This window comes from Cupressus sempervirens, chromosome 10 (genome assembly GCF_028749045.1).
Source record: "Cupressus sempervirens isolate cs-2001-9-10 chromosome 10, ASM2874904v1, whole genome shotgun sequence".
Taxonomy (NCBI): Eukaryota; Viridiplantae; Streptophyta; class Pinopsida; order Cupressales; family Cupressaceae; genus Cupressus; species Cupressus sempervirens.
In genome coordinates this window covers 552,510,653-552,654,831 of record NC_143127.1, presented here as the reverse complement: position 1 = coordinate 552,654,831, position 144,179 = coordinate 552,510,653, and the positions used below count along the sequence as shown (strand labels likewise).

Below are 144,179 nucleotides of genomic sequence, written 5' to 3'. Positions count from 1 at the left end.
CATGTATATCATGTGATTATCTTTACTTTGATGTATCATGGATTAGAATAGGATGATGTACCTTATTCTACATATGTAAAATCCTTTTGAGTTTTTCATACCCTGTGACATGTACAGTGGATGATTGAGCATTTGAAATGTAATGTATAAACATTGGACTTATCATTATTATTTCATGTGGATGTTGTACTAGATGGATTAATTAATGTTAGTTGTTTAGATGTAATTCAACGTTAAGGGATCTTAAAGAATGTAATCAGTTGTGTATATTATGTTTATTTTTAGATGGACATTGCTATTGCTTCCGTTATGGTGCATGAGTTATATGTGGTATTTACTTTCATGTTAAAAAAAAAAATGCTACCAAACTTAGTGAAATTCTAGGTTAATTCTTTGGATCCCTTGGCAGGGCATTACAGTGCTCAAGGAGAATATACAACAAGCCCAAAATTAGTAGAAATTGCATGTAGACCAGCACTAGATAGAGTGTAGTTTTGAGGTTGGGGATATGGTTTACTTGAGGCTACAACCATACAGATAGTCATCACTCAAGAAAAGTGGAGCATAGAAGTTGAAGTCTAGGTATTATGGTCCCTATACAGTGATTCGCAAGGTGGGTGAGGTTGCTTATGAGATTGAGCTTCCAAAGGGTAGTCAGATACATAATGTGTTTCATGTGTCTAGGCTTAAGAGAGCCATCGGTTAGAGAGTTGTGCCTTCATCAGAATTACCACCATTAGATGAGGAGGGAAATCTCGTATTAATTCTCGAGGCTATTCTGGATACTAGAGAAAGGACTCTGTGAAGTAGGTTGATTAAAGAATATTTAGTGAAATGGATATATCTGCTAGAGGAAGATGCTACCTAGGAGAGTGAGCATGATCTACAACAAACATGATTGAGATTTCTTGAGGACAAGCAATTTCAAGGAGGGTGGACTATAATGACCCCATATTTTAGCCTTCATGTTCTCCAAAGTCTAAGTGGAGTATAAGAGGAAATTAAATTAATTTCTTATAAAGTCATTAAATAAATTAAAAATTAAAAGGTGACTTTATATTTAATTAATTAAATTAATTATTTTATTACAAAGGGAGAAGCTTCTAGAGTGTCTATTAATTATTGAAAAGGCGAAAGCCTCTAGTAATTTAATTTTCTAGAAGCACATTTAATTATTGTATTGCAAGGGAGGAGTTTCTAGAGAGTGCATTAATTATTGGAAGGGGGAAGCTTCTAGCACTTGCAATTAATTCATGTTCTAGTTCCTTCTAGAAGGGTGAAGGAAAAGGATAAATAGGGGTGAAATCTCATTGTTGAGCATTGGATTTTTGTGAAGGACATTTGATAAGAGTTTGGATGTGTGAATCACATATCTTTGTTGGCAATAGGGGACGTTCATCCTCTCTTGTAACATTCTAGATGTCATTCCCTTGGGGTTTGGCCTTTGAAATACATTGCTTTGTACTTGATTTCACTATTTTGAGAATTAATATAATTTCAACATCAGTTCCATCTTCAGTTTGCATTAAAAATCTATTTCAGCAATTGGTTCAATTTTTGGGCATTCCAGGGTGCCCATTACAAAGAAAGCACACATATGATAATGAACCATCTAATCTAATAATCCTCAATTAATTGAAAGCACTGAATAATCATCATGCATACATGAAATATAGAGTACTTGATTCATAACTTTAAGTTCTGGATCCTAAAATCCTATAAATTACCATTTTATGAGAAGTTGCCAACTTTTTTTGCACTTTATTTTTTGCAAGAAATGTTATTTGTAATACCTGATGAATACTTTATTTAACAAGGAAAATGAGCAATTTTTGAACATTGAAACTATAATACCCCAAAATTGGCTCATTGCCATTATACCAATTCTGGTCTATTCTGATCAATCCTAAGACCTATTCTAATAGGAAACTCTCATTCTACTAATCACTACTTGACTTAATTGTCAAATGCTTAAAACCCTAATCTGCATTAATCAGACTCTTTATTTAATTCCTATAGCATTGACTCATATTAGTCACATTAAACCTATTGATTAAGATTTAATTTAATTATTAAGTATTTATACTTTAATTAAATTAAATTGTCACCTAACGCTAATGTACTAAGGAATTAAAAATATTTAATTTAATAATTATGATTGTAGAACAAGATTTAGTGTGCAAAGAACATTAACAATAAGGAAAACAGTCACAAAAAAAAACTATATTCACATATAAGATTAGACAAAAGAAGGTGTAAGAGAGTGCAAACTAAGAGCAAGATCACTCCAAAAGCCTCCTTGATTTTGTAGATGCATCCTTTGATGTAGATGTATGCTCAATAATATTGCTCAAGCTTCAATGAAAAATATGGATCAAAGTGGATTTGTGGATGGATTTTTCCATTATGATGGTATTTTGATAGTCCTTAAGCTCTCAAAAAAGCATCATAACATTAGCATGGAAGTGGATGATGTTTGTTAAGGGAGAGGCTTCTATTTATAGGCCAAGGGGTAGAGGGATGGACAGTCAAGATGCAAGGATGGCAAGATGGTGAGGGAGGGCTAGGATGCACTCAAAGGGGAGCACATGGATTGTGCTTGTTTGAAGCCAATTAGGAGGTGACACATGTCACAGGGTGATTGGATGTGAGAGGGTAGGATATGGGTTGGTCAAAGGAATAATGAGGGAGGTTGAACCATAAAGAGGGATGGTTGAGCCATAAATAGAGGTGGTTGGGTCAAATAGAGATGGTTGGTCATAAATAGAGATGGTTGGGAGGAGGATGAGATTGTTGACTTTGGCTTCGGTCATAAATGTTGGAGGGTGAGGGGGGAATGAGATTGTTGAATTTGGCTTGGGTCATAAATGTTGGAGGGTGAGGGGAGAATGATATTGTTGACTTTGGCTTGGGTTAGCAAGTCTTAACCCATGTTTATGATTGTGCACATGATTAGAAGAGGATTAGGCTTGGATTAGAGAGGGATTAGGGGGTAAGTGGCTTAGATTTGATGGGATGGATTAGTTAGGTGGCTAAGTGATGTTAGTATGTGTGAATGGGTTGGATTAGGGGTTAGGATAGGGTTTAGGGAGGCTCTTAGGATTTTAGATATTTTATTAAATGATTTATTTAATAAAATGGGGATATAGAATTAAATTGAATAGATTTGAGGATTTATTCAATTTAATAGAGGAATAGGGATTTAATTGATAAATTGATTTTGGGTGATCTTTTAATTTTATCAATTGGACTATAGTTAATTAAATTAACTAATTAACTAGGGGATGACAATAGATTAATTAAATATTAAATACTTAATTAATGATGCCTTAGGAGATGACTAAATAGGATTACTTAAGTGATGTAATTAGATTTAGGTGTCTACATTTTGCCCCTCTTTGAGATAGTGTGGGAATAATACTATTTCAAAGAAGTTTGAAGATAAATGACATAAAGAAAACTTTGAAAGCAACATGATTGCCCCAGTCTTGAATAGAAGAGGAGAGAGTGGACCGTGTGATGAAGAGAGTGGACTGTGTGATGCCCCCTCAAGAAGATGGCAGGGAGAGAAGGTGAGGCTCGATAACTTCTTGAAACGTACAAGAATCTAGGGCGAGCAAGAGGACTGAGAGTGGTGAAGAGAGGTGGTTCAAGGAAGCACATACTCTCACTATGGGAGAATGATATAGAGGAAAAACTTGGGTGCAAGGATAACCAATGGGGAAGAACACTAGCTACAGGGAGAGGGGGGAGGGTGAGTGGTTTTCTAAATCGAACCTAGGGAAGTGAGTTGGAAGATGTGAGATTTGGGGAGAATTATGATTCAAGGATTTATGATTGGTGATGACTAAGATTTTGATTGATGCAAGAGCTATGAGTATGATTGATGCAAGAGCTATGATTATGAGTGATAAAGGAGCTATGATTATGATTGATGAAGGAGCTATGATTATGATTGATAAAGGAGCTATGATTATGATTGATGAAGGAACTAAGATTATGATTGATGAAGGAGCTAAGATTATGATTGATGAAGGAGCTATGATTATGATTGATGAAGGAGCTAAGATTATGATTGATGAAGGAGATATGATTATGATTGATGAAGGAGCGATGATTATGATTGATGAACAAGCTATGATTATGATTGATGATGGATCTATGATTATGATTGATGAAGGGGATAAGATTATGATTGTAAGACTGATTGGATGGGATGCTTGGATAGGATGGGATTGTTTGATAAGATGGGAGTATTCAGTAATCCATTGAAGCTTGAGCATGTGGGTGTTCCAAATGGGAGCACCACCATGTAGTTGAGCACTTATTTTGATATAGGAATATTGGGGATATGCCAAGGTTACTAAGAACATCAAGGACTTTTTACTAATATTACATAGGACTGACACGAAAAAAACATGCAAGGATTGCCCCAGCATCACACATGAATCCTGAAAGAATTAGAGTGGAAATGATACTAGGTAACCCACAAGCAAACAATATTTCCCAAGTGCACCATGTAAGCACAAGTGATCACATGTTTGGACTATGCAAGGGTCACATCCAACTAACTCACAAGAAGAAAAGAAAATGAAAAAGACCTGATCAAAACCTTGCTCTTGAATTGCCCCATTCATAACACACCATGATATAAAAGATCATGGTGACCGTGAGGAGGGAACAACCCAAATCACTTGGAAGAGATACTTTAAGAACAAAACTTGAAATCTCAAAAAGAAAATAAATCGAAAGAAAATGTAAATCCATGAAAAAAATAACCGTTTGCCAAAGTGATTGGTAGGACTGGATATTGACGGACCAAGATCAGAGAAAGGAAGGATGCATCCTACAAGGATCTATCGGTAATATCGAGGACTAGGATGAGCTAGGCAATTAGAACTATTTAGGACAACATTTTGATGACAAGGGATCTTGTATGAGGATTCGCTAAAGCACCTAACCAAGAGAACTACAAGTTATGATCAAGCAAGAAGTGACACAAAGAGATGAGAGATATACAATGATACCAAGCGAAGGACTGACATGCAAGGAATATACAATGGACAAACCAAAGTATTTACTAGGGATTACCATACAAAAGTTCAACATGATAGGAGAGTGGTGGGAAAGATGAAGATGAGAAGATTAGTAGAAGAAAATCTAGGGATGAGGAGATAGTGCGAGGAAAAGTGTGAGATGAGAAGCTAGTGGAAAGAAATAGGATATAACATACTATTACTATAGGGGAGGTGAGGTGTGGAAAGGATGAAAGTAGTTGCCGACTTGACTATTATGATGGCAGGTATTGAGGCTTATTGCTGAAGATATGGATAGCATGTAATGGAAGCGATGGAGAATGTTGTTGGTTGTATAAAAGGTGAGTGAATTTGATGAAAGCCCAACAAAAAGAAGTGTTACCTGAAGCATAAGAAAAGTGTGAGCGAAGAATTAAGCTATGAGTGAAATACAAATGGCTGATTTGCAAGAGTAGAGGTAGAAAATGCCAGAGGCGATAGAAGGAGGAACGAGGGGATGGAGTGAAGAGGAAAATGAAAGCCAAGGAGAAAGGAAATGGTTGCAGGGGTAGAAGCAGGGCGTAAAGCAGAGCCAACAAGAAGGAAGAGAAACCTTGCCACATCGAAGTGTGCGACATTGTGATCGAGGAGTGGTGGAGGCTAGAAAAATTAATCAAGCTCAAAATCAACCAAGAGGAAGAAGAAGAGCTTACCTTTCTGTAGCTATTAACAGAAGGTGCGATGCAACAAATAGAGTTGAGCGAAAAAGAGGAGACAAACTTACCAAGTGTGGGAGTGTTTTTAGAAGGACCAAGTGTAGAAGATCAGCCATCTGTAGAAGAGACTCTTCTAGAAGAGGAAAAAAGATCCATGATGCAACCAACATCAGTCGTATGGAAGAAGGGAAAAAGTAGTTTAGGGGATATGATGCAGAGCTCTAGGGAACAAAAGGGTGACCCACTGTTGTCTGCATTTTGACCATTTCAAGCATTGCAATCCGATGCTGTAGTACAAGTAGCTCATGATGCAGCTGTGGTGATGGAGAAAGCATTGACAGTGGAAAAAGAACGAGCTAACTAGGTAGAGAAAGATGCAAATTTCTTTCAAGGCCTGATTGAAAGAGCACGAGAGGATGGTGCACGGACGAAAGCTAAGTGCCTAGGGATGATGTTAATGATGGAGCAAACAAGAGTGGATACTGTAGAGGCAACTTTGGCAGTTGAGAGAGCAGCGATGGAGAGATGTGAAAATGAATTAGTGCTCCTGTCGTCGCAAGTAGAAGTGTTCAGGGAGTCAGTAGTGCAGACCAATAGTTTAGCGCGAAGTTCACAAGAGCAGCTGAATGCAAGTAATGCATGCATTACATGGTACCAGAATTAGTTGAATATAGTGAAATATGAGAGGGAATTAATGAAAATGCTAGCGAATAGATATGAAAGAGAACATGATATTGCATAGAGGACAACAACTATTCTAGGAGTAGAAAGACTACGGGCAAAAATGAAAGATGTCATGGAGCAATTAGTGAGGGTTGCATGAGAGGTGACATACTACATGGGATTATATCACCAAGTGGTCCCTTTGGAGCAAAGGAGAGGAGTTGTATACTCTGAAAAACATTTTATGGAGCAGATAAACACACTCTTGAGGCGTGGTAACATCCCAATCCCAATGGATACACTTTAGGCAGGTGTGAGGATGACTCCAGGGGCATCATCATTTGGGACTGGGTTTGAAGGAATGCCATTGATTGGACACCCTATCTTGCCACCTCCCCCAGGGAGGCCAGAATAAAAAATTGGCCAAACAGTATTAGTTAAATGGAATGTTGTTGTTGTTGTCGTAGGAGAATAGAAAGTTTGTGCTTGTTGTTGTGGCAATCAAAGGGACAACATATGTTGTTCATAATGTAATGTCATGTTTTATTTTTGGGATTTTTATGGAAGATATATGGATGTTTTTGTGTTTTTCTTTGTCTAATATTTAAATGTTTTTTGGGATGTTTGATATAAATTTGAAATTTTTTTTGTTTTTGTGATAAATAATGAAATAGTTTGACTCTTGTAAAAGTGGGAACAATACAATCTGTAGAGTAAGGGTAACCATGACTCGTAGGCGGGAATGTCTATGTAGATTTAATAAGTATGATAGACAATAATAAGACAAAATGTGGGGATATTTCTCTAGGTGTGTGATGAGACAGATGATTATGAGGCGTGGAAAAGGCATTGGGACCCACACAAGGCTTGTGATGGCCAAAAGAGTTCAAACAGGGTCTTGAAAAGGCCAAAAGAGGGCCTTGAAAAAGGCGTGTGGGTCAAAAAAGATGTCTTAGGGGCCTGAAAAAGGCATTTGAGCCTAAAAAGATGTCTCGGGGGCCAAAAAGGGTCAAAATAGGGCCTTGAAAAAGGCGTTTGGGCCTAAAAACGCAGTTTGGATGCTTGAAAAAAAGTGCTTGGGCTTATAAAGGCATTTTTGGGGCTTGAAAAGGTCAAAATAGGACCTTGAAAAAGGCGCTTTGAGCCTAGAAAGGCATTTTTAAGGCTGAAAAAGGTGCTTGAGGGGTCCAAAAAGGACACTTGGGCCTTGAAAAAGCATTTTTAAGGCCTAAAAAGGTGCTAGAGTGGTCCAAAAAGGACACTTGGGCCTTGAAAAAGCATTTAAGGCCTAAAAAGGCACTATAGGGGTCCAAAAAGGACACGTGGGCCTTGAAAAAAAGCTTTTAGGCCTATAAAGGTGCTAGAGGGGGCCAAAAAGGACACTTGGGCCTTGAAAAAAAGCTTTTAGGCCTAAAAAGGTGCTAGAGGGGTCCAAAAAGCACAGATGGGCTTACGAGACAGTATTGATATATTTGTTGAAGTTGGGTAGATTAATCATGGCCACTGCAATTTAAATAAGACTAAAAATCCTTCTTGATTCACATTAATAATGGTTGCATGGAAGGAAGGCGACAATCGACTTTGCGGCATCTCTTTTGATATCCGAGTTGTGCTGGATTTTTCTAAGCCTAGAATTAGGTTTCAAGACATTACCACACTTCTTCTTAATATCAATTTCTTAATACCAGAATTGGAGAGGAATTTTGGGGTGGTTTTTGAATATTTTTTTTTGGGTAATTTTGGATGATTTATGATTTTTTTTGGTAAGTTTGGAAGATTTATGAATTTTTTGGGTATTTTTGGATGATTTATGAAATTTTTTGGTATTTTTGGATGATTTATGAATTTTTTTGGTAAGTTTGGAAGATTTATGAATTTTTTTGGTATTTTTGGATGATTTATGAATTTTTTCTGTATTTTTGGATGATTTATGAATTTTTTTTTTGGTATGTTTGGGTAGTTTCTCTATGTGCTAGAAACAAACAAGCTATTGTCATGCTGATTCCCATCATTGTGTTAGCTATCAACGCTGCCTTTTCCTCCATCCTTGTGGGTTTGATTTTGGGGTGATTTGTGCATAATCCTTTGACAATTTGATGGAGGACATTGAAGAGCAAGTTTGGCTTCATTTTCTAGATGTATCGATGGTCGGTAGAGGAGTGATGGGGTTGGTTCTCCTTTTATGGTGTGAGGCAACTGGCATGGGCCTTGCAAAGGGTTACAACTCCAAAAGATTCTCTTCAAGAGGTCTATGTGAAAGTGTTGTAAGTCTATTGGTTTCTCATTGTGTAGGGTTTGTGAAAGGTTTTTGTCTCATGTCAAGGCCTTTATTGTGGAAAGTAAGGTGTGTGTGAAAGGGTTGTGAGAGGGGGAAGCCTTTTTTGTTTTTGTTTTTATTTTTATTTTTATTTTTATTTTTGGGTATTTTTGGATGATTTTTTGATTTTTTTTTTGGTATTTTTGAGATGTTTTTGGTAATGTTGAGTGATTTTTGAATGTTTTTGGTAATTTTGGATGATTTTTGGGTCTGTGGGGGTGAAACGGAGGATGTGAATGAGATTTGGTGGAATACGGGGGTAAGCAAGACCATGTGAGGTACCTAAAGAGGTAATGAAGGAAGTTTATGGATGACATTGGAGTATATGGGGATAGATAAGAGCTAGATACCAATGAAAAGGGATGTACCAAGCAAGGGAAAGATGAAGATATGGTGAGAAGTGCAAGGATAGAAGAAAAGGGAACGAGTGGTTTTGGGAATGACAAGAGAAAAAAATAGGGCTAGGATGGGGGGAATAGAAGGATGAACATGACATGATCTCCGAGGAATATAGTGCCCCCAGTCTATGTGATTCAATGGGAGGGTTTATGAGGGAAGTGATAGGATGGAAGATTGGTCAATAAGAGGATAAGGGAGATATATGGAAGCTAGGAGGAGTTTTTTTATGAGGGCTGTGATAGGATAGAGGGGTGGATGGTGTAGAGGGAAGCTAGGATAGAAAAGGTGAAGGAGCAAGGAAGTTAGGGGATAAAAATATTCAGTGGATGAGGATGAGGGAGGATTTATATGGACGAAGGGGGGGGGGGGGGGAGAAAGGATAGGTGGAGAAAAACTTCAATGTGGAATGGATGTCAAAAGGATGACCAAAAGCATGTATCTATTGGTGGACTTTATTTTTATCAAGATCCAAAGGAGGATGGAGGGTGAAATGGATAAGATGTGGTGGGTATGGTGGGATGAGATGGGTATGGTGGGTGATGGAACATGCCCCCATGTCTATAGAGCATTTGGATAAAGGGATTACACATGACACTTGTTTGCCAAGTTTTCATCATGGTACTTATCCATGGCGCTTGAATTGCCAAGTTTTCACCAGTGGATGATTTTTTTGTTTTTTATTTTTTTATTTTTTTGACTTTTTTTTAATGCATTTTGACTAATAGATGTTGGTAGGAAGGGAGGGAGTTAAAAAGGATTGGATTATACAAGTAGAGTGATAGTTGAGGGTTGGCCAGTAAGGGATGGAAAGACATGAGGCTTGTGGGTAAATGAATGAGGAAAATGGAAAGATCATCATCGGCACACACCTTGAAAGGTGATGAAGTAGTGGGAAAGATGGTATTGAATGAGGTGAAGGATAAAATGGAGAAAGATAAATATAAGGACTACAAGTAAAGTTGGAAGATGGAAGATGGAAAATTTAGGATAAGAAGCATATGGTCTAATAGTGGATTAGGGGGATGAAGGATGTATATATGGAGATTTGGTAAAGGATGAATGGATGAGGCTTTTTGAGTAGCATGAATGGATGCCAATTGAAATTTTTATTTGAGATGCAATTCTTTTATGAGCATCTTAGGTATCCACATGAATTTTGACTTTTCCAGCTTGGGCCTTTGTGGCCTCTTGACTTTTTCTTTGATTGGTATTACATGTTTCACTTTTGAAACATGTATTTTAGAAGGGACATGTCAAAACTTGGATTTTTGTGGATTTTTGGATTTATGCTTTTTAATTTTGGCATCCAATTTTCTTCTATTAGCCATGTTATGGGAACAAGAGCATGGGGGATATGGAGGGATTATGGATGGAATGATAGAATTTGAGGGTTGGAAGGAATTCAAGGATGAGTGCCTTTGATGATCTAGCTTATGGATATGAGGGGATGGAATGATGGATTGGATACAAGATATGGATGGATATAATTTCCCAAGATGGATGGAGGGAATGAAGGATGCGGGCCTAAAACAGATGGATATGAGGAAGGAGTAGGTCCTAAAATAGAGGGAGGAGATAAAGGATTCATATTAGGTATATAAGGACCCAAAATGGATGGAAAGGGTGGAGGATTTGGATAAGGGATATAGAGACCTAAAATGGAGGGATGGAAATAAGTAGTAGGATAAGGGCCCAAAATAGATGTCAGATAAGATGGATGGGAACTTTGGAGTGGAGATAGAAGGACTTGTGACCATGCAGGAATAGCGAGGGTACCAACATCTAGAGATACATTTTTATTTCTTTCTTTAATATGATGTTCATTATTTGGAACACAAGATATGAGTCCATTATTAGCTAAAGGAGTTGAAGCTTCAAATATGATAGTTAGCTCTTCTTCTGTGGATCTATCATCAGGAAGTATAGGAGACGTATAATCAGGAAGCAAAGGGGATGGAAGGATAGGATCTTGATTTGGATGGGTGGATGGAAATGGATCTTGAGATGGATTAGGTATAATGGTATGATTTGGATATGGAGAGGATGGTGATTGCTCTTTGGATGGAGTGAATGGTAAAAGTGGATCATGTAGGGGAATAAGTGGGATGGTGGGATCTTCTGTTGATATTTCAACATGCCTTTGGACAAGATCTTGATAGGAAAGGATGGGAGTGGATGGTATGATAGGAGAAGTGTGGATTCTCTCTTTAAGTGAGGTAGTTAGATGGGTAAGAGGTTATTCAATGGGGATGGGTTGATGGGGAATGGACTCAGTAGATTTGGGTAATGCTAGGAGGAGGTGATGTGGATAAGATTTGGAGGGATTTTATGGATGGGAGGTAGGAGATGGAAGGAGTTTGATAAGTAGAGTGGATGCAATAGGGATGGTAGCGATAGGATGATGTAAAAGGAGTGATGGGTGTGGGAAATGGATTTGCTTTGGGGTTCCTTGTAAAATTCCTTGGAGACAAGTGTGTTGGACTAGGAGGAGTAAAGGGATTGAGGTGATGTGTTGTATGACTAGCATTGATTGGAGTATTTGGAAAGGGGTTTGAAGGATATTGGGATGGTGAATTTGGACTAGGGATGTAGCTACTAGAATTGTTCTAGAATGGTGGAGGTTGGGAGATGAAGGTAGAGGAAGATGGAGATATGACTGATGTATAAGAGGAATATACAAGCACAATATAAGGAGGAGGTAAGGATGAGGACAATAATGGATTTCCCTTATCAAAGGTATGGTAGGGTGTACCAGTGGGTATGCATGGAGGAAGGACGGAGTAGTTGGGAGGAATGTTTGGATTTTGGAGGATGTTGGGAGTAATATCTCTAAGGCTTTCAATATACCCATCATAGTTGACAAGATCATCATCATCATTGGAATAGGATGGGGTGGGAGAAAAGGTGAGATGACCAAACTCATCGTAATAGGATTGTGACATTATGTTTTGATGATGAGTTAGATGGGGATGAAGGATGTATATGGATGGATAGGATAAGTTGGAAAGCTTAGATTTGGATTTGGATTAAGCTCATGATGAAAGGAAAGACTGACTCCAAAGGATATGGAAATAGGGTGGGGAGATGACTAAGAAGACTTTAGCTATCTCAGGATAAGGAAGACTTGATGGAAAACTTAGAATGATGTAGGAAAGGGTGTGATTTTGATGACAATGCTTTGGAAGCTGTGGATGAACCTTTGATGAGGCAGTAACTATGCCAAGTATGCCTTTCATTGGGGTTGAATGACTTAACAAGGGATAAAGTGGAACAAACTAGACTTAGGGTTGTTGTGAATGGACTTGCTAACAACTGTTGTGAATGGTGTATAAGTGATCACGTTAGCAAAAGGTCTTCGATTGTTTTTGAAACATGGGGAGGATTTTTGAACACTCAAGCACATCAAACACACCAAAAACCCTATAAGATGTTTGCTAGGATATACAAGATTAGCTAGAGGTGTCCTCAATATACACAAGGTATGTGAGGCCCAAATTTGTAGATGAAAGAAAATAATGCCACTCAGCCAGGAGAAGACGGTAACCCAAATCTTCACCTTCACTTCCCAAAGGTATAAAGTTTTTTGGGGCTTAGCCAAGAGTGACAAGATTATGCTTCCAAGAGAGGTGTCTTTCGATTCACCTCCCGATATTTATACTCTGCTAGAATGCTAGAGTTGAGGTCGTCCCAAGGGGTGATGAAATCCCCAAGCAGGCCTCCTAAAAAGTGTAAAAGAAGACCACATAAGTGATCTTGGGTTTAAAAGACACTCGTTCGTTTCCAATTGATGATTTAGATTTTTTAATCTATGATTGAAAGCACTTGTGATTATGGCATACAATATTCATTCCAACTTGACAATGTCGCCAACAAAAGTAAAATTGAGTCAACAAAAGTAAATCACCTGCGTGAAAATTTTTTAAAAAGGAGGGAATAAGAACATTTTCACTTTAGAGCATTTGAGATTTGATGAATTTATTTTAAGCCCCAAAATTGAAGTGTTTTCACATAATGTTCATTTGCACCTTAAATAAAATGTTCATCGCAATCGTTCTTTTTAACCTTTAGCATTCAAGAATGTGTTGATCATGCATTCCAATGAAAATGTTATATTTTAATCCATGGCATTCAAGATTTGATTTTAGCAACATGAATTCAAAGACAAGTGTTTAAACATTCAAGTTCATTTTCCAAGAGCATTAAACCATGTAAGGAAAACCTGCAAGAAACATGGTTAGTGGTTGCATAGAAGTCTTCAACCAACAATGCATGAGTTAGCAAATATCCCTGCAAAAATCACCAAAGTTTAGTCATTGATAGTGAATATAAGTATCTAAAAGGCTGAAAAATATGATAAAAACCAATACCGTCATGACGGGCTCAGAACCAACTTTCTAACGATATTTCATTTTTTGAAAATGGAGTCCGTATGCTCAAGTTATGAGCAAAACAACAAATGTTGCTTCTCAAGGCTTAAAAAGGCATGTCAAAATGATGTCGTGCTGACATCATCAAAGTGAAAGTTTAAATTTCATGGCCATATGGTTGTCATAGGCATAAAAAAAATTGACCTGCTAACATGACAAATCCAATGGGCGTGGACTATGCATGATTAGATAGTGACTTAATATGATGATGTTTTACTACAATGGCTAGAACCCAATGAATGAGTGCAGAGGTGTTGGTGGTCTTCAAAGGCCGTGGGCTGTGACTAGGAATGGTTTCCAAAAAGACAGACACATATTTTACACTTTTTTGAAATTAAAAAATAAATAAAAATACATATATATGAATATGCATATTTTTACCAAACTTTCACAAAAAAAAGGTGTACCCAATTTTTTTTTTAAATTTTAATTTTTTTTAAAGAAAATTTGAAGAAGAGAGAAGCTGAGATTTCTTTTTTAATTTTTTAATTTTTTAATAAAATAAATAAATAAATAAATTTCACCTTGTGATTTGTGGGGGTCCCACCAGGCGTGCCAAAATGTAGAACAAGATTTAGTGTGGAAAGAACATTAACAATAAGGAAAACATTCACAAACAAAAACTATATTCACATATAAGATTAGACAAAAGAAGGTGTAAGAGAGTGCAAACTAAGAGCAATATCACTCCAAAAGCCTCCTTGATTTTGTAGATGTGTCCTTTGATGTAGATGTATGCTCAATAATATTGCTCAAGCTTCAATGAAAAATATGGATCATAGTGGATTTGTGGATGGATTTTGCCATTATGATGGTATTTTGATAGTCCTTAAGCTCTCAAAAAAGCATCATAACATTAGCATGGAAGTGGATGATGTTTGTGAAGGGAGAGGCTTCTATTTATAGGCCAATGGGTAGAGGGATGGACAGTCAAGATGCAAGGATGGCAAGATGGTGAGGGAGCGCTAGGATGCACTCAAAGGGGAGCACATGGATTGTGCTTGTTTGAAGCCAATTAGGAGGTGACACATGTCACAGGGTGATTGGATGTGAGAGGGTAGGATATGGGTTGGTCAAAGGAATAATGAGGGAGGTTGAGCCATAAAGAGGGATGGTTGAGCCATAAATAGAGGTGGTTGGGTCAAATAGAGATGGTTGGTCATAAATAGAGATGGTTGGGAGGAGGATGAGATTGTTGACTTTGGCTTCGGTCATAAATGTTGGAGGGTGAGGGGGGAATGAGATTGTTGACTTTGGCTTGGGTCATAAATGTTGGAGGGTGAGGGGAGAATGAGATTTTTGACTTTGGCTTGGGTTAGCAAGTCTTAACCCATGTTTATGATTGTGCACATGATTAGAAGAGGATTAGGCTTGGATTAGAGAGGGATTAGGGGGTAAGTGGCTTAGATTTGATGAGATGGGTTAGTTAGGTGGCTAATTGATGTTAGTATGTGTGAATGGGTTGGATTAGGGGTTAGGATAGGGTTTAGGGAGGCTCTTAAGATTTTAGATATTTTATTAAATGATTTATTTAATAAAATGGGGATATAGAATTAAATTGAATAGATTTGAGGATTTATTCAATTTAATAAAGGAATAGGGATTTAATTGATAAATTGATTTTGGGTGATCTTTTAATTTTATCAATTGGACTATAGTTAATTAAAATAAATAATTAACTAGGGGATGACAATAGATTAATTAAATATTAAATACTTAATTAATGATGCCTTAGGATATGACTAAATAGGATTACTTAAGTGATGTAATTAGATTTAGGTGTCTACAATGCTCACTTTAATTAATTGAATGTGATTATTCAATTAAATGAATAAGGCATTTATGAGGTCATATCCCACTTTATTAAATTAAATAATATCTTCAAAATCTTCTCTTCAGTTTAAAAATGGAAAATCTCAATAAACTATCTCTCGAATTGGAATTAATCTAGTTAACTTATTCTCACAATCATGAAAAGCTCAGTTAACTCTGCTTTCTTAAGGAAGTTTCCATTTTAACTGAATCTTGCTTCAATCCTAACCGTTGATCCGAGTTGATCTCAGTCGTTGATGGATTCTAAGAATTCTATTTAAGAGACTCCTAATTCCTTATTAAAAAGGTTGAATTATCATGAATTGAATTGCTATCAAAGTGCTATTGAAATTCATACTCACATTTGCTCACATTTGCTCACATTTTGCATACACTTGCATCCTTAGTTTAATTTCGTTTAGCTTAACTATGCATATGATTAATCTAGTTTCCTTTACTTGTTCTTAGATTGAATGCATATCTCATCATAGACTACATTGGATTCTCACAAGTTGCATATCAAATCCTTCATTCTTAGAGGGTCTGGTTTCCTGCACCTCGATTATGAGGATATTAACAGGCAAAATACCTTTAGATAGAAGGAAAGAGCATAGGATGAGGATAGGAATAGGATGAGGATAAGAATCCTCATCATCAGATTCTTCCTCTTAAGTATCTGACTCAGCTTGTGACTTGTTTTCAGATGAACTCTTAGGTGTTGGTATGAATTTATTTGGTCCCAAATGAAAAGGAACCTTCTTAGATCCTAGGCTAGTTGTATCACGGTTGCTTCAAGCTCTTTCTTTGATAGGATCAATTATCCATTGTTATTGCACCCAATAGGGCCAGCTCCCTTGTAACCAAAACTCTTCATGAGCCTAAGACCAAGCCCATATTTCTCAAGAGTGATTTCTTAAGCTTGCTCTGTTAGGTACACCAGAGCCTCTTCTCTATAAAGCCATCCTGCAATGGCTCTATTTTCACTTTCATCTTCTAAGGGCACTGTAGCCGGAATGAACATGAGATTGTTCACCCAAGATTAGCCTTGCAAGACGACCAGTTGCCTTTTATCTAAAGGGATTTTTCCTATTAATATCCTCAAAATCGAGGTGTAGGCAACCAAACCCTCTAAGAACGAAGGATTTGATATGCAACTTGTGAGAATGCAATGTAGTCTATGATGAGATATGCATTTAATCTAAGAACAAGTAAAGGAAACTAGATTAATCATATGCATAGTGGCCTATACTAACACACACACTTCAACATGGTCCTTATTTGTGGATTCATCTTGGAATGAACATGAGATTGTTCACCCAAGAGGAGTCCTACAAGATGACCTATTGCCTTCTATCTAAGTGGATTTTACCTGCTTATGCTCTCAGATTTGAGGTACAGGTAATAAGACCATCTAGAACAAAGGGTTTTGAATGCAACTATATGATTATGCAAATTAATCTATATGAATTTCAAGCATTAATCTAAAAAGAAATAGAAGAAATTAAGCTACATGTATGCATTGTTTAATCTAAATGATACCAAGACATTAAGAAAAAGCACATATAAAGCTATGAAAGTGAGTATGCAATCTGACATCAATTCAATAGCGTGAGAATTCAACCTCTTTGATAAGGAATTAGGAGTCTCTTAAATAGAATTCCTAGAATCCATCAACAGCTGAGATCAACTTGGATCAACGGTCAGGATTGAAGCAAGATTCAGTTAAAATGGAAACTTCCTTAAGAAAGGAGAGTTAACTGAGCTTTTCATGAGTGTGAGAACAAGTTAAATAGATTAATTCCAATTCGAGAGATAGTTCATTCAGAGTTTCCATTTTGGAACTGAAGAGAAGATTTTGAAGATATTATTTAATTTAATAAAGTGAGATATGACCTCATAAATGCATTTTTCATTTAATTGAATAATCACATTCAATTAATCAAAGTGAGCATAATTATTAAATTAAATATTTTTAATTCCTTAGTACATTAGCCTTAGGTGACGATTAAATTAAATTAAAGTATAAATACTTAATAATTAAATTAAATCTTAATCAATAGGTTTAATGTGACTAATATGAGTCAATACTATAGGAATTAAATAAAGAGTCTGATTAATGCAGATTAGGGTTTTAAGCGTTTGACAATTAAGTCAAGTAGCGAGTAGTAGAATAAGAATTTTCTATTAGAATAGGTCTTAGGATTGATGAGAATAGACCAGAATTGGTATAATGGCAATGAGCCAATTTTGGGGTATTACATTTTGCCCCTCTTTGAATGAATGTGTGAGCAACACGTTCAATTCAAAGAAAAATCATAAAGCATGATGCGAAGATGAGATTGGTTCCAAAGTTGATGATATAGAGACCAATTGATAAGCTTTTAAGGACCATCTCTAGAACAGGGCTTAATCCCAAGGAATCCAAGAAGAATACCTAAATACCCAAAATTGATAAGCATTTAAAAGGTTTCTTCAAAATGAAGTTTGACCTTTAAGGATCCAGATAGAACACCTAGATACTTGAGATTGAAAGAATTTAAAAGATTATCTCCAGAATAGAGCTTAACCTTTAAGGATCTAGATAGAACACCTAGATACCTGAGATTGAAAGCATTTAAAAGATTATCTCCAGAATGGAGCTTATCCTTTAAGGATCCAGATAGAACACCTAGATACCTAAGATTGAAAACATTTAAAAGATTATCTCCAGAATGAAGCTTAACCTTTAAGGATCCAGATAGAATACTTAGATACCTGACATTGAAAGCATTTAAAAGATTATCTCCTGAACAGAGCTTAACCTTTAAGGATCCAGATAGAACACCTAGATAATTGAGATTGATAGCATTAAAATGATTATCTCCTGAACGGAGCTTAACCTTTAAGGATCCAGATAGAACACCTAGATACTTGAGATTGAAAGCATTTAAAAGATTATCTCTAGAACAGAGCTTAACCTTTAAGGATCGAGATAGAACACCTAGATACTTGAGATTGAAAACATTTAAAAGATCATCTCCAAAATAGAGCTTAACCTTTAAGGATCCAGATAGAACACCTAGATACCTGAGATTGAAACCATTTAAAAGATCATCTCCAGAATGAAGCTTAACCTTTAAGGATCCAGATAGAAGACCTAGATACCTGAGATTGATAAAGGATGGGCTATAGAATCATCCCTAGAACGAGGCTTGATCCTTAGGAGTCAGGGTTCAGACTGTCCCGATACCTATAATTGACTGATGACCAGATGAAATAGATGACAAAGATGCCACAAAGAAGGAAACAAGATGCCCCGAGTGATGAGATGGCCCAAGTGATGAGGACATAAGATGGGAACAAGATGCCCCAAGTGATGAAGATTCAAATTGATTTGAAATTCAAATTCAATGATGTAATAATCCTGCCCCCTCGGGAGCGAAATCAAAAGATGACACACCATAAATATGATGTAAAGCAGTATATAAAGAGATACAGAAGAAATCTGAGATGTAGTAGAGTGTAGAAAGGATCAGAATGATGAAAAGAAAATATGAAGAGATCAGAACGATATGAAGAAATATGAAGAGATCAAAATGATCTCAAGAATATTGGAAGTCAATCCAAAGTGATTTCGAGGTCCAAAAGACCAAGTTTGACAATTAGTTGACCAAAATTGACTTTTTCGAGAATTAATTTGAAAATTTGAAGAATTTTGAGTTGAAAAGATTCCAAGAATATCAAAGTATGAGAAAAATTTAGACTACACAAGCATTCGATCGTGTTGGTCCCAAAATTTTAAAATGCATTTTTGAGTGACTTAGGTGTGTCAGATTTCAAATTTGGTCCCAAAAATGAATTTAGAGTAGCCAAAATAGCCAATAGAGTGATTAATCGATCATTTCTGCAGTTGTGAAGAACATGATGCTTTGAACAGATCCGTACTCCTCCATCACAAAGGATGAAACAGAGTTGCAATTGAATAGCCTGCTTATGCAAGTGAATTATGTAATGCAAGACTATATTAAATGCAACCCTAGGTCTGGTTACTAAACCTCGACATTTTATCATCACTGGACATATAACAAAGCTCGTATGTTATATAATTCTCGTTGACATTGGAATCATGGGAATATGAATAGACCATATGTTATAGGTTTGTCGAGATTAAATGTAAGCATTCGAAGCACAAGAAGCCAGAATGACCAGAACATTTGTCCCTTTTAATAGAGCAAGTTAACATAAGCATCAAAACATAAACGCTAGGATGACCAGAATTTTGCTTGCATGAAAGACACACTAGACACACGAGAGATCCATCTTATGCTAAGTATTCAATATTTATTCTGTCCACAACAACCCTTGCATTTGTAACCTGAGACCAAAGTGTGCTAGATATACTCGTAGTGACCCATACATTCACTTAGCAGGATGAGTATCAATATTTACTATAGCATGAAGAGTTCACTCCAAAAAACAAGGAGAAGAACCAACGTTATTGGCATATTCATATAAAAGGAATTGAGGTACACACAGCCATCCAATACAAGATGGAGGCTCTTATAGTGGACACTCCTTTTATAGGAATATATCAACTTATTGGAACTAAACTGCAAACATAAAACAAAACAAAAGATCATGCCCCCAGTCATTACCTCTCTAACCAAAAATGACATCATCGAGTTGCTCGACAGGACATGATAAAGAGAAAACAAAGGAAACGAGGAAAGAGCTCATTATATCCAAACAAGTATGTCATTTTGAAATAACTATTTGTCATGGGATTGGATGTCAAGTGTCAGTGTCCAGAACATGTTTGAAAGAAATCTCTTTAGTAGGGTGACAATAGTAGGTAGATGCAGTCATAATGATTGGTGATTGAGGTCAAAGGGGAATCTTCATGATGAAGAACTAAAGAGGACTAAGCAATAGTAGATGGACACAGCCAGAATGATTGGTGACTGACGCAAGAGAGATCTTCAATAAAGGAATCTGGAGATGTGACCCGAGCAACAATAGGCACACACAGTTGAAACAACTAGTAACTGTTGCGAAAGAGATTCTATGAGGAGAATCTTGAAGATGAGGTATAGTGGTGACAGTAGACAGATGCAGTGAGGACCACTAGTGAGTGTTGCAAAGGAGATTCTATGAAAAGAATCTCAAAAATAATGACACTAGCAATAGTAGGCAGACACATTGAGGACCACTGGTGATTGTCGCAAAGGAGATTCTATGAGAAGAATCTCGAAAGTAATGACACTAGTGACAGTAGGCAGATGCAGTGAGGAACACTGGTGACTATCACGAAGGAGATTCTATGAGGAGAATCTCAAAAGTAATGACACTAGCGATAGTAGGTAGATGCAGTGAAGAACACTGGTGACTGTCGGGAAGGAGATTCTATGAGAAGAATCTCAAAAATAGTGACATTGAAGGGGAATGCCCTTGAGCTATGAAAGGACTTAATCCATGGACACATGAGCGAAAAGCAAGAAAAGTAGTGAAGCAACTGTACAAAGAGCCAGAAGATGTGCTGCCAGATGGAGCATTGGGAACAAGAGGCGCCTGTTTACCAAGTTTTCACCTTATTGGAAAGATTTCTCTTTTTTACTACCATGATGCCTGTTTCCAAGTCTTCACTAATGGCACTTTTCTTGTTTTTCAATTTTTTTGGTATTTTTCTTTTTTTGAATTTTTTTGAATTTTTTATTTTTTCAAAATTTTTGGTGTTACCAAGGCGCCTATTGCTAGGTTTTCACTAGGGCAACAATTTTTTTTAGGACTTTTTCAATTTTTATGATTTTTTCAGGACGTATAGATATGTACAAAGATCCTACTAATATTAGATCAACTGTAAAACCACTTTAGGTGGAGAGTGTTGACAGGTTCTTTAAGCACTTCTCCTTCGGTTGTGGAAAGTTGATAGGTGCCAGATCCATATACTACAGTAATGATGTAAGGATCGAGCTAGTTTGGTTCAAACTTTCCTTTTTGTACTCGCTATTGCTGATTCATAGGGTTCTCTCGCAAGACAAGATTACCCAGCTAGAAATCACATGGCTTGACCCTTTGATTGTAACTTCTTGCCATTCGTTGTTGATATGCTTGCAGATGATCACATGCCACTTGTCGACATTCATCTAGTAACATGAGCTCTTGAAGCTGAGCTATCCTGTAGTCATCATTAGTGATAAGGCCCTTCATAGAGATTCTCAAGGTAGGAATCTCGACCTCTATTGGAAGTACAACATCCGAGCCATATACCAAAACAAATGGAGTCATGCCCGTTGGGGTCCTGATGCTTTTCCTATAAGCCCACAAGGCTGGATTGATATGGAGATGCCAGTCTCTCCCTGATTTGCTGATTGTGCGATGGAGGATTTTGAGGATTGTCTTATTGGATGCTTCAATGTGGCCATTACCCTTGGGGTAATAAATGGAAGACCAATGTTGTGTGATTTTGAATTTCTTGCATAGTTCCTTGAAGTCTTTGTTCTTGAATTGTCCTCCATTATCAATAATCATTGAGGATGGTACACCATATCTGCAGATGATGTAGTTTGTGATAAAAAGTGCTACAGTTTTTCCATTAGCAATTGCGAGAGGTACTACCTCTACCCACTTTGTGAAGTACTCTGTAGCCATGATGATGAACTTATGCCCATTAGAAGAGGTTGGGTGGACTGCCCCACCAAGTCGAAGGACCATTGTTGGAATGGCCATGTTGTAGTAGAGGGAATCAGGTCTCTAGCTGGAGTGTGAATCAGATTCTCATTTAGTTGACACTACTTGCAGGACCTAGCATACTCGATAGCTCCTTGCTCCATTTTGGGCCAATAGTAACCAGCTCTAAGGAGTTTGCGAGCTAGTGTCAGGCCATTGGAATGAGCTTCACAAATGCCCTCATGAACATCAATTAGTGCACGTTTGGACTCTTCGAGTTCTAAACACCTAAGGAGTGTTTCGTCGAGACCTCTCCTATATAGATCATCAACACTAATGACATAATGCGAAGCATTATAGATTAGGTAACATTTCTCATTCTAGGTCAGACCTTTTAGAATGGTTTGATTGTGAAGGTAGGAATAAATGTGATGGTAGCAGGATGATTCTTGTCCTATAATAGAACAGATTATCTTAGAATTAGGGGTGTCATAGGCTGGGTATTGTAATGCTTCCACCAAGAACTCATGTCGGAGATCATTTTTAGGCATTTGTAGTAGGGAGGCTAGAGTGGCCGTGGCATCAGCCACTTTATTATCTGGTCGTGGAACTTGCTAGAAGGTGATGTGTGTAAAATACTTCTTTAAGTCATCAACCATGTGCTTGTAAGGAAATAGTTTCTCATCCTTTGTTTAGTACACATCATTAACCTAGTTGATGACAAGCTAATCCACTCTCCATTCAGCCACAATCTTCATGCAATTGATCAAAACCTCGTATTCAGAAATATTGTTTATATAAGGAAACATAATCTTGTATGCTTTGGGCAACGAGTATCTATCTAGTGTAATGAAGAGTAATCCAGGACTTGATCCTTGTTGTGTGAAGGACCCATCAAAGAACATAACCCATGTGTGGTGAGTGAGTGTTAGAATTGACTCATCTAGGAAATCAATGTTCATTGACAGAAGACTCTGTATGGGTGCATCGACCAACTGATCTGCAATTACTTGTCACTTGATAGCCTTGCATTCAACGTATTGGATGTCAAACTTACTAAGTATCATAACCCATTTAGCCAATCTTCCTATGAGAGTGGCCTTATTGAGCAAGTACTTTAGTGGGTCTATCTTAGCCACGAGCCTCGTAGTGTGGACAAGCATGTAGTGTCTCAACTTCTGGGAAGCAAAGACAATTGCTAAGCAAGCTTTCTCAATAATGTTGTAGTTCTTCTCATAAGAGACCATTGTTCGGCTCAAGTAGTAAATAACTCTTTCTTTGTTGTCATTATCTTCCTGAGCCAAAAGGATTCCTAGAGACATTTTAGTTACCGAGATGTATAAAAGAAAAGGCTTCCCATGGATGGGAGGCATAAGGATTGGTAGATTGACAAGATATTGTTTGATCTATGTTAAGCTTTGCTCACAATCCTAGCTCCAATTGAATTTCACACCCTTATGTAAGGTCTTTGTGAAGGGTTGTGATCTATCTGCCAATTGTGAAATAAACTTGTAAATAGATTGAAGCCTTCCCTATAGTCCTCTCATTTGACTGATGTTCCAAGGTGGTGGCATGTCCATTATTGCTTGTACTTTCTTCGAATCTACCTCAATTCCTTTTGCAGAAATAATGTATCCCAACAACTTTCCTTATGTGACACCAAATTTTCATTTCTTAAGATTGAGTTGAAGACTAAACTTTTCCATATGATCTAGGATGGGCCCCAAATCTTGCAGATGAATATTACATTTAGCACTTTTGACCAAGGTATCATCAACGTAGTCCTCCATGGTTCTATGCATCATGTCATGGAAAATTGTAGTAACAACCCGCTGATACGTAGCACCAGTGTTCTTCAAACCAAATGGCATCACATTCCAACAAAAGGTTCCCCATGCACATGTGAAAGCCATTTTCTCTTGGTCTTTTGGTGTAACTTTTATTTAATTGTATCCAGAAAAACCATCCATAAGTGAGTACATCTCATAGCCAGCTGTCATGCCCATGATCATATCAATATTAGGGAGCGAAAAGTCATCTTTAGGACATGCCAATTTAAGATCATAGAAGTCTATACAAACCCTGATAGATTTATCATGCTTGGAAACTAGAACAATATTGGATATCCATTCAATGTAATCAATTGTACGGATGAAACCAACTTTTAGAAGTTTCTCCAACTTTTCTATGATGAGAAATGCAATGTGAGGATGCATTTTTTGAAGCTTCTGTTTAACTGGTTTGATGCCTAGTGCTATGGACAAGAGATGCATGATAAGATCAGGATCCAATCCTGGCATGTCAGAGTATGTCCAAGAAAAATTTATTTTCTTTTTTTTGAAAAAGGCAATGAATTCTTCGTTCTCTTTAGGTGATAGCGACTGTGCCAAATGTATCATATGAGGATTTTCTTTTGTGCCTAGATTAATTGGCTATATTGGCTCTATTAATACTGATGAGCTCTTGTGAAAGTGACAAGGAAGTGCATCAAATATCTCATCTGTGGGCACCTCAAAGAGGTTTTCACCCTTGGATACATCTTCTTTTTTTACTTTTTTGGGTTCTGACACTACCACAATGTGGTTTTCACCATCGGACCTTTTGCATTTTTTCTTTTTAATTGTATGACTGAGATATTTGATGTTAGCCTCAGTCATTTTGACACTCTGCTAATTGGTGGAAGATGTTACAAGTTTGATAGATGCATTAGGGGTCCAATCTATAAGCTCAGGACGTGTGAGTGAGAGAGTAGTGGCTGGTTCAATTGCGTTCACAGTATAGTCATTAAGTACTTGGACCAACAATTCGAGACCTATGGCAACCTCATCCATAGGTGTGTTCAAATGCCTCAGGGTACAAACATCAATAATCGATGACTCCAGTACACTAGTTGGAACATACCCATGTGACCTAACCCTAGACATTTCACCCACTTCGATTTGGTTTTCATAGACATGCACTTGGTCAATGTCTTTATCAGTAGTCGCATCTGAAAGAGAGTCAAACTCATATTCCTTATAATCAATGCTACATGGGGAGAGATTATAGAACTCCCCAACAATGATAGGGACATACTCATCTTCATCCTCTGGGTTCTTACACAAATACTCAATACAAAATGACTGACTAGATTCTCTCTTTTCTGAATGATATTTGAATTGCTCGATATTGTCTTCAGAAGAGTCACTAGTATCATCCACAGTGCTAACACATGGCACAAATTCTTTTGGCTCAGCAAAGAATTTAGCGAGATCATGAGGAATAGGGTGAGGATAAGAATCCTCATCATCATATTCTTCCTTTTGAGTATCTAACTCAGCTTGTGACTCTTTTTTAGATGAACTGTCAGGTGTTGGTATGAATTTATTTGGTCCCAAATAAAAAGGAACCTTCTTAAATCCTAGGCCAGTTGTATCACGGTTGTTTCAAGCTATTACTTTGATAGGATCAATTAGGCCATTTTTATTGCATCCAATAGGGCCAGCTCCCTTGTAACCAAAATGCTTCATTAGCCTAAGATTAGGCCCATATTTCTCAGGAGTGATTTCTCGAGCTCACTCTATTAGGTCCACTAGAACCTCTTCTTTATAAAGCCATGTAGCAATGGCTCTGTTTTCAATTTCATCTTCTAAGGGAACTACAACCTTGACAAAGGTTCCATTGTACTTGGTTTGGGGTGTCAGCACAAATGGATTCTTTGCCTCTAAGGGTCTCCCGTAATGACAAGGAGATTCTGAAAGAGATGTCAATGAAAACACTAGTTCAATGTGGTACTCTCCCATGCTAGTTTCTTTTAGTTTGAATGAATGTTCAATTTGTTTCAACTTATTTTCATGATAATTAGTGGATTCACGGTTAGCAGGGACAAAAGTTTCAACAGCCTTGAGCATATTGTAGGTATAGCTAGCAGTGTCAGGAATAATAACTTCAGAGCCACGAAATGGGAACTTGATGCATTGGTGGTATGTGGATGGCACATCATGCATCTCATGTATCCATGGCCATCTAAATAGAATGTTGTAAGCCAAGGGAATGTCAAGCACCTGACAAGTGACATCCCTTTCTACAGGACCGACGTGAGTGGGTAAAACCACAAGACCTAGAGACTTTCGTTCCACTTCGTGATACGCTTTGATAGAGATCTTTCATCAAGGATCAATAGAGTCCTTAGAATAATTCAATTTTCTAAGTAGAGTAGCAGAGACAATATTTAGGCCAGCGTCATTATCAATGAGTACTCAACGAACACGTGTTTGATGGATCATAACCTCGATGTGTAGAGGTTGATTGTGTGGGTGGCTCAATGAGTTATCATCCTCCTCAGAGAAGGTCATAAGATAAGGCAAGGTTAGGTGACCTACCCTGGATTAAAATTGCTTAAGATCAAGATCTTGAGGAACATTTTCCTCAATGAGGGCTTTGTCCAGAATCTGCCAGTGAGCAGGCGAGATTTTAAGTAGCTCAAAGATGGAAATCTGAGCAGTAGTTTGTTTCAATTGATCTAGAACACTATAACTAGTTTCTATCAAGTTCGTTGTGGGTTTTGCACCTTTGCCAGATGGTCTAGCAAGGGCTTTATCTTTGTGTTGTTCAAGATTGAAAGTAAGAGGCATAGGGCCTTTGAGCACCAACTTGGCGTGAGAATGGGTGATAGCATTAGCACAGTGTTGCGAGGGTGTATTATCCATTGCATTGAGAGTAGGGCCCCTTAAGACTAATGGTATCTTGGGTTTGTCATTATCTTGTTTGCCCTTAATAGTAATAACGTCGTAGTATTCAGAATCCATAGGTTCAACCATGTGAATGACATTGTCATCATTGGAATATGTATAGTTGACTTTGTTGTAGGGTTGTGGTTTCGAAGTCTCTCCTTTTTCATAAGCTGGGAAAGGTTCTTTAAACACCTTGTGATCCAAATTTTTGTTATGTCCATCTACCACAAGATCACCAACATCAATCATGTCTTGGACTTTATGGCGCAAGTTTATGTAGTTGCTAGTTTTGTGCCCCTTATTTTGGTGATACTCACAGAATGAGGTTTCATTCCACCATGGTGGACATGGTTGTGGATCATAGGGACGAGGATTATCCATTGGTGAAATAAGCTTGTGTTGTAGCAATGTTTTGTAAACCACATCCAAAGGTTCTCCCAAGGGTGTATACTCTTGCTTAGGGCATGTTGCCCATGTGTTTCTTGGTTTATTTCTGGATGGCTTGTTGTTAGGAGGAGGTTTGTCAACATTTTTGGCCGCTTTGAGGCTATCTGTGAGATTAAATGCCACTTTAGTAGGTTTGGGTGTGAGATTGTTAGCGATTCCATCATGTATAATTTCTCAGTTCTTGTTGACATGTTTGGTTTTATCCCTATTGGAAGTGGAACTTTGTTTTATGTCCCTCTGAAGAGTAAGTTCACCTTTCTTGACCATAAATTCCTCGATGTGGATAGCCTATGTGATCATGTCTTCAAAGGTACATGGACCTTGAAGTTGGACTCTGTATCCAAAACCAGGTAGGAGGTTATTAGTGAAAATGTCAAGCTTCTGCATTCTAGAATTTTTTAGGAATACTTAGTGTATAGTTGTCTTCACCATTGGAGGAATGTGAGAAAAGGTTCTCCAACTTTCTATTTAAGGTTGCATAGATCTCAAATATTGACAGGGTGTTGTATGTTATGAGAATACTGCTAAACAAATAGATTGGTAATTTCATCAAAAGTCTTGATACCAGGAGGTAAATGTGAGAACCACTCCAAAGCCTGACCACCTAGGGTTCTAGGGAATAAACGCATGAGGTATGTTTGATCATGTATAAACTCCATAGACAAAGTGCCAAATTCTCACAAGTGATCTTGGGGATCATTAGTACCAAAGTACTTGTCATACTTGGGTAGCTCTACGCCTCGTGGGAAAGGTGGCATGTTTATGCTTTTTTCAAATGGAAATGGACAAAGAGCGTCCAACGTGTATGTCTTCATGGGTTTCTCTTTCTCATGCATCATCTGAGCCATTTGGTCTTGCATAATTTTCAATTTTTTTTGGAGTTTAGAAGTCTCAATTTCTTCTTCAGGCGTGATAATGGTTTCCACATTAAAATGAGAGGGAAACTTTGCTCCCTCTTGGGCAAGTTTGAGGAAGTACTTTTCTTTTTCTTCGTTGAGTATAATTCCCATGACCTTTTGAAAGTTTTTGTCTCTTCGACATTTTGCTATGTGTTCAGGGAGTATTTCCACCTCTTCCTGTTCCTCATCGGTGTCATGGTCTTTCTCTTTCTCTTTGTCATTCCTAGGTGGTTCTTGATGTCTACTATGACTACCATGTTCAAGTTCACGATTGGTCATTGTAGGAATGTGTTCAGTTTCAATGTGTTGTGTTTCAAAAGGTCTTCTAAAAAAGGAATCAAACATTGTGTTTGGTGATGCAAGACGTCTACCTGTCTTAGTGTCCTCTTGGTACAAAGGATTTTTAATTTGTTGCAGGTTTATGGAAAAAGTTCACTGAATTCGAGGTGACCTGACAGGTGAGGGAGATTTTGAAGATGCCTCACTAGTCCAACTAGATATAGATTGTGTAATGAAAGGTAAGCAACCTCTGCCATGATTACGGCCCCTAACAAAACCATGTCTAAGCTTATGGGGATAAAACAAGTTTCTACTCCTAGTTGCGACAGTCATAGACAAGGACAAGAAGTAAGAACCTAGACAAGGACTACACTAAGACTGATTCTAAAAAAAAAAGGTAATATAATAGTAAGAATACTGTCCACCAAGGCACAAATGGTTTGATTTAAAGGCTAGAACAACCATAGATTATGACCAATGTGACACAGAGTATGACAAGCATTAAGAGACAAAGAAAAAAGATAACTTAAGAGATGAGACCGGTCAAAGTACAAGAACCAAGTCTTCAGCTAAACAAAGTGCCACTGTTCAGGACTGTCCGCATATAGAGAGCAATAAATGAATGCAGAAAAAGACAGTGTGTAGGATGCAAATAGCTAAATTAGTCCAAAAGTAGCAATGCTGACACAAGATGTCGCACGAGAAACCTTCATAGGTTGCGTGAGGAAATATTTGGAGTCGCATGAGAAAATACTCTGGACCATGCAAAAACCAATGATAGTAATTTAAATTTTCACAAGAAACTTTTACAGATCACATGAGGATTTGGGACAAACCGCACGAGAAAGTTGCCAGACAAAATGATCTCGCGCGAGACTTGAAAAGTTTTTGTGTGACAAAGCAGACCAGTTTAACAACAACCTTTGATTTCAATGAGATTTTCAAACTGTTCGGACATATTAGATAGATTTATCAGACAAATTTGATTGGATAGATAGTGTGGTTAACTCAGTAAGACATTTGGACAATGTTTTAGGATTCAATCAAGGCAATGTGTTTGAGCAAGATAGTGGGAAGCAAGCAGTAGTCGAAAACAGTCTTGCCAAGGGCAAAGCAACTCAACAGGATAGGGGAGTCTTGACCTTTGTTTGTTGTAGATAGTTTTGGACTTCTTTATGACTCAAGAACAAACACTCTTTATCCCTAGAAACAAAAAATGGTAGAGTAGGCAAAACCTTTGTCCCACATCTTATGCGCATGCGTGTACCTCACACAGCCATGTCACCCCCTAGAGTGTGCCCATATTTTTGGTATAATCAAAGGACTCAATAGTATATGCTGAATGAGTGCCCTTGTGGCAGGGGACAAGTGTGTATACCACCTTCAAACGTCTAGTAGCATGCCTATGGTGAGTTCTACAGGAGAGATTCTTCCCCCTCCTTGCACAAAGATTATGCCTCCTTTCGGAGGTGAACCGAGTAGCTTCTAACTAAAGGTTTTTACTTAGCTTCGGTTCATATTAGTTCCTGGTGGCTCCATAAGTGGAGTTGAGACCAGCAACCCACACCAGAATCTGAAAGTGCACACTACTTGCTTAGCAAGCCAAGGGCCGACATTGACTAATGGACAGACAAAGCTTCCCCTTGATATGCAATATCAAGAATCAAGGGGAAGAAATTAATCCAGCTTTGGAGTCTTTCGCTCTACAAAACATCTTGATTATAGTGATTTGGAATCTCTGGTGAATGAAGTTTTCTCACTTGGGTCATTCCCATAGGTTTGATCACTCTAGCAAGCCCTCTAAAGGATTGACTCGGACTAGTGGTTTGATCGCAAGGGTCAAAGTTTTTGATTTCCCCTAAGGGGAAAGAGCATACTCCTCTACCTTACTTTCTCACCCAAACACGCAAGACAAGTTGATTTATCGACTTAGCTTAATCAATCCAGACTTGTGCTTTCTCAAGATTTTGACTCCCTAAAAGGAAATCATCATCTCTTCATAGAAAAGGACCTGTACTAGAGAACCACTAAGTTGCTTGCCTTCTTTGGAATGTCGTCTTTCAGAAGTGTCTAGGTGTCTGATTTACCCTTGGTCATGACCTCCAAGTGGTGAAGAGCATAATCCCCTATTCTTCTTTCTTGCACCCTAGGAAGTTCACAAGCCCCTAATTAATCTATGTTTGGAAAGAAATAAATAAGACACGCTGTTTTGTGGGTTTTAAAAATGGTCTTCGTCAAACGTATCTTTGGCAATTGTCTTGCACGCAAACTGTTAGTCCATGTTTGAGTGGGTTGTATAAGGAATCTTGGAAAAGCTATCCTACAGACAATAGTTAAGCTATAGAAAAATCAGAGAAATAGAGCGACACAGATTCCAAGAAAAGTACGTTAAGAAGATTGAGTAAATTGGAAAGTAAAAATGCTTGAAATAGAGGCTGCTATTACAAGACCTTGTGCGAGATCTCTAGCAGAGTCGTGCAAAATCCTTTTACAGCCCATGTGAATAAATAAGGTGCTACACAAAGGTTCGCACGCTCAGGCACTTTCTCATGTGAATTGAAAAGAATCTTCATGCGAAGATTCAGAATCCTCGCGTGAAAATGGATTATCTCGTGCGAAGATTTCTAAATTTGTACGGAACTGTATGGACAGAGAGCTTGAAAACTAATAAAAAAAAGTGCAGAGAAGGCTTGAGAAATTGATTTTCTTGGCCCCATGGTGGGCGCCAGAAATATATGCATGAATTGTGGCCTATACTAACACACACACTTCAACATGGTCCTTATTTGCGAATTCATCTCAGAATGAACATGAGATTGTTCACACAAGATTAGCCCTACAAGATGACATGTTGCCTTCTATCTAAAGAGATTTTGCCTGTTAATATCCTCAGAATCGAGGTGCAGGCAATGAGACCCTTTAAGAATGAAATATTTGATATGCAACTTGTGAGAATGCAATGTAGTCTATGATGAGATATGCATTTAATCTAAGAACAAGTAAAGGAAACTAGATTAATCATATGCACAGTTAAGTTAAACGAAATTAAACTAATTTGATACTAGTCAAGGTTACAGTGCCCTTAGAAGATGAAAGTGAAAATAGAGCCATTGCAACATGGCTTTATAGAGAAGAGGCTCTAGTGGACCTAATAGAGCAAGCTCGAGAAATCACTCCTGAGAAATATGGGCCTAGTCTTTGGCTTATGAAGCATTTTGGTTACAAGGGAGATGGCCCTATTGGGTGCAATAATAATGGCCTAATTGATCCTATCAAAGCAAGAGCTTGAAGCAACCATGATACAACTGGCCTAGGATTTAAGAAGGTTCCTTTTCATTTGGGACCAAATAAATTCATACCAACACCTGAGAATTCATCTGAAAACAAGTCATAAGCTGAGTCAGATACTCAAGAGGAAGAATCTGATGATGAGGATTCCTATCCTCATCCTATTTCTTATGATCTCCCTAAATTCTTCACTGAGCCATATGACTTTGTGCCACATCTTAGCACTCTAGATGATACTAGTGATTCTTCTGAGGACAATACTAAGAAACTCAAATATCATTTAGAAAAGGGAGAATCTAGTCAGTCATTCTGTATTGAGTATTTGTGTAAGAACCCAAAGGATGAAGGCGAGTATGTCCCTATCACTATTGGGGAGTTCTATAATCTCTCCCCATGTAGCACTGATTCTAAGGAATATGAGTTTGACTCTCTTTTAGAAGCGACTATTGATAAAGACATTGACCAAGTGCATGTCTATGAAAACCAAATCGAAGTGGGTGAAACATCTAGGGTTAGGTCACATGGGTCTGATCCAACTAGTGTCCTAGAGTCGTCAATTAATGACGTTTGTACTCCGAGGAGTTTGAACACACTTGTGGATGAGGTCATTGTAGGTCTTGAATTTCTGGTCCAAGTACTTAATGACTATACTATGAACACGATTGAACCAGCCACTACTTGTACACTTGATTTGTGTCACACTTTAAACCCTTCTATCCAAACAATTCCATGAGTTGGAATGCTTAGATGCCGGCTTAGAGCTCCCTATCCATAGAGTGCAAGAGAGTATATTTCAAGAATAAGAAGGCTCTCAGATGAGCCTTAGAGATACTCTTCTTGCTAGTAAACCATGCAATGGGAGGTTCCAAAGACAAGATGCAAGAATGCAAATGTCTCAAGGAGTTCCTCAAGAATGCAATGCAACTAAAGATTAAATTAGAATGAATATGAAAATTGCAGCTATTCTAAGCATGGATGAGAGTGTTACAAAACCATTATTAAGCTATGTGAGATTAAGCTACATGTAAAAATGAAAGCTAAGCTAAGCTAGAATGCCATGATGCCATGGATGAGAGAATGTAGACAAGAAATAGAAGTTCTCCACAAAGCTCCAAAGAAACCTGTTAGAAAACCTACAGCATAACAATATTCAAAATATGGATTGGTTCTTTGAGGGGGAAAGCTCTCTCCCTTTTAAAGATGTACGAACGGTGGAGATCAAGATGAAGATGGTGGATGATCAACGGTTGAATTCAAAAATAGGAGTGGTCCATGTGCACACAAAAGTCAACCAATAGAATATAAGTTGACTTGTCATATAAGACAAAAGTCTCACAAGCCTTTTCGTTTAATTGTAAAATAGAAAAAGGACTTTATGTGTGCACTTTAAGTGGGTTAGAAGAATGGGGTCTTTTATTTAATTAAAAGGGGACATGTTCTTTTAATCAAATAATGAACTTAGGATAGCATAGTCAAACTATAGGTTATAATCAAATAAATTGATTATTAGAAATTTAGTCTAGATAAATGATTAAATTAATTTAGCCAAAATGCTGAGAAGGGGGCTAATAGTCTAGATGACCATTTTTAGGTGATTACATTTGCCCCTCTTTGACTAATGTGTGATCGATCTGGGAACACATTATGTCAAAGAAATAGAAAGCCAAGTAGGCGGTGATAGATATAGACGTCTGATTCCAAAGAATGAAATGCAGAAAAAGATAGCAAGTCCTAAATGTACAGCCTCATAGTGGTAGTACTAAACATTAGGAAGAGAACAATGTTAGAATTCAAGAAGAATGTTAACACCTAGAAAAGTAGATAGAGTGAGAGCAAGTGAGAAGATCAAACAAATGCTCCTAAGAAGTGATAGAGTATTTCTGCCACCTCGGGATCGAAATTGAAATGAGGTAAGGGGATGCAAAAATTGGCTAGAAATGAGAAAATTAGAATATAGCAATGTCCAAGATGACAGATAGATGATTAGAACCCAAGAATGACTATGTAAAAAAATTGATAAAATGCCCTAGTTTGACTAGAGTTGATCTTGAAGGATATAGCATAAAAATAAGGTTGAATCTAGTAGAAAGATGATTTAGATGTGAAAAGGTGACTAGAAGTAGATATGAAGCATAGAAATGATGAAGACATGAATAAATGAAGATGCCCCAGTGATGATTTAGAGATTAGACCTCAAAAGGTCAGCTAACTACTCAGAAGAAAGTAGAATTTTAAAAGACAATTTTGACCATCAAAATGAACTCGAATTTGGATTTCGATCCCGAAAATGAATCTAGGACGTCAAAATTATTTAAGAGGTCAAAAATTTATATAATGTGATGACAAGATAGAAAAGAGATGAAGCGAAAGATGAAGAAGGTGAAAAGACATGAACAAGAAGAAAGTAAAGAAATATATGAAAGGAGTTAGCCGATATGTCCACAAAAAGATGAAGAGAGAGCTCTCCCCATATGCAAGAATGCAAGACTAAGCTAGAAAATGAACCTAAAATGCAAGCTAATATGTAAAGTGGTTTACCAGCAAGAAGCGCATAACATTTAGACTCTTAATTTCATCATTGAGCATTTATTAGGGACATCATGAGATCATACAACCATCACTAGTATAACTATGAGGATATGAATATGATCGATATTAGATAGGTATGTGGAAATCCAATCTAAGCATCAGAGACATGTAAGTCAAGATAACTACACCATTAGATTCCCTAAGTTTAATTTAGCAAGATTACACTTGTATCAAGGCATAAGCGCCAGGATAAACCCTGAGTGCGGTCTTGCAAAATAGTCAAGGATGATACAATTGTAAGTCAACGTGTTGAATAGGACCAGCATAAATGCTTACAACACTATAGACAAAAAAAGTATACCCAAAAGTAGAAATCAAGAAGACATGCCCCATGCCCCTAGTCTTCTAGTCAATGACATCCTTGAAAGACTATTAGGGAGGGAACACATGGCAAAGAAATCATCATAGACAACATACAAAGTAGATAAATGTTAGCATAGCTTAGTTGTTTAAGTGTTAAAGTGCGTGTGTGTAAGTCACTTGGCCATTTCTTCCAGACTTGATTCTGATAGTGAGAAATATCGCGACATCGGAGACCGTAGGTAAACTATCTGTAAAGTGTTGAAAAACACTTGATGTCAAAGTGGGGGAAGTGTTGAGAAACACTATTTTGTGAGTTGTCAAAGAAACCCTAATGCACAAGAATACCTCAATAGGCTAAGAAGTTGTGCCCCCAAGATGAGGACAGGAAACAATTCCAAGCTAGGAAATGTGTAGCGAAGTGGATGATTGAGATTTGATAGACATAGGTGCAAGGGTTTCAAGTAGCACCTGTTTCTAGGTTTTCACCACTTGACAGATTTTCTTAAGACTTTTTTCAATTTTTTTGTATTTTTAAATTTTTGAATTTTTTTTGGTGATACATCAAAGCACCTATTGCTAGGTTTTCACTAAGATGATCATTTTTTCAGGACATTTTCTGATTTTTAGGATTTTTTTCAGCATCATATATGATTTTTTTGGATTTTTTAGAATAATTTAGAGATCACTAGTTCTCAAGCAAGATCACATCATTTTCTACCAATGTCTAGCAAGGTATAGGACACAATGGAGAAACAAGTCGGTGGATAAGCAAAGATGGATGAAAAAGGAGCATGAAGCAAGTAAAAGTGATCCTCAAGGACTGACTCCTTAAGAGTACCCAAGCTAGGGAAAGAGATGAAATAGTCATATGAAGCATATTTTGGATAAGCAATGGAAGTAATGAGAAAGATAGCGTGTAGGATAAGTAGTGAAGCCAACAAGTGTGATAGCATATAAGATAAGCGGTGGAAGCTAATGAGTAAGATAGCATGAAAGCGTGTAGTCCAAAAGAGTAGCCATGTCAAGAGACCTATGAGAACCATGTTTCATTTATTATGATCAAGACCAAGGAATCAACTAGATAGGATAGCGATGGGATAGAGCAATAAGAATAAAGCTCAAGATGGAGGCTATGAGGGAATGGGAAAGCACAAATAGAGAATCTCATGGATAAGATAGCCAATATGCAAAGATAGCTCAACATTTTCAAGATCAAAGAGAGAAGAGGGGATAGATGGATGGTGGAAGAATTACGCATGATGCCTGTTTGCCAGATTTTCATCACGGTACTTATCCAAGGTGCCACAAGAAGTAGTTTTCACCATAGGATGCATTTATTTCTCTTTACTTTTGCTACCAAGGTGCCACAAGAAGTAGTTTTCACCAAGGTACATTTTCTTTTTCTTTTCTTCAATTTTTTTTTTTTTGTTTTTTTCTCTTTTTTTTTTGAATTTTTAGAAAGAGCTCAAGCTGTTTGTAGATAGTGCTCCTATAGAAAAGATAAGTCATGATAAGACAAGACCATAGAAAGCTATGCTCAAAGATGTTGATAGGGTGATGAAAGAGAAATGGTAGTAGGAAGAATATATGGAGGATAATAGTTCATGTATAGAAAGTAAGTGTAAGCTTTAGAGGATTTCATGAGGGTAGCTGAAATATTGGACAAGATCAACATTGACACACACCTTGAAGGGTATTGGAACAATGGAGGAATCATGGATGAAGTAGCTTGAGATTTAGATGTATGAGGTGGTAGAAAAGATTTGGAAAAAAGTGGAGTGGAAGGCTTTGGAATATTTTTAGGAAGATTTTTGGAAGAAGATGGAATGGAAGCCTTTGGAAGCTTGAATGTCAACTTTGAAATATTTTCAATATTCAAGTCTTTTAAAAGAGACTTGGGAATCCACATAGCTTTAGATTTTCCTTTGGATACTTCAAAACACATTTCTTCAATAATGGGTTTAGGAACCCATATTTTCTTTGATTTAGCTTTTTTAATAGTGGACCTTTGCGGTCTCTTTTGTGCATTCTCCTTCTTAGCATTCACATGTCGATTAGATGGGACATAGTGATCTTCATTTTTCAATGGATTCTTATGTTTATTCTCACTTCCAAATGACTTGGGATTTGTGGATGAATAAGGATGATATGACTGGTTTAGATGTATAGATGGGTGAAAAGTCATCAAGGATGAGTGTCTTTGTTGATTTTGAGGTATTATAGGAGAGATAGGGAATGAGCTATGAGTGAATGTAGGAGATGGAGGAACATAAGGCCCCAATATGGATGGAATGTTAGAATGCTTTAGCTTAGATGGATAAGGACCAAGGATAGACTTAGGAGATGCAAATGGATAGTGAAAATGGATATCAACATCTTTAGAGTGAGCAACGTGGTCAAAGCCATCAATAGACTCATGAGTACCTTTGATAGGAACACTGTTTTTAATAGGAGCACTTGAAGCTTGAGCACAATTTTGAAGTGGATATGGAGAAGTAGAACATGAGGGGACACTTTGATCTTGACAAGTAGATTTGGATAGCATATGAAGAGAACTTTTCTCATAATTTTCAGTAAGCTCAAGGGAGATAATGGAAGTGGTATCTTCATCATACTTAGGAGGTGGATAAGACATAGGATATGTAGGAGTGACATTTTGAAGGAGATGAAAGGGTGCTTGATCTTGATCTTTCTTGACATTTATAGCTTTGTATTTTTGAGAGTCCTCTTGACATGGACCCACTTCTAAGGACAAGGGAGAATGAAGAGTGAATTGAGTAGTGCTTGGATTAGGCATAGTAGTGAATGAAGGTTGAGGATGTTTAGGATTAGTAGCATGGAAAAGGTTTGCAGCCAAGTGAAGGTTAGCTTGAGTTTATTTTAGAGATAGCCCTTGAGGATACACATAGTCAATGTGGAAAGCATTAGATTCTTTATTTGATGGAGGCATGTTGGAAAGATTTGAAGTGTTGGGAGATGCACGAGTGTTGGAAGAAGTGGAAGATGTAATAGAGCTGCTACTAGACATAGGTTCATTAATGTAATCTTGCTCAAGAAAAGTATCCTCATCGCATGAATCATTAAAGGTATCAATAATTCCATTATCAATAAGATCTTGGATTTTATGTTTTAGCTCAATGCAATCTGAAGTACTATGCTCATTATGTTGATGATAAGCACAATAGATATCCAAGAATGGATTTCCATAGGAGCTAGACTTAGGCAACATGATGAGCTTGGTGCCAAGAAGTGTTCTCAAAATGTCATCATAAGAATTACCCAAGGGAGTAAAATTTCTCTCAAAAGTATGTCTAGAGTCCTTTGGTTGTTTCTCAAGTGAATAGAATGCATTCATGTCTTCATCATTATCTTTGTCAAAGATAGTTCCATCATGAAATTTTGGCATAGGCTCAAAGAAGGTATCAGTTGCTTGTTCTCTAAAGAGGTCTTTAGATCTAGAAGATGAAGACATTTGATGTCTTGAAGTAGAGCATGTAGACCTAGAAGGAGAGGATGACCTCAAAGAAGGTGATTTACATGCATGTAAAGACCTTAAGGAAGAGTCATGTAATGATGCAATCTTCTCCTCTAACCTTTTCTCAAGTTTAGACTTCATTTCCTTCATGTGCTTAGAGAGATGAAGGTAAGAAAGATCATTTGTCTCTTCTAGTTCTTTGTATTGTGCATATAGATCTTGAAACTCTTTAGTGACATGGAGGATATCATGATCATCTAGATTTGGTTGAAGTTTGGTAGCACAAAGTTTAGATCCCATAGTTTTAGATGCAAAGCCAAGCATAAAATAGCCTAGAAGATAACCTGATGTTGAATCTATAGGAGGTAGAGTGTTCACTTGCCAAGATAGTAGAGAGAGATTAAAGTGACTTGTCAAACAATATGTCCAAGAAACTTATGACATGAATGACTCAAGTCAATAGCTAGGCAAGATGCCCAAATAGCCAAATAGATAGAGCAAGCAGGGTGACAAGTGAACAACTTTCCCAACCCAAGAGTGTAGTCAAGAAATCAAGGTAACCATTTTAGTAAAAGAATAACTAGCAAGCATGCATAGACCATGAAGATAGAAAGACCAAGAGAACCAAGACCAAAGGGTCACTTTAAGCATGTTCAAGAACTAGAGACATGTTGCCCGGTTATAAAATTCTTTCAATTTTATAAGCCGTTGTTAATTTTTAAAACTTGCTTGGTTTTAAGCCTTAAATGGATCATTCTATCTATGAAATTTGTGAGTCTTTAAGCCTCCACGTCTCCGGCTCGTTCCCAGCTCTGCGCAGCATTTGAAATTTTTAAAATCCAACTTCTAAACCTCCAGATATAAAAGGTTAATGATTGCCGCCAAAAACACGTATTTCTTAACCTTTTACTTCTTAAAAGGTTAAAGTTAACCACCAAAAACGTGTTTTTCTTAACCTCCAAATAAAAAGTCAATGTTAACCACCAAAAATACGTTTTTCCTAACCATTAACCTCTCAAAAGGTTAATGATAGCATCCAAAAACATGTTTTTCTTAACCTTTTCAACATGGGTGCCCAGATAGAAGGCATATTGAAGGTTACAAAAGAAAAGTAACATACTGATGGATTTTGGAAATCTATTTACCAACAAGGCCTCAGCCAACGACAATACACAAATAAACAAAAGAATCTTTTATTGGATCTAAACGTATAATCTGATTTGACAAATAAGGCTAAAATGTCATAGCAAAAGTAGAGAATTTTCCAGAGTAATCAATGGGAGATTAATGGGAAGCTTCGTGGATGCTTGAAAAGTATTTGATGAAATGCTTGAATGAAACGTGATTTCATGGATTGTGATGGTTGCCAGATATGCACAGAGTGGCTATGTGGACAAGGTCTTCAAACTCTTTGAAAGAATGCCAGAATGACACCTCATGTCATGGAATGTAATGATCTCAGCATATGCACATCATGATTGTTTTGTAAAGGCCCTCACACTTTTCCATCAAATGCGACTTCAAAATGTTATACCCGACTCTGTTACAATGCGGTTTCGTGATGGGAAACCCGTTTCGGCCGTAGCAACGGGAAACAGAGGTCTCCCGTCACATTTCTGGTAACCATGGTACTGGGTGATCTGAGTCTTTCTATCACATAAATTGCTCAGCGAAATGTCTTTTTTTCTCAGCCGTGGCTTTTCTTCTTCTCTCAACCAATGACACTCGATGAATTGGCCATTCAATAATAAAGTAGTCTCGGGTGCCAATGAATCAAAATATTTAAAATTTAGAGGTATTGTGAGCTAAGAACTCGACATGAATGAAGTTCACACTCATCAAATATGAGCTTCATATAAATGTATTTTCTTCCACTGTCAAAAGTGTAGAGATGACAGGGTGGAGATCAGTCAGTGAAGAAGTGCGCAATGTGTTTGATGTTATATCCAAGCCGATTCAATGGTGTTAGTGTAAAGAAGGTGGACAAGGATCGATAGCCACTTTGAAGAATTGGTCATCGGGGTTCATGGCTGGGATGGCCTTTATCTCTATGTGATATACAATATCAAATGCCCAGTATCATGGATTAACTGTTGATGGCAAAGCCTGCCAACTGTTTGACAGAATTCCTAGCCTTCAAGACATGAATGGTAAGGAATGAAAGCCATGTGATCAAGTTTTTCATCCCTCATTGAGCCATGACAAAGCACGTGAACTATTTGGACGAAGATCTCTATTCTTAGCCGCAGCTTTCCTTCACCTCTCAACCCATTCAAAAAGCATAGACAAGACACGAAAGCTGATCAAGAAATACGTTTGATATGATAAAGCTTGGAATGTTTCGAATGCATAGCATGCCATGGTGAAGCAATGGTCTTATGTGGAATCACAATCATTTGTTGTGCCCCCTTCTGCAGTGTTGTTTTAGATCTTGATCGTCTCCATGATTAGAAGAAAGACAGATCAAGGAATAGTGGACAATAACCTTACAAAGTCATGCTAAAGTCTATTTTTGTTGCTGGTGTTATTGGTATTGCACTTTTCACAGATGTAGTATGTTAGAGGGTAATGACAGAGAGACAGGCAGCTAGAATGCGACATACATATTTAAGTTCCTTGTCATACCAAGACATATCCTTCTTTGATACACAAATGTTGAGGTGGAGAAGACTAATGTTGGGATTGCTCACAGACTTAGCACCATAAGAAATCCACAATCTATTTGTGTTCTTAAGTAAAGAGAGTTGATAGAACAAGGCACTCATTCATATTTGATAAAGAGGAGAGATGGTGCATATACTTAGATGGCCAAGAAACAAGAATTGCAAGAAGAAGACGAAACAAAGGATTCTGATAGTAACCGTGAGAATATTGTTGAGGATGTTCTAGCTAATATGTTTGATAGATATAGTCACAAATCTGAGACTTGGTAAGCATATGGTCACTATTTGATGGACATATTTAAGGTCCAATTTTTAGGTCATATAGGTTAATTTTGTAGAGGTTAATTAACCTCACCTAAATCACATATTTGGGGGGTGGTTATTAACCACAAAGAGGTAGTTATTAACCTCTATGTCTATATAAGGAAATCTTTTGGGCTTTGTAAAAGGGGGGGAAACTTTTTGGCTTTAGAAGAAGGGAACACTATGCAGAAATTTTGATTAGGAGATGATATTTGGAAAGTATGTATAGATTTGTCTTTATAATTAGAAATTCCTCTTAAGTTCTTGGTGCAAGAAAGTAAAGGAACATGCAATTTGAGTTCTCTGATTCTAAATCTAAATTGTTTAGAATGTTGATTCTCTTTGTAGTGAGCATTCTCACGGTATAGTGTAGATGTTTATGAATCTGTGGATCAACATTGTGCTACTAATAGTTTTCAAGCGTAGATCTTGATTGTTGTTATTAGCGGTTTTAATTTAATAGTTTGGGAAAGCCTTGAAGTCGTGTGGTGCATTCGTCATCATGAGCTTTCTCCCCTTTCAATTTTAATTTTATATCTATTTGAAAAGCTTCAAAATTATATCATACGAGGGAGCTGCCCCTCTAAACGCAGAGGAAGGCCGCATATCAAGGGCCTATCCAACTGTTGTGAACGGTTTGCCACACACTCCGTTGGGCCAATTCTTCTGTGACAAATCTGTTTACCAACAAGACATAGCAAATCAAAGTCAAATGATGAGACTCCCCTTAGCAAGAAACACAAGAAAAATGTTTGCATTTGATGTTTTGACTTGGTTGATAAAGTTTGACAATAGTTGATAGCATAGCAAGTTTGATGTTCAAAAATAATTTCTTTCCAAGCAAGATAGTGACACATGGAGTATTCTTCAAACAATCAAGCAAGGGACAAAGCAACCTTGCATGATACAAGCATATGTGACATCTCAAAAGAATTCCCTAGAATTATTGTCATGTGTATGTTCAAAAGATTTTCACAAGTATACCACATTCGAGAACACATCAAGCAATATCTACCTAGAAGTCATGGTTCATTAATCAACAACTTGGCCCATGCTTGATGCTCCTTCACCTCACACCAAGTGGTTGCCCACAAGAGATATTGGCTTTGTCATGGAAATGCCATAAGCATAACCAAGGGAACACATATGGTGAGTGTAAATCTTGGGGTGATCCGGGTAGTCCACTAGGATCAATCCTTGCACCAAGAAGTTGAGCGGCTAAAAAAAGGTAGTTACTAACTTAGGATGTTTAGATAGGGCTTTCGTTCATAGTGTTTCTCTTGCTCCCAATTACGGGACACCTCACCTTGCGATGAGTAACCGATCTCGCAATCACAAGAGTACCTTAAGCATTCTTGCCTAGTGATCTCCCTATGGTTGAAATCCCATAAGTGATCACACTAGGAGAAGACAAACACTATGTCTACCAAAGTTTTGTGTCTTTGGTAGCCTTGAGTTTATAGTGGGTTGGAAGAGCCGGGTAATCTGCTTGTCCCCACTTGGGTCGTCCCTCTCAGGTTGTCCGAGAGCAGGCCCTCTAAAGGATTCTAAACTACACAAAGAGTGGATCAACTTTTGGAAGTCAAGATTTCTGATTCACCACAAGGGTGAAGAGCATACTCTCCTATTCCAATTGTTTTCTCCAAAACACGCCAACAAGATTTAGTTGCCTCTTACTCTTGAAACCAAATGGTAAGTCAAGATTTCTGATTCACCACAAGGGTGAAGAGCATACTCTCCTATCACCAAAAGATCCCAATTGTAAGTTTTAATGTGCCTAAAAATAAAAAACTAGTATGTGTCGCACATGTAAAAGTAAAGAACAAGCAAAATTGGGTTTTTATGCATTGGGCAGCCCTGCAAACAATCGTTAGTAGCCCTTGTGCATTTGAAGCTTTGACATGCGTTCTTTTTAAGCAATGTTTTAATTTTTTTCATAAGGATGGCAACCTGTAATCACAACTTGTTAGCACCACAAGTTAGTGTGAAATAACATAAAAATCTGCAATAAAAAGTGATTATTTGCCTCAAAAATCCAATTTATCTTCCAACTAAGTCCATGCAAAGAAAGTGCAAGTTAATCACAAATGCTCTCATTTTTACTCTTTGATTTTGACCTAGTCAAAAAGATTGGACTTGTTTGCTATGATTTCGGATTCAAAAATAGAAATGAAAAGAAGAGACCCCTACTAAAAATCAAAGAGCTTTCCAAAAATGCAAGAAATTCAAAAAAATCTCTTTATTTTCTCTCTAGAGATCGATTTTGTCAAAACAGGCCAGATTTATCAAATCAAGTTTTTGATCTTTAATACGACCTCAAAATTCAAAACACAAAGAAAGAACCCCCATTAGAATTGAAATTTTTTTTTGAAAATATAAGTTTTTAAAAAAAAATTTGCTGATTTGCCATCAGAAATGGGTTTTTATGAAAAATAAAGAAAAACTCATAACTCCCGAAAATCATCTCAAAATGCTCTGCAAATCGGACTGAGACATTTTGAACATATACCCAACCTGCAAAAACAATTTCAGAACCAAACTCCAAGCGGTTTAAAAGATATGATCAAATCTTTAAACCAACTAAGTTTTTGGCCTTCAAACCAATTTACTTATGGGTTGGCCTTAAAACCAAAGTGATAATTCTACAAAAGCATTTGATTAGATCCAATATGCTGCTGTAAAAAATCTAAGATGAAAAATAAAAGCAAATGGAGCTAGAAACTTGATTCAAGCCCCACGGTGGGCGCCAAAAATGTACACTTGATTTGTGTCACACTCTAAACCCTTCTATCCAAACAATTCCATGAGTTGGAATGCTTAGATGCCGGCTTAGAGCTCCCTATCCATAGAGTGCAAGAGAGTATATTTCAAGAATAAGAAGGCTCTCAGATGAGCCTTAGAGATACTCTTCTTGCTAGTAAACCATGCAATGGGAGGTTCCAAAGATAAGATGCAAGAATGCAAATGTCTCAAGGAGTTCCTCAAGAATGCAATGCAACTAAAGATTAAATTAGAATGAATATGAAAAGTGCAGCTATTCTAAGCATGGATGAGAGTGTTACAAAACCATTATTAAGTTATGTGAGATTAAGCTACATGTAAAAATGAAAGCTAAGCTAAGCTAGAATGCCATGATGCCATGGATGAGAGAATGTAGACAAGAAATAGAAGTTCTCCACAAAGCTCCAAAGAAACCTGTTAGAAAACCTACAGCATAACAATATTCAAAATATGGATTGGTTCTTTGAGGGGGAAAGCTCTCTCCCTTTTAAAGATGTATGGACGGTGGAGATCAAGATGAAGATGGTGGATGATCAATGGTTGAATTCAAAAATAGGAGTGATCCATGTGCACACACAAGTCAACCAATAGAATATAAGTTGACTTGTCATATAAGACAAAAGTATCACAAGCCTTTTCTTTTAATTGTAAAATAGAAAAAGGACTTTATGTGTGCACTTTAAGTGGGTTAGAAGAATGGGGTCTTTTATTTAATTAAAAGGGGACATGTTCTTTTAATCAAATAATGAACTTAGGATAGCATAGTCAAACTATAGGTTATAATCAAATAAATTGATTATTAGAAATTTAGTCTAGATAAATGATTAAATTAATTTAGCCAAAATGCTGAGAAGGGGGCTAATAGTCTAGATGACCATTTTTAGGTGATTACACTACTCTCTCACTCACACATACCGAGCTTATAGACTAGTACCCTAATGCATCTAGTGAAGTCCTGACATTCCAGAATGATTATGCTCTCGCTTGTTACCTAAACACTATCAAACTTGTAATGTCTTCCACCAATGAGTAGAGTGTCAACATGACTAAGGCTAACATCAAATATCTCAGTCATACAATTAAAAAGAAAAAATGCAAAAGGTTCGATGGTGAAAACCACATTGTGGCAGTATTGGAACCCAAAAAAGTAAAAATAAAACACGTATCCAAGGGTGAAAACCTCTCTGAGGTGCCTGCAGATGAGATATTTAATGCACTTCCCAGTCACTTTTAGGAGAGATCATCAGTGTTGATAGAGCCGACACAACCAATTAACTTGGGCACAGAAGAACATCCTCATATGATACATCTAGCACAGTCACTGTCACTTGAAGAGAAGCAAGAATTCATTATCTTTTTCAAAGAAAAGAAAATCAATTTTTCTTGAACATACTCTGACATGCCAGAATTGGATCCTGATCTTATCATGCATCACTTGTGCATAGCACCAGGCATCAAACCAGTTAAACAGAAGCTTCAGAAAATGCATCCTCATGTTGCATTGCTCGTCAAAGCAGAATTGGAGAAACTTCTAAAAGCTAGTTTTATCCATCCAATTGATTATACTGAAAGGATATCCAATATTGTTCCAGTTTCCAAGAAAGATAAATCTATCAGGGTTTGTACAGACTTCCATGATCTTAACTTGGCATGTCCTAAAGATGACTTTCCACTCCTTAATATTGATACAATCATGGACATGATGGCTGGCTATGAGATGTACTCACCTATGCATGGTTTTTTTGGATACAATTAAATAAAAATTCCACTAGAAGAAAAAGAGAAAATGGATTTCACATGTGCATGGGGAACCTTTTGTTGGAATGTGATTCCATTTGGTTTGGAGAACACTGGTGCTACATATCAGCGGGCTGTTACTACAATTTCTCATGATATGATGCATAAGACCATGGAAGACTACGTTGATGATACCTTGGTCAAAAGTGTTGAATGTAATACTCATCTGCAAGATTTGTGGCCTATCTTAGATCATATGGAAAAGTTCAGTCTTCGACTCAATCCTAAGAAATGTGCATTTGGAGTCACATCAAGGAAGTTGATGGGATACATTGTTTCTGCAAAAGAAATTGAGGTAGATCTAGAGAAAGTAGAAGCAATAATGGATATGCCACCATCTCGAAACATCAGCCAGATGAGAGGACTATAGGGAAGGCTCCAATCTATTCATAGGTTTATCTCACAATTAGAAAATAGATCACAACCCTTCACAAAGACCTTACATAAGGGTGTAAAATTTAATTGGAGCCAGGATTGTGAGCAAAGCTTAACATAGATCAAACAATATCTTGTCAATCCGCCAATCTTGATGCCTCCTATCAATGGGAAGCCTTTTCTTTTATACATTTCAGCCACTGAAACATCTTTGGGAATCCTATTGGCTCAGGAAGATAATGACAACAAAGAAAGAGTTATTTGCTACTTGAGCCGAACATTGGTCTCTTATGAGAAGAACTACAACATTATTGAGAAAGCTTGCTTGGCAGTTGTCTTTGCTTCCCAGAAGTTGAGACACTACATGCTTGCCCACACTACGTGGCTCGTGGCTAAAATAGACCCACTAAAGTACTTTCTTAGTAAGGCAACTCTCACTGGAAGATTGGCTAAATGGGTTATGATACTCAATGAGTTTAACATTTAATATGTTGAACTCAAGGCTATAAAGGAAAATGCAATCATAGACTAGCTGGGTGATGCACCCATACAGAGTCTTCTGCCACTGAACATTGATTTCCCAGATGAATCGATTCTAACACTAATGCACCACACAGGGGTTATGTTCTTTGATGGGTCCTTCACACAATAAGGATTAGGTGCTGGATTACTCTTAATTACACCACAAAGATACTCACTGCCCAAAGCGTACAAGATTTTGTTTCCTTGTACAAACAACATTGCTAAATATGAGGCTTTGATCAATGGCATGATGATTGTGGCCGAATGGAGAGTGGATCAACTATACATCTTTGGTGACTCTCAGCTTGTCATCAACCAAGTTAATGATGTGTACCAAACAAAGGATGAGAAACTAATTCCTTACAAGTGCATGGTTGATGACTTAAAGAAGTATTTTGCACACATCACCTTCCAACAAGTTCCACGAGTAGATAATAAAGGGGCTGATGCCATGGCCACTCTAGCCTCCCTGCTACAAATGCCTGAAAATGATCTCTGACATGAGTTCTTGATGGAAGCATTACACTACCTAGCCTATGACACCCTTGATTCTAAGATGATCTATTTTGTTATAGGACAAGAATCATCCCACTACCATCACATTTATTCCTACTTTTGCAATCAAACCATTCCGGAAGGTCTTACCCAGAATGAGAAATGTTACCTAATTCATATAACTTCACATTATGTCATTATTGCTGATGATCTATATAGGAGAGGTCTCGACGGAACACTCCTTAGGTGTTTAGAACCTAAAGATTCCAAACATGCACTAATTGATGTTCATGAGGGCATTTGAGGAGCTCATTCCAATGGCCTGACACTAGCTCGCAAACTCCTTAGAGCTGGTTACTACTTGCCCAAAATGGAGCAAGAAGCTATCAAGTATGCTAGATCCTGCAAGTAGTATGAGCTACATGGGAATTTGATTCACGCTCTGACCAAAGAGCTGATTCCCTCTACGACAACATGGCCATTCCAAAAATGGGCCTTCAACTTGGTGGGACAGATCCACCCAACCTCTTCTAATGGGCATATGTTCATCATCACGGCTACAGATTACTTCACGAAGTGAGTAGAGGTAGTACCTCTTGCAGTTGCTGATGGAAAAATTGTAGCACTTTTTATCACAAATTGCATCATCTATAGATATGGTGTATCGTCCTCAATCATTACTAATAATGGAGGACAATTCAAGAACAAAGACCTCAGGGAACTATGCAAGAAATTCAAAATCACACAACATTGGTCTTCCATTTATTACCCCCAGGGTAATGGCCATGCTAAAGCATCCAATAAGATGATCCTCAAAATCCTCCATCGCACAATCATCAAATCAGGGAGAGATTGGCATCTCTAGATCAATCTAGCCTTGTGGGCATATAGGACAAGCATCAGGACCCCAATGGGCACGGATCCCTTTGCTTTGGTATATGGTGCGGATGTTGTGCTTCCAATAGAGGTCGAGATTCCTACCTTGAGAATCTCTTTGAAGGGCCTTATCACTGATGATGACTACAGGATAGCTCGGCTTCAAGAGCTTGTGTTATTGGATGAATGTTGACAAGTGGCATGTGATCATCTGCAAGCATATCAATAACAAATGGCAAGAAGTTACAATCGGAGGGTAAATCCACATGATTTCTAGCTGGGTGATCTCATCCTGCGAGAGAACTCTAAGAATAAACAATAGTGAGTACAAAAAGGAAAGTTTGAACTAAACTGGCTCGACCCTTACATCATTATTGCAGTATATGAATCTAGCGCCTATCAACTTTCCACAACCAAAGGAGAAGTGTTTAAAGAACTTGTCAACACTCTCCACCTGAAGTGGTTTTACAGTTGATCTAATGTTAGTAAGCTCTTTATACATATCTATATGTTCTGAAAAAATCATAAAAATTGAAAAAGTCCTAAAAAAATTGTTACCTTGGTGAAAACCTAGCAATAGGTACCTTAGTAACACCAAAAAAATTGAAAAAATAAAAAATAAAAAAAAATTCAAAAAAAGAAAAATAGAAAAAATTGGAAAAATAAAAAAAAGTGCCATTGGTAAAAACCTGGAAATAGGCATCATGGTAGCAAAAAAAGGAAAATCCTACCAAGAAGGTGAAAACCTGGTAAACAGGCGCCTCTTGTTCCCAATGCTCCATCTGGCAGTGCATCTTTTGGCTCTCTGTACAGTGTCTTCACTACTTTTCTTGCTTTTCGCTCATGTATCCATGGATTGAGTCTTGTCACTGCTCGGGGCCATTCCCCTTTAGTGTCACTCTTTTCGAGATTCTCCTCATAGAATCTCTTTCATGAAAATCACTAGTCATTCTGGTTGTGTTTGCCTACTGTTGCTAGTGTCACTCTTTTCAAGATTCTCCTCATAGAATCTCTTTCATGATAGTCACCAATCGTTTTGGCTGTGTCTTCCTATTGTCGCTTTTGTCACTCTTTTCAAGATTCTCTTCATAGAATCTCTTTTGCAATAGTCACCATTTGTTTCAACTATGTCTGCCTACTGTTGCTTGGGTAATGTTTCCGAATTCCTTTATGGAAGATCTCTCTTGCATTAGTCACCGATCGTTCTGGCTGTGTCTGTCTATTGTTGCTCAGTCCCCTTTAGGTTCTTCATCTTGAAGATTCCTCTTTGACCTCAGTCACAGTCATTCTGACTATGTCTGCCTACTGTTGTCACCCTATTGAAGAGATTTCTTTCAAACATACTCTGGGCACTGATACTTGACATCAATCCTATAACATAGAAATGAACTCAAAATGACATACTTGTTAGGATATGCTGAGCTCTTTCTTTGTTTGCTTTGTTTTCGCTTTATCATGTCCCCTCGAGCAACTCGATGATGTCATTTCTGATTAGAGAGGTAATGAATTGGGGCATGATCTTTTCTTTGCTTTCTGTTTGCGGTTTAGTTCTAATTAGTTGACATATTCCTATAAGAGGGGTGTCCACTATAAGAGCCTCCATCTCGCATTGGATGGCCAAGTGTACCTCAAATCCTTTTATATGAGTACATCAATAACGTTGATACTTCTCCTTATTTGTTGGAGTGAACTCTTCATGCTACAGTATATACTAATACTCGTCCTATTAAGTGAACGTACAGGTCACTGTGAGTATACCTAGCACACTTCTATCTCAGGTTACGAATGCAAGGGTTGTTGTGGACATAATACTTATTGAATACTTAGCATAAGATGGATCTGTTGTGTGTTTGATGTGTCTATCATGCAAGCAACATTCTAGTCATCCTAGCATTTATGCTTTGATGCTTATGTTAACTTGCTATATTAAAAGGGACAAATGTTATGGTCATTCTGGCTTCTTGTGCCTCGAATGCTTACATTTAATCCCGACAAACTTATAACATATGTCCTATTCATATTCTCATGATTGCAATGTCAGTGGGAATTGTATGACATATGGAATTTTGTCCTATGCTCAATGATGATAAATGATCGAGGCTTGGTAATCAGACCTAGGTTTGCATTTAACATAGTCTTGCATTACATACTTCACTTGAATAAGCACACGATTCAATTGCAACTCTGTTCACATCCTTTGTGACTAGGAATTATTGGCTTCTTCAAAGCATCATGTTCTTCATGACTACACAAATGATTGATTAATCCCTCTCTTGGCTACTTTGGCTACTTTGAATTCATTTTCGGGACCGAATTTGAAATCTGACACATTTAAGTTGCTCAAAAATGCATTTTAAAATTTTGGGACTGACACGATCGAATGCTTGTGTAGTCCAATTTTTTCTCATAATTTGATATTCTTGGAATCTTTTCAACACAAAATTCTTCAAATTTTAAAATAAATTCCCAAAAAAGTCAACTCTGGTAAACTATTGGTCAAACTTGGTCTTTTGGACCTCGAAATCACTTTGGATTGACTTCCAATATTCTTTAGATCATTCTGATCTCTTCATATTTCTTCAGATCATTCTGATCTCTTCATATTTTCTTTTGATCATTCTAATCCTTTCTACACTCTACTACATCTCAGATTTCTTCTATATCTCTTTATATACTGTTTTACATCATATTTTTGGTGTGTCATCTTTCGATTTCGCTCCCGAGGGGGCAGGATGATTACATCATTGAATTTGAATTTCAAATCAATTTGAATCTTCATCACTTGGGGCATCTTGTTCCCATCTTATGTCCTCATCACTTGGGCCATCTCATCACTCAGGGCATCTTGTTTCCTTCTTTCTGGCATCTTTGTCATCTATTTCATCTGGTCATCAGTCAATTATAGGTATCGAGAAAGTCTGAACCCCGACTCCTAAGGATCAAGCCTCGTTCTAGGGATGATTCTATAACCCATCCTTTATCAATCTCAAGTATCTAGGTGTTCTATCTGGATCCTTAAAGGTTAAGCTCCGTTCTGGAGATGATCTTTTAAATGGTTTCAATCTCAGGTATCTAGGTGTTCTATCTAGATCCTTAAAGGTTAGGCTCTATTCTGGAGATGATCTTTTAAATGCTTTCAATCTCAGGTATCGAGGTGTTCTATCTAGATCCTTAAAGGTTAAGCTCCATTCTAGAGATAATCTTTTAAATGCTTTCAATCTCAGGTATTTAGGTGTTCTATTTGGATCCTTAAAGGTTAAGCTCCATTTTGGAGATAATATTTTAAATGCTATCAATCTCAAGTATCTAGGTGTTCTATCTAGATCCTTAAAGGTTAAGCTTCATATTGGAGATAATCTTTTAAATGCTTTCAATCTTAGGTATCTAGGTGTTCTATTTGGATCTTTAAAGGTTAAGCTCCATTCTGGAGATAATCTTTTAAATGCTTTCAATCTCAAGTATCTAGGTGTTCTATCTGGATCCTTAAAGGTTAAGCTCTGTTCTGGAGATAATCTTTTAAATACTTTCAATCTTAGGTATCTAGGTGTTCTATCTGGATCCTTAAAGGTTAAGCTCCGTTCTAGAGATAATCTTTTAAATGCTTTGAATCTCGGGTATCTAGGTGTTCTATCTGGATCCTTAAAGGTCAAACTTCATTATGAAGAAACCTTTTAAATGCTTATCAATTTTGGGTATCTAGGTATTTTGCTTGGATTCTTTGGGATTAAGCTCTTTTCTAGAGATGGTTCTTAAAAGCTTATCAATTGGTCTTCGTATCATCAACTTTGGAACCAATCTCATCTTCGCATCATGCTTTCTGATTTTTCTTTGAATTGAACGTGCTGCTCTGCACATTCATTCAAAGAGGGGCAAAATGTAATAACCCAAAATTGGCTCATTGCCATTATACCAATTCTGGTCTATTCTGATCAATCCTAAGACCTATTCTAATAAGCAATTCTTATTCTACTACTTGCTACTTGACTTAATTGTCAAATGCTTAAAACCCTAATCTGCATTAATCAGACTCTTTATTTAATTCCTATAGTATTAACTAATATTAGTCACATTAAACCTATTGATTAAGATTTAATTTAATTATTAAGCATTTATACTTTAATTAAATTAAATCGTCACCTAAGGCTAATGTACTAAGGAATTAAAAATATTTAATTTAATAATCATGCTCACTTTAATTAATTGAATGTGATTATTCAATTAAATGAAAAAGGCATTTATGAGGTTATATCTCACTTTATTAAATTAAATAATATCTTCAAAATCTTCTCTTCAGTTCCAAAATGGAAACTCTGAGTGAACTATCTCTCAAATTGGAATTAATCTAGTTAACTTGTTCTGAGACTCATGAAAAGCTCAGTTAACTCTCCTTTCTTAAGGAAGTTTCCATTTTAACTGAATCTTGCTTCAATCTCGATTATTGATCCGAGTTGATCTTAGCCGTTGATGGACTCTAGGAATTCTAATTAAGAGACTCCTAATTCCTTATCAAAGAGGTTGAATTCTCATGCTATTGAATTGCTGTTGGATTGCATACTCACTTTCATAGCTTTATATGTGCTTTTGCTTAATATCTTAGTATCATTTAGATTAAACAATGCATACATGTAGCTTAATTTCTTCTATTTCTTTTTAGATTAATGCTTGCAACTCATATAGATTAATTTGTATAATCATATAGTTGCATTCAAAACCCTTCGTTCTAGATGGTCTGATTACCTGTACCTCAAATCTAAGAGCATAAGCAGGTAAAATCCACTTAGCTAGAAGGCAACAGGTCGTCTTGCAGGACTCCTCTTAGGTGAAAAATCTCATGTTCATTCTAGGATGAATTCACAAATAAGGACCATGTTGAAGTGTGTGTGTTAGTATAGGCCACAATTCATGCATACAGAAACTACAAAAAAATTTGATGACAACCAATCATAAGATAGAAAAATTTAATTTTAATAGAAAAATTTCTACTAACTTAAGATAAAGGCTTCTTGCATGATGTCCCAAGCATAAATTAATTGGAGAAAATGATGTGAAAACATAAGTCTTTGCCTAAAGGTAGGGACTAATAATGTTTTATTTAGGGAAAAATACTAAATCATTAATTATAACATTATAGGATTTTTATATTGAAGTTGAGGATAAATGCATTTAATATTAATACCACTAGCATTGTGTCAACCCTTATATAATTGGATACAACTCTATTGATTTATAATCTACACATCTTACATTCTTCATTAGCATGTCCTTAAACACTATACATTGATAACAAGGATTAAGTAGTTGCCAAATCACATTCATATTTTCCTTCTACAAATTAGGGTTTTGCTAAGGTGCTTTGCCAAATCATATATCTTTAGATATAGGTGGACAAGTATAAAGAATTAAGAGTATACATGGCAAAATCATGATACAATGTTTAATTGTGCTCCCAAGACTCAACCACTTGCATAAATCTTTCTAATAAAAGAGAAACCTTAGCATTTATCTATGTATATTTTTCTAATCGCTAGTCTATTATTGAATTCAAAATGTATCACATCAATCATAACATATGAACTACAAATAAATAAAGTAAATAATTATAATTAAAAAAGTATTAAACTTATTTTCATTTCAAATTAACAATTTAAAAATCTGATTTTAATTGATTAATTTTTATTGATTATTTAATCATTACCTATATCTAGGTTAATGTAGGATGTGTTTGGTTTCCTCCTAATAAACTTTAACAAGTCAATTTCATCTCATGATTGGGATTAAATGAGTACATTTCAAAATAAAGAGAAAATAAATTAAATTAGTTTGAAAAGGATTAATGTGAAATGTTTTGGCTATTTTGTATTTCAAGAACAAGAACTATAATTGGATTAGAAACATTTATATACAACGTCTTTTGCTTCCTCACGAATTGACATTCATGGCACACTTTTCAATCAGATTGAAAATAATAATAATAATTATTAATATGAGATGTGTTTGAAACCATATAAATGACTTCGATGAGACAAATTAAGTGAAAAGGATTGGAATGATAGATAGTTGTGATTTGTCGTTAGGAGGGTGACAGAAGAAACATGATTTGTCGTTCGGTGAATGTTAAAGCGGACTGGGCGAGGGAGAAGTTGCGCGGGGAAGGACTGCAAAGTCTTCGAAGGAAGACTACAACCAACAATAAACGTGGTTAAATAATAATAATAATTGAGAAACCCTTGAAAGAGCGTCATTGCATACGTTTCAAAAATGATTTTTTGTGCACACCACCAAACTCGTCTTAGTTAGATGAGTCAGAGGACAGCGAATCTGTAAATCTGTGTGCCGCACGTATTATATTTTTATATTTTTATTTTCAGTTTGGCCTGCCGCTGCGGAATGGAAATGTGAACATTTGCGAAGTTTAATAAATAATATATTTTTATATATTTTATATTCAATACATTTACGTGATTATACAATAATAATAAGTGACGCAAGTGTCAAAGTTCCTGTCAATTGCTCATTTATGATGTATATTAGGTTGAAGAAAAAGAATAATAAGAGCTGGTAATGATAATGGATGGAGAAAGATACCAAATTGTGTAAGGAAAGATAAAAAGAGGAATGTATTAGAAAGATAGAGAGGCATAAGTAAATGTAAAAGTGAAATATTAGGTATAATTAAAATATTATTTATATAAAATAAAAATGTAATACATAAAGTTAAGCTTTGTGAATAATTGTTAAAAAATTATAGACAAAAAAATATAGTAAATATTTTTTATATGTATTAAATTAACACAATTATTTTAAAATCTAAAATTTAATTTTTCATATTTATGATGTCCAATTATATTTATTTCTACAATTTTAAGAGAATGATGACATAATATAATTTTTATAAATAATATATTAACCAATTTTATATAAGAATGAAAATTATCTTTGCATATTCTTCTAAATTTCTCATTATTTTTCATAGTACAAATGGACAACAAAGTTCAAACAGTAGAATAACTTATTATAATTTTTCTATTTTATTTTATAATTTTTTATATTTCAATAATATAAGAGATTTAATATTTTAATGTGTATACATATAAATATTGTACTTAGAAATATTTAAATAATATATAACATGTCTCATTATTTTATAGTTATGGTTATAATTTTTTTTAACTTACTATGTCCATAGTTATCAACTATATAAAATATCTTTTCTAATTTGCATATAAGATCTCCATGATTTTGACCATAAAGTAGTAGCATTAAAATGAGTATAAGATAGATTAGAAAATAAGAGATGTAAAGGTTAAAATTCCTTCATAAAGTATAATACTTTTAGATTTCTAATTAAGAAATTTTTTAAGTATAAAAATGAATAATTATTAACGAGAATTATTTGTTGATCATAGATTTTATTTGTTTATATGGATTGATTTATATTAATTAAAATAAATGCAATTTTAAATATATTTAATAAGTGAACTATGATAAATTAGATTTTTGATTTATTTACATAGTAAGAATTTGATTTTAGATTTAAGAATAACCAATCTATTATTAAGTTGATGCTTATTTAAGATCAACAAAAAATGATAAATTATTGTGTATTTCTAACATTTATCAAATTTAATAAAATAGACGTGTGAATCATATTATGTTCCTAATTTTAAAAAATGCAACAATTGTTGAAATGTATAAATTAGAAATATTTTTATTCTATAGTTTTATTAATCCTTGAATTTACCTATAAATAGATTATAAACTATTATTTACATATGTACTAATTATATTAACAAAAGAATTATATTCAAATAAATTGAATATAGATTTTTTTCTTTTTAAAGTAACATTATATATAGATTTAAAAATAATAAAATAATGATACAATATATTTTCTAAAATCATTAGATTTGTTATTATATATTATAATGCAATACTTATTAATATAACAAAAGTATTAATAAATTAATAATAAACATATATTATTAGAAAAAATAAATATTATGAAGGGATTGGTTGGGATGAAACCTTGAACTGTTCGGATGAAACCTGACTACGCAAGCGTGCACGCATTTGGATCGTTTCTCTCAAATGATTTCACTTTGAATTTTCTTAGAATCTGACAAATACTGGGGCATTTTCAAATTTTTTTGCTCTCTATTTCGGCGACCTAGTCTTCATTTTCGACGAATATCTTTGCTCTCTGCGCTTCCCATTAGGCAGCGACCTAATCTCTTTGTTGTTGCTACGAATTCAAAGATCTAACGTTGCAATTTTGATCATACATTGTGAATTTGGAGGTGATGAGCAGCTTTGAACTGCAAATTAATCAAACAACATGATTGAAAACTAGGGTTTTTATTTTGTGCAAGGCTTTCTGATTAGATCTGCTCCTTTTGATCCACTTTTGATTTTTGATTGGGTCTGTGCCTAGGGCTTTGTCAAGGTGGCGACCTTTGGCAATGGCAATACTGATGGCGTATCCCTTTCTACGTCCAGCATGAAAGTCTTTAATATGGCTAAGGTGAATGGTATTGGCAAGACTGCCGAGCAAGTATCAGGTATTACATTTTCGACGACGACTAAATCTGCTCTAGGTAATGGCATTAGTAACCCAGTCTCCCATAGCAGCGATTGACCTAAGTCTTTTTCTGAGGCTGTGGGTCGATCATCGGTCATTAACGATAGGGCAAGGTTTGAGTTTGCAAGCGCGGGTAACAATGATGTCTCCGACTCCAGTAAGACCCCTTCGACTTCTCTGTCTCCTTTTGCCATTGTTCCTAATCCTAAAATGTTGGATGAAATTGTTAAGGAAAAAAGTATATTAAGAGATACTGCAATTTTTTTCTCAGTTGTTGAAATTGATAAATGTCCGCCAAGGAAATTTATGGATGACTGGTTCCATCATTACTCGAATAACAAACTTGGGTTGCATATTTCTTTCTGTAGGCAAATACAAAAGGGTCTATATGTGATTTTCTTTGTGAATCATGATGCTCAAATAGAGGTTCTTAAAAAAACAATATAGGAATGTGGGTTCAACATCTTTTAGGGCTATTGCTTGGTCACCAGAGGCTGTCCATGAGGAGGTTCTCGCACTTTCATCTCCGAGATGGATTCTGGTTAAAAACATTCCCCCTTTTTTGTGGCATTTTTTGCCGCATTTGCTTGAGCCCATTGGTAAAATTATTCGAATGGATGAAATTGTGAGACTTGTCCCACATATGAACGCTAAAATTCTTATCTCTCTCTTGCCTGGTAAGGACCTTCCTACCGATATTTCAATTAACATCATTAATGATGTGTATATCTGTCCTATAGAGGTTTTGGGGGGGTTCAATTCCTGTTTTCTCTGCCGCAAAGAAGGTCACCTTCGTAAGGATTGTTCGGTCATTAGGAAAAAGCCTAATCCCTCCATTGATTCAGCTAATAATATGGTTAATCCTCCCGTCACCAGTAATCCTCCCCTTGATGATGCTCTTTGTCATTCAACCCCTGCTTCTTCTTCATCCCCATCGCCTCCCACCGCAAACCCTAACCCCTCTAATGTTTTGACTAATGTTGTTCCTAGCATTGTTCGGCCTAAGAATGTTCCAACTTAAATTGTGTGTAACCCTCTCTCTGCTATTACTGTTCAGTCTGAGAACATTTTGTGTGATACCACTCCTAGTTCTGGAGGTCTTCAAATGCTCCCCAGTCTTGATTTAGCTATTGATCTTAACACAGATGATGGTTTTACTATTGTTTTAGATAGGAAAAGAAGAAGAAGGGGAAATAGTGTCTTCATTCCTAAAATTTCTTGCCCCAATAACTCTAATAATCATCATGTTAAATTGTTAACTGGTCCTGCTTTGACTAACGCGAATACTATCAGTCAACATGCTGATTTCAATTGTAAGCCCCAAACTAGTGAGCCCTCTCGAAAATTCCCTCAAAAGATCTTCCAAGAGATTGGGGAGGATTATGAATTTGAAATTATTCTAGCTGCCCCCTTTCCCCCGAAGTCTAACAATGGGTAGTGCATGGATGTGGATTCTCTAGCGGATATCGAAGATGATGTTAACACCTACTCTTCTACTGTCAGGCGAAGAGGAAGACCAACTGGTTCAAAAAATAAGCCATCTGTGCCTCAACCAAGGGAGTCTTCAAATAATTTTTTGGCCCTTGCTGATCAAGAGGGTATTGCATGCTCCACCTCTAACATTTTGTCTCAATGAATTGCCTATCTTGGAATGTGAGGGGTCTAGAGTCCCCAGATAGAAAATTTGTTATCAAGCAATTGTTAAATTCTCTGCATTCTATAGATTTCTTTATGATGCAAGAAGTTAAGTCTGTGGGATTCACTTTGGACTCCAATCTCAATTTTATTTGGAAAGATACTATTAAGTTTTGCACTAGCCATGAAAGAGGTAAAGGAGGAATCACCCTTCTTATTAGTAATAAATGGGAAAAGCATATTACTAATAATGGGTGTTCTCCCTATCAGAGAGCAGTATGGGTTACTTTACAGTTTGATGACAAGACCTTCGGGGTTTGTGCTATTTATGCTTCAAATGACCCTAAGGAAAGAATTGAGCTATGGAAATGGCTTATAGATCTCCCAGATTTGCCTTGGCTCTTCGGTGGAGATTTCAACATGATTGAATCCCAGGATGATAAGTCGGGGGGCATTCCCTTTCATTGGAAGGATAATGAAAAAATTTATTGGAATAGATTTTTAAACTCTAACTATCTCTTTGATCCTATTGCTGGTAACAAGGAAACCAACCCTAGACTATGGCACACCTGGTGCAACTTTCAGCAGGGCAATGCTAGGATTTATTCCAAGCTTGACAAATTTTATGCCAATAAGTATTTTTTCTCTTTTCCTCCTAACATCTCTGGATTTATTGTTCGAGTTATTGCCACCACTTTGTCTGACCATCACCCTATTTTGACTAAGGTTAATTTTAACAATAGTCCCCTTCAACACAAGTCTAGAAGCAGTAAATTCATCTTAAACATCAACCTCCTCATGGATGAGGATGTCCTTGCTGCTGTGCAGATTATTAGAGGATTAAATAAAGTTAATCTTCAGAACCTATCCCATATTGATAGATGGAATACTAACCTCTCCTCCTGGAGGATCTTTTTGCAAACCATTGGGCAAAAAAAAGCTAAGGACTATAGGTTCGTTGAAAAACAATTATCTTCTGATCTGCAAGTTGTCGAGGAGAACATTCAAAATGACTCTTCCAATATGGATCTTCTTTCCAAGGTCATGGCTACCAAAGATGCTCTTAGGAAGCATCGGCATGTTAGAATTTGGGGAGCCAGGATCAGGTCTAGATCCCACTGGCTCCAATTTGGGGATAGGGGATCAAAATTATTTTTCAACCTTCTTAAGCATAAACATATTAAAGAGTCTATTGATAGACTTTAGATTGATAACTGGGACATCTCTAACCCTGCGTCTATTATTCAAGCCTTTGCTAATTATTATGAGATTCTTTTTGCTTTAGAAGACTCTCCTGAGGCTGAGTCGATTAGAGTTCATTGTAGGAAGCTTATTCCTAAAAAGCTTGATCCTAATGATATTGCTATTCTTGCTAATAATATTTCTGTTGAGGAGATTGAAGGTGCTATTAAGGCCCTTAATAATGATAGAGCGCCGGGCCCTGATGGTCTCCCAGTTGAATTCTATAAGTCCAACATCGGATGGATATGTAAGGATCTCTTTGATCTTTATTCTGAAGCCTTGAATAAAGGTACCCTGGGTTAGGATATCAATAGAGGGATTATTAAACTTCTCCCAAAAGAAGGGGATAAAACCTTTATTAAGAATTGGAGGCCTATTACCCTTAATGTTTCCTACAAGATTTTGGCAAAAATTATGGCTCTTAGGCTAGTTAATATTCTTCCTAAATTTGTTAATTCTACCCAAACTGGTTTTTATCAAGGGTAGATATATTCTTGAGAATCTCATAACTAGCTAGGAAGCCATGGATTGGTCTAGATGCTCTCATCAAAACTCTGCCATGCTCCTTTTGGATTTTGAGAAGGCCTATGACAGGATTGAATGGAGATTTATCCTTATGATGCTGGATGCTTTTGGTTTTCCTCCTTTCTTTTGTAACACTGTGGCTATGCTTCTTAATGATGCTTCTACTCAGGTTGAGGTCAATGGTATTCTTTCTGCTCCTTTTTCTCTTGGGAGATCCATTAGGCAAGGGTGCCCTCTGGCACCCGCTCTCTTTGTCATAGCTTCGGAAGCTCTTTATTATATCCTCAAAGATAATTCCTTATCTCTGGAGGTTAGAGGTATTTATCTGCCTAATAACGAAGAACTCATCAATTGTCAATTTGCGGATGATACCGCTTTATTCCTTGAACTTTCAAAAAATAATTTTAGGAACATGCAAGTTAAACTCAATCTTTTTTGTTCTATTTTTGGGGCTAAGATATCTCAAGATAAATCAATTTGTTTAGGTTGGGATGAGTGGCGCCTGGACTGGTTTCTCCAATATAATTTTAAATGGGGTGGTCCTAATAGGATCATTAGATATCTTGGCATCCCTTTCTCGGTGGAGCCTGATCTCAAAGACATGTGGTCTTGGGTGAAAGAGAAGATTGATAAAAAGCTGAACAAATGGCATAACAGGGCGTTATCATTGGTAGGTAGAATTCAGGTTTACCAGAAGATATTATCCTCATACACCATATATTATTCTTCTGCTTGGTGTTTTAATAACTATCAAATTTTTGAAATCCAGAAGTCCATCAGACAATTCCTTTGGTCTGATGGCAAAGGGAATAGAAAGATCCATTCTGTTAAGTGGGCTTGGTGCCACATTGATAGGACCCTTGGGGGACTTGGGCTGAAGGATTTAAGAACTCAGGGTATAGCCTTGTCTGCCAAATGGATTTTTCAGTCCATGGAGGGTGATTCTCCTTGGAAAGTGCTAGTTAAGAGCAATATTGAGAGGGGTGTTCCTAGAAAAGCTAAGTCTTGGACTAGCCTCCCCTTTTGTGACCTCATTCTTGGTAATTTTACTGTCATGGTTCAAGGCTCTATGGTTTTCAGGTCTATTTGGAAGTCATGTTAGGAAATTCATCACTAACAAGGAGTTTCATTCCAATATTCAACTCCATGGTGAAAGATCCATTTGGTGGAATCTCCACCTAAATGGTAAACCTTTGGCCCTTACCCAAGGGTGTTCTGCTAGATAGTGGGCTAATATAGGTATTAAACAATTTATGGATCTCTTTGAGTATGATCAAATTATGCCTTGGGATGTTCTTAAGGATAAATATGCTATCCTAGATTCCCATAGAAGAACTTATAACATGATTGTGCAAGCTTCTATTGGTCTTCCCACTGTTTGTCACACTGATTCTCTCAGGTTCCTGAAGTGCAAATGGCCTGGTGGTATCATTACTACTCTACTCAAAGCTAATAATATTTATAAAATCATTGATTGTAATATTGATATTATCAATCATATTAATGTTGTTTGGTACTCTTCTTATGATGCTGATGCTTTGAAAAAGTATTTTGATATCTTGTGGAAGAATCCTGTGGAACCCAAGATTAGATGTTTCAAATGGTTAGTTTTGTTGGACAAGCTACCTATAAAGAGAGATTTTGTTAATTTTGATATTTGTAACTTGTGTAGAGTTCCTGAAACTGGTAGAGATATCCTTCTTGATTGTATTTTTGCTAAAGAAATATGGAAAATGTTTGGCATTGTTTATCCTATTAATGTTACTATTTTTGATATTATTTCTGGTCATATTAATGGTCTTCCTAAAGATACCAATTTATTTTGGAATATATTGTCGTCTAAAATTCTCTGGCAGATCTAGAAGTGCAGGAACGAGGAAAGGTATCAAGGTAAGCATAGGGATCTTACTGAGTTTTTTTGAAAACTCACTTACTTTAAAATCGTCTTGTAGGTGAAAACTACTATGATGATTGAACGAGACAAAATGAGGAGGTTCCTTCGTGATGGGCATGCTGCTCTTTACTACCTTGAGCTTAAGCATGGGTACCAGTGGTGTAGTACTTTGGATGATCTGCATGTTTTTGAGAAAGCTTGCAATAGATTGAACAAAGATATTAGAGAAAAAGGGAATGCCAAAAAAGAAGATTATTTATGTTGGTGCAGATTCAAGGGCATAAAAGTATAGTTTGGATGGAAGGTCCCTTAGGCTGGACTGCCTGGGTTGACAATCACTATGATCTTCTCAGCTAGATAGTTTTTCTTTTCCTCCTTTTGTTGCTTTGTATGTTCAACTGATACTTTCTCTTCTGGGTGAGGCTTGGCCTCCTTGTGTATATTCGTATTGATACTCTGGTGTTTTTTTTTTTGGTTTTAAAACTCTTATTTCTAATGTAAAAATAAAATAAAATTGTAATTTATTAAAAATATAGATCGGATAAAAAATTCTACAAAAGCTAAAGTGCAAAATTAAACTTTACAATTTATAAGAAAGAGTTTGCATAATTTAAAAGAATATGAAACCGTGCATGTCAAATCATATATTATTTATTCTTATATAACATAATTTAGAGGATGAACAGATCGTTTGTCCTTTGTCAACCTTTCAAAAGGAAATGAAAAATCAAGCAACAATCCCAAGGCACAAATTTCAGATGTCGGATATAGAAAATGCTACATTTTTCGTACAATTCACACGCTTTCAAGTAAAGTATTTTCGAATTTGATTTAGGTCTGCAGGGAATCTAGCTTCAAGATGAGATGGATGAAGCTAGGTTTAGAAATAAATGTATATATCAAATTAATTAGTTTGGACATCAACATGCGATTTCCAAATCATCCACCTATCATTTGAAAAATCTATTGCACCGTCCATAGAATCGTATAGAAAAACCATTAAATGATATTGGAGAGTATTTAAAGTGATGGTGACATTTTTTTGGAATTAAAGTTGAGAATATTATTTTTCTCATTGCTATTTTCTATGAGAACCAATAGGATTGTAAATAATTTGTATTATTAAATTTTGATAAATATATAAATATTCTCAAACTATATCATCTGCAAATAAGTTTAAAAATCCTCAAATTTGATTGAACAAAAAGAAATATAAATGCATTAAACGAAACCAATAGTTACCTGCCGAAGGCAGGAACTAATAATAATAAACTGGTATGCTATTAAATGAAAATTTTGAGCCTAATTAAAGTATTTCTGGAAGGAATAACTTCAAGTTGAATATATATTCATTTTATTCAATTAGTATAAAATAATATATTATTATCTTCTTTGTATAAATTAATTTTTAGTTCAATGGCAGGAATAGTATTGTACCCATTAGATGCAATAAAACTATTTAATATTTAATTCCTACCAATGAGGTTTAATAAATTCATATTGGAAGGGTTTCAAAGAGGGGTTTTGCATAGAATTTGAACATAACACCTTTATTATGTTATTTGAGTCCAAAGGATTTAGAGATGAAGTGAATAAATATAAGGGATGGTTCTGTAAGGACTCAAGCCTTGTAACTATACCTTGGATTCCAAACTTCAAGACAAGACCTAAATTTTTTCCATTTCAGCCTCAGTGGATTTCATTCCCATCAATGTCGTTCGAATATTGAGACCTTGAAATTGTAGAAAGGCTGGCCAACAACCTAGGCATATTTGTGAGGCATGATTTTACAATATATGAGAACCTAATTTGTGAGGTAAGAGTTTGCCTCCTTGTTAGCAAGACAAAACAACTACCAAAACAAATTATGACACACTCCAGATAAGGCTCTTGGGAGCAGAGCATCATTGTTCAGGGGGATGAAATTGTTCACAGAAGTGCAGATGTACTTGGTCACTTTATCTCACAATGTCAACATATCACTCAAGGTGAGAATCAGGTTTGTAAAGACCTACCAACCAATCCAACCAAATGCTCTCTATGGAGGCAAAAAATGGGAGCCTCAATAGTTGCTCAAAATAGGGATTCACTATTGCAAAATGAGACACACAGTATTAGCTTAGTAAATAGAGATGAACAAGTAAGTTTGTATAAGGGAGCAAATTTTTTGTCAATGATGTAGGTGATGATATGTAGCTATTTCTTATATTTAGAAGTTTGGGGATTTCTAATGTTTGGGGAAACAAAGGAGAAAACAATCTACTATTACCTGCCCAACCTTGTGCACAACAAAAAAGCCATGAGGATCTTAAGTGTATGGATACACTGGTTCATGAGATAATGTTTCACAGTCTCTTGCTCAATTTTTAGGAGCACAACCCAACCATAAATTGGCAAAACCTATAGAGGCACAACTAAATAGTATGACAAATGAAATTTTGGTTGAATTAGTAACCAACATGATTCATGAAATTGTTGATGAGGAGGGTGTTTCTTTAGAGTATGTGGTCCAACCATTGATGGCTGAAATAGAAGGGCTTGATATGAGTTCACATTTGAATCTTGAGGGAGAGGTGACTATTTTTCCTACCTGCGAAGATAATGAGCTAGATCCTCATGCCTCTCTAGTGTATCCAAACCATGACAATACTCCCATTTAGTGTGGAAATCCCCAAGAGGTTGAGGACTTGGAGCATCTATTATCTAGGCATGCAAATCTAGACACAACATAGATGAGATTAGTCGATGTACCAGTGACGGTCATGAGTGATAGTAAGGACATTTTTGACTATACTAAGCTATTGTCATTAGCAAAGACCCCCTTGGAGGTAATTAAAGGGAATGAGATCTCTAATTCTATAGGAAGACCAAAAAAAGTTTCCAAAATTAGGAAAGAAGTGGAAGCAGGAATTCAAACAACACTTGATGAGAAGTTCTCATCAATCAAAAGAATGACAAAAAGAACAAGACACTCTCCTTGTCAGCCATGAAGATCATTTCTTGGAGGATCAAGCAACAACTTGATTCCTCTAAAGCGGATGTCATCTTATTGTAGGATACCAAATTGTCACAAGAGGCTTATGGAAAAACAATGGGTAAGTGGAGTGCTTGGAAATCTATCCATATGCAAGGTCAAGGTGCATCAGGAGGATTGAGGGTACTTTGGAATCCCAAATCGACACAATCACAGTTCTTGGGGCAAGATGCTAATTGGAAACTATTGAAAATTTAGAGTTTTTAGATATCCTTTTATCTCATTAATGGATATGGCCCAATACAAACGCTTGATAAGAATAAATTATGGGATATTTTAACAAAATTTATCCAAATCAACAAGATATGAATTTCATCCTTAGTGGATATTTTAATGCCATTCTTAATATCGTAGAAAAATGAGGTGATATTATCCACCAAATTAGATCAATTCAAGATTTTTCAGCATTTGTAGATGATAATGCATTATGGGATTTTGTTTTACTTGGAGCAACAAAAGAATGGTTTTCCTTCAAATTGTAGAGAGAATTGACCAGTTTCTAATATCTTTGTCATGGAAAACTCAGGGTGTCAATATTGAGTCAGAGATTTTAACTTTTGCAGACTCAGACCACTTCCCTGTAGCTCTTATTATTACACCAACTTCTGCTTTAGATGGTTAAGGTCGTCGATCTTCTTTCAAATTTGAATAGATGTGGCTCCATCATCCACATTTCTTACCTCTTCTTCATCAATGGTGGGTTAGTGCACCAAGAATGGAGGGAACCAAAATGTTTCAATTCTACAGTAAGCTTAAGTATGTGAAGTCTCAAATTAAGGTCTAGAATGAAAGAGTATTTAAGAACATATTTCATTAGAAAGATCAGGTCAAAACTAAGTTACAAGAGATCAATGAGTGTATTATTCAACAAATATTAGACAATGATTCTTTTATGTTGCAAAAAGAGTTGAAAAATGAATGGGAAGATCTTTGTAAAAGGAAGTGTATTGGAGGCAGAAGTCTCGAGAATTATGGCTCAAGGACGATAATAAGAATACAAAGTTCTTTCATACTTCTGCCAAACAAAAGCAAGAAACCAACACTATTTTTTCTATCCATGAAGCTAAATCAGGTAATCTCATCTCAAATCCGTTTGGAATCCAGTCAGAGGGTGTTAGATTTTTTAGATCATTGTTGAACCCTCATCACCTTCTATTTTGGACCAATCTCAGATGGATGAACTTCTAGATAACATTCCACACTTGATCTTTGATCAAGATAATGAAAAACTAATGGCTCCATTCACAATAGATGAACTAAATCATGTTTTTTTCTCTTTCCCTCTAGATAAGGCCCTAGGCCCTGATGGGTTCTGTTGGTCTGATTTTTTACATAATAACTTTTCTCAAAATCATGATATAAAAATCAAATATGAGTTCTTTTGTTTGATCCTAGGGTTTTAGGTTTTGGGTTATGTATTTTTGATATCCTTTAAAATTTGTGTAAAACCCTAGGTCTTGACCTTTTAAAAATTATCTTGGCGTGAAATCTTTTAAAACAAAGAGGCCAAATATTCTTTTCTCGCCTGCTTTGAAGTCATTGTTGAAGTCCTTTTTTGAAAAGATCTTTCCCCATTGTTAGATCTTGTTTGGATCCACGGATGTTGCATTCTCACTACAAAAGGTTTTGAGGCTATTTACTATAGCGATGTGGCGACCATCAAAAAACTCTATCATGGTACTAAAAATATGGTCCGACACTAGAGAAGTGTATCAATTTAAGAACATTATGATCATGTGCTTTGTCCTAGGGTTGTCAGAATCAGAAAGGATGCATGCATAGAAATTAAAAAGTGGTGTCTTTGAGACCTAAGATATTTCGGCAAGTCGCTATATCGTGATAAAAAAATCTATGCACTTTTCCGGTAGCGACATAGCATGTGCTCGAAATATGAAGAAAGCAAATTTTTTTTTCAAGAATGATGTGACCACAGGATTCCCATGTATTTTCATAAATATGAACAACCACCTTCTCTGATAGTAGTATTAATTGCTGAAATTTAAATCAATGTGTCATATATTTTTCATCACCAAAATTCTTAATCCGCCGGAGCTCGCTACATCATGATCGAGAAAATCACAAAGTTTTTGGTAGTGACATAGCAAGTGCTTGGATATTGAAAAAGATGACGTTCTTTTAAAATGAGCAGTGATATCTTACAAATTATGCCTTTATTTCTATGACAGTTGTGTCAGTCATGGTTATTCTAGTTTTTATTTTCCCGGCGTTGATTTTTGATGGGTTACTGGAAATTACTAGGTCGCTACTGAGAAGTTGGTCATTTTTGTTGGTAGTGAAGTAGTGACTCACTTAAAAAATAATAATACAATGAAGCCAAGGAGGTGTGATGTCACTGGGGATTAAAATTATATATATATATATATATATATATATATATATATATATATATATATATATATATATATATATATATATATATATATATATATGCCAGCATGTTAAGCCAACTTAGCCTCAGCAATAACCTAGACCCACACCCCATGCATAAAATATGTTAAGGATTCTGATCGTCAAATAAATCATGGATCAACTTTACACACTATCTCACTATGGAAAGATGTGTGAAAATTATGCATAGTGAGGTAGTGAGTAAGGGACCCACCACTTTTTCAAAGATTCATGTAGTTTCCAAGCCCTTAGATTAACTTCAAATCCACAGCCGTCGATATCTCACTATGAAGAGTTGCACGAAGATTATGTATAGCGAGATAGCGAATGAGGGAGCCACCATTTCTTTCTTAAAGAGTTGTATCAAATGTTTGCCACATGATCAAAGTAGCATCAATGGTTATTGCTATCTCGCTATAGCCATATGCATGAAGATTATGTATAGCAAGGTAGCAAGTTAATGACACATGTCCCCAGTCATCAATGAGCCCATATTGAAATGCCATCATTGAAGGAAAGGTACAGATGGAAGCATTTTATTGGCTTGACTGCCAACATGTTAAGAAGAAAGTTGAGTTAACCCAGTTTTCATTCCTGGATCGTAGGATTTTTCGAGGATCAATAGTGCAAATTCAAAAGGAAATGTGATGCCACTCTATTTTTCAATCCTGTACATTTATGATGAATGATAGCTTTGCGTGTGAGAAAAATAGAGTATAATATAGGAGATTTTTCCATTTCCAGTCTCACACAAACAAAAATTTTATGTTTTCTGAGCATGAGAGCTACTGATGATATTGTGATAAGCCAACAAAAATGTGAAGCAATCATCCCTATTTGTGAGCTATTGAAGAAGTGTAGAGAAGAACATGTTTGGAAAATCAAGTAAGTACTCATTTTATAAAATTTGTAGCATTCCAGTTCCTGTGAATTATAGTCAAGATGCCTCCTAAGAAAGCATTTTCTGGGCAAGTAAATTATATGGATAGGAATGTTCATGACTATTTGCTAGAATTACTCCTAGAGTCCACCACCAAACCTGCACAAGTTAAGAAGTTAATTTCCTTAAACCCTAGGCTTAAAATTTCTAATGGTTTGTATGACAAGGGTAACTAGTTTAGGGATGCAACAACTACACAAACTAGTCTTGTTTTGTTCAAAAAATGGTTTTCAGAAAGGAATTTGTTTGCCCCTCATGCTAATGTTTGGAATTTTGATTTGGGAAAACTAGTAGTTCCAAGTGTTTTCATGGATTATGATTTGCTTGAAGCCATTGCCAAGAATTATGACCAAACTATTAGGGTGGTGAGAAGAACTGATGGTGTGCCTCTGATCTCAATTAGTCTTGAGGAAATTAGAGAGGTTTTTCACCTAGAGCCATTATTAGATTATCATGTGCCAATTAATCTGTCAAAAATGAATACAAGGAAAAGAAGGATGTGATTAGGGGAGGTGCACTAAGGGCACACATTGGCACAATAGGAACTTTGCTAGTAATCACTGCAGCCTCAAGGGAACCTTTTAAGAAGAGTCTTTTTACTTCCTAGGTTGTAGAGATATACAAGACCCTGTGTCGTGTTTTTGGTGAAGATGAGTAGGATTTCATGCCTATTGGCCTTATGTGTATGATGGTTCAAATTGCCTCTTTTGGTGTAAATCTTATTTTTGATTTTGCTTCCTTTTTAGCTAAAGAAATCCATGTTGGTTTAGTTGGAATTGCCAAAGGGAAATTGGAGAAGACATTTGGGCACTATTCTCTGTTGATACACATGTTCTTGTTTAAAGGAGTGGTGTATTTTGGTAAAGAGATGGAATTGAATAAAGAAGAGAATGGGGAAGCACTGCCAGTCCAGTTGTGGAGTGCATATATGACCTGGGATGCAGATAAGGTTAGTTTTGTCACATTTGATAGGTATTTTGCTTCTAAATTGAGATACCTCACATTGAGTGACAATCCCAAGATCCCTAAGGCACTAATGAATCTCATTAGGCCTATGGATAACCCGCATAATTTGAAAGTTTCAGACAATTGGGGAGATATCATTCCTTACTCTGTTTCTATTATTTTCAGAATTTATGGTTTTAGGGGAAGCCCTCATGTTTTTCCCTACCAAGTTCCTTTAAAGATAGGAATGGCTAAAGTTTTGTGGCAGTTAGGAGGAGTGGAGGAGATGTTTCTGTTGAAAAGGTCACTGGGGTCAATTTTGCCTACTTGCACTGTGGCACACCAGTTTGTGATTACCAAAGGGGACTGGCTCTTTTTGCATAAAATTTTGGATCAATATAAAATGGCTATCTCCCATCCCTGTTTTTGTGATACTAAGGGATTTTTTAATCAAACTTTGAGACATATGATTAAATTGGGTCAGGTCAAACATGATTCATATTATCTAGAGGACATTATAAGGAATGAATTCTCATTGTAGGAACATGAAACTAAAAAGGAAAAGTGGAGAGTTTATTCCCGAGTTTTAGAATTCATTCATTATTTTGATCAGAAATATGGTCCTCTAGATAATGCTAATATAGAGGCTGATAAAGTAAATAAACTCATGAATACCTTCCCTAAAATAATGGAAGCTATGAATGAGAAGAAATAATTGTTTATTGATTCATACCCAGATAAGGCTAGAGAGGTCATGAGGAGATTGGTTTTCACTCCTAATATAGGACCTGGATAAATAGTTGCTCAAAAGAAACCTGGTTATATTTTAATTCAAAATAAAAGGGCTCCTATAGACAAGGGCAAGTAAATAATGGGATCTACTAGTGCAGTCCAAGAGGAGAGACTTGATGAACCTTCTCCCAAGAGGTAGAAGGTAATGAAGGAAAAGAGTCCTCAAATTGAGGAATATTCACCCACTCAATCCCCTTTGAGTATTGGAGAAGAACAACTCAGTGGTGAGCAAATTGAGCAGATTGGATCACAGGGAGGTATTTTTATTACTCAAGCAAAGCTAGATGAGGGTAACCCCCAAGAACCTCCTCCACCAAGTTTAGATCTAACAATAGCTGACTATAGAGGTAGAGAATTGGATCTTGTATTAGAATAGGCAAGTCATCAATTTTTGGTTGATGACAGTTTTGTAAAGTCTAGGGCTTTCTAGCAATTTGCATGGAGGGCGAACATGAATAAATTTGAAGAAAGATGTAAAAGGTTGAAAACAAAGCATCCAGAAATGGATGAGGCCTCCATTGAGAAACAAGAAAAAGAAGAAATGATAAGAGAATTTTAGAATATAAGCCCTAAAGAGGGAAGACAAATGGTGAAAGCATCAAGCATTTTGTTGTTACCAAATTGGGACATTGCTGATGGCTTAGTTTTCAATTCTGTTTCAAACAAATTGAATTTGCAAGATCAAAATAAAAAGGACTTCCAAGGTATTGCATTTATTGAGGATCAAGCTGCATTGGTTAGCTGGTCATTAAGGAGAGGGTCCAGAGCCACAATATCACAACCAGATGAGTCTTGATTGAAGGGCAACATGATTGTAAGAAGAGTTGCTAATACCTCTCATGTACAGGTAGCTCATTGGAATGTGAATTCATCCCAATTTCTTTTGGCCACTATTAAGAAGGAAGAACATGCCATTTTTGAATTACAGAGCAAATATGAAACAATTCTAGAGGCCTACAATAAAGAGGTTAAAAGGAGGATTGAGCTTGAAAACAAGCTAATGGGGAGGTCCACAAGGCCAAGAATAACATACCCTCACCCCCCTATTGAACCTTTCAAATCCACCCCCCACATAGAAATACTAGATACACCCCAAAGGCCAGAATACTACACAAAAAAAGATTTTGAAGAAGAAAAAATCAAGCTGTGGGCATTACATGTGGAGTTGGAGGTGAAATATGAAGATAAATTAAGAAAGGCTCTCACATATTTGGGGGACAAAATTGAATGGCCACTAGTTTATGATTAGTTAGCTAGGGTGATAAATATTTGGGAAGAATTGAAAGCAAGTGATGAGGTTTTAACGCCTATTGCGAATAAGTGGGTAAGGAGGAGAAAAGAAATGACATTTTTATGTTATTCTATCATAAAAACCTCCTATGATCAAATTGAGAAAACTTTTGATATTTTTTTGACAATAAAAGATTTCATTTGCAAAGAATAATAGTCGGCTACTTGAATAAGTACAAGAGCCAAAAGTTTAGTTTGTTTCCTCATGCCCTAGATAGAAGAAATAATTTGAAGAACAAAGATGAATGGGCTAAGGAGCTGGATGATTTTTTTTTAAAAGGATGAATAGGATTATCAATGAAAAGGGGCATGCATGGTGGGCTACCACAACTAAAGAAATAGTGAAAGCCCAAATATTCTTTGATTCTTTAAAATAAGAATTTGTTGATATTGACAAGGAGGCAGAATATGTTATAAAAAAGCAATGAGATATTCTACATTTTGATTGGCCAGATGATATAGTGTTTGACACATGGATGGCGGAGATTAGTTCTGGTGAGAAATTTGAGGAAGTTGGAATAGATAATGATGAGATATAGGATGACAAGGTGCAAATTATTGACACATCAGCACCAGATATGAAAAATGAAGAATGTGAAAGTCATCAGTTAGCTCCAGTTGTAGGTATAGAAGCCCAGGATGTGGATGAGACAGAGAAACAATCAAGGATAAAAGTAATGTTTTCTGTCCAAGGTGAAAACAATGAAAATCCAAGGGTAAAAGTTGATTTAGAAACACCATAGGATTCTTCATTGGCCAGCCTGATGGTAACATATTCAAAAGATTCAAAATAGTGATGGTGAATTAATTAGCCAGTATTTTGTTATGATGTAATAGAAATGGGCCTACCAAAGTATATATTGATGTGTTAACTTTCTGTTACATTAAGTTTTGTGTTTCTGGACACTTGTCAAGTTTTCCAAGCCTGAAGCTTGTTGCATCTCACATATTTAAGTGAGATCCCAGGGCTAGAACAAGGGTCTAAATTCTAATGTATTTTTTGGGATTGTCAAGAAATAGTACAATTGTTCTAGGCATGTGTAGTTGTGTTTGAGTTTATTCCCAGTTATGTACTTTTCTGATATTAGATAGAAATGATAGTGTCAGCATGAATCCATGGTTTCTTCATTGAGTCTCTATTGGTTCTTGTATTAATCAGCAAAAGAATAATACAAAAGAGTATTTACACTAGATCTGTGTCACTATTTTCTATCTCCATTTCATGAGTTTATCAATTTTGAGCTTATTTGAATAGGGTTCACTTGGTTGAATGCAGTCTGGATGGGTTGTATATTGGTTTATTGTTGCTTTTAATTCAAGGGATTATGTAAATGCTTCAGTAGATCAATAAAATTCATGAGTTTATGAAGAGGATATTTCATATGAATGGAAATAGGTGATTACAATTGATAAATTCAATTAAAAGTTAATTAAACAAGATCTCCTGCTAATAGTTGACTCTTTTCCCCTATGGAGAAAGCACTGGTCATATAAATTAGAGGTGTTAGGGAGTAAATTCTGCTACTACATCTCCAAGTTTTTCAATTCTAAAATATTTCTTATTTCATTTTATCTAGAGTTATAATGCTGGTCAACACTCGTTTATATTTTACTCCTAGATATTAGATAGCTGCTATTCCTAGAAGTAATTGTAAGCTTAAGGAGAATTAGGACCAAATTTTCTCAAGAGGGATATACATGAACCAAAGGATATGAATAAATGGATGAATTGCATATGTGATTGGGATAGAGGATGAAAATTAAAATGAAACTAAATAAGTCTGATGCAATAGTATCCTGGTGAATGATCCCCTAGGTATACTCGCCTTGGTTTTGCCAAGCCTAAAGAGTAGGAAACCATCCTTGGTTTTGTTGACGTTGGGTCCAAATGGTATACTTATGTAATTATAAATGGGAATTGGCTAATCCTTAGGTTATGTGAGTGTTATCTCTTTGGTATTGAACATTTTGTTGATTCAATAGTTTTAAACACCAACAAAATGGTGACTCTACTGGGGACAAGTGTCAGTATTACAATTGTCAGATCCTATTAATTGCTTGTGGTATTGGTGGACTTTTCTAGTGATAAACCTTGAGAATTTAAAAAGAAGAGAAACAAAACCCCACTTTGCAGTTCTACATTGACATGTATCGTCCTTGTAAAGGTGTCTTATCCACTAGGAAAGAGTTATAGTCCCAAAACAAATTCTGATTGGGTGTACTTTATTTGTCCTTTTCTTTCATAATAATCCCATGATAATATGTTAGGTCAGTAAGACTATTGCAGTAATTTTCCCTAAGTGGGTGGTGACTTAGAAAGGTTTTAACTAGTGTCAAGTTTAAGAACATTTTGTATCATAGGAAGTATGAAAAATACACGGGCAAATGTGAAGAAGAACCCAGCTATTAAGTTACAAACTGATATTCCTCCTAGAGGAAAGAAAAACTGGGCTATCAAAGGAGCCTAGATGTAGAAGGGAGATTACTCCTAGGAGAAAATGACAAGGGAAAATAATACCTACATTTCTATTGAAAAGGATCCTTTCTGCAAGGGGCCTAGCTCCCATCTTGTTTTGTCTGATGATGATTTCTATAATACTCCTAAAATGATATTTCAAGAAAAGGCTATCCAATCACATTCACTTAGTCCACAGGATAGGACAAGTAATAATCTTTTCCAACATAGCACAAACCCTTTCACGTCAGATTACTCCCTTGAAAAGGAAAGACCAAAACATTTAGATCTTGAAAGTTTTAATGATGAGAAGACCTCTAGTTCTAAGTTTACCATTCCTGACCTTAATGAGAATGAAATGTTGAAAATGCAACTTGCTAAGAAAGAAGCCATTGATAGGAAATTTTAGAAGGAAAGGGAGGAAAAAATCATGAAGGCCTATGAAGAAAAGCAAGAATTACTTAGGAGGATTGCTACTTTGAAAAAGAAAAGTGAGATAGCAGCTAGTGCTTGGCATCCTAAAATTGTGGATCAAGTGGAACGACTTAAAATACAAGAGCAAGAGTTATTAAAGGATCAAAATCTAAACAAAGAGGGTCCTGTGATACAACAAATCAAGAGTTATAAGGCCCTAGATGTTAAACAAGATGTAGAATGTGTTGTTGGCATTCAAGATAAGGGAAAACAAAAGGAAGTTGGTATTAGGATAAATGAACCAACAAATCCCATCTAGATCCATAATTCTTTCTCACCTTCTAATGTTGAGTTAGAAAAAAGAAGGAAGGAGAAGGAAGCTTTGGCCAAGAAATTGGAAATTGCAGAGAATGAGGCAGCCATAGCTGAGATGAATAACAAAATTAAGTTTCTAGAAAATGCTAAGAAGCGGTTGATATTTCCCCCTGAAGATAAGGATAGAAAAAATATTGCAAATCAGAATAATACTAAATTGTCTACTTCCTTCTTATCTTCTTCATCACAAAAAATGGATCCCAATAAATCTACTACAGATCCTAGTACTAGTAATGCTTTTAATAATAAGGAAAGAAATGTTGTCAATGGTTCTAAGGTTGATTTACAAAGAAGACCCATTCAGTTAGAAGGTTATAGGCATATATGCTTTGAAGGAATTCATGGTTTCCCTAACCCTATCCCACAATAAATGAAGAAAAGATTTCCCAAGTTTTCTGGAAATAATGCTATTACTTGTGAGGACCACTTGAGAAATTTTCTTGACATGATGAGTGATTATGAGGTTGAGGCTGAAGATGTTATCATGAAGTTATTTGTTTAGTCATTAACTAAAGATGCTAGAGAATGGTTCACGAGGCTTCCTCAGTCATCCATTGTAGATTGGAAAGATATTGAATATTGCTTTAAAGAACAATATGGTGATAAACAAAACCCAAGTTATATTCTAAGTGAGTTCAATAATATTAAGAAGTTGCATAATGAATCTGTTACTGATTTCAACATTAGGTTCTAGAAGAGGATGTATAAGCTAATGCAAGCCATGTGAGTTGATGATAAGATATTTATGATTACTTATTTGAATGCCTTTGATGGTAAAATGGCATATCAACTTAGGGATAAGGAGCCTAGGACTTTGAGAGATGCTTTCAGAATTGCTATCAACATAGAAAATAATTTGATGATTTTAGGAAGATTGGAGAACAAAAGAGATGACTGTAGGTTATTTGGGAATAAGGGAAATAGAAAAGAAGAGCACAAATCTACAGGAGGAAAAAGGTAGGAGCCTAGTGAGATGAGTCAAGTCTTGAATGTTATTAAAGGTATGAATCTTCCCTAGGGAAAAAGTGATAGGAATTCTCCTAAAAATAAAGTCCCTTATTAGTCCAATTTTGGTAGACATTATAGATTGCAAAATTTCCCTTATAATACTACTTGGAAGGATGGTCACCCCAATGTTCCTCCTAAAAATACCAGTAACAAGGTTACCTCTGACCCTTTATCCAAAAATTCCATAAATGTGGTAGATGACCCTAAATCCACTATTGAACCTACATGGTGTTTTGTTTGTCAATTACCTCATGCTCATGAGTATTGTGCAGTAGCTTTGTCATTTCCTAGAAATGAAATTGAGGTAGAAGAAAATCAAGAACATGAAGAAAGTAGTGATGATGTAGGATGTAATATGTTTGAGTCACATTATGACCATTATGACAGTGATGACCCTGACAGAGATGTAGTGGAACAAAGATAGTTCCAAATTCATATGCAGCAACATGTATTTTATGATGAAGAGAATGATGCTGAGGACAATGCATGTAACATGGCATCTACTAGAGAGGAGGTCATACTAAGGAAGCCTTCTAGAGAAGAGGTTGATCAAATTACTGCTAGCATGGTAGCTCAAATACATACTAGACATATGACTTAGAATGCTGATAATGGTAAGGTGGCTATTATATTTATCAAGAAAACTAACCCTAAGAAAAACGAAATTGTAAAGCCTAAAGAAATTCCTACTTTGAAGGTCAAAATTTTAGGTAAAAAGTGGGAACCAAAGAAAGGAGGAAATCTTAAGGAGTTAGAATGTTCAAATAATTTTCCTAAGAAGTTTGATAATAAAATATCAAAAGTAATCAATGTAAGTGACAAGAATCATCAAGGTTTCTCTAATATACATCATGAGAAGAAGGATATGACTATTGATGATTCCTTAGATTCCTCTATAGATATGCTAAATGTTCTATCACAGATCACTGTTAAAGTTCCCTTGTTTGAATTGTTAAGGATCCTCGAACATAGAAATAAAGCCATAGCATGGTTAGGAAATACTGATGTAAAGACAACACAAGATTGCAATGAATTTCATGATCCCAAACAAGGAAGCAAAGAATAGGTAAAAGATAAAGAAGCTGAAGTAGTTGTGTCTCAGATTCCTCAGATGTTTTTGGATAGCTCTATTAATGAATGTTTGGGAAGTGTTGATCCATTTTTCTTGAGTATCATAGTAAATGGTAAAACATTAAAAAATTGCATGATTGATTATGGTGCTTCCAACACTGTTATGCCTTTTCAAATAATGAAGGAACTAGGTTTGAAAGTTGATACTAGTCAAGGAAGATGTCGTGCCATGGATAAAAGAGAAGTGACAGTCATAGTTACTATTAATGCTCTATGCTATAGAGTGATAGATTGTCCAGACAAAGGACTTACTATGAGTGTGTTGGTTGTTGATATTCCACCTTAGTATGGTATGTTATTATATAGAAAATGGAGTGCTGCCATGGGAGGATGTTTGCAATGTGATCTATCATTTGCTACTTTTAAAATTGATGGGAATTTGGTAAAAATAAATAGAGAACCAAAAAGCATATATATATATGATAGAAGAAGATATTGAGGATGATATGATAAACTTTGGGGATACAGATGTCAATGCATTCAGAGTAGAAGTTTTTACTTTGAAGAGGGAGAAGGATAAATCTTAGATTAAAGTAGAAGCTGATACAAAAATAGATAAGGGAGATTTATGGATAGTGTTTTTTGATGGTGCTTGTTGCAAAGATGGAGCAGGTGCAGGTATTTTGTTGATATCTCTAGTAGGGGTAACATACAAATTCTCTTTTACTTTAAGTTTCCCTTGTACCAACAATATAGCATAATATGAGGCTTTACTATTAGGTCTTAGACTAGCTCATAAGCATGGAATAAAATGTTTAAATGTTATAGGAGCTTCTGAATTGGTTGTATCCCAAGTAAGGAATGCTTATGTTTCAAAGAATAAGAGATTAAAATAGTACATAAATGTTGTATGGGATATGATTGAATGTTTTGACGCCTTTGGGATAATTTGGAAGGATATAACTAACAACAAAATGGCAGACTTGTTAGCTAATATAGCAATAAAACCCGATGATGTCACATTCACTGGTGTGTCCAAGGTTGAGACTCAAACTAGACCCTCTGTTTCTGATAATGTCCAGAATTGGTAAGTGTTTGAAGATGATAAGGATATTCTAAGGTTTTTGAACTATGAGAATATGTTGTCAGGGCAAGAAATTGATTGTGCAGCTTATGTAGAAAATATAAATGGAAAGGATACTATTTTTGGGTGGGAAGTTGTGTAGTTATAGAAAAATAAAATCCCAAAGGGTCTAGTTATTTTAGAAACTATTTTTGACAATCAGGATAGGTCACAAATGAATACCAGTGAATATAATGCCAAATATCTAGAGGAGGTAAACTTAGGAACTTTGGAAACACCTAAGAAAGTATATATTGGTAAGAAATTGCCTCCTAAAATTAGGAAAGATCTAATAGACCTACTAAGGAAGTATAGACATGTGTTTGCATGGTCATATGATGACTTAAAAGCCTATAGGGAAGATCTTTTTCAGCATGAGATCCCTCTAAAAACAAATGCTTAGCCTTTTAGACAAAAAAAGAGGCCAATAAATCCTACCCTGGCCCCCAAGATGCAAGAGGAATTGATCAAGTTAAGAGATGCTGGGATTATAAAGCCTATCAGGCATTCCTCTTGGGTATGCAATTTAGTCCTTGCTAGGAAGAAAAATGGAGACATAAGGTTATGTGTTGATTTTAGGAATCTTAGTATATCCTCATTGAAGGATAATTATGGATCGCCAAATATGGAAGCCATGTTGCGAAGGGTTACTATTTCTGAACTATTGTCTATGATGGATGGATTTTTAGGCTATAATCAACTAGTTGTTAAAGAATCATAATAGTTCAAGACTTCTTTTACTACTCCATGGGGTACTTATGTTTATGTCAGGATGCCTTTTGGGCTTACTAATGCTGGGGCTACTTTTCAAAGGGCAATGGATGTGGCTTTTGCTAATATTATTGATAAGTTTCTGGTTGCATATCAGGATGATCTCACTACTTATTCCAAACATGAGAATGATCATTGCATACATCTAGAAAAGGTATTTGTCAAATCCCTTAAGTATGGTATTTCTTTGAATCCAAGGAAATGTAGTTTTGGTGATATTGAAGGAAAATTGCTAGGACATTTAGTTGGCAAGCATGGAGTGAGGATTGACCCTGAAAGGGTAGAAGCAATAGATAAAATTAAGAAACCCAAAAGTGTTAAAGGATTCCAGTCATTTTTTGGATAGATCAACTTTCTTAGAAGATTTGTGCCTAATTTTGCAGAGATTAGTAGGCTTATATCAAGGATGCTAAATAAAGGATCCGAGACAAAATGGGATGGTGAATCTAGTATTATGTTCCATAATATTAAGCAAGCTATTAAAGATGCCCCTATTCTTAGAGCTCTAAATTATGATAAACCAATCACTAATACATTTGGCATCGATTTGCGATGGCTAAGTTTCGCAATTACGATGGTAATGTGTCGCCACTGCGACAGTAATAGACGTCGTTGTTTTTTAGTCACAAATTACGACGTCTATCCTCTGATGTCACAATTTTGATGCCTGTCTGTCACAATTTAACTACTTTATTCTGGCACAAATCCCATCGCAATGCATGTGGTGTATGTCACAATTTTGATGTTCGCCCCACACATTGTGATGGGGTCACGTCGGCATCTAGCCACAGGGTCACTGCGGCGGCATCTGTCCCATTACTTCCCTAGATGTTGCAATTGCGATGTCCTCAGCAAATTGCAATGGGGATGCGATGGCACCCGACAGCGAGGTAGTTGTGGCATTGACACTGTCGGCTATCACAATTCTTACATTGACGTTGCAATTGCGACGTCCATGCAAGAATTGCGACGGTGACGCTATGTCTACGATGCACGTTTCGTTGCAATGGTCGGGCGGACATCACAATTGCAATGTCTGTCGCAAGCAGTGGGGCAGGGCCACTGTGGCGGCAACGACAACTACCGTCGCCACCACAGCGACCCCACCGCAAGCATATTAAGCCTATTGCGCCTTTAGCCATGGTGTTTTTGGTACTTTTGGCTGGAAATACATTTAGTTTCTTGACTATATTTCTGCAACCTATGTGGATGCATAGCTTTTACACATGACCCATTCATTTCCCTTCCCTTACAGAGCAAAGTACCATTTTTGCCTCCCTGCCAAAAGGAACATATAAAGATTCATTAGGACTAAAAGCAATTTTCTCAAAAAAAAACATATACACTGTAGAATTAATACCAAAAATAAGCACTTGAAATAAGGAACCATCTTCTAGGGATAGGAGCTTAGCAGCCTCACTCTCATTATCTATAGAATTGTGGACCACACTACCATTCTCTAGATGCTCACTAGCTACAAGTTTACCATTTGAATCATTTTTTGGAAGTTTAGTAGCATGATGCCGAGTAATAATACCTGTCAAACCATTTGTAGAATGTTTGACATTCTCATGATCTATTACCATTAATTTTTGAATAAGCTTCAGAATTTCTACGAATATAGTTCTCATTATAATTGCTTACATCACAGTTCTGAGAATGTCTAACAACCATAATATTAAAATTACGCACATAATTAGTTCCCTTTATTTTAGATTCCTGCTTCTTAACATTATTACTAGACCCATTCGATGTGCATCCATTACTTATGGTATGACCTGTCCAGAAAACATTATTTCTTTGAATACCATTGGTTCTTGGAGGCACCATCTGTAATGTAGCATCATGATCTACTGATGATCTAGATTTACTGCATGACTGGCTAGAACTTGTGTTCTTTTCTAGACTTTTTGAAATGAAATTGACATTTGACAAATTTTCTACCTGTTGGGATATCTTGTTTACACATGCAACACTAAAAGAGATTTTTGTCGTTTGGAAAGAATGCATGTTTTCTATCACCTAGGGGGCATATGAATCTTGTAAGTGGTTTTTCTTTGGATGTCCAATGTTCAATGACACCCTCTTCTTTAGTTTAGAGCCATTATACTGAGATTCAGACTCACCTGCTGTTTGAATGCTAGTTTTCTTATCTCATATATAGAATAGCATGTAAGCTTTCTGGGAAAGCACACTTTTCTTACTGACTGAATAGACCTAAGGTAAAAAATATCATAAGAATAACTTCAATCAGTTTAAGAAACTTCAGTATAATTAGTGTTACCATATAAAAAAAGGTTCTACATAAAATTGTAGTTCTTTTGTGTATTCTGTTATACACAAATTATAATGAACTTGGTCCACAAAATTAAACATGTCTTCACAACTGTAGCAAATGTATACCCGATTATCATCTAAAGCATGCTAGATGCCTGTGGATGAACGAATAAAGCAAAAATAATGACCAGAATGTGTGCTCCAGCCATCATGAACAAGAACACCATAAAGAGTGTTCTTAAAATTTCCCTCCTATGATTGATCAATAGACAGAGAAACTAGAATATCATTCAAATGTGCAAAATTTATTAAAAAACTAGTAGATATTACAAAAACTATATTATTAGATTCCACTGAAAATGTGATCCACTGGCAAATAATATTGTAAGGGCTACTTACATGTGAACTACTAACAAATGGTTTGAGATCCAACGTACAACCAAAGTCTACTTTTTTGTCAATTTTTCCTCTAGATCCAACTACACTGAAGTGCTTGAGATGAATTGCAAGAACATGTGGTGCTTTATCAATTTTGAGTTGTTCTAGAGCCTTCACTTTTACTTTTCATCATTCACAGTGATCTCTTTTCACACCCCCATCTAACTGCTCCACTGTCGTGTAATGGGATAATGCTTTCAACGAGGAATCTACTCGAATGATCTCTAGGCTCAAATTTAAGAAAGGATCAAATTTATTTGAGCAATAAGAACATTGTGTTCACTTCACCTACAAGCTAGGTTGAAGCAATTGTTAATGAATAAAATACTTTTCTAAGACTATAACCTAGAGTTCCCAGCATAAAAATAATTTTGAAAGGTTTAAGTGACTCAAAAAAGCCAAAATAATGACCAGAATGTGTGCTCCAGCCATCATGAACAAGAACACCATAAAGAGTGTACTTAAAATTGCACTCCTGCGATTGATCAATAGACAGAGAAACTAGAATATCATTCAAATGTGCAAAATTTATTATAAAACCAGTAGATATTAAAAAAACTATATTATTAGATTCCATCAAAAATGTGATCCACTGGCAAATAATATTGTAAGGGCTACTTACATGTGAACTGCTAACAAATGGTTTGAGATCCAACGTACAACCAAAGTCTACTTTTTTGTCAAATTTTCCTCCAGATCCAACTACACTTAAGCGCTTAAGATGAATTGCAAGAACATGTGGTGCTTTATCAATTTTGAGTTGTTCTAGAGCCTTCACTTTTACTGTGCATCGTTCACATTGATATCTTTTCACAACCCCATCTAACTGCTCCACTACCATGTAATGGGATAATGCTTTCAACAAGGAATCTGCTCAAATGATCTCTAGGCCCAAATCTAAGAAAGGATCAAATTTATTTGAGCAATAAGAACATTGTGTGCACTTCACCTACAAGCCAGATTGAAGCAATTGTTAATGAATAAAATACTTTTCTAAGACTATAACCTAGAGTTCCCAGCATAAAAATAATTTTGCAAGGTTTAAGTGACTCAAAAAAGAAGAAATAATGACCAAAATGTGTGCTCTAGCCATCATGAACAAGAACACCATAATCAATCATTTTCTAACATCTTTTTAATTTGTTTATCATGTAGTGCATCATTCTATTTGTGGATGATTCTGATTGGTGAAAACAAAGTGAATATTGTTACCAGTCACAAAAATTGTTTCCAGTGTTGAACTAGAATATATAGCAAACTCTGTGACTTGACTTCTATTAGTATATAAAGCTTTCACAAAGCTTCCTCTTATCATATATAATATGTTAGGATAAAGAGTAATCTAGATTAATCATTTAAGAAAAAAAATGTCTAAAGAGATGAAATTCAATTGCTTCAAAAATTTAGCTGGGCATATAACAAATGTAATGTTGTAATACAGAATTGAGCCAGCCTGGCATAATGAAAAAAGAATGGTCAAATAATATAAGCCTGTAATTCTTAAAAAAAAGTGTGATTTCTGGGATATTTCAATAGCCTTTTACTAATTTTAATAAGTACACACATAAAACTGAAATTATAAAAATAAAAATATGTTAGTTCAACCTGAGAAATGAAATTAACCTAGCGTCTGAGTAAATAATTGTTTAGCAAATGTATAAAAATGTAATTCTACATCATGCATCTCATTCTGTAGAAGATCAATATCTCATATTCTAGTGTTGATGGATAGACTTACAACATTCACTCAATCATGCCTAAATTTCATAAATAAATAATCAACAAAGTCTATTTCCCCTCCATGAATTTTTTTGACCTGGAACTTTTGATAAATTCGGGTAATGAAAATCTAGAGAAAATAAATGTTGTTTCCCATGTAAAAATGTATTCTTAGTGTTCTTTTAATAAATTAATATCTTCCATGACCTATATTTACATATTTTGATATCTTAAAAATGTGGCTAACTTTCGTGACTAAAAAACTATATGGACCATATTCATTGTAAACACTGCTTTAAATCAATCAAGAGTAGTGCTCCTCACTATAATTCTATTTCTTTTGAATATACCATTTTATATTAAAATAGAAAGCAATAACATGTTATTTAGAATTGGTTGATGGCCTATACATATCATTAAATTCTAAATTCCTACTACACATTCTCATCTGTATTGCATGATGTCTACCCTATGAAGATATAACTTATTTGACATTTGATAAAATGATGATGACAAATTAAATACAATAAGAAAACATTAAGATTTCTTTAAAAATGAGAACATTCAATGAAAACCTATACCTAGTAAATTTAGATCAGTCAAAAGTTAGCTTCAAAAAGCATGATAGTTGGCCCAAATAAAACATATATAATAGATGATGAGCAGGCTTACCCTTCCAAAATTTTCTCCATTTCTTGGATTCGCTTCTCAGAGGACAAGAGAGACTCCCGTGCACCAACTAAATTATCAATACTAGACCTTAGAACCTCAAAATCATGCCTAACTTTGCAGAGCTCCTGCTCATTTTTTGTTGCACGTTGTCTTTGTCTTGATGTTTCCTGTTCCATATCTTCAAGCTTCTGCTGCATTTCCTTGAGGACACCACTGGTACCCCTAGCAACCTTCTCCATTTCTTCTACTTGTGCCCACATGCTCTCAATCTGCAATGCCTTTTACTTCACTTGATCCTAACTAGCAAAAGCTTTTTGCTTCTCTAAAACCTGAGATGTTGAGGGAGATAAAGTGGAAAAGATAGAGAGGAATAGATAAAGAGATATGGAGGAATAAGGAGAAGGGGTGATAAAGAGATATATAGATGGTGAATGAGAGAGAAAGCTATAAGGAGATATAGAAAGAGGTGATAGGGATAGAGGGATAAATAGGTTATAAAATAAGTAGAGAGAGCTAAAGCAGAGATGGAGATAGGGAGAGGTAGCAAGAGGAAGAAAGAAATCATGAGATATGCTCCTAAATTTTCCAATTAGAGTCCTTTCTCATTGGACAAATAAGGAAGATATTCGTAATGGCGCCTAGTAATCATGTATTACATAAATACATGCAAAACATAGAACAATGTATTTTTTCTATTTGATTTTCTACCTCTTCAGTGTACCCATTGCACATCAATGTAGTATTGCTAGTTTTTTATTCATGTTATGCATGGAAAAAACATACAATAAGGGTCACATCAAAGTTTTCATTGGTAAGGAGAAACCCAACAAATTACCCACCATATTACATGGGCCTAAGGAAAGCTTTATGCTTGACAAAAGGCAAGGCACTTGCAGCTAAAAGTTAGGATGATCGAAATGGAGTGAACAATGACTTTATAGAAAACACTTTGAAAACTTGTTAAGAAAATCTATCAACCTGCAATAAGATTGTATTAAAACTAGAATTATATAGATCCATATTATTAAAACTTAAAATACCTGTCAGTATTAAGTGTTCAAAAAAGCACACGTCGGACACCTCTTGGAATGTTCAGGGCCTCCATAACATTTGCTACAATAAGAAAGAAATCCAAATAATATTAAATCTTTGCTAAAACTCCAATTCACAAGGACGTATAGTTATGTTCTAATAATCAAATACTAACAGTAAAAAACACAAAGCTGAAATGGATATGTTGCTAGTTTTTCTCCATTCATTTAGAAAACAAGCTTGATACTAAAATGTAAGTGTTTTCTCTTTAAATTATATCATGCTGATCACAAATACTAATCACAAATTAGTTATCCAAAAGGGTGCAATAATGACAGAGGAGCCAAATACTAAAAGATGCAATGAAGAGTTGCAATTCTTCAAATGATATTAAAAATGCATCAATAACCAGTCCAAGGACATTATTCAGACAGAAGATTACTTTATATTCTATACAGACATAAGTGGTAGTAATCCACTAGACATCAGAAAGCCAAATCCCATGAGTACAATGATTAAGATTAGGAATAGTGACATATATATCACATAAGTAACAAGAGTTACATTAGAAATTGCAATAGTACAAATCACCCATCATTGGGTCATCACCATTACAAAGATATTATATTAGACAGAGATCAAATAAATATCCAACGCCTTTACAAACCAAACAGAATCAATCATATCATATTCCAATAAGGTAGATATCAGATACAGTGAATAACTTCAGACTAGTATGGTACATATCACTTTTACATTATGATAAATCTGTAACAGTGATTACTTGGTCTTGCAAATTGCTCTACAGAAATTCTAATGATACTTATTGCAGATCAGTAATCAACATTAGATTGTCAGGATCTATGACATTAGGTCATTTAGTTGACTATCACTATGCTTCCAACTTCAATATATATAATCCTTGTTTAGTCTTTGATATTGATTGGATTGAGAATTTTCACAAAGTCATTTCCATCATTATTGGAAGTGTTTTTGGTTATCAAAGTTTGATTGAAGATATCAGAACTACTTAAAAAGACATTTGCATATTGTTCGTCTATGTTCTTTACCAAAGATCAGTTGCATCTCTCTAGCAGTGAATTAAAGAATATATCATAAGCATGGGTGATATTACTTGTACATAACATCAAGATACATGCACAATTGCATTGATATATCTACTTTGAAAAAATATTGTTATTAATACCTAACATTTATTTGTGGCAAAATAAAGAATTGAGTATAAGTAATAATAGAAAGAAGTTTATTGTGATTTAAAATATAAGGATTTAGTCACAGACCCTTAGCAGTCATATAAGGGAACATCAAACATTAGCTCTAACCTCAAATAAGGGATTATTAACAAGCTGAAAGTTATCCTTGTTTCTGAAGTCAAATCTCTCTTCTTCCAAACTTGTCTGATTTCTCTGGACAATGTTTCAGGTCATAGGTCTTAGCTAGGTTGTCCACTTTATCATTTCTTCGTTTGTCTTTTGGTTCCTTGAAGTGTTTTGTTCCTACACCTTGATTTTCTATTTTTTATGTTTTCATGAACATCTATCAACTTATCATTTTTTTGCTTATATCAATCTGAGGTCCTACGATATATAGTTGTTGATATATTCTTGCTTATTGTCTTGTTACCTCATCCTTAAAGGACTTCAATGCTATATGTTGAGATTTTTGACAAGGTAAATGTGAGTGAAGTTCTTGAAGCAATATTTGAATTACAATACTTAGTCTGAACAATCTCTCCTATTTAATTTTTTGCAACTTCTCTCTTTCTTGTGAAGCTATCGTCTTGGCATGCCTAGATATCATAGAGCTCTTTCAACATCTTCAGCACGATCCCTTAATTTCCCTAGTTCTTCTCTTGCCATAGTTTCATCAAAACATTTTGTCACCTTCTTGTTTCTATCCTTCACTATCACATCTCTTTGTCTATCTTCCTCAAGGTGATTAGATTTGACACACAATGCATTTTTTGATTGACTGACATTAGAAATATTACTCTTCTCATGCACAAACACTGACATAACACGCAGCTTCACATAATCTGAATGATGACCCCTAGATTCAATCCCTACTATGTCATCCTCAATGTATGATGTTGAGATGCAATAAGAACAATCTCATAATCATCATCAATCCATGTACTCATTTCATTTGTGACAGAAGGAGGACTCAAAAAATTAACTGCTTCTATTCCTTCCAAGTGTCAAAAACTATTTTCTCTCCTTGTATCTTGTTACCATTATTTTTGGCAGTCTATTAAGGTTAGATTCTGAAAATCTTCCTCCCATTCACTTCCTAACTTGGTTTTTTCTTGTTCTTCCTTTTTCAAGTGAGGCTTCAATTTTTCCTCTTTCTTGGTTTAAATGTTGTGATTGTTGTATGGAGACAAGTAGCTTTAGGATTTAAATTCTCCACCTCTAGCTCATGGAAACCCTTTGCTTCTACATATGCACGAATCGGTCTTTTGTACATAGCACTATGCATTGGAGTGGCAGTTAGATTTGTACTTTTTACACCACTTACCAATATTTGGCATGAGTAAATTTGTTTTGTTTGCCCAAAAGTGTTGACTCCTCAATAATAATCTATAGCATAGCTTTAAATTTTAATTGAATGAATGGGAACACGTAGCTGGAACATTTGAGAACTACCAATTGCTCTAACTCAAATGCGCCCAACTTCACACATAGGTCAGCTAGTAATGTTCTTATTGCAGTTGCACCATTGAATGTAGCAATCATCATAGACATCTTTAAGATATCATTCATCCTTGATAGCTTCCAAGAAGTTCTCCAAATTGGCACATAAATTCCTTTTGTCTAGTCCTCTCACAAATCATGGGCTTGCCACCACTTCTCAACAAGTGAAGAGACATTTAGAGGAGCAATCATTTCATCAAAAAGGTCATTTTTAGATACATATGAATTGAACTAACTTGACTTATTATCTGCTATGTCTACATATATTTGCCATCAAATAATAGGAATGTCTAAATTCACTTGGAATCTAGGAGAAACTCAATGACCAAAGGTTTTCCATGAAAATGAAGCCAATAAAACCACCCATTTATCCTCATCATTGCCCACATCAGAATTCACCTCAATAAGGTATGCCTTACCCTTACCAAGAGACCTATGCCTGGTTTCCAATTTTATTTGCAATGAAAACAAATATTTGTTCTTCTTAACTCATTACTTGATTCTTTTCCTAACTTAAGAGATGTGACTTTAGGCTGATTAGGATCCTTCACATCTGATTCATCATCTAATTTTTGATTCTTGAAGTTCTTATTGTATTTCTCAGAAGGAGGTGTAACTTCAACATCAAGAGCATGGTAGAAAATTGTATTGCCTTCTCTTCTATAGGCTTGAGTGCCAAGAAAGATTCTTATTTATGAACCCACGGCCTGGCTGATATTTCTTTGGTTCCATTGAGAATTGGTATATTATTTTTTCAAAGCATCTTTATACTCAATTAGCTGTAAGCTTTGTCTAGCTTGTCAAAGCACGAAGCCTTAGATGCATAGGACAACAGTGTAAACATAGGACAAAATAGAGAACTATTTAGTATCTTATTGAGCTTCACTTTGTTTCAAGAATAGTTTAATATTCTCTACTAAATAGGGACAACCACGTGAAGGTGGAAGCTCATTTGGCCCCAACCCCCTCCCCCTAACATCACTCTACATTCCCCATTAACATCTAACATTCATTCATTCTTTCAACCATTAATAAAATGTAACATTCAATCAATATCACATCATAACATTCATTAACACATTAGATTCGTTAACATGCAACATTCATCAATATTCTGCATTAACACATAATTCATGAACATTCATTAGCACATAATTAAATTCATTGAGACATAAATTTCAGTCATTATCAATTAAGGTATGTAGATGACAATCATTTCTTTTTTTTCTTTCTATTTATTTTTTCTATGTAAGCTCTAAGAGGAGCATCAGTGTCATCATCAATTCCCCCCTCATTAGTTGTTCTATTCTCTGTTCTTGATGATCTCAAATTCCTATGCTGTTACAAAGGGGGGTCCTCTGCAATAACAAATAAAAGAGTTAAATTAAAAATAATTTATTATAATTGTTACAAGTATTTAATTATTTTAAATAACATAATTGTGGCACTCTTTACCTGATCTAACCACATCATTTTTTCTAGACTCAACATCAACACGATCATGAACATCGACCCCTCGATCCTCTACAGCTGCTATACAAAATGTTACGTTAATTCAAACACCAATTGCAATTACATATAAAAAATTTAATAGCAAATGTATACCTCCATCACTGGGATGCACATCATGCAAACCTTCGGCATCCATAGATTGTGTAGAAGGATTGTCAAGCTGCATTCCAACATCCTACGCATTGTTATCATTGCTTGCTTAAAACAAATATACTCACTTTATATTGGAACTTAACATCAGATAGACTAATTGGTAAAATATTCAATTTGAATTAAATTTCATTTAGCTTATTTACCCGTGGCTCAGATGCATCATTATTAGAACCTTCCACACTGATTTCAGCTTGTAGCCATTTAGCCATGGCTCTATAGCCTTGTTGGAAGCCAATTCTCTTATCCTCTTCTATGAGGCATCTCTTGAACTTTGAGCCTTGCATTTTTGCGTGGTATGGTGAATTTTACTTGCATTGTTTCATCAACCAATGGAGGGTAGTTAAAATATCAAAAGGAAATGGTAAATAGTTAGCAAGGTTTCTAACCCTTGTTACACCTTATTTTGGTCATGTTGGAGTTGTTCTAAATTGTCTTTGGTCTTTGGGAGTCCTAGAGGATCCAATTTCACTCTTGGTTGGGTGTGTAGAATAAAGGTAAAGTGCTGCAATCTACCCTGTCACTGGTAACAACAAGTTTTCCTTAGACCTGATTTGTTTTGGGTTGTGTTGATGTTTGTTTTGGTTTCCATTTATGTTAGAGGGTTGGAGTTTTCCAAAACACTTGGCGTCAAGGTTGGGTGTATGAGGCCTTGAATGGTACAAGGGAGAAGTAACTAGTATGCAGCCTTATGTGATGAGTTGGGTCCATGAATTAAAGGAGTAGACGTTGTAACAATAGATTAGTTTTTAGGCCTAAGAATGGTTAATGGTTATTAATTTAATATGATGATAATGAATGATCTTGGATCCTCAAAATATGTGAGGATAAGAAGCCTATAATATAGGATTAAGGCATCTATCAAAGTTGCCAAGTGTTGTAAGAATGTTTTCATAACAACATTTTTTACTTATTGCAAATATTCCATGCAACATGGATAGCCTTGGATTCCTTTGATTGTGGGAAGTTATTTTTGACCAAATAGGCCCTAGAATGGTGGAGAAGACACCTAATGGAGTGATGTCTTGAATCTCCAAGCATTGGTTTCATATTGTAAAAAATTTGAGTTAATGAAGTGGCTAGAAAACTCTATTTTTGAAGTGATATTTCGGTTTTTGAAGGAACATTCATACTTGAAGACTAAAACATGTTGATACAGTGGTTGAGACGTGTTCTATAGTCATTTTGAAGACTTTTTCATGTTATGTGTTAAGGGTTTGGATGAAATCTTGAATATGATAAACCTAAGAGCCAAGAACCTTCCCAAATTAGTAAAATGGGATGGAATCTGAATGAATTCAATGTGAAGAAGGTCCCCACAATGAAGTTTGAAATTTGTGATGTTTTAGTGGATTTGGCACTTAGATCCATCTAAGTGAAAGTGAGAAAGAGAACCAAAATTAAGGTGTGGATCATCCAAGGTGGAGTTTTCAAGGTGTGACTCTTATAGTAAAGAGTGCATAGGATTTAGTTAATGATCTAATCCTATTAGGAGATCCTATAGAAGCATAGGATACTAGGAGATAAGAGAAATATCTTGGTGGAAGTGGAAAACTAAGCCTAGGAGTTTTATCTTACACTAGTGCTTCCAAAGCGTGTTACTCTGCATCATATATTGGTGTGGACGAACACTAAGATCCAAGTTGAGGATCAAGAGCATAGACAAGCTAGTCTATCCTAGCATTTCCCATCAAAATTTTTCATTTACTAATACTTACAACTCTTGCTTGAAGTTTCAAAAAACCACTAGAGCCAAGCTTGTGTGTCCCATGCTTTTCTAGTCTTGCCTTTGTTTCCTTTGATGTATCAGGCAATCTATGAAAAGTTTGAAATATGTTAGATAGTATAAATATAGAGGTTAATTAGTACATAATTAGATTCTCAATAGTATCACATACCTTGCTGTACTCTCCACTGGTGTAATATTATTTTTCTTGTCAGCTTTATAATTTCCATCCAAAATCAGAGCTTGCCACTCAGCCTCAGGAACATAGGGCAGACGCTTGTACTTGGGGTTATCCCATAAATTTTTTTTGTACTGGTCCCTAATATACTTCAAACATAAACCAACTTTTTTAAGGATCTTATTTCTCTTGAATGCACAAGGTCCAAAGAGTTGGGTCATGCTCTCTATAAGATCATCCTTCAACGGTTTGCGTTGGTTATTCCACCTTTTAAGTAAAAAAAAACATGTTAGACTCATAAATGAAGTGAAGCTACCTTTAATATAGTTCAAGAAATGGATGAAAGGGAAAAATACTATAGCAATGATATGAAATCAAAATAGTGGTTTGGGGTTTTAGTTAGGATATGATGTTCCACCAGGTACACAGGGTGGGCTCGAATATTCGCAAACACTCATCACCAAGTTTTCTCCAAAAAATATCATTCCCTACAAAACAATCATGGGATCATTAGTCGATGAAGAGTGATCAAAAACCAAATTACTATTAAATCACTATAGAATAATAATAACTTTAAAGTACCTAGAACTTTGGCTACTTTTAATGGAATGCCTTCATTGTCGCTGACAATCAAGTTGTTTAAAAAAATTTGTTTTTTGCTGTCATAAGAGAGAAAAGGAGGGATTTGTGTACCAGCAGATGGTGCAATAGTCGATGCCTATAAGCTGTGTGTTGCTGACTCAGCAATCAGAAAGAGATTTTTGGTTGTCCTGGATGGAGGTGGCATCATCATAGGATTCAATTGATGTGAAGCTGAAGAATAAAATTGTTAGAGCATGCATAAATATAGAACGCATGGACTAGCATGGACAAGATTGTTAGAGCATTTAAAAAAAGGATTGTTCGAGCATGTATTGTCAATGATTATGATCATTCCTATATATATTCAGTGGAAAACAAAAGTGAGGAATGGAACATGCGATCTACCTAAACCACCTGCAGCACCCTCATCATGGGAACGGGGCTCGAAATCACGCAAAAAACTCTATAAAGACAATGCATCCATATTTTAATTAATGCCATAAAAGAGCATAACATAAAAACCATTATTGAACTCTTTTTATAATTAAAATTTTCATTAATACTTACTTTTAAGGTTTCAGAGGTGTGCATCAATTCAGATCCCCTTTCTCTTATTTCCTGAGTAGTAGGCTTTATGGTTGCCAAACGTAAAATTTATCTGCCAATTTTCTTTAGCAACTTTTTAGTCAAACCGATTGGGTCATTGGTGTTTGCTAAATCAATATAAAAAGGGTCCTCCTCAAGGGGCGGGCTACTGATCAGGGACTGCAGGTTCCTTTCCCTCCCTCCGACCACTGGCCCTCTGTGACAACAATAGTATTAGTATTATCAAAATTACTCCAAAACAATGAAGAAAAAAACATTAAAAAAATAACATTTTGCTTCTATCTAGTTTGCACAATTACAATGAGTGTTACCTGCTCGTGTGTAGATGAGCTGGGAACATCGCTAGCATCCCCTCCAAGCGGTTGCTCCATATTGTGCCCCTATGTCAAAGATCAAGTATAAAAATGTTATCCAAAAATTTATTAACTAAATGGTATGTTGGAGTCATTGATTAGAAGTTGGTTTAATAGTATGTACCACCCCCATGATAGTAGCCTCGTTTGTATCTATGCGGTTCAAATTATAATCAATAAGAAGCTCTTCCCCTACACGTATTGATTTTATCACACAGATGAATACACGATTTCCCTCGCGCACCTCAAATATGCAATTGGGTTGCTTTATAGTTGACCCAGGTCATGTACTATTTATAAAACCCGCAATATTCCTTGTTGCTTTTGGCCTTCCATCAATGTATATAGCCAACCTTTTACTTTGATTATTGTCTTGCTATTGTATATAATTTTCCGAGAGGGCATACCTACGCATACTTTTTTTATATTGAACAATATGCATCCAAATTTTGTAATCATAACATGGTCCAACATACTCCATCAATTCAAAAACTTTTTTGTAAGACACCTTTATGCCGTTGATAGAAAATAGGCCCAAACCATGTAGTGATGATGGTGCTATGTGATATATCCTCTCGTTAACACAAAAATCAATGTTTATTGGAGGAAGTTCCTTGGGTACCCGATGTTTCTGTAGATGTTGGTACCTCAAGGGCACCTCGATGTCACCTTCCGTCTCATCATCATAAGAACATGACCCCCCTTGAGCAAGGAAAAATTTAATGCATTTATTGAATTTCCTTCTAGTCCTTTGACCTCTAGTTAATCTCCCTATTCTAGATAAATTGCATGTCTCACTTTCCTCTTCTATTCCTATATTTCCCTCACTCGAGGAAGACACTTCTGACAAATACCTATTCGATGGTACCTACAAATGGGAGAGATCTTAGAAGACATCAATCTTACTATTGATAAGTGTATTGAATAGACTGTCTATAAGGAGTATTGACTTATACCTGTCGATCCATGAGACTGTGCGGGATGCTCCTGAAAGGGGTTTAGTTTCCTGCAAATGTAATTCAATTATCGTGAGCATAATCACATCATAATCATAATCACATCCATCATTAGCATGACATAAAAATTAAAAACATTAAAAGGTACGCAATAAAACACTTAAATCAGGCTCACATTATAAGCCTACTAGGGAAGTAGGCCTAGTGAAGGGCTAAAATTGGGTTTTTGTATCAGCTAATGAGTTGAGGGCTTAGTCACCTTGGGGACATGCTATTTGAAGTTGTTTTATGTGTGTGGAGGTGGAGGAAACACCTAGTGAAAGTGAAGTCAAGTTTGGCGCCTATTGAGGCATTGTGAGCATTTGATAGTTTGTTGATTAGATTGCTTGGATGAATCCATTAGATGGATTGAGGGACATTCATGGGATTATTCCAAAGATGTAGAACCTAAGGTGGCATAAGGATTTGGTGTGTACTCTGATAGGTTATGGAGTTGGCTTGGATCAAGGAGAGGGATCTTATGAAGATGCTTGGTTGGTGTTGTGAGAACACTATGGAAGTCCCTCTTGTTATGAATGATTGCAGGTCCACCTAGGGTCTTTGCATCACCTATAGAGGCAGAATTATTAACCAACAAATTGGGTAAGCACTTATATTATGTTTTCCCTATGAATTTTATTCTAGGTACAACTCCCTTTTATAGATATTTAATGAATTCCCTTTTCTAAACTAAACACTTACAAATGCTTTTGACCTGAAAGAAAATAAGGCTCAATACATTCACGCATCAATATGTGTTTTAAATAGTTTTATTTAATTAATTAATATTAATAGTTAATTTAGATTAGCAGTATTCTATTTGTAGTTGAAACTTGTAGCTTTTAAATAGATAATGAATAAACTATGTAACCATATATATAAGAAAAATATATTTCTATCAAGAAATGAATATTAAATAGATTAATGATTGATGGCATACCTCTAAATTCCATCATCATCATCCTCATCATCGTCGTCATCATCATCATCATCATCATCATCATCCTCGTCATCATCATCATCATCATCATCATCATAATCCTCACCATCATTGTCATCGTCGTCATCATCATCAACATCATCATCAACATCAACATCATCTTCATCATCATCATTAGTAGCAACATCATCGTCATCATCATCTTCTTCTTCTTCATGAAAATTTGTGTTAGGAACATCATCCAATAACTGTCGATCGTGATCGCCATCTACATCATCTTCTAATTCTTCAGTATATTCTTCTTCCATCGCATTATACTTTATCGGCCTTCCTCTCGGTTTATGTCTAACAACAAATGACCAACCCAATTTATGTGGAACCTCTTAGTAAAATACCTACTCACATTGGCTTGGAAGAACATAAGGCTCATCCCCAACTAGCTCAAATGAGCTTTCTATTAACCATTGTAAATCCATTGTCATGTTCAATAACAATTCTATCAAGATTATTTGGATTAAGTCGTAGCCTGTACCATTTGAAAACGAAGAGTACTAATTTGAAGGAACTAAAGTCACACTCAAGTATCTCATCCAAAATTCCATAGTATCAATTTTCAGACTCTTGAGGATGTAAGTCATTTCTAGATGAAATATTAGTCACTTGAAAGACTGCAGTTATTCCTGAATCACAAGTTTTCTTCTTGTCATCCAACACTTTGACATGAAATTTTTGACCATTACAGAACATAGCCTTGTGGTGTTTAACCTGCAATAATATGTGAAACATGTCAAAATTATTGTATCATGAGTTGATAAACATATGGGTGATTAATAAATTTGTACCTACCTAGAAATCTCTTGAACCACGTGCTAAATCTATTTCCCTTTGCATAACATTGGAATCTTCATTACGATGAGCTTCTTTAACCAATGAAGATACACCTTCCCATGTTAATGTGCGACTAGAATGTTGACATCGTTCAATCCATACCGTCATCCACTCAAGATTGTTTGCAATATACAAATGTAGTGCATCCCACTCTCGAGCACCTGTACAAAAAAAAAAATAGACAACTTACAACCGATTTATTTTGAAGATTAAGAAATAATTTATTACAATAACATCTTATAATTTATTACCTCTCACTTTCCTCAATGTACCTTGCCCCATCAAGTACTCCCCTTCTAATTTTTTAAAAGGCTTGAGATCCCAAATGCAATCTACATGGATATCTGATGCAAACTTAGGAAGATATTCAGTAATGTACACCATAGTCTGGTATACCATATATCCCTCTACCATAGGACCCTTAGGATGTGCTCTTTTTCAAACCAAAGCCTTCAAAGATTTCAAATGCCTCTCAACCATCCACATTGACCTAGTGTGTACAGGTTCACACAAATCAATCTCCTCAACTAGGTGTATGAGGTAGTGTTCCTGTGCATTGAAAAAAGTTGGAGGTAGAAACTTTTGCATTTCACACAGTAAATGAGGAATTCTTCTCTTCCAATACTTTATATCTTCTTTATGGATTTCTTTAGATGACAACCACCTACATTAAGAGATTCAAGTCACAAAAAATATATAGATATGAGACTTTACAAAATAATATACAATAGATTACATAGCAAGAAAAACAAATCGCGAATATAATAAATATATACAACAAATTGAACAGATATTACTGCTTACCTCATATATTTTCCAAGATAGTATATCACTTGTTTGATGTTAGTATTGAAGTGCTCTAGGAGAGATACATGAAGCACGTACTGCAGTAATTATAAACCAATCATTTCATTTTTTTCTAACATAACATAATGAACAGTACATTTAGTTTATGAATATATTGTAAATATAGAAAAACATAATGTACCTTGACGAAAGTATGCCAATCATGCATTTTGAGCCCTGGCCCAAATTCACTTTTTTTTGATATGAGATTGTTTATGTTCGTAGCAAATCTTGTGGGAAATCAAATTTTTCGTATGACTTCTTTTATGGCATCACTTTGTTGCTCCGATAGTAACCATGGAAGGGCACTTATATTAATATGATATCTATTGCTATTTGAGTGAATGAAATTCTTCAATGCATGATTGGATTCATGTATGTCATTACAAATTTTGACAATTTTTTCTTTGTCACGCCTTCCATCCAATATTTTTCACAATGTCTCTATTATATTCTTTCCAATATGCATAGTATCAAACAAATGCACAATTTGTAAGTGCTCGTAGTAGGGTAACCTACTAAATTGTTTGGGATAGCTTTTTAGTCCCTTTGGAAGGTTGTCAATATTGCCTTGACGACCTTCATGATCATCAATTACACAATTAGTAAACAAAAATCACAATAGAAATATATAAATTACAAACATAAACCATTAGGTGGAACGACATTACCTCGACGATTAATTCTATTATATTCCAACTTCCATAGGTGAGGTGTCATTCTTCCTGGCTTTGATGTAGTCTCTTCTTTCCCATTGAAAAGATGTTTTTCCATACTTTGATACTTATGATTCCTATGGAGGAAGTGTCTACACTCATCAAACACCTACTTTCCTAAACTTTTTGAATGACAAGATTTCATCTTTGGACCACAAATTGGACATGCAAATTTTTCCTTTGTTTGAAGACCTAACAGATAATGATATAATTGGATTATTAAATATGTTGATTTTTATAATTAGAATTATTGTGCGCAACTTGAATTCACTATAACATACCACAAAAATGTGTTAGCCCTAGGGCATCATGTATTGTCCATGAAAGTATTGCATGGAATTGAAATTGTCTTTGTCCTATTGGTCTAGACATGTTATACATAGTGACACCATTCCATAACTCCACCAACTCGTCGATAAGAGGCTCAATATATACATTCATATCTTTTACTTGATATTTACCTACTTGAATGAACAGTAACATTACATAATTATTGTGACCATTTTATTGCAAGATTTGTAAGTACATGTAAATTAATAACTATCAAATGATAAGATACCTGGAACAATCATTGCCAACATAATGTGCTCCCTCTTTATTGACATCCATGAAGGAATGTTATACTTGATAACAAAAACAAGCCACACTGAGTAAACAGATCTCATCTTTGCAAATGGATTGACACCATCTGTTGCCAATGAAAGCTTGAGATTACGAGGTTCTTCTTTGAAGTTTTACCACTTTTCCTCTATGTGCATAAATTCCAAACCATCCGCAGGGATTCGAATAATGTCATCTCGACTTCTATTGTGTGCATGATAATCCATAAATTGAGCCAAGCTACTACACTTGAATAATTGTCGCATCCATGGAATAATGGGGATGTAACGAAGAACCTTTTGAGGCACCTTTTTTGTTAGTTGATCTGTTTGATATCTACTCGTATGACATATAGGGCATTGTGTTGCAAATTCATGTTCTTTATAATATATAATATGATCATTGGGACAAGCATGTATTGCTTCATACTCCATTCCAATATCTTTCATAATAGCAGTTAATTCTCGATATGAGCGAGGTAGAATATTTGATGATGGTAACAGAAATTCGCCTATCAATCTACATCAAAAAATATAAGTTGTTAATATAAACAATATTAGTGGTACATTATTCACCCTTTGTTAATTATAAAGACATATATGACATACCTTAACATACGTGGCATTGTTATGTTGGATAAACCATTCATAACCTTCAAGTTCAACAACAACAATACAGCAGAGAGAAGAGTTGTTTGGGAGTCTTTGTATAGGGACTCATATGCCTTCTGAAGTAGAGGTACATCGAGGCTATCATCATCATCATGATCAGATATGCTTGGACTAGATGTGTCATGGATCAATGTATTTATACCATCCTCTTTAATTGTGTTTTCTGGCACATGATCGTCATCTTCCATGGGATCATTATCTTCACCTTGGATATTTTCACCTCCATGTTCCTCCACTTCGGAAACCATATTCTTCGGATTGTTGTGGTTCATATCATGTACTTCCCTAGGAAGATCAACCTATATAAAATTGATTAACATAAATAAACCATGATCATCAACTCATCATCAAGTGATTTCATATGTATATAAATTGTTAAAATGATATAATGAATGACTTACTAGTGGATGATAGTCATGCCACCCTTCAATGTGACCATTCTCCCTACAATGTCTCTTAACTATTTTGATTAGCAGTCTTCTATGGTTTAAGCCCTTACAAATATTGCAAGGACAATAACATTTTCCATCACCTTTTCTTTCCAAGTTTGAGCACAATCTAGCGATTGTCTCCCTATTTTGTTCTTTACTTATATTATCTGACATGATTGTTCTTTGCAGGAAGTAAAAATCGAACTATGAAAACTTCGATCTACAAATTTCACAAACTAAGAAAAACTGTTGAAAGTACACAAATATTCTTAGACCTAGCTAAATACTTTAATATTTTAAAAATACTTTCTTTGACTTTATTCCTAAGATTATTTGTAAAACTTTTACCAACCGCCTAAAGGTCTTATTTCAAGAGACCTTACAAAATTAAGCCACTAAAAGCAATTTCAAAACATATAAGCTAAAAGTCTAGTTAAAATATACATTAGAATAAAAAATATACAATTTTCATACCCGAGCGCGCAGCTATAACTCATGCAACGACCTTCTTTCTTAGTTGTAGAAGCTCTCCAACAATCAAATTATACAAACTACAAGGCATAACAACAATTTCAAAACATATAAGCTACAAGTCTAGTTAAAATATACATTAGATTAGATTCAAAAATAGCAAACAATGTTATTCAGAATTAGATTCAACAAACCTTAGCAGTGTAAATAGCCATCTCCTCTAAACTGGACTCCAGACACAAGGGGGCATTCACATACTCTTCCCCTAAAGGTATCCTAAAGAAAAAAAGCCACTATTCTTGAGTTTGTGAATTGCACCTCGAGATGAATGAAGCTTAAAAGGAATGAAAATTGTTTTCATACATTTAAATTAGGATGTAATATTTATTCATAAGTATATACCTTGCAAGCACTTAAAATTGCTGTTATATGTGTTGCAGGAAAAGAAGAAGTTTCAAGATAAGTTTACATTGCTGTTATATGTGTTGCAGGAAAAGAAGAACTTTACATTGCTTTAACTTGCCATTGATGAGTATCATCTAAAACTTTTACACACTTTTATATGTATGTTCAGCGAGCACAGATCAAGAACAATGGTAAATGTTGAAAATAACAAAACAGATATGTCATCAAATGGAATCCATAACAGTGACGATGAGACAGTGAGATGGACTGTTATAGAAACTCAGAGATGATAGGACATGACAAGATGTACATTTACCATTGTCTAGAGGAGCATCATCATCAGAGGTTACAAAAGAGCTATCAACAATGATATTAATAGATTTAATGACATTAAAATAGCATGATCGCAATTAATTTCAGTGAAGAAGAAGATCAAAACTATGATAAATATTAGAGAGCATGACTCATATGATGAGGGGCAGAAAGAGAGATAATTTCACCTTTTTGTTAAAGGTATTTAGAGTGTTTGCAAGGAGATTCACTATCCTTGGATACATTCACATCTTTTATTTGAAGGATATTCACCATATAATGATCATCAATTTACTATCTTGTCTAAGGGGTCCAAGCACTAATGTCAAAGACCATTTTTTGTTAATAATGGTATGCTTGTTGCACATTGCCTTTGCTTATAAAAGGGGATCTATGCGATGTTGTGGATATTGTGATTTGGTATATTAATATATTGGGATATTTCTTGGTAATGTGAGATCTTATTGAGATCCACCCTCTTGGCATGTTGGCCAATAGAGTCATGCTATTATATTGTAGCCTTCCAACAGATTCTTCCTCAAAGTTTATATATACATTCATTATACACAATGACCTTCTATTATCAATATGAAGTGATGCATAGATTCATACGATATTTCTGAAGAGCAATATTCTAATCATTAGCACTGATCAATAACAACTATGTCCCTGTGCGTATTCAGTCAGATGCCTGGGTATTTTTGCTGTAGTAATTTAGGGGTTCTCATAATAATCTTCAAATTTATCCCACTATGTTTGATAGTCACTATTCCTTCTCAAATCATTGCGTAAAGGTATGTACAACTACACACGACATGTATATATTTTAATCTCTAAAAACTAGAGTGTTTAAAGTCTTTTCTGTCATACTCTCCAAGTGCAGTTATTTCCAATGATGATGTGGGAACTACTGCCTTTTGCTCACCACTTCACGTCCATCTGCATATTTGAGCAATCGTTATGGACATCTTATACTTGTTTTGGTCTTGTCAATATTTGTCGTAGGTAGAGATTCATATTTTTGTGTACATTTGTGGAAAAGTCCACTTGAATTTTTAGAATTGATTGAATTAAAGTCAAATGACAAACTAAACTCCCATATTCGCTGACTATAGTGTAAGAGATGCTGAGCATGTAATTTCATGCTGCCAGTTTTTCCATACCAAAATGGAAGTTCACAATCTTCTTCCTTAAGTTTCTCTCTTTCCTATATCTGACTGTGTGTTAATAGTTCCTTTGGTGAATTTGATCTGTATGCAGAATTGCATAATATGTTGCCATACTATGCTGGTACATATGTTTCAATAGACCACCCCTTGAAAAACTTAACATGAATCCTCCATCGTTAATTATGCTTAGTTGTAATATAGGAATTGCATCTCTTCTAGTCCTCATTTTGACATTGATGCTGACACTTGTGATATGGCTCACACTTTTGACATTAATAGCAATATTTAATCATGAATCTCTAACATTCTCTTAATCAGTATATTGTTTGAACATAAGTAGTGGGTAAGATCTAAAAATTGATCATTGAGTGCATGCATCAAATTGGTTTTTAGGATTTAGAATGGAAAAAAAATGAGGATTTACATAGTCACACATGAAGATTCTCCCCTTGGCATGGAACTCAGAATACAAGAGACAAGAGATGGTAGAAGGGTCCATTATTAGATTTTTTTGCATGGGGCAAGGAATTAAGGTGTGATCTGTTATATTGTCCCCATACTTCCAATGTTCGGTATTTATGCAAGTTGATAACTTTATTAGCCTAAAATTATATTCAATGTTTGACAACATTGGAGATACTATTATTTGGAGAAACATTTTAGTCACATATTATCAAAGGTAGACTCCTGTGTGATATATTTTTTAAAATGCATTGATGTGAATGGTCATTTGTGAAGAATCAAACCTTAAATGTTGAACACTATAGTGTTGGCAATAAATTAGGTCCAACAATTATTAGGGCTATTTGGATGGTTTAGAACTTCAGCATCTGCATTATTCATCGATTGCATCTGAATTTCATTTGATTATATTGATTGGTGTTGATGTCTGTATTATGTTCACCCACAAACATCTGAATGCACTCCAAAATCCCTCAACTCTTCATTTTAGCATGCAGAAAGTTCCCAAATGCACCAATGTACCCAGAATTGTGACATTTTTCACCACAGGTTCCACCTATCCTCTTAAACAACTTAGAGCTTCATTGATAGTTTGATTTGACCCTACAACTACTAGATTCAATTTGAAGGCTCCAAGAAAATTGTTCTTTATGTGGTTGGCATGAAGTCAAAGAAAAATTGATGCTCATCCATGCCACATTTATTATTGCATGACCCAAAGATTTACATATCATCTCTAGGCCACTATTTCAGCTTCTTTTTTCCAGTGATTTCATCATCATTGCAAAAAATTTAACACACCATCAAGGGTATGGTGAATGTATAGGAGGCTCTTCTAACAAGCAACAAGTGAGATCATAGATTTTCACATGTAGACGTTGGTGTTTACAACTGTTTGTGCACAAGCACAAAGTGATAGTGATTTTTTGTTCATTTTTGTTCATGTTGTTAGCATTGTTGTCCTAATTTAAGTGTGTAATGATGCAATTGCTTTAACAAAATCCCCTGCATGTTTTACGCTTAGTTCCAAGGGTTCCTTGGTGGGGCACTACATAGCCAATACAACCAAAATACTTTCAAATAGAAATTATTTAGTAACCAGGATAGAAAATTCTTCTAATAGAGAACACTACATAGAACCAGATCTAAGACACTATCATGCATAGAACTGAATGTTATGGTTGTGATCTTCTTTTCAAATCTATGCAGCACAGAACATTATACTTATGTGTATAGACACACTTCCTGTATGCGATCCAAATCTCGTATGTTATCAAGTGTGTCCAATGATGGGGAGAGACCTCTGTACAAGCAGAAGATCTGCAATGAAACAAAAGAAAAGAAAATTTTCTTATAGTAAGAATAATTTTTTTGTGCTGCACAGGGTACCAACAAAATAGTGTATAATATCTTTTTCTTTACCTGGCTTTCAATGAGGGCTGTCAGTGGCAAGTAATCAAAGAGATATGTAAAATACTTCCATACATTTTCATTTCCATATTATCTCAAACATTCATCGTAAAATCCATACCTAAAATTGCAAGAAAACAAAATAATTCTTGAACACAATCGAAAAATTAAGATAAATTACAAATAGATTGACAAATTTTGTTCAGCTTTCTAATCTCCCCATTTAGATACTAATATTTTACCTCCCATAATTTAGATATAGCCTCAAATGGAAAACAATGTACTTGTCTTCTTTAAGCATGATGATACGAAGAAATACTATAGTTAGTGCCCCTCGTCAAACAAGCCAAGCAAAATGTTTTCTTGGTAATTTGAAGTTCCTAAACTGAATTATGTTCCCCAATGTAATTTGAAATTTATGTAACAAATCCTCTTCTACATTTCAATGAAGTTAAGGATAGTGGAGGAGTTAATTTAATATTTACTAAATTGTAGGACAATTTATCTTGGGAAATATAGGAGTTGTACGTGTGTTACGACAATGATTTTTGAACTCTAACTAGCTACATTTCATAAAAGTTGACTTGGGTGAGAAAATGGTTGTATTTAAATTGAGAAATGATATTAATTCATTTGAATTTAAGAGATTATTGTTTATTGAGCTCACCATTTGTTACAATTCATCATGAGAGCCTTTAATAGAAAAGTCAAGTTGATAACATATTTAAAAATAATGCATTTGATGCAATCATGCATTTTGCTATTGTTTCTTATGTTGGAGATAGTAGTCTTGACCCATTAAGCTATATTATGATTATGCGAATTTATATTCTATCCATTTGCAAGTTATGGATTGGAATTATTTGCAGAAAGTTTTTTTAATATCAATTTCTTCTAGAGAGTGAATCAGGAGTGTGCAGTGGTACCAATGGATTTGGAAGAGAGCGGTGGATGACCCATGTTTTTTTTAGCTCTAGTATAGTCGTTCATCACAAAGCTTACATGTCATGTGTGGGAGTAACTCTAGAATGTCACAAATTAGTATATTATTATAGTTCAAATCTTGTTTATTTTAGTTTTAGTTTTATTTTGTAAAAGTCAATCTAGATTTAAATAATTATGCCTTTAGTTTCAAATTTAATGGGGGATTGAATTGAACTAACTATTTCCTCTTATTAACTAGTATACCAAATTACAACATTCATTTATTTATGAATAAAATAGAGATGCTTAGTAAAATAAATTTGCTCAAAAAAAGGTATGGAGGTTTGTGTTTACTGGAGGGTAGCATAACCAAGCATAAAAATAATAAGAATGGAAATACATGTGATCAGTGGATTTGTACATGTGAACAATGTGGCAAGCTCAGTTTGTAGGGGTAAGCCATATGGATGCCTAATTTTCATGGAAGCACCTTCATGCCCGCCTTCAACTTGGGACCTCATTGCTCCATCTGACAACATAACAACTCAGTGTCCATTTTTGGCTACTCAAAGTCGTGTCTATTTATCTCCAATATTTGGCGCATTGAGATTTTGGTGAAATTGTTGTTATTTATTTCCCTTATTTACTAGGTTGAATATGTTGAAACATATGAACTGCAGTTGTTTGCATTAATATGGTTATGGTTTAAATGTAAAATGATTGTCTGATTTTCATTGTAGATATTACCATAATATTTGATTAGATACTTTGACTCTATCAAAGGCAATACTTTCCAATAAAGATTCATCTTAGACCACACCCAATATAGATACTTCCTCACTGTTGTGATTTAATGATACCCTGAATTGTTCCTTCAATAAATTTGGATTATTACTATAGATACACTGCAGATGCAATAATATTATGGTGAGTGAATATACTTTCCATCCACAGATAATATATATATTGCCATGATAAGTCATGTCCCATATATCATTCTCAAAATCATCACTTTATCCTAGATATTGACTGTATCAAATTAATACCAGCAATAGTTTCTATCTTGGATTCTTTTGTGCCAGATAATGCCAAGGGACCAATGCCCAAGCATCAATTTTTAGTATTATCTAAAAATATCACAAGGATGGAGAAGTTTATAATAGCTCCTTGATTCACAATGTTAGAAGAAAAAAGATCAATTTCCAAGAAAAAGGAAGAAAATTGGTTGGTAATCCAATTTCTGACTCTTTGACTGCTTAGTTATATCTTTCCCACTTTACTAGTTGCAATAACCTCTAGTGAATGCGAATTTGCCATGGGGTAAATGTAGGTTAGCCACTTTTGCTAATCATTTAATATTGTTCTTTTGGTGGACATCACTGTTACATATGGATTCATAATGAGGTGCCTTTTGTATTGAAATGGCACTATTTTTTGAAAGCATATCTCAATATGCAATCAACTTTAACTTTTGATTCAATCTTCATATTCATCTTGCCCTTGATATAATTGTATTTGCTAGGTCTGGTTGAAAAAATATGTCTTCTTTATATATATGGATTAAATAAATTAATTTTGTTATGTGATGGTTATAAAGTAGCTTGGGCTCATTGAAGTCTCGGCTCCTTGAGGTTTCGTTAACTGTTATAAATTGTAGGTTTTCTAAGCAGGATCAACAGTAACTGTAATAAAGAACGATTTCTTATCGAAATATCCTCTAGTTGTTTATTTTTTGTTGTTCAGTTCTTTTGTTGCTTGACTGTTTACAATGTCAGGTACTATTGAAAATCCGTACATTTTTCTGTTCTTTTCATCTTATAATTCAATTATTGTGGCTAGTGCAAATGAGAAAGTCATTGAAACCCTCTGTGCAAAAATTCTTCAATTGATTTTTAATTAATAAAGCCCTAATTCAATAAGTGTCTTTTTTTGACAGGGATCATTTCAGACATGGACGAAATGGATTATGGATTCAAGTATTCTGATGAGGATCCGAATGAAGAAGATGTCGCCATTGAAAACCAATATTACAACTCTAAAGGTGTCAAATAAATTGAATCTTTTCTATTTTTTATTTTTTAAAATGGCAATGATTTTTTATTTATTTCTGAATAAAAATTGGGTATTTGAAGAAGCAATCACATGCCCTAAAAGTTAGGGTGACGGTTACTATTGTTCGTCAAGCATTATGTTGTTCCTGTAATGCCAGATCATTTGTTATCGATGTTGAATTTTTCAAGTTTTGGGAATGTTTCAGTTAATGGCTATTATGTTGATGACAATGAGTGAGCCTTGCTTCACTATCTCTAGAAGACTCCACTTACTTCATTATTGTTGAAAGTGCAATTGGTATGGAGAGACTATAAAGATGCATTCTGATGTGTAGGTTCTTATGAGAGGGGGCTTTAAACTTATTGATATTGTGTATTAGGGTACAATTTGTTGTAACAACTTGTGACTGACTGTTGTAATCCTTTTTGCAATGACTGGAATCCATTGTGTTTGTAAAATGTATTTTAGATCCCTTCAAAACATATTTATTCTATAATAAAACTATATAATATTTGAGTAAACTCGTTGATCCACGTTTCACCAGAAGTGGTTTAGAAGAACCTCTCATGAAAATGAATGCTATACTTAGCATTCATTACACTAACTTTTCCATGCATTTAAGAAGCAAAAAATATATTAATTAGAAAAAAGCTCTAATTAAAATCTGGGGGGATCAATAGATTTATAAAATTAATATTTTAAACTACTAAATTAATATGCTACCAAAATATGTTTACATAAATTTTTTTGTACTCAAATCATTTGCTTACATTTTTCTAAATAGTAAGTTGCATGGCAGTGTCTATAAGCATAGCTTATTAACAAGATCTCTGTGTTTCCATTATGCTTGGTTATTGGACATTTTTTCATAAAAAAAAATAGTATATTTTAGCAAGCCAAAAATTTTTCTTATCAAGATCTTTTCTTTCATAAAGTATTAGTGATAGCCAAAATATAGTGTCAGCTATCCAAAGAGAAGTTGAAACAAAAAGATCTTTGCATGTCGCCAAATACCTAGTGGGACTTCACATGCTTGTGAAAGATTTTGAAAGGGTGTGCCTTGATTAAGTTGTGGAAGATTTTGAGAGGTTGTGCCAGATGAATGAAGGCAACAAAGAGAAGGTTCAGATCGTCAACATTTTTGGAATGGGTGGGGTTGGCAAAACAACTCTAGCCAAAGAGTTGTTTAACCCAAAATGCTCCCAATATGAGTGAGCATGTTTTTTGTTCGATGTGAGGGAAGCCTATGGAGACAGTTCCATTCCATTTTCAATCTACAGAGGAAGGAAAAACTCATATAGTGAATTGCCTAGATAGGAGTAATAGGCTAAGTTTCCTAATCGTTCTAGATGATATTAATCACCTGTAGCAGTTACATGCTCTACTTATAATAGAAATTGTAAAGAATTTGGTTTATAACCTTGTAATAGTTACAACTCGTGATGTGGGGGTGCTTATAAATGCAGAAATTAGTGTTGCTTATAATCTAAAAGGGGTGGATATAGACAATGCTAGAGAGTTGTTCTGTTGGCATTCCTTTGGACAATCCTGTCTAGCTGAGGGTAATGAGAATCTGGTTAACTCCTTCCTGAATGTATGCAAAGGATTACCTTTTTCACTTCAAGTTCTTGGAAATCATGTTCATGATAGAGATTAGAATTATTAGAGGTTAGAATTGAATAAATTTACCAAGACATTGCCTCGAGACATACACCAAAGCCTTAAAATAAGCTTTGATGCATTGGACTATGAGGAACAACAAATTTTCATGGATTTTGCATGTTTTTTTGTTGACAAAGCCAAGCACACTTCCATGGAAGTATGGGAGGCATTAACATGGAGCTCTCGGCATGCAATGGAAACACTTAAAAAAAAGTGTCTTGTTCAAGAAATGAAAGGGCATTCATGAGAAACATTTATAGTTATAATGAGAATGCATGACCATCTGCGGGACATGGGAAGATAAATTGCAAATAGCTTGAGCCCACCGCATTTTTTGCAACTAGGAGATAATTTACATCTGGTATGGTTGTGTCTCCTCCCATTTTCTACTTCATATATATAATAATAATAATGATTGGAGAAAAAAGGATTCCAAGAGTAATGGGTTTGTTCTTTTTGCACCTTGCCATCATCCTCCTCTGAATGTTGCCCTTGGCCCTTTCGTCACAGAGATCCCCATAGAATATAGTAGGTCAAGCAAGCAGTTAGCAGATGTGGGTCTTTGCCCCTCTCAATGCGTCGAGTTAGCCGGTGCGGATCTTTGCCCCTCTCAATGCCTTGAGTTAGAGCTAGATGTGAGTCTCTGCCCCTCTCAATGCTACTGAAGTCTCTCGCCTTTCCTTTCCGAAGAACCCTGTGTTGATTTCTTTCAAATGAGGAACATTTTTCAATTTTTTTCCTCTTATATCTCGGTGGCATTGCAATTGCAATGTTTTACATTGCAATTGTGACAGCATTGGGCTAAAATTGAAAAAAAAAAGTCAAAAACATATTACATTTTCTTGCCGTTGCAAATTGACATCGCAAATTGACCCCTAATGTATTAGTGAATGCATATATTTTATTTTGCCTCACTTCACACTGTTGCTACAGTATTGTTACAAAAAAATGAGGAAGGTTATGAACAACCCATTGCATTCTTCAACAAGTCTTACAAGCAGCAGAACTTAAGTATGACATTAATGAAAAATAGGCATATGCACTGGTGAAAGGAGTCAAGGCTTTTAGGTGTTACTTAATGGGAGCTATTGTTATTTCTTTTGTTCCTATTGCTGATGTAAAGGATATTTTTTTACAACAAGAGGTATCTGGCAAGAGATGTAGATGGATTAATAGGATACAATAATTTAACATTGACATTCATATTACTAAACTAGTTAGGGGTCAAGGTTTAGCCAAATTAATGATAGAAGCTAATTTAGAGGCAAACCAAATTAACCAACTTGATGATAGTTGCAGAGATAATCTTTGTGATATGTATACCTCTGACTGGTACAAAGATGTGATTTATTATTTGAAAAATATGAAACCTCTTTTAGAGTTGATAGACAACAAAAAAAGATCCCTCAAGTTGCAAGCCATAAGGTATGTCATAGTACAAGGTCAATTATGGTTGAGAAATATGGAAGGGATACTTTTGAAGTGTTTGGATGAGATTGAATCTAAAAGACTTTTGAAAGATATGCATGAAGGTGTATGTGGTGGTCATTATATGGCTAAAACCACTGCTCATAAAATTCTTAGGGCTAGTTTTTGGTGGCTAACACTTTTCAGAGATGTTCATGAGTTGGTCAAAGTTTGTGATGCTTGTCAAAGGTTCAGTGGAAAGTTGAAATTCTTTGGGAATTTACCACTAAGACCTGTTGAAGTACATGCACCATTTCAGTAGTGGGAAATTGATTTCATAGGTGAGATCTCAAAATAAATCCAGTGGTGGACATTCATGGATCCTAGTTGCTACTGATTACTTCACTAAGTCGATTGAAGAAATTCCCACTAAGAATGCAACAAGTAAAGTGGTGATTAATTTAATTCTAAATAATATTGTGACCAGGTTTGGATGCCCATAGAAGATTGTAACTAATAATGCTACCTGTTTCAGATCAGAGGAATATTAATTTTTTTGTGAGAAGTATGGTATTACATAATACATGTCATCACCCTATCATCCCCAAGGAAATGGTCAGGTAGAATCAAGTAATAAAAGTATATTGAAAATCATTAAAAGGATTTTAGGAGAGAACAAGAAGGCTTGGGATTCAAAGTTGCCATTAGCTCTATGGGTTGATAGGGTTACTGCGAAGAAGGCCATCGGATGTGCCCCGTTTGATTTGGTTTATGGTATACAGGCTAGACTTCCCCAAAAAAAATTAAAGGAGATGTATAAGTTTGTTCAAATCTATGAAGATGATATTTTTGATGAGATGCAACTCAGAATGGATGACATTTTGTAGTTAGAATAAATAAGGAGAGTATCTTCTGTTGATAATGCCAAGCTACAGTCACAGATGAAACATTTATATGACAAAAGAACTACTGAGAGAAAGTTTGAAATAGGTAACATGACATTAATGTGGAATGCTAGATTGGAAGATAAGGGAAAGCATGGTAAATTTGATCCAATTTTCCTTGGCTCATATTGCATCTATGATACAAATGGAGAGGACTCCTATTTCCTGAAGGATCTAACCGAAGATGTTCTTGAATTGCTAGTTCATGGACAATTCTTGAAGAGGTACTTTTCTTGAAGTATATTCTTTTCCAAGAACAATAGCTTTAAGGTTTTTTGTGTTCTTGTACATTGTGTATAGTTTGTAAATCCCTATAGATATCTCTGTATAGTCTGGTTCCTTGTTTCTTGGTTCTATCTTGTGCTTTCTGAAGAAGTTGTCATTGTTGTATCAAGTTTGTGGTCTGCTCTCCCAAAGATTTTGAATTCTTGCATAGACTCAAGTAGTCTATCATCCCCAGATAGAGCCATTGTTGGTCTGATTTTTTACATAATAAGTTTTCTTAAAATCATGATATAAAAATCATACGTGAGTTCTTTTGTTTGATCCTAGGGTTTCAGGTTTTGGGTTATGTATTTTTGATATCCTTTAAAATTTGTGTAAAACCCTAGGTCTTGACCTTTTGAAAATTATCTTGGCGTGAAATCTTTTAAAACAAAGAGGCCGAATATCTTTTCCCGGTTGCTTTGAAGTCATTGTTGAAGTCCTTTTTTGAAAAGATCTTTCCCCGCTGTTGGATCTTGTTTGGATCCACAGCTGTCACATGCTTGCTACAAAAGGTTGTGAGGCTATTTACTATAGTGATGTGGTGACCATCAAAAAACTCTATCATGGTACTGAAAATGTGGTTCAATGCCTAAGGAGTGTATCAATTCGAGAACATTATGGTCATGTGCTTTCTCCCAGGGTTTTCAAAATCAGAAAGGATGCACATGGAGCCATTCACAAGTGGTGTCACTGGGACCTAAGATATTCCAATGAGTCACTATATTGTGACCAAAAAATCTATGCACTCTGCCAGTAGCGACATAGTGAGTGCTCAGAATATGAAGAAAATGGCAAAAATTTTCAAGAATGATGTGACCACGAAATTTCCATGTATTTTCATAAATATGCATGACCACCTTCGCTAACAGTAGTATCAATTTCTAAAATTTAAATCAATGTGTCATATATTTTTCATCACCAGAATTCTTAATCCCCTAGAGCTAGCTACATCGTGACTGGGAAAATCACAAAGTTTCGAGTACAAGATGATACATACAAGGTGGTTGGTAAAATCATTTACCACAAAGACAAAATCTACTTGGTACATGAGTCCAAGATGAAGGAAATTATTTTGGAAGAAGGCACTTGCACAAATATCATTGAACTAATGCTCGATGATCAACTTGATGAAAATTTGGTTTCTACCAATGACCCCCAAATAAGCAAGCTCTACTGGTAGTTGTTCAGCCTCCTTGTAATGCCATGCCAAGGGATCCAAAAGAATTAATTTAAATTTTTACTAAGTTTGCCAACATTTTTTTTTTAAAACAAGAAAGATAAACCATACACATCAAACACATAGTAGTGGAAGCAATGACATACAATCATCTATAAGCATACATAATAGGTTAGTTTTCTTAATGATCCCATGCCATTGAATTACGTTTAATTTAACTAATACTAAGTCTAACAACTACCACATCCATATCAAAGTCTAAATAAAATTCCAATGTCCATAATATACATTTGTTCTGAATGCCTCTTGGCAAATGAAATTCAGAATGTTCAATCAGCCACTGTACATGTCACAGGGTATGAAAGGCTTAAAAGAATATACATATGTAGAAATAGAAATACATCATCCTCCTCAAATCCATGATACAAAGTAAAATAAAAATAAATGAAACCATCCACCATACATGATACATCCATCCATCATAAAACACAACTATCCATCATAAAACACAACTAACTAAGTATGCGGTTCCTCCCAACTATCAATAGCATCATAAGACCATCGTGGGCCCTAGCCATCCCCCACGTGTAACATCCCAAGCCATCGATCAAATCGTCAGTACTATCGTAATAGGCACGTCACTACTAAAACATGCTACAACCTAAGCATAAAGAAATGCGTCAGTAAATAACATCACCTAAACATGATAAACAATCATCCCAAGAAGCTCTAGCCACGGTGACTACAGATGGATCTCAATGGTAAGAGTAAAAAGAACTACAACTTGACCAAGTGGAACCTAAATAGCCCACTCCCACCACATTGAGGAAATAGTCTCATGTCCCTAATAGGAATATCAAATCACATAACACAAATACTCTCTAAGTCTAGAGAATCCTAAAAGTATTCTATCTCAAGGGTTCTAAGATAGATCGACATCTAATTCCTAGAGGCACATAAGATACGTAGGAAACCTACTATGTAAGCAGGCAAGTTTGATCACATGAATCATGCTTGGAGTTACCCAAGTAGTCCCTTAGGACTCCCGGGTCCCTAGTGATCCCACTGTGGCCACTAGTATCCTCTCGTACTGACAAGGCATACTACAGAATGCAAGGTTACAACCAAGCATTCTTTCTACTCCCATCCTAGTCTATACTAGCACTCAAGGCATGGGCAAGAACATACAAGACTCTTATTAGGTTCATTTTAATCCCCATTTAGTGTAATATTTTCACTTATTAAACAAATTAAAATGAGTTACCCTGATAGCCACTTAGGGCCTTGACCCCCATTGCAAGCCACTTCCTAAGACTAAAAGTAGATAACCTACCCTAGGCTCATAAAAGCACAAACCAATAATCATATAAAAAAAACCTAAGTCATACACGAGTGACTGTAAAGCATCAAAAGATAATCCACAATAATCACATTAGTTCTCTACGAGCAACTGGAAAGCATCAAAGATAAATCACAATATCCATCGGTTCTCAACAAGCAACCAAAAAGTATCCCAAAATAATAATATTGATCACCACTCAAAATGGTCAAGTCAAACATGTCACAACATGACATCACCAAGATCAAAGAAAACACTTCAGTCCCATCAAGGTGACTAGAAAGCAACACAAGTATAACTGATTGAGGACTAAAAAATGGTTAAGTCAAGTATCTCATATACATACACCTCAGTGTCACACAAAAATACTAGAAATCAATAACTAACAATAAATTCAAACATAACATAGAGCATACCATCACATACCATGGTTAAGTAAAAGTAATCAAGATCAAGTACAAATCATCATATCAACACAATTGCATAACCCCCGAGGCTCTAGTAACAACCTAAACTGGTCAAAATCTAATCAACCCAAAAAACCCCCAAAGTATAGACAATACAAAGAAAACATGATAGTCTAATAGTTTGGTTTGATTTTGAAAACATGAAGTTGAGTTAAAAGAAGGGTTTTTAGTGTTTGTTTCATTTTATGTTTCGAATACATAAGTTTCCCTATTTTCCCTACAAGTCAACCCATTCATTTATAGAATTACCCCTATTAGTTAGAATCAAATTTCTAAAATAACCTAAGGATAATCTATTTAATTTAATTCATTAAAAAGAATTCTTATTGATAGAATAATTCACAATTCTATTAGTTTTATCTTCATTATCAATTAACTTAATTAAATAATATTTAATTAAATTAATTAGTAATTATCAATCAATCTATATATTAAAATTTATCAATTCTTTATTAAATTTATGATTATTAATAAAACTATTAATAATTAATAAATTTAATATTTAATTATCTATTAAATTTCTTAAAAATTTATTTAATAAAATTAATAAATTTAATATTTAACATTTATAAAAATTATTAAATAACATTAATAATGATTACAAATCTAATAACTAACATTTATAAAAATTATTTAAAATTAATACTAGTTACAAATTAAATAACATATAATATTATAAATATAAATTAAATTTAATAATTTAAAATTTTAATATAATTTAAACTTAATTAAAAATTTAATAATAATAAAAAATATTTTTTAAAAAACAAACCTATTGAAGCCTTTATGGCCTGCCAGCTTGCCTTAAAGAGCTGCCGCACTCAGCTTCTTGACGCAGGGCCTACAGTAGCTTTGCTGATGCAGTCCCTACGCCACCAATGACTATTGACAACATATATGCCAAAGGGGGTTGGGGGAGGTGGTGGCCCCCGCTTCCCACTTATTATCATTTTTTAATTTTTTTTATTAAGAAATTTTATAATAACATTTTAATTATATATTTTCTTTTGATTAAATTTGTATAACAATAACCCCCCCCCATTTAAAATTCATTATATATATATAATAACAATCCTAACCAATCTTTGATTGGAAAAATACGGCCAATCGGTCAAATTTTTCCATTTAAAGTTCCAATTTCAAAACAAACCCTTCCCAATATACAATTTAATTTGCGAAATTATTAGATGAGGATTGTAAGATGTTTCCAATCTCTACGTATTCAGAAGATTTAACATGCATAATATAAATTTACTATATTGATGCATTTGTCACAGATAATCATTCAATAATCATTTCATAGACACGAAGAAGATAGGAAGAGAAATCGAATAATTAAATTCTGCAAATAATCACAAGTGTCTACCTGGACACTAATGCTAATCACTATTCCCAAGAAGATTGAAGAGAAATCCCTTCTCTCAGAACCCTTTCCTTTTCGAAAGTTCCTTCCTCTTCCAAAATTTTGCTCTCCAAATTCGCTTCCAAAATTCGTGTCCAAATTTGTCTCTCCTAAAAACAAACCCTATAATTGTGATATAGAGTTCTCTCCTTAAAATGGGGCACTAATTGTGCGCTCACCCGGGAGAACTCCATGCTCACCAGACTTCAACTCCTATTAACTTTTATCAATCTTTTCTTTTATCTTTTCCATGCATGTTGAATGAGTTACTAAATTACTTCATTTAATTTTCACTTGACTTCGCTTTTAATTAATTATTAAATCCTCATGCACGCATTATGAAACTCTTATTAAATTTACTTGTTTTATCTTTTTAATTAATTTCTTATATTTTCATCTCATGTATATATCATGCGAACTTATAACTTTTAATAAATTAATATCTTTTCACTTTTAATTTATTTTTGAAACTCAATTGATAAAACATTTATTAACTTAAATAATAATATTATTTAGTATATAATTAAAAATGAACTCTAAATATATTATTATTAAGTAAATAAATATCATCACGTTCTAAATTTATTCTTATAAATTTTATGTTTGAATTTATTTTTTTTTATTTAATTAATTTTCCAATTAATTAAATATAATTAAATATTAAAATATTACAATAATTTTCCATTAAATTAAAACATTAATTTAATCTTATCTTTTAATTAGACTTAATTAATAGAAAATTTACCAAAGACTCATAAAATAACATATGAAAACCCATAATAGCAAAACACATTCAAAATTAAATTAAAGGGTTATCATCATGAATTAACGTCATTCGACACATTTAGAGGGTACTCAACTCGGATACTTTTCCTAATTTTCAATTAGGACCAATGGCTTAAAGGTTTAGGATTTGGACTCAAGCATTTATCTTCCCTCTCTTACCATTCAATTAATGCGAAAGGGTACACTCATCTTGGCAATTCAGGGAAGTTGATACCTGGTACCTGCAACTTGCATAAAATCCATGCATGTACAAGCACAATATTCTAAGCTAAATAGATAATGGACGGAAGTGGTGCATCGTGTAAATCTCAATTAGCAAGTGACTATGACTCCCTTCCTTAACCACATTAGAAATGCCATACATAAAAAAAACAAACATGCACACCATAGACATGCAGTATGGGGTAAGTATCCATAAGAAAACACATGTGATAATAAACCATCTAACTAATCATCATCAATAACTGAAATCACTGAATAATCATCATGCATACATGAAATATAGAGTATCAAGTAATCTCATCATGTAATCAACTAAATGTAAAACAATATCTGATAATCTTAAAACAATGCCACTAATCATAAGCATAAAACTAGCCTAAAAGAGTTTGGCAATGATAGCAAAAATGTAAACTAGGAAAATGTAAACTGGGGCAAGCACTAGATCCACCCCCCCTAGAATTAGGCTTACTCCTGGAAGCTTACAAGAATGGTAAAACTAAGGACTCACTATGCGGGTCCAATTAAACCCTTTCCCCTAGTAGGAGAATATGACTCCATTGAGAACACTACAATAATAATATCCAAGAGAACAAGGTACTATGATAACATATAACATACTACTTTCAGTCACTTAGAGCAATATGATTTTGGTTTAATAGTAAATTGAAAACCATATTGATCCAACATTCATTCTTCTTAACAAATATTGAAATACATCCCCTAAAACATCCTAAACAAGGATAACATAATGCTCATGAAGACAATCAAAGGCATACTACCTTAAAGCACATATAAAAGATACATGTTTTGAAAATAGAATAAATTCAATTTTTAGTTTGCCTATATTTAGATTTAAGTATAATTTTCAGTTTTGAAGTCTAAGTGTTGAAGTATGAAAAATATACAATTAAAAGTTTAAGTTTTGTTTTTGTTCAATTAGTTCAAGTTTCAATTTGAAAAGGTTATACATAATAGTTTAAAGTTTTTATTTTTGTTCAACTAGTTAACAACTATTGGCATTCTAATATACCTAGAGCTCCCAATGTAGAAACTCGAGCTCTGATACTAGATGTAACGCCCTACCAAGGGATCCAAAAGAATTAACCTAAAGTTTTACTAAGTTTGCCAACATTTTTTTTTAAAACAAGAAAGATAAACCATACACATCAAACACATAGTAGTGGAAGCAATAACATACAATCATCTATAAGAATACATAACAGGTTACATTCCTGAAGGATCCCATGATGTTGATTACATTTAATTTAACTAATACTAAGTCTAACAACTACCACATCCATATGAAAGTCTAATTAAAAGTTCAATGTCCATAATATATATTTGTTCCGAATGCCTCTAAGAAAATGAAATTCAGAATGCTCAATCGTCCACTGTACATGTCACAAGGTATGAAAGGCTTAAAATAATATACATATGTAGAAATAGAAATACATCCTCCTCCTTGAATCCATGATACAAAGTCTAATAAAAATAAATGAAACCATCCACCATACATGATACATTCATCCATCATAAAACACAACTAACTAAGTACACGGTTCCTCCCAACCATCAATAGCATCATAAGACCATTGTGGGCCCTAGCCATCTCCCATGTTTAACATCCCAAACCATCGATCAGATTTTCGATACTATCATAATAGGGATGTCACTACTAAAACATGCTACAACCTAAGCATAAGGAAATGCGTCAGTAAATAACATTAGCTAAACATGATAAACAAGCATCCCAAGAAGCTCCATCCACGATGACTACAGATGAATCTCAATGGTAAGAGTAAAAAGCACTACCACCCAACCACGTTGAACCTAAATGGCCCACTCCCACCGTGCTGAGGAAATAGTCTCAAGTTGCTAATAGGAATATCAAATCATATAACACAAATACTCTCTAAGTCTTGAGAATCCTCAAAGTATTCTAACTCAAGGATTCTAAGATAGATCAACATTTAATTCCTAGAGGCACACAAGACATGTAGGAAACCTACTATGTAAGCGGGCAAGTGTCATCGCATGAATCACACTCGAAGTTACCTGAGCAGTCCCTTAGGACTCTTGTGTCCCTAGTGATCCCACTACAACCACTAGTATCCTCTTGTACTGACAAGTCATACTATGGAATGCAAAGTTGCAACCAACTGTTCTCTCTACTCCCATCCTAGTATGTACTAGCACTCGAGGCATGGGTGAGAACATACAAGAATCTTATTAGGTTCATTTTAATCCCCATTTAGAGTAATGTTTTCACTTATTAAACAACTTATAATGAGTTACCCTGGCAGCCACTTAGGGCCTGGGCCCCCATTGAAGGCCACTTCATAACACTACAAGTAGGTAACCTACCCTAGGCTCATAAAAGCACAAACCAATAATCATATAAAAATCACCTTAGTCATACAAAAGTGACTAGAAAGCATCAAAAGATAATCCACAATAATTACATCAATTCTTTACAAGCAACTGGAAAGCATCAAAGATAAATCACAATATCCATCGGTTCTCAACGAGCAACCGAAAAGTATCCCAAAATAATAATACTTATCACTACTAAAAATGGTCAAGTCAAACATGTCACAACATGATATCACCAAGATCAAAGCAAACACTTCAGTCTCGTCAAGGTGACTAGAAAGCAACACAAGTATAACTATTTAAGGACTAAAAAATGGTTAAGTATCTCATATACATACACCTTAGTGTCACAGAAAAACATTGGAAAGCAATAACAAACAGTAAATTCAAACATAAAATAGAGCATACCATCACATACCATGGTTAAGTAAAAGTAATCAAGATCGAGTACAAATCATCATATCAACACAATCGCATAACCCCCGAGGCTCTAGTAACAACCTAAACTGGTCAACATCTAATCAACCCCCAAAACCCCCCAAGTATAGATAGTACAAAGAAAACATGATAGTCTAATAGTTTGGTTTGATTTTGAAAACAAAAAGTTGAGTTAAAAGAAGGGTTTTCAGTCTTTGTTTCATTGTATGTTTCGAATACATAAGTTTCCGAGTTTGCCCTACAAGTCAACCCATTCATTTATAGAATTACCTCTTATAGTTAGAATCAATTTTCTAAAATAACCTAAGGTTAATCTATTTAATTTAGTTCATTAAAAAGAATTCTTATTGATAGAATAATTTATAGTTCTATTAGTTTTATCTTTATTATCAATTAACTTAATTAAATAATATTTAATTAAATTAATTAATAATTATCAATCAATCTATAAATATAAACATTTATCAATTATTTATTAAATTTATGATTATTAATAAAACTATTAATAATTAATAATTTTCATATTTAGTTATCTATTAAATTTATTAAAAATTTATTTAATAAAATTAATAATATTTATACAATTACTATTTAACATTTATAAAAATTATTTAAAATTAATACTTATTACAAATTAAATAACATATAATATTATAAATATAAATTAAATTTAATAATTTTAAATTTTAATATAATTTAAACTTAATTAAAAATTTAATAATATATATATATATATATATATTTAAAAAGAAACTAATTGAAACATTTATGGCTTGCTAGCCTTCCTTAAAAGGCTGCCATGCATGGCTTCCTAATGCAGGGTCTACGGTAGCTTTGCTAACCCAGTCCCTGCACCAATAGTGACTGTCGATGACATATGTGCCAAACGGGGGTAGGAGAGGTGGTGGCCCCCACCTCCCACTTATTTTTTTTAAATAAGAAATTTTATAATAACATTTTAAATATATATTTTCTTTTGATTAAATTTGTATAACAATAACCCCCCATTTAAAATTCATTTAAATAAATAAATAAATATATATATATATATATTTTTTAATAACAATCCTCACCAATCTTTGATAGGAAAAATATGACCAGCCTATCAAATTTTTCCATTTAAATTTTTGATTTCAAAACAAACCCTTCCCGATTACAATTTAATTTGCAAAATTATTAGACGAGCATTCTAAGATGTTTCCAATCTCTACGTATTCAAAAGATTTAACATGCATAATAGAAATTTACTATATTGATACACTCGTCACAGATAATCATGCAATAATCATTTCATAGACATGAAGAAGATAGGAAGAAAAATTGCATGATTGAATTGTGCGAATAATCACAAGCGTCTACTTGGACACTGATGCTAATCGCTATGCTCAAGAAGATTGAAGAGAAATCCCTCCTCTTAGAACCCTTTCCTTTTCGAAAATTCCTTCCTCTTCCAAAATTTTGCTCTCCAAATTTGCCTCCAAAATTCGTGCGCAAATTCGTCTCTCCCAAAAATGAACCCTCTAATTGTGATAAAGAGTTCTCTCCTTAAATTGGGGCACTAATTGTGCATTCAACCGGGAGAACTCTGTGCTCACCAGACTTCAACTCCTATTAACTTTTATTAATATTTTATTTTATCTTTTCCATGCATGTTGAATGAATTATTAAATTACTTTATTTATTTTTCACTTGACTTCGCTTTTAATTAATTATTAAATCCTCATGCACGCATTATGCAACTCTTATTAAATTTACTTGTTTTATCTTTTTAATTAATTTCTTATATTTTCATCTCATGCATACATCATGCAAACATATAACTTTTAATAAATTAATATATTTTCACTTTTAATTTATTTTTGAAACTCAATTGATAAAATATTTATTAACTTAAATAATAATATTATTTAGTATATAATTAAAAATGAATTCTAAATATATTATTATTAAGTAAATAAATATCATCACGTTTTAAATTGATTCTTATAACTTTTATCTTTATTTTTTAAAATTTAATTAATTTTCCAATTAATTAAATATTAAAATATCACAATAATTTTTCATTAAATTAAATCATTAATTTAATCTTTTAATTAGACTTAATTAATAGAAAATTTACCAAAGACTCATAAAACAACATACAAAAACCCATCATAGAAAAACACATTCAAAATCAAACTAAAGGGTTATAATCACAAATTAATGTCATTCGACGCATTCAAAGGGTACTCAACTTGGATACTTGTCCTAATTTTCAATTAGGACAAATGGCTTAAAGGTTTAGGATTTGGACTCAAGAATTTATCTCCCCTCCCTTACCATTGAGATAATGCGATAGGGTACGCTCATCTTGACAATTCAAGGAAGTTGATACCCAATACCTGTAACTTGCATAAAATCCACACATGTACAAACACAATATTCTAAGCTAAATAGGCAATGTAAGGAAGTGGTGCATTGTGTAGATCCCGACTACCAAGTGACTACGACTCCCTTCCTTAGCCACATTAGAAACACCATACATAAAGAAAACAAACATGCACACCATAGACATGCAGTATGGGGTAAGTATCCATAAGAAAACACATGTGATAATAAACCATCTAACTAATCATCATCAATAACTGAAATCACTGAATAATCATCATACATACATGAAATATAGAGTATCAAGTAATCTCATCATGTAATCAACTGAATGTAAAACAATATCTGATAATCTTAAAACAATGTCACTAATCATAAGCATAAAACTAGCCTAAAGGAGTTCGACAATGATAGCAAAAATGTAAACTAGGAAAATGTAAACTAGGGTAGGCACTACACTCTTGGTGATGTGGATTTGATTGAGGATTATTTGCAGGAGCAATCTTTATAGTTGGTTGATTATGAAGTCTATTCCCCAAGGGCAATCATGATGGATTACATAAATAAATTTCAAGTTTGGGATCTTGGTGACTTGAGACAGTACATTGTTAAAATTAGAGAGGCACAGTGAGTGCTTAACGATAATGTGGTGCAAGGGGGGTTTGATGACAATTCACTCATTTCACTTGCATGTTTGGTTTGGGATCCTAGTGACTCAGGCCATGACAATATATATATATATATATATATATATATATATATATATATATATATATATATATATATATATATATATCAGAATGGTGCAACAAAAGTTTGATGGCAATGTGGTGTTATAGAGGATTGATGTAATTTCACTTGTCTCACCTGCGCGTTTGCTTTGGGATCCTAGAGTTGTTGGTATTTCGTCTAATCACAGATTGCTTGAGGGTAAGTAATCTTTGGGCAACGAGGATTTGTCATGTCCCCAAATTTTAATGTAATAATTATATTTAATTAATTAACTAACTCATCCCAAAATTTAAATAATATAACAAAAGGACCTTTAATTAGTTACTTTAATTAGATAATATGGGGCTCAAGTTAATAATATTTGCATTTGTGGTTCCGATTGATTTAGTATATTTTAGACCCATTTTTATTTTAATTATTTTGGTAGGTTTTGCCATCAGCTATCTTTGTAAACCCTTGAGAGTTCCTCTGAAGGGTATTTAGGCATGATGTGTAGGTAGTAGTTGGTATGCGATTTGGATTATTTCTTTGTACTACGAATTTCTGTTGGGATTCTCTATTGTTCATCATTTTGAAAGTGGAAGACCTTCCCTACTTGGCTCTCGTGATTTTGGTGGGAATCAACCCTCACCCCATTCTATCCATTGTACTTCTTTCCTTTGGATCTGGAAAATTTAGAACACCATTTTAGTTTGGAATATATCTATATGTGACTGTTTCGATATACTTTAGTGTCTTTTGTATTACCTCTATGAAGTTTTTAATCCATTCTAAAGGACTCAATTTGAATGAATCTAAAGAACTGCAAAGCATTGGATCCCCTTGTCATATACAACCTCTTATCTACTCACCAAACACTCAACTCCATCACTATATCGTATCATCTTGTTGCATATGGACTCATTGTCTTAGCCCTCATACTACCATATGGACACAAATCGTACATCATCCCTTTACTGTTGTATGACCTCTTCTAAAGCTACCATACAACCTCTTCTAAATCTACTGTATGAACTCTTCTAAATCCACTCTACAACCACTTCTCTTGTTACTGTATGACCACTTCTAGGCCTACCGTACCACCTATTGCACTCCAATACTGTACCACCTTCCTTGTGTGCATTAGTTGGCAGAATATTATCATACAACCTTTCCCATTGTGCATTTGGGTGAATACTTGATAGCTATTTCATAGTTGGAAGTGACGAAAGGGAAATGTAACATTACAAAGGATCCTAAAACTTTTTTTGATTTTTGCCCAATCTCCCTTTGCAATACAATTTAAAAAATATTTACAAAGGCTATATACTTAAGATTACAACGTCTCATTCCCAATATCATCTCATTAGAGCAAAGGGGATTTTTTCCTACGAGAGAAACAATGGAAGGTATGTTAGTTGCACATGAGGTTCTACACTCTATCCATTGTAGTTAGTCAACACATTTTATCATAAAGTTGGATATGTTGAAGGCATATAATAGAGTAAATTGGGACATTTCACTTAGAGTTTTCAAAAAGTTTGGCTTCTCTAAAAAGTGGTGTAAATGGGTGAAGGTATGTATAACAAGGGCCTATGTTTTAGTCATTATCAATGGGGTTTTGGCTGACTTTTTTACTTCTTCACAAGGGATTAGACAAGGGGACTCTCTTTCCTTGATCTTTTTTATTATCATGGATGAGGCTCTTAGTAGAACAATAAAGGTTCAACAAGAGAGGGCATTGTGGCATGGAGCTCAAATTGAGGGGACTAGTATTTCTATGACACACTCATTATTTGTTGATGACACCTTGTCTTTCAGAAAGGCCACCATTCAAGAAGTGAGACAAGTCATAAGAATGTTAGATATGTACACCTCAATGTTTGGTCAAAAAGTAAATACTCATAAATAAAAAATTTCCTTTCTTCACACATATGTATCTCTTGCTAGTAGAATTGTACATATTTTGGGTTTTTAAGTCGACCAATTACTGTCAAGATATTTGGGCATCCCCTTCTTTGTGGGGGCAAACAATTCTAACTATTGGTCAACTTTTATTGATAGAATTAAGGGCAGAATCTTAGCACAGAAAGCTAGGTGGTTATCACTATCCAACAAAATTTTATTGATCAAAATAGTTTTATCAGCTATTCCCAATTATTACTTGGCCATACTTAAAGCCCTAACCATGGTGATACATCAAATTGAGAAATTGATTAGAGAATTTCTTTGGAAACGTAATCTTTCAAAGGAGAAAAAGATACCTCTTATATCCTTACAAGACATGGCAAGATCCAAGGTTACCAGGGGAGAAGGACTCCATGATTTTAGTAAAAGGAATAAAGCATTTGGGGGTAAATTAGTGTGGCAAATTTATACAAAGCCAAATAGTAAGTGGTATCAAATAATGTAGCAGAAATATTTGGATGATGGTGATCCTACACGTGTTTTTATAGCCCTTAACCCTCCCAAAGGTTCCACAATATGGAATTTTATGATGTCATCTCATGATTTAGTCTCAGACTTTATTACTTGGGACGTCCACAATGGATGCAAAGTTTTGTTTTGGGTAGACTCTTGGAATGGAAAATTGCCACTGGCTCTCACACCAATGTTTAAGGACATAATGAATAGTTCTACTAACACTTGGGGAAACAAACTAATTAACTATGTTGTTGCAATTGAAATCTTCACAGGTAGAGTTATATGGAATATAAATTAGATAATCTACTTCAAGTAGACATTCAATATATTTCAAGATTTATAAATATATTGATATTTTCTATACAACATTAATGTTATATAGCTTATACTTAAAATCATTTATATTATACTTATATTTACAAATTTAATGATATTTGTTATTTTAGATAGTATTTTATATAAATAAATAAATAATTTTTTTATCAAAATACTTTTCTATTTGAAATTTTATACACATTTAAAAAAAATATTTACCACTGAAGTTTTTGTTTGAAATAAAAATAACTAAGTGCAATGTCCAGTCCATGAGTCAATTGGCATTTCTTATTACCGTTGAAGTTTCAGAGTGCTGAGTGCATTGCCTATTGACTCATGGACCCTGGTTTTCATAAAAGGAAAGTGATTTTTAATTTTTTTTTTATGTCAACAGTGGTACTATCATACTGGTACAATGGTATTGGTTATTTTTTAGTCTTACTGTCAAATGCCCACTAGTGACTGGACATCTCACATGCTAAGATAGTCTATAGGTTTGCGAATTATATTGAGCAGTATCGTAGACTATAGTACTGTAGCAGTAGTACCATTTTTTGGAGAACGAATCATATTATTGTTATTATATGTGGTCTAAGTAGTCTACTGTCACTATTCATAGTCTTTGAGTCATCACTATTTGAGTCTTTTGTTCAACAACTAAGTTGATTTATTTTTTGTAGCCTTTATCGATTTGTAATGTTAAACAAGAGGGGTAACAAGGGTTCTGGTAGGATCCCTGAAAGCCAAGAGAGGCCACTGTTACCAAAATGCAGAAGCATAGTGACATATTTTGGTGGTGGAAATGTTTGAAACCTACAAGATTCACAAGTTAGATCTCCAGTGCTTATTGAAAAAGGAGATTCATCACAAGTTGGAGACTCAGACCGTATTGAAGTTCAAGTTGGTGAACTTGAAATCTTAGTTGAGGATGAACTTGAACATGATTTGGAGGCACTTCCCTTGAGCAGGGAGTTAGAAACTGGTATTATAAAGTTGGAGTCAGTCTTAGACCAGTCAGGTGAAAAAGCCAAAAGTGATTTCATAAATCATGTTCATGCACAAAAGGGGAAAGAAAATTGGAATCAAAGAAAGATTGATCTCGCTGGTGTCTATCCAAAAGGAATTTTTAGTTAGAATGAGTGGAAAAGTACTGGTTCATTGAACCAATGGCCAATCTAATTGATGGTGAGCCTCTTGTAGAATGCAGATGTAAGTTTTTCACAGAGATAACAAAGAAGGAGAAGAGGTTACAACTTAAACTTGATACCATAGAAAAGCATGTTTGTAAAGTTTACAAAAAGGAAACTATAGATGGAGTTGAAAAATCTATGCTAACTTGGAAAACAAAGGACAACTATCTGCATATCAGGAATGTCAAAATATACATGTTACACCAGCAATTACAAGAGAAGCATTCTGCAGTAAAAGGTTCCATCAAAGATTTCATTGGGAAAGCAATGGAAGTGTAAAATATGGGAAACATAGTTCAATTAAGTGTGGTCTTTTATATTTTGAGTAGAGGATGTTCTATGATGGACTACCCTTCAATTACTGTCTTATTGCACTTCTTCAAATTTCAAAACTATCCAAACAGTCACTGGTTAGTAAACAATAGGTGGGAATGAGCTAGATGTCTTGCAAAGGTTGAAAAAGAAGATATGAAGGAAAAAATAAAACGCTCAAATTTCATTGCACTATCTCTAGATGAAGTTACAACAATTGATAATACTTCCTGGGTGTGCATGCATGTTTATACTGTAAACAATCTTTGTCATCAACCCTTTCTACTAAATGTTGCTAAATTGAATTGTAGTGTGATAGCTGAAAACTTATATGATTTATTAAAGAGTACTTGAATTGAATGTGGAGGTTTGGATAAAATGCAGATTGCCAAAAAGTTGGTGTGTGTTGGAGCGGATGGAGCTCCAGTTATGCAAGGTCATAAAGGTGGTCTTTGCAAAAAGATCAAGAATGATTTGGCACCCTACCCTATTCCTATTCATTGCATGGACCATCAAATGAATCTAGCTTTTGGAATTGTCAGTAATTTTGGTTTTGTAAGTAAAGTGGAATCTCTAATCAAAGAGATTTACAAATACTTTTGTCAAAGTCCAAAATGATTATGAGAATTTCAAAACTTTGCTCAAGGACTTACTAATGGGAGGAAGCTTCTTAAAGTCAATTATACTAGATGGATCTCTTTGGATGGACTAGCACATCGAGTAATCTCTGAATATTTGTCATTTCTTGGACTAATCCACTTTGTACAAGATAGATTCCCTCAGCTATATTCAAGTCTAACTAATGTTAAGATACTCTTAAATTTAGTAGCTATTCTCCCCATGCTATAGGACATGAGAAATATTATAAAAAAGGTTCAACAAAGAGCTATGTACATTGAAGAATATAATAAGCTGTGTAAAAAGATATGTAATAGCTTGGATACTCTGTATCGATTACTACCATTAGATGAATCTGTAAGAATTTTCTTAAGGAAAAAATTCACCCAAGAACTACAAACTCAAGCACAAGCACACCTATAGACCAAGAGAGAGAGTATGATTAGAATGATAATATATTCAATATGCCATGTTCAAAGTACACTAGGAGTGCTTGTATATAAAGGCCTCTAAGATACATCTAGAATGCCTCATAATCAACTACATTATATGTCAACAACTAGGCACATGTCCACCAGATATGGGTTATCCTCCATTAAGCACAAAAGTAAGTGCAGTGATGAGAGGATAAGCCTACAAGGGTGTGACACCTATATCATTGTTGTAGACACCATGTGTTAAAATAGAGTTGCGTACTTTTGTGTTGCCAATATGACAAATTAAAAAGGTGTGCAAGCTCCTAAGTGTCTCACAAATAAAAATAATAAAGTAATGCAAAATAATAAAATAATGCATTAATCTAAGTAAACTTAAGTGTAAATAGTGAATACTTATTTACACCAACACCCCCCTTAAGTGCAACTTAGGGGAATGCCCTTAAGCTTAGGAAAACTAGGATGAAGATACATAATGGGTCTTGGCTACTATGCCATGTTAGGTACCCATGTACATAATGATATGCAATCTCTCATAATTAAGTGGAGAAAGAGGGAAAACCTCATGAGAAAAACCCTCGCCTAAAAAGAGAGATAAATAGGGATGCATGGATTGATGGAGTAATCAAGACCCCACATTACGACATACATCTAGTATATACACAAGAGAATGATGAGATGAGGAAGAGAGACAAGATAGGCTCCCCCCCCCTAAAGAAGAATGCCAACAAGTGAAAGCTACTCCAATGAAAAAGTTGGTCCAAGAATGTAGAATGGTGTTCCTCCCCTTAGGAAGAAATAATAGAAAAGCTACAATCCTAAAGATGTATGGTGGCCCTAAAACGTGCTCAAGTATCCCTGTGTTGGTGCTGGTGTTCACCCCTTCCAATTGTGCTAAAAAGAATGAATGCAGATCTATCAAGGATGTCTGTTGAACCTGTTCTAGTGAACCATCTATCTCCTCAACTAACAAAGAGACCTCCCCTAATTGTTATTCATAAGGATCCATAATCATTCCAAGATGTGAAGATTGATCATGTAGATAATGGACATGAGGATCACAGTGAGCCCTCACAACAATTGTAGAAGGATCACCTTCATCAATGAGAAGATGTAAGTCCTCAAGTCTATCTCCCAAGTCAATTGAAGTTGGAACTGGAAGACTAGATGTACCATGTTGTGTTGAACCTTTCACTGTGGAAATGTAAGCATGTGGAATGGATTGATGTGACCTCTCACTACAATTTTTGATAGAACCCCACATGTCTAAACCTGTTGAAGCACTATCACTAGTGTCACTATTAGTTTCCACTATGTATGATGTGCAGAGAGGAGAAGAGGATAAGCTAGGTGAACTTTCCTCAAAGTGAACATCCTTCTCCACAAAGATTTGATGAGTCTTAGGATCCATCAGTCTATAAGCCTTCGGATTGTCTTCATAACCAATGAAAGTACAAGGCCTAGGTGCCAATGCCTTGCAACTCCTAGAAGAAAGGTTTGCCCATATAGGACAATCAAAGACTCTAAGGTGACTCACAACTAGTTTTTTGCCACACCACACCTCAAAAGGAATCTTCCCATCTAAGGCATTATGAGGAGACCTATTAAGTATGTGAGTAGCACTACTAATGGCTTCAACTTCAAGTTTAGGATTGAGAGACTTGGCTTTTATCATACAACTTGCCATGGTCTTGAGAGTCCCAATCCTCATAACTACAACATCTGTCTTGTGTGGACTAAATTTTGGTGGGTTCTAAAGATCAATCCCCTCAATTCTACAAAAGTCTCTAAGTCTTCTATCTACATATCTGTTCTCATTATCCACCCTTAGTACCTTGATAGTTTTCCTAGATTTTTGTTCAACATGAGTCTTGAAGTCTTGAATCTTATGAACCACTTCATTCTTGTGATGAAGGAAGTAGACCCAAGTGAATCTTGAAAATTCATCAACAAATGTAAGGATGTAGTAGCCTTGGCTAACTGAAGTCACTGCAAAGGGTCTTGCTAAAACCATGTGAACTAGTTGAAGAACAACTAGAGCTCTAGAAGACTTCCCTTTATCATACTTCTCCTTGATATGCATGTCCATTGAACATGATGAACACTCTCCCTTAGAAAAGATGATTTGAGGTAGACCTTTGACCATATGTTTTGAGAAAAGTTGCTGAAGAGAGCGAAAGTCAAGGGGTAAAAGTACAAACCTGTGTCACCTTTTATAAAGAAATGTGATATTAGAATGTGACAGTTCAACATTAATGACAAAAAAAATGGTATTTGTGTTTAAAATATGAAGATGATGTAAACTGATGAAATGTGTAGAATTGTATGAATTTTATGCCTATAATTTTTATTATTTTTTTGACTAAGAATTTATTCATTTTATTTTATTTTGAAGTCCCTTTTTTAACTGTAAAAAATATAGGATGTAGTGCATATCATCTTTTTTTGTTATGATTTGAAAATATTTTATAGATGACATGTATAGCTAGTGAACAAAAAAAGAAATAATTATTTTTGATGTATATTTTCTTTGTTATAAGTACTCAAGTTTGACCTTGTCAGAATCCAACAATTTTTTCCTCCCGTCAAAACTTCCCTATCAAATCTATACCTTCTTGAAAAAAATTATATATTCGTGAAGAGGATTCTCTCCTCTGGTGATAAATATTATTTTTTTATTTTTTTGATATGATTTACTATTTTTTTTCATTTTTTGAGAGAGCACCTTCTGAAATGTTGAAATATCGACTTATAATATTTTGAGATTATAAAATATTATAACTAATCAAAACACTAAAAAATTTATATAATGATGATATTGAATCTGATATCTATAAAAGGGTATTTTTAGTTTTGGAAAAAAAATGAGTTTTGATAGAGAAATGAGATTTGACCAAAACAGGTTTTTGTATCACAAACGGTGACACAGATCTGTGCTTTTACCCCAAGGTGACCAAACCGCTCATTCCATAAGTTGATATGTGAAGTAGAGTGAGTCAACAAGGCTTGAGAAGGAGATTTAGGCACAAAGTGGGAGAAGGAATAGTGCCTGTTGTCATCATTAAATTTCCCCACTGCAACCAATGAATCATCTTTTAGACTTCGCACCATCACTGAATTTGGAAGGGACTAAAATTTGTGACCATCTCCAAGGTGAGTGATTTGGTAAAATGATAGGAGATTGGAGCTAAGTTTTGGAACATAGAGAACATCTTTGAATTCCCCATTTTCTATTTCCACATGTCCTTTTCCTTCAACTTCCATTTGAGTATCATCTCCCATGAAGATATGTGGTACCTTTGACTGCTTTAATGAAGAAAAGTCTTCCTTTGAAGAACCCATATGATAAGAGGCACATGAGTCAAGTATCCATTCTGAAGAAGAACTTGTGTTTGTCATAAGTGCTTGCCCTTTACCATTTGAAGAGGTTGGAGTTGAATCCTTGGAATTACTTGGCACTTGAATCTTGTTCTTCTTGAGTAGGTTTTCCAACTCATCGATTCTTTTTGTCCTGCAATGATGCTCGTCATGATTTGGCTTTTTGCAGTATGCACAAAAGAGTTTGTCCTTCTTGTCATTACTTCCCTTCTTGTTGGAAGAAGAATCACCTTGTTGTGAGGAGGATTGTTGTGTCTTAGATTGTGTTTTTTGCTTCCACTACTTGTTGTTGTTGTTGTTTTTCTGTCGTTGACTTGATTTGTGCTCATCACTAGCCACCAAGGATTTGGTCTTTGATGACTTGAGAAGTCCTAAATCCATCAAGTGATATTGTTTAGCAATCAAAATCTTTGTTAATGCATCAAATGAAGGCTTTTGGTAAGAAAATCCCATTGTCAACCTATGAGTATTAAAACTCAAAAAAAAGGAAGCATACTCTAAAGGTAGCCTCTCTAGGATGTGATGAATCAACATGTCATCCTTCATGGGATTTGCACAATCTTTTAGAAGTGCCCTATACTCATTGGCTTTGATGATGTAATCCTAAATTGTGTCAAAATTCTTTGGATCCAAGAGAAGTAGATCATCCTTAATCTGAAATCCCTTTTCTTCATCCCCCTTACCATACAACTGTTCAAGTTTATCCCAAGCTTCTTTTGATTTTGAACAATTTTTAATGTGAAAGAGAAGATCCCCACATACACAACTCCTAATAACTCCTAAAGCCTGTTGGTCTTGAATTTTCCAATCAATGAGTTTTTTAGCATCAGTAGGTTTGGTAATTGTACCTTCAACATAAAGACTATATCCTTTTCCATTAATCTATTCCATGCAATTTCTTTCCATGTAGAATAGTTGCGTGAAGTTAAAGGAGGACATTTAAAACCAATGATGCAGAAAATGAAAGAAAGCACAATAGAGAGACACAAGAACATAGTAAACACCCCCCTTTTTCACTCAATAAAAAAGACCCCCCACCCACCCCCACCCCCCCACTCCCCCCTCGGCCCCACCCCAAAAAAAAAGGATGCTTTTAACACTTTATAAGTAATGCGTGTACAATGGGCCACTTGTCAAAATGAACAAAGGGGATTTTTTAATTTTTCTTTTACAACTGCCTTATAAGGTTTAAATATATCACTTAAGCAATGTAGCTCAGATTTACAACAATTCTGAAAAAGAATCAAAGCTTTACAATGCCAAAAAATGCCTAATTTTGAAAGTGAGAAATTGGTCCACACAACCCTAGAATCTAACTTTAGATCTGGAAAGTAGATAAAAAATATGCACTTCAAAAGTAAGTGAAACCAGAAAAATTGACCAAATGTGCCTGTATGGAGTGTTTGAAGTTGCAAAATGCAGGATTATGTAGGTATAGTCACCAAAAAATGAAATTTTTACAAAATCTATGCACCAAAACTAGAAAACAACACACACCACTAGAAAATTTAGGAAATTCTACCCAATTTCAAAAAAAATTGCACCTAAATCAGAGTCCAGATGTACAAGTTATGCGCTTGCAAAATCAGGCTACCAAATTGAAAAGTGATCCAGAGAGGGGTCTAGAGCACAAACTGTGAGTATAAATTTGATAGTCAAATGACCATCACTACAGTTATAAAATGTCTACTTTTGACGATCAAATGACCATCAATTTTAACCTAGTGAAAATGTGATGTTAGCAAAAAAATCCCCTTGCTGATGTGTCAAATTGACTAGGCGTTGACTAGGTGTTCGTACTATACAAAATGTATGGATGTTGAAATGTAAATTTCCAACATGGAAAATGTAAGTCACGATTTCATTGGTGACATGGTAATTTTGGGTCAGATCTTTTGACGTATTAAGGAACCTATGTGGCTATGTATTCTTGTCCACGTGGCGAGGGTACTTTGCAGGTTGGGCTGTTGACTTTGACTGGCATGGAAAAAAAGTCAATCATGTCTTCAATGAGTGGAAATAGTTTGCATGGGTGGTAAAACACATGAATAGAACAATGAAACTATTTTTTGGGTTTTTTAAATCATAGGAGTTTCAAATGACACCTGTTGAGATTTCCAAGTCACCACCAGAATATACCACGGAAGCTGCTGTCGTTAGGAGATAGTGTGACACAGGTTTTAAAACTTTCATCACTAGATATTTGCTAAACTTTGCTTATTTTACAGGTCATTGGAATTCTGCCAAACATCACCAAAAATCACACTGAGGCTAGAATCTTAAATCATGAGTAGAAATGCAATATGGAATATACTACAAAGTTTGCGATGCCAAAATTTGGTTCTGGAGTTTATTCTGATGCTAGAATCTTCTAAAATCATCAACGATGTGGGATATATATCCCACATGCACTATGTGGAGGGTAGTCACTTTGTTTAAATAGTCAAGTCTATGGATGAATAAACAAAAGGAAAGGCCAGTGGGAGCAGTCACCGATAATGTAATTGTGAGTTGGAATTGGAGGTATATCCACCAGTAAAGTGGTGTAGTCACCTGATTTTATAGTGTGCTACATAGATTTGGTATGACTAGGAAGTGCAGTGCTAAACCAAATATATGTAAATACTTTCCAAATGCATGCGATTAAAATAAAATATACCTTGTGTAGAGCCAGGATCTAACTGCCCAATTTTGCAAAAAAAAATTTCTCTACTAGGAAATAAATTTTAAAAAAATGAAAATAGTAGAGAAAAAAATAAATATAGTAGATCTAAATAATTAAATTATAGATCTAAAAATGACCATACCCAAACTACAAATTAGGGCATTTGGGTTCTGATTTGCAATTTTTTTTGCCTCACAGTCAACTTTGGGCCAAGGTAGCTGAGTTTATAGTTGATCTTCACCAATTCAACATTCCAGATGTAATGGCGAGGTCAAATCTAGCTCTAGATGCTCCCAATTTTTGTAGTACTCTAAATTTGGGTTGAGGTGCTAAAGCAAGCATGGTCTCGAATGGGCTATGTGATGTGAAAATCTCCAAGCTCTAATACCATGTAAGAATTTTCCCAAGGGAAAAATTCACCCAAGAACTAAGAACTCAAACACAAGCACAACTATAGACCAAAAGAGAGAGTATGATCAAAATGATGATATATTCAATATGCCATGTTCAGAGTGCACTAGGAGTACATGTATATAAAGAGCTTTGAGATACATCTAGAATGCCTCATAATCAGCTATATGATATGTCAACAACCAAGCACATGTCCACCAGATATGGGTTATCCTCCATTAAGCACAGAAGCAAGTGCACTGATGAGAGGATAAGCCTACAAGGGTGTGACATGCAAATTAGTGTTGTAGACACCATGTGCTAAAATAGAGTTGTGTACTCCTGTGTTATCAACATGACAACTCAAAAAGGTGCGCAAACTTAGTGTCTCACAAATAAAAATAATAAAATAATGCAAAATAATAAAATAATACATTAACCTAAGTAAACTTAAGTAAGTGTAAATAGTGAATACATATTTACACCAACAGAATCAAAGTTTGCAAAGTGGATAGAAATCATAGATTTGAAAAATCTTGAGAACTTTTTACATATTGGTGCAAATGATGGGGTTAATGCTAGGGTACATGGAGTTGACATGCCAATGCAGTACTATGCCTGCATCAACCCCGACTCCAACCCTAATGAAGCAGGAAGCGAAGTTGAATTAGAACCAAAGAAGGTACTTTCACGTGTTACAAGTGAAGACTTCAAGAAACTCAAAGACTCTGTACTTGAATCTATTAAGTGAGTTTGCTACAATCTTTCATTAGAAATTAGATTCAGGTTCCCCCCAGAGGAACTACTCAAAGAAATCTCAAAATATTGGTCTCTAAACTATCCGACTGATTCTTGAAGAAGGATGATGACTTTGATTCAACATTTTTGCAAACCTAAAGTAATCAATGGAGTAACTATAAATGGAATTTTAGATCAATCTTGACTGAGAGATCAATTATATTTTTTCGCAAACATAATGAGGGAACAATATGATCTTATGGAGAACCCAAATGAAAAGGGAGCGGTAACAAAGCTTTGGAAAGACCCTAGTGAGAGAAATCAGTTGAGAGAGTCAATACCAGAATATTTCAAGCTTACCAATTTATGTTTGACAATGATATTGGGTTCAGTGGAGGATGAGAGAGTTTCCAATACTTTGGGCTTCCTAAAGTCAAAGGTTAGAAAAAAATTAGACAAAAAATTAGATAATTGTTTGAGGCTCTATAATTCTAGGTATGGGGTAGATAGTTTACCTTATGATAGGGCTCTCAGCATTTGGAGAAACCAATGTCAAAGAAGAGGGATTGCCAACATTTCAGACCCACATGGCAGCGGCAGTGGCAATGGCAGTGATGGTGGTAGTGGCAATGGTTCATGTCTAATATTGGAAGCAATGAAGATGATGTTGACTTTGGCATTCATATTGATGTTGAAAGTGAATTTGAAGAAAACACAATGAACAATGAAATGTTATATGCAATAAATGAGGAGGATTTTGATGATAGTGATGCTGAGCCAGTCCAGGTGGATTGGCAACTATAGCAGCTTCTCAACCCCAAGTTCTAACTTCTACGTGTGTCAAGTAGTAGGCTAGTAGTAGCTCTGATCTAAGACTCTATTTACTAATTGTAGAATTCAATTTATAGTCTTCATTCACTATCCTTTTATAGATGCTTAATTTTTTTTTGAACATGTTGATGTTATAAACTTACATGTTGAGATTTTCATTGATTGTATTTTTCTAAAGTGTTGAGATTTTCATTGATTGTAGTTTCTTTAAGAAATTATAACATAATGCATTTAATAGAATAAGCTCTATTTAAAAAAAAATGTAATATAATTTATAATTGTAAATCAGCCTGTAACATAATACATTTAACAATTACAAACAATTACAACCCTTTGCAAATGAGTCGATGTCAAATTGAAATGACCCAGAATTCCCTTTTGTAGATACAAGGGAGCAACAATAGCTATAGGTTAATTTGTAATTGTATATATAATAAAATTATTACTACATGATACATTATGTGTATATAATCACATTGCCAATTTGTCACATTGCCAATTGTACAATTTTTTCAAGTAGTAGGGAATTTTTTTTCCATTTGCTCTATATAGTAATAGTATGTCAGTGCCTGGCTGCCCAACTATCCTAATTTACTAGCGCTTGATTTCTGTAACAATTAACATTAAAGAAAGTTGAAATTAAATTCAAAATTTGAAGTTAAAGAGCAACAAGTAACAAAATGATTATAGTACTATCACTTACTAATTACTTCTTAGTACTATCAGCTATGATTGCCACTGACAACAATAGTAACAGTTTGAGAAGATGACCCAGCTTCAATGAATTTCTTTAGGGCACTCCATTTTGCATCATTTAGAAGCTCCATTTTTTTGAGGTTGTAGCTAATTAGTTGTAACCTCATCAATAATGAATAATTTAGAGAGATAGTTTTACATGAATTGAAGAATTTATCTATAACTTCATTCATTGTTGACAGTGGTTTGATGCAACTTGCAATTCTTTCTGGAGTAGTTTCCTCAGGCAAGTTGCCCAAATTAGAATTCATGTTGTCTTGTAACATTTTCATGTAATCTTCTTTTCCAATGAATCTTCTGTCTAAGTTAGCTGGATTTGGTAATCCAACATTTAGCAAGTTCAGTATGATGTGATTCAGCTTCGTCAAGTCTTTGGAAGAAGATTTGAGAGCTTCATCTATTTCCATTACTTGTTCACAATTGTGATAGACATCAATGGTCATTACAGAGGCATCTAAGTGGTTTTTAATTCCATGGTTTTCCAAATCCTTGTCATTGGATCTCCATACTTTATTCAAAATTTGGTTAGCAAGATTTTTTTAAGGAATTGGTGAAGATTCATCTTTTATCCTGAACATCAGTTTTTACATTTTCAAAGACAAGTTTGAGATTGCTATTTAAATCAAGCCATTCAAACAAACTATCACTATTCTTCATTATTTTGTCCCAATTTTCTTATTTGATAAGATTAACTATATTTATTATAGTATCCTTCACATGATGGTCTTTAGAAGAGGTCATTCTATTTTGTGCAATTACATTCTCCATCTTTTTCCTCATTTCAAACATCTCTTTTTCACTCTCTTTTTTGTCTTTTCTCTAGTTGCCCTTGCCAAATAGTTGCTCTCTTCCTGTCATCCTCCTATTTGTTCTTCAAATCTTGGATTGTATTTGTATTAGTTACCTCTTTTTTATTCTCATCCTTGAGTTCCCTTTTCAAATCATGGATTGTCTTTGCAGTGGACTCCTTTTTCTTCTCATTTTCCAATTCCTTCTTCAAATCATGAGGTCTTTGAGTAGACTCCTCTTTCTTCACATTCTCCAATTCCTTTCTCAAATCAAAGATTTTATTTGTAGTTGACTCTTTTTTTTCTTCCTATTCTCCAATTCCCTCCTCATATGGTAGATTGTGTTAGTGCTTGCAGTAGCACTAGACTTCATTTTCTTCACATTCTCCAATTCCTTCTTCAAATCAAGGATTGTTTTTACAGTTGACTCTTTTTTCTTTAATATTCTCCAATTGCTTATTCAAATTGTGGATTGTGTTTACAATAGACTCCTCTTTTTTCTTCTCATTCCCCAATTCCTTTTGAAAATTATAAATCATCATTGCCTTAGAATCCTCTTTTTTATTTTCATTCTCTAATTCAATCTTCAAATTATTATTTTTCGTGACAACAGAGTCCAGGTTAGTTTTCAATTTGTTGTTGACTTGTGCACTACTCTCTATAGACTTGAACAACTGTGTAGTAGAGGCTTTTTCATGTTGAAGTCTTTTTTGGCACTCATCCATGTAAGAATTTTCCTAAGGAAAAAATTTACCCAAGAACTAAGAACTCAAACACAAGCACACAGTAGACCAAGGAGAGAGAGAGTATGATCAGAATAATAATGTATTCAATAACTCATTCATGAGAGTACACTAGGAATTCCTGTATATAAAGGCCTCTGAGATACATCTAGAATGTCTCGTAATCAACACCATGAAGTGTCATACAACCAAGCACATGTCCACCAGATATGGGTTATCCTCCATTAAGCACATAAGTAAGTGTAGTGATGAGAGGATAAGCCTACAAGGGTGTGACATGCAAAATAGTGTTGTAGACACCATGTGCTAAAATAGAGTTGCGTACTCCTATGTTGTCTACATGACAACTCAAAAGGGTGTGCAAACTCCTAAGTGTCTCACAAATAAAAATAATAAAATAATGCAAAAGAATAAACTAATGCATTAACCTAACTAAACTTAAGTAAGTGTAATAAGTGAATACTTATTTACACCAACACCCCCCCTTAAGTGCAACTTAGGGGAATGCCCTTAAGCTTATGAACTAGGATGAAGATGCATAATGGGTCCTAGCTACTAGGCCATATTAGGTACCCAAGTACATAATGAAATGAAAATCTCTCCTAAAGCAGGGAAAGAGGGAAAACCTCATGGGAAAAACCCTCCCCCAAAAAGAGAGATAAATAAGGATGCATCAATGTATGGAGTAATCAAGACGCCCCCATTACGACATATATCTAGTATATACATAAGAGAATGAGAGAAGGAAGAGAGATAGAATAGGCTCCCCCGCCAAAAGAAGAATGCCAACAAGTGAAAGCCTCTCCAATGATGAAGCTGGTCCAAGAATGCAGAATGGTGTTCCTCCCCTTAGGAAGAAACAATTCCAAAGGTATAGTCTTGAAGATGTATGCTGGCCCTAAAACTTGCTCAAGTATCCCTGTGCTGATGCTGAAGTTCACCCCTTCCAACTATGCTGAAAAGAACGAATGCAGATCAGTCAAGGATGTTTGTTGAACCTATTCCATTGAACCATCTGTCTCCTCAAGTGACAAAGAGACCTCCACTAATTGCTGTTCATAAGGATCCACAATCATGCCAACCTATGAAGATTGATCATGTAGAGAATGGACATGAGGGTCAGAGTGAACCCTTGCAACAACTATAGAAGAATCATCATCAATGAAAAGATATAAGTCCTCAAGTCTGTCTCACAAGTCAAGTGAAGCTGGAGCTGGAAGATGAGATGTACCATGTTGTGTTGGACCTTTCACTATGGCAATATAAGCACGTAGACTAGACTGATGTGACCTCTCACTGCAACTGTTGATAGAACCCCACGTGTCTGAACCTATTGAAGCACTATCATTGGTGTCACTATCAGTTTCCACTATGTATGAAGTGCGGAGAGGAGTAGAGGACAAGCTAGGAGAACTTTCCTCAAAGTGAACATCCTTCTCCACAAAAATCTCATGAGTCTCTAGATCCATCAGTCTGTAAGCCTTCACATTGTCTTCATAACTGATGAAGGTACAAGGCCTAGGTGTTGGTGCCTTACAACTCCTGGAAGATAGGTTTGCCCATGCTGGACAACTGAACACTCTAAGGTGACTCACAACTAGTTTTCTACCACACCATGCCTCAAAAGGAGTCTTGCCATCTAAGGCTGGATGAGGAGACCTGTTAAGTATGTGAGCAGCACTCCTAATGGCTTCAACTTCAAGTGTAGGATCAAGAGAGTTGGCCTTAATAATGCAACTTTCCATGGTCTTGAGAGTCCTAATCCTCATAGCTGCAACATTTTTCTTGTGTGGACTGAATGCTGGTGAGTTCTGAAGAGCAATTCCCTCAATTTTGCAAAAGTTTTTAAGTCTTCTATCAACATATCTATTCTCATTGTCCACTCTTAATACTTTGATGGCTTTCCTTGACTTGTTTTCAACATGAGTCTTGAAGTCTTGAAGCTTATGAACCAATTCATTCTTATGATGAAGCAAGAAGACTCAAGTGAATCTCGAAAAGTCATCAACAAATGTGAGTATGTAGTGGCCTTGGCTGACTAAAGTCACTGCAAAGGGTCCTGCTAATACCATGTGAACTAGCTGAAGAATAACTGGAGCTTGAGAAGACTTCCCTTTATCATACTTCTCCTTGAGATTCATATCCATTAAACAAGATCAACACTCTCCCTTAGAAAAGCTGATGTTCGCTAGACCTTTGACCATGTGTTTTGAGCAAAGTTGCTGAAGAGAGCTGAAGTCAAGGTGACCAAACAGCTCATGCCATAAGTTGATTTGTGAAGTAGAGTGAGTTAACAAGGCCTGGGAAGGACTCTTAGGCACAAAGTGGGAGAAGGAGTATAACCTCTTGTCATCATTGACTTTCCCCACTGCTACAAATGAATCATCTTTTAGACTTCACACTGTCACTGAATCTGGAAGGAACTCAACCTTATGACCATCTCCAAAGTGAGTGATTTGGTAAACTGACAGGAGATTAGAGCTTAGATTTGGAACGTAGAGAACATCTTTGAATTACCCATCTTCTATTTCAACATATCCTTTCCCTTCAACTTCCATCTTAGTATCATCTTCCATGAAGATGTGTGGTACCTTTGATTGCTTCAATGAAGAAAAGTCTTCCCTTGAAGAATCCATATGGTAAGAAGCACCTGAGTCAAGTATTCATTTCGAAGAAGAATTTGTGTTTGCCATAAGTGCTTGACCTTTACCTTTTGAAGAGGTAGGAGTTGAATCCTTGGAAGTACTTGGCACTTGAATCTTGTTCTTCTTGAGTAGATTTTCTAACTCATTGATTCTTTTTGTCTTGCAATGATGCTCGTCATGGTTTGGCTTTTTGCAATATGCACAAAAGAGTTTTTCCTTATTTTCATTACTTACCTTGTTGTTTGAAGAAGAATTGCCTTGTTGAGAGGAGTCATGTTGTGTCTCAGATTGTGTTTTCTGCTTCCACGACTTCTTCTTGTTGTTGCTTTTTCCCCCTTGACTTGATTTGTGATCATCACTAGCCACCAAGGATTTGGTCTTGGATGATTTGAGAAGTCCAAAATCCACCAAGTGAGATTGTTCAACAATCAACATGTCTGCAAATCCATCAAAGGAAGACTTTTGGTAAGCAGATCCCATGGTGAAGCTGTGAGTATTAAAACTCAAAACAAAGTTGGTGTACTCAAAAGGTAGCCGCTTCAGGATGTGATGAATTAACTTATCATTCTTAATGGGATTTCCACAATCTTTTAGAAGTGCCCTATACTCATTGACTTTGATGATGTAATCCTGAATTCTATCATAATTCTTAGGATCTAAGAGAAGTAGACCATCTTCAATCTAAAATCCATTTTCTTCATCCACTTTACCATACAACTGTTCAAGTTTATCCCAAGCTTCCTTAGATTCTGAACAATTTTTAATGTGAAAGAGAAGATCCCCATGTACACAACTCCTAATAACACCTAAAGCTTGTCACTCTTGTCTTTTCCAATCAATGAGTTCTTTAGCATCAATAGGTTTGGTAATTGTACCATCAACATAAAAACTATATCCTTTTTCCATTAATCTACTCCATGCAATATCTTTCCATGTAGAATAGTTGCATGAAGTTAGAGGAGGACATTTAAAATCCATGATGCAAAAAATGAAAAGAGCACAATAGAGAGACACAAAACACAATACACCCCCCCCCTTTTCACTCAATCAAAAGACCCCCCAAAAGAGATGCTTTGGCACTTTATATGTAGTGCGTTTACAATGGGCCACTTGTCAAAATGAACAAAGTGGACTTTCTAATTTTTCTTTTACAACTACCTTATGAGGCTGAAATCTGTCACTTAAGCACTGTAGCTTAGTTTTACAACTATTCTGAAAAAGAATCAAAGCTTTACAATGCCAAAGAAGGCCTAATTTTAAAAGTGAGAAATTAGTCCACACAAACCTAGAATCTAACTTTAGATCTGGAAAGTAGACAAAAAAATACACACTTTCAAAAAAAATAGAACTTGAAAAATTGACCAGATGTGCTCGTACAGAGCTTCTGAAGTTGCAAAATACAAGATTATGCAGGTACATTCGCCAAAAAATGCAATTTTTATAAAATTGGTGCACCAAAACCAGAAAGAAATACCACCACTATAAAATTTAAGAAATTCCACTTGATTTCAAAAAAAATTGCACCTGAATCAGAGTTTGGATGTCTAAGTTAGGAGCTCACAAAGTCAGGTTGCCAAACTGAAAAGCAATCTAAAAGGAAAATTGGGAGTCTAAATTTGATGGTCAAATGACAATCAATGCAGTTGTAAAATGACTGGGTATGATGTTCAGATGGGCATCAAATTTAATACAGAAAAATGATGATGTCAACAAAAAAATCACGCCTTTGGATGACGTGGCAGTTGACAGGCTGTGCATACTGTACGGACGTGACATGTGGCAAAAAATTCAAATTTCATAGGTTACATGGCAGTTCTAGAATGCTAACTGGGGCACCAAACACAGTTGCTAAGGTGGCAAAGATTTTAAAAACTGTCGCGACAGAATATACAGTTGCCATTGAGTGATTTGACCGCTGGAAATTCCTACTTCACCGAAACTTTGGAGCACTGTCGGGAACTCCAAACGACCTGTCAGAAAAATAGTGCGAGAGTGATTAAAATTCTGTTGTGTGGCAGTAGAGTGTCTGCAGTTTTAATCCATGTGGGAAAGGCTTCGACGTGCAGGAGAGCAAATTCTAATGGTCTTTGTGCCGAAAAATGTATTGATGATGCCGAGAAATGGTTTGTGGACGGGGCCGAAAAAATGGTCTGCGATGATGGAAAACTACAGACGATGCTTAGAATATACCCTACTATGTGGGTGCAGAGAAATTTGTGGGTGGGAGTTTTAGATCTACGCTAGAGAATAGGATGTAGCTGATAATTGAAAATGTCGATGTCGAATTTTGCAAAAAATAAAGCCAAAAATAGCAAAGGCGCTACTGAAAAATGTTGACCAACAATGGTTGGAATTTTTGCCTAGCTGGAAAAAGAGTAGCGTTGTCAAAAATGCAGTCATGACACCGAGCCAGAAACTTTGAACATCAAAATTCTTATTGTGCAAAATAGAGCATGGAGGGCAAGAAAGTACTATGCGGGTCAAAAAAAAATGCGTGCCAGAGTCTTCTAAGCACAGCATTAGATTTTGTGTTCTTAGTCCCACATTAGTAGTGGGAAAGGGTAGCACTTTGTTTTTAAACAAGGCATGCCCAATATACAACAAAGAACTCCGTTGTGAAAGGCTTCCGGTAGGAGTTTGGATTGAGCTGCTTGCCAATGGAGATAGTTGACTTGGGTATATACTGATCTCGCTGCAGTATACAGCTAGCGCACTGAATTGGATAATTTGGCCTGCGATAAAATAATAAAATATATTCCAAATGGCAGATCCGGGGTGTCACTTCTCAAGTCAGCTAAAAAAATTTTCTTTGTCGGGTTGGCAAATTTTTTTTGAAAAATACAGAAAATACAACAGAGAAAATAAATGTAGATTTAAAATAATCAATTGAATCTACAAAAGACCATACCCATACTACAATATGGGGCCTTCGAGTTCTAATTTGCAAAAATTTTTTGCCTCACAATTGACTTTGGGCCAAAGTAGCCGAGTTTATATTCGATTTTCACCTGTTCAGCATTCCAGATGCAATGGCAAGGTCAGATCTAACTCTGCACGCTCCCAATTTTTGCAGCACTCCGAATTTGGGCTGAGGTGATGAGGTAAGCAAGAGGTCTCGAACGACTTGTGATGAGAAAATCTTTATGCTCTGATACCATGTAAGAATTTTCCTAAGGGAAAAATTCACCCAGGAACTAATAACTCAAACACAAGCACACAGTAGACCAAGGAGAGAGAGAGTATGATCAAAATAACAATGTATTCAATAACTCGTTCATGAGAGTACACTAGGAGTGCCTATATATAAAGGCCTCCGACATACATCTAAAATGTCTCGTAATTAGCACCATGAAGTGTTGTACAACCAAGCACATATCCACTAGATATGGATTATCCTCCATTAAGCACGAAAGTAAGTGCAATGATGAGAGGATAAGCCTACAAGGGTGTGACATGTAAAACAGTGTTATAAACACCATGTGCTAAAATAGAGTTGCATACTCTTGTGTTGTCTACATGACAACTCAAAAGGGTATGAAAACTCCTAAGTGTCTCACAAATAAAAATAATAAAATAATGAAAAATAATAAACTAATACATAAACCTAAGTAAACTTAAGTAAGTGTAATAAGTGAATACTTATTTACACTAACAATCCAATTCTTTAGTCAAATTTGGCACTTGTTCATTCATCTTTTCTTGCTAGACAATTGCCTCTATAGGAGAAGAATTCTTTATCCTAATTTGCAATTCTTTAAACCTATTGTCTGCTGCTTTCTCCTTGGCCTTCACATTATCAAGGTCTCCCTGTAAGTTTTCTATTTTCTTTGTAAGCCTTTTGTTTTCCCTCTTCTCTTTTAGAAGTGTAGAGTAGACCATCTTGTTGCTCTCTTTTGATATATTGATTTTGTCAATATTTTTCACTTTTGACAAATCCATTTGAAGACTAATAACTTAAAGAGAACAAATTTCCACAATCCATTATATTGTACTGGTATGTTTCTGGATTCGATTGTGTTAAGATTTTTACCATCAGAAACATACCAGTACGACTAATAACTTATCTATCATTACAATTTATTACATTTTTTGGTGGATTATTATCTCTATCCAGGGGCATAACAACCATGAAGTTCATCATTTCATTGTTTGGATCATATGTTGAAAATATTCTGTTAGTAGATCCCTAACATTCAACAACTGCATCACTTTTCAAAGTCTTCATAATTTGCCTATTTATTTTGCTTGTCTATTCAAACTTTGATGCAAACTTGTTCAAAAAAAAATCTGGGTTTGCTAGCACAATTGAGTGTTTGAAAGGTGAATTATCAGTTGTATCATTGCATGCTCCTCCAACTCTAGTTAAACTCACTCCACCTACAATTGTATTTTTAGGATTGTCAACAGACTGAAGATGGCCCATTCCAAATCCTGGCATTTTAGGACTATTTTCTGAGTTTTTTAAAGAAGCTGCTGGTGTATACATTGGTGAAGTAACTGTTGACATTGCTGCTAGTGTAATTGTCATAACTTTTTATGTTTTTGCACAAGGTTCATCCATGCTAGTGCTAGTGCTAGTGCTAGTGCTAGTGGGATAAACTACAACTGGATTTGAAGATTTAACAAATAATGTGTTGGGATGATCTTCAGAAGCATAAGTATAATATTTTTTTCCCTTTCTAGATGAATCATCTTCAATCTTATAGAGTCCAATGATTAGTTTACATCCTCTTTTGGGTGGTTCTGGTACTAAAACTAGATTCCAAACCCCTTCACCACTTGCACCAATGGGCCCTATACCTGCATAACCCATTTTTTGTATCATAGTTACCCCTTTACT

The 144,179-nt window shown here is 35.2% G+C and overlaps 1 protein-coding gene across 1 annotated transcript; it reads left to right on the top strand.

Moving 5' to 3' along the window:
• The first annotated feature begins 59,812 nt into the window (after positions 1–59,812).
• Positions 59,813–61,964, top strand: LOC149535083 (uncharacterized). The gene is made up of 5 exons (XM_089806109.1): positions 59,813–60,095; positions 60,264–60,448; positions 60,548–60,858; positions 61,635–61,668; positions 61,731–61,964. The coding sequence occupies exons 1-5, from the start codon at positions 59,813–59,815 to the stop codon at positions 61,962–61,964; spliced, it is 1,047 nt and encodes a 348-aa protein (XP_089662235.1).
• The last annotated feature ends 82,215 nt before the right edge of the window (positions 61,965–144,179 follow it).

Coding starts and splice junctions, on each gene's coding strand:
- LOC149535083 (XM_089806109.1), top strand. CDS start 59,813: ATGCTCCTTTTGGATTTTGAGAAGGCCTATGACAGGATTGAATGGAGA. Junction 60,096..60,263: donor CTTATCTCTGGAGGTTAGAG/GTATTTATCTGC, acceptor CAATTTGTTTAG/GTTGGGATGAGTGGCGCCTG. Junction 61,669..61,730: donor GAACGAGGAAAGGTATCAAG/GTAAGCATAGGG, acceptor ATCGTCTTGTAG/GTGAAAACTACTATGATGAT.